The sequence below is a fragment of the Arabidopsis lyrata genome, assembly GCF_000004255.2.
Source record: "Arabidopsis lyrata subsp. lyrata unplaced genomic scaffold ARALYscaffold_8, whole genome shotgun sequence".
In the NCBI taxonomy this organism is placed as follows: domain Eukaryota; kingdom Viridiplantae; phylum Streptophyta; class Magnoliopsida; order Brassicales; family Brassicaceae; genus Arabidopsis; species Arabidopsis lyrata.
Window position 1 is genome coordinate 1,173,302 of NW_003302548.1, and position 119,734 is coordinate 1,293,035.

The window sequence follows — 119,734 nt, forward strand, 5'->3', positions numbered from 1 at the left end:
TACTTCAATTATTATTTTTTATTTTTTTTGACGTCACTTCAGTTATTATTCTAATATCAATAATCATTTAAATTTATTAATTATTTGAAGGATTATCTTTGTTCTCCTATATTTGATGTAAGGATATAAACAAGAGTTTATTAAGCTAGCTATCTCCTTTCTTATTCTTTATGTTATTTTGTTCTTTCATATTTATCTACATAATAGTGCATCTTCTGTTTATCCAGCATTTTAAAATTTAAACTTGAATATACATTTTTAAACTTTAAAATAATATTTTTTACTTTGAAAAATATTTTATTGACATAAATATAATATAACAAATATGTTATTATATATGTTAATCCTTTTGTCACTCATTAAAGAAAAATTTGACGATATCGTCATTATAAAATACGAGAAAAATATAATAGTATCAACAAAAAAAATGCAAAGGAAAGAAAAAAAAAGGTAAAAGAGATTTGGATAAGAGACTAAATTCTTTGTGTTTGCTGTTTGATAAATTTTAAGTTTGTACTTAGTTACATCCCTAAATGATATTTCTTTTGCTTCTAATTATATGTCGTTTATGGTTATTTCACATATATTAAAATAACAATTAAAATTTCATTTTTACCCTTCATTAATACACAATATTAATTTTTATTGGTTAATACATTAAAATAATAAGTATACAACATGAAATTTAAATTAAAATTTGCATGAAAAATATAATCACACTTTTCTGAAACAAATTATATTTTAAAACAACACTTAATTTGAAACGAATGAAGTCAATCTAAATCTTTAGAATTTATTTTCAGTTTTTGGATAGTTATTGCTTCGTCCATAATCAATATAGTTAACAACTTATTTTTTTTATTTTATTTTTTGCCAACCACACATTTATTAAAAAAAAACTCCTTGGTTGGTTACTCAATTAGGAGGAGAAATGTTTAGAAAGGTAGTTTCAGAAACTAAAAGTCTAGAAGAACGGATTAAGCAGTCCGTTTTTAAATTACAAGAACGAGAAATAAGAGATAGCGGAAAAGAGGAAAAAGAGACACGGAGCAAACCAAACTCATCTAGCAGGTTGGAGAAAGTCGGCCATTCATAAAGTGACTGTAAACAGCTTATTTAATTTATCAGATCAACTACAAATTATAAGGCAGAAACACTACTACGTACTCTTGTGGATTATGCCAATTAACAAGATCCTGTTCAAACACAAACGTAAATAGCTTTTTTTTTTGTTTTTTTTGTGGTTTTTTTTTCAGCTTGGTTATGTTAAGTAATTAAAAGACAACAAGCTGCCACCAAATCGGGTCTGGTTCAAGTGGTTGGATTCTAGTCTGACTACGTTCTTCAATGCTTGGAATCTAGAGTTCGATTTGGTGCCATGTCCCTCTCTCTCTGTCTTCCCAATCTAGTGACCAAACAGTTACTTCGCTTTGGTTACACAGAATATGAGGTAATTTAAATTACCTTTTTGTATATAAAGTTAGCGAGTCAGAGGTTCAAGGATATACCTCTGGCCTAGGGATCTAGTTCATCCGATGTAGTATTTTGACATTTATTCGTTGCTTCCAAAACTAAGTAGACAACCAATATTGGTAAACTATGTAATATGTGTTTGTACTTTGCGTTTCTATTCATCTTCTCATATCCATAATTATACAAATAAATTAAATAGTGTTGAAGAGGACTGGTTGTATCATTTGCAGTCTTCTAGTAGAGGATAGATGACAGACTATCCGCGTTATTATCAATGAGATGTTGATAGTCTTCAATCAGTAAATTACATTTGGTTAGTTATATAATTTTTTGTTTTAGCTATGAAAGATAAAAATCTCTAAAGTAAACTACAAAAACTTTGTGCTTACCAAAAAAAAACTACATAACTTTTTTTATTTTTTTTATTTTATTTTTTTATTTTTTAAATTAAAATTATATTAATCTTTCCCAACTTGGGCAACGCTACATGTTACATCGGAGGAAGAACACAGCTACAAAACGGTGAGAAAAAATCATACGACGACGACCGAAATCGAGATCTGAGAAGCTACGGGTGATGGAAACACAAGGTCAGAACGAATAGAACCAGCGGTAACAAAGGAAACTTTTTTGCGGTTACGCTCCGACTCCGAGAGCCTTGACAAGATTTTATGGTTACTACATAACTTTATGGTTACTCGTCCGAATGAAAAAGAAAATTTCTAACAAAATGAAACATAATTAAATCTAAAACAAACAAATATCAATCTCTTTACTTAAATCTACCATCGCGATTTCCATAAGCGTCGCTTCTGTAGTAAAATTGATCGTTGTCACTGTTATCGTTTTCGTCGTTGTTTGTGAATCTCAAGATGACCGTAGAGACCATAGCCATGTCCTGTCTCTCGGACAAAGGCTGGCTCTTGCTCGTTTTCCTCATCCACCGTGCTCCGGTGATTCTCTGGCATGAATAAAATATGGTTTTTAACGGTTACTCCGGTTAAAATTTGGCGGTTTCTTGCTTGTGTTTGCGAATGAAAGAAAGATGCGATGAAGAAGTGAGACAGAGAAGAGACGTTAGTGATTGAGCCATTTTTGGTGGTTTATATATGTTGGTCGATTAGAAATTATACATATAGATATATATATATATATACATATATATATATATATGTGGTTTTTTGCCTTTTTGTTGAAAATTACCAAACATTAGGTCGATTTAATTGGTCAAAATAATTAGAGTTTTTATTACCAAACGTTGGGTACAATAAAAATAAATGATGAGTTCACAAAAAAGAGTGATGAGAAAGTAACGAAAAGAGACTAATAAGTTTAATTAGTTTGGTTGCTTGATTTGCGGAAAAGCAATTTGAATGATTGACCACCGAAAGTATATATAAGAAATTTTTTAATTCATAAATTCATTACACTATTTTATCTAACATTAATATAGTTACAAAAACAGAGAATAAACATGGGTAACTAACTTTGTTGTGGTGTACGTCGTATGCATTATATGGTGAATCATTATGCAAATTAGAGTTAGAAACAGTTTTTGTGGCAGCTCATGATTCAAGAAACCCATTTGTCAAAAAAAAAAAAAAGACAACGCTTTTAACTTTTGTCTGTTTTATAACACTAGAACTCCATACATTTCATTAACAATCTAATCAAAATCTTTAGTCGGTGGAAAACCCAAAACAAAAGATGGGCATTGTGTCGACGGTAGAGTGCGATTTTTATAACACGTTTAACAGAAAAAGAAAAAAACGAATAAAAATCGCACTTTACTATCGACGATGATGATTCTTTTTAACTTATATAACACATATAATATTACAAAAACAATATATAACCAATTTAAAGAAATTACCATATGAAAAAACAAAATTAGCAAGAGCAAAAGAATACATTATTATGGCGTTTATCCGTCAAGATACTAGGATCTTGATTCCTTTATACAAAGATAAATTTAAAATTTAACTCTACGATGATGGGTATAAGAGCAAATAAATACATTATTATGCCTTTTATCCGTCAAGATAATTGCATATCAAAAGAAATGGAAATGTTCTCCATTAAAAACAGAATAAAAAATTATATATAACTTTTCAGAAAGCAAAAAAACAAAGAAAGGAAAAACTCGAAAACAATGGTTGATGGTACAATACAACATACTATTGCATTTGGTTATTTATTATATAAATATATCCATCGGAGGACTTGTTTATGCAACCGTCGACCGCCGTCTTACGTCGCTCTCTAAGCTTTCTTTCCTTGCTGAAGCAAAAGAAGGTCCAATTCTCATATTAATCATCTTTTTCTCAAAATTCAAAACAATTTATATCTTTATTATTAAGCAAAATTTCTTAAGCTTTGTTGTGAAAAATGAACTGACCCGTTTCTCTTCTTCGATCTTGGCCTTAATGATAGAGTACATTGCAACACCAGCAATGGCTATTCCTGTTCCTATACCTGTCTGTGTCGATATCTTGTTTCCTGCAAACATTAATTAAGTAAATAAATATGAATTGCTTCATGCGTTATTTTCTAATGTCTAGTAAGCAAACATATTGAGGAGAGTAAGTAATATTTTACCGAAGATAACGATGGAGAAACCGATCACGAACACACGTTTCAGCACGTTTCCAACCGCGTGAGTCAGCGGTGCGACCCTTTCCAAGGTATTTGTAGCCAACTGCAACCGCGGTGTTCTCAAAGTTTTAGTTTCCTTTATAAACTCAGGGTTAAGTTTAAATATAGAAACTTTTGAATTTTACATACCTGATTGTAGAGATGGTAAAACATTCCAACCCAGAAGAGATCAGAGATGAATTTTGTCATTCCAACTTTAGCAATGGCGTCGGCGAAACCATGGTTCAGTAGTTTAGGACCTTCAACCTAAGAACAAATTTTAACCAGAAACCCCAATTAATAACAAAAAGAAAACACATTACTTCTCCCAAACGTAACTAGTGAGAGATAATGAAAGTGACTTAACGATGATGGCAGGAGGAATGCAGACAAAGAGAGCGATGATGGAGATGTAAGCGTAGACATTTGTACTGTCCATATCAGTCTGCAAATCACAATTCAGTTTTCACTATCAAACCTTGACACGGTTTAGTTTAGTAGTGTAAAAAAGAAGAGGGAAGAATCAAGAACCATGGCTTTCTTGGAGAAGATGCTTCGGTAAGTGAAGGAAATGTTTGAGATCATGGCACTGATGAAACCAAGCCAGTTGAATGATAGCTCAGTAAGTGAAGCCATTGCAACACCTGCAAAATTTTTACTAGGTCGTTAATCCAAGTAACTTAGGACAGAAGAAACACGAAAAGGGTTTGATTGAGTGTTTACCAAGAACAACAGGAGCTAGAGACAACCATAATGTTATGGGGATGGATTGTCCCATAATGAATTGAGAAGCAGCCGCATTGAAGAATGGCTCAAGTGCTGCGTTTTGGCAAAAACATAAAAATGTTAGATTTTGATTTAAAGAAATTAATGTTATTTTTATGTTGTATAGATTTGTTTCAAAAATACCTTTGATGGTGTGGGTGAAGGAGACAGCAACCGCGGCAAAGGAAACATTGCTAGTGACATGGCCTATGGCGTGACAGACTGCAACTGGTATCAATACCTTGAGGAGATTCGAGTCAATTGGCTGCAAACCATCAAATCATTCACATGAGCCAAGAGTACACCATTAGATAATAACATTAACAAACAATGTAACATCAACTGGGCGTTTGGTCTAGTGGTATGATTCTCGCTTTGGGTGCGAGAGGTCCCGAGTTCGATTCTCGGAACGCCCCAAATTTTTGCATTTTGCATCTCATAAACTAAGAACTGTAAAATGAGCTATAAAGAGATGAACTTACGGCTCGTTTAGGAAGGCCCACGGACCAGCTGATCAAGCAGTATACCACTCCCACGAACAAGTGTATCACCGATACAAAACTGAAAACAAAATACAACATTCTTTATTACTCCCTCCGTTTCATAAAGAGTGTCGTTTTAAGGTTTTATTTTTGTTTCACAAAGAGTGTCGTTTTAGGTTTTCAATGCAAAATTTAATGATTTTTTTATGTTTTATGACTATTAGTATTCTGCAGATTGTTTTACTATTGGGCAGATTATGTTTAGGTATATAGTTAATGATGTTTTTGTTTAGAAAAAACAAAAAATTTAATGTTTTCTTAATCTGTGTGCAAAACTCTAAAATGACACTCTTTGTGAAACAGAGGGAGTATTATATTGTAAAAAGACATAATTTATTTATATTTAAAGACAAATGGATTCTTTTTCGAACAAATGTATTCTCTTGATACAATATTCAGATTCGATTCTTAATCGGACCAACAGAATAATATTTGGCCCTAAAAAGAAAAACAATATGGACCACAGAATATAGTTAGATCATAAATTGAAAATATTGCGATTAACTCTTAACAAACACTAATCCACAAATAAAAAAGATTAAACACAAATGTAAAAATGTGTGTAAACAAACTTACTAGGGATAAGGGAAGTAATTATAGATCTTCTTGTTAAGGATGTTGAAAATCACATTCAAGAAGTACCTGTTAATACCAAATGAGGGTAAATCCGTAAATTCACACTGAATTCCGAAACTTGGCGCTAAAATCACAAGAATCTGCTAAAGTGCGCATGATAAAATTTAAGATAAGCGCGTGAAAGACACGTACCACATGAAGAAGAAGAACCCAGTGACTAGCCATGGATACTTGGCGAGGAATCCAACTTTAGCTTCCCTGCGAAATAAACGAGTTCAGATTCACCGAGTCAAACGAGTCAACACCGAGTAAGCTAGAAACGGACCTCTTACCCAGCGGTATCTCCACCTTCAGCAGCGGCGGCTTTAACCGGTTTGAGAATCTCTCTTTTCTCTCCGCCGTTGATCGCCGACGAATCGAGAAGAAGAATCGGACGAAGCTGACGACCGGAGATCAGATTCGCTCCTTCTCCGATTCCTCCGATTGGTTTAACCGAGAAAGACGAGGAAGATGACGACGCAGTGCTGAATTGACGGTGGATCGCTCCGATAGGTCGTCTCAATTTCGGAATTCCGACGACATTCGCGGTGGCGCGTAACAGCACGCGTGACTCCATTGAAATCGAAATTCAGAGTTTTAGACAGTGAGAGCAAAGAGGAAGCGAAGATATGAGGTTTTCGAGTATTTCAAGAGATGATACTTATTGATCGGACGGCTACGATGATCTTGATTTGGTTAATCTAGTGTGTCGCGGTGTATGGGCGTATGATACGGTTAATGGTGAATTTGATCTAACGGTTGAGAATGATGTGATTAGATAAGAATCGTGAGATATTGGTTTAGATTGGATGAGTGTAGGGTCCATCTTATCTTGATAAGTGGATGGTTTTTAGAGAGACACAGTGAATATTAGCCAATCGAAGTTCCATATCATCATCATCTGTATAATTTTGTTTTTTTGGAAGATAATAATAATTGAAGTTTTTGTAGATTTTTTTTCAATTATTTACCTTATACTGTATGTTGAATGGTCTTCAAATTATTGAACGTGACAGAGTCACAAGAAAGTAGATTTTTTTAAATGAAATTTACATTATTTTAAATGTATAAACATCTATATTTAATTTCATTTCTTTATTGTTTGTTTGTCAGCATTTGACTTGCAGTTTCATTCCCATATTTTGAATATCTTATTACTTTGTTTTAGTAATACATTTTTGTAATTTCTCAAATTTATATAATTATAACTCAAATTAGAGTTTTCTACCAAAAAAAAAAAATTAATATCATTTTTTGCAAGTTTACCCTTAGCATATAAAAAAAAGTACAAATCAACCCCATTTTCAATCATTCTTTCGTACATGATCACATCAGCCTTAATAAATTCGGTTTCCCTGATAGGAATTTGAAAATTTTGTAGAATTCATCCTCATATTTTTTAGTAATTAACGCTTTTATCTTTTCGTTTTGTGCTTGAGTGATGATTGAATCAAAATCATCTAGGTTTCTTCCTAACTATGTGAGCTCTTTAACATCATCACCTCTAGAGTACGTAGAAAACGACGACGAAAACTTATGCTTCTTTGGATCCGATAACTTCCCAAATCTTTCTTAACTCTATTGTAGCCTTGTTTTTACCTTCTTTTTTTTTGCCAAGATTACTTTTGTTTAGGTTCTATTATTTTGTAAGATCTCAACTTTTATTTTTATGTTGTTTACATATTTAGCAAAAAAAAAAAAACTATGTATTTTATTGTTGATTGAGTGATTATTGTGTTAGTATGTAAGCAAGGGTGATTGTTTTCATTGGTTAATTTGTTACTCATTCCTCTTTTTGTAAGGCATATAAAGTCATTTTGTAAATTTTAGTTATTTAAACTTTATGTGAAAACTAGGTGCATGAATAGATTTTGGAAAAGAATTAAGGATATATCAATGACCTTTATTCATTTGCATGACCACAGAGAGAAATCAAAAGATAACCAAAATACTCTTGTTTTACTTTTCCTCATAACCTATTACACATCGAATCCAATTCAATATCGTCACTTCAATTTTACGATGAGACAATGTTTACTTCGAACACAATAAGATTTCAAGTGAAAAGACGAAGACAAGTTTAATATAAAAACCTTTTTTTATTGATGACGATGAAACTCCAAAAGGATACTTCTTTTCGGAGGGATTATGGATCACGGATGTTCCAACAGATGGATCTATCGGAAATGAAGAAATATCGAACAGGCCTACGTCAGCAGCCCCGTAGCCTCCCGCAGCCTCCTTTGACGGAGGTTTGACGGAGGTGGCGAAGCAACCTACGCAGCCCCGTAGCCTCCCGTAGCCTCCTTTGACGAAGGTTTGACGGAGGTGGCGAAGCAACCTACTTTGACGTAGGTCTTTGACGAGGGGCTTTGACGCGGGTTTGATGGAGGTGACGAAGTAACCCCTAGAGGGTGTGGGCTTGAGTAAAGAGCATCGCTGACAAGAGGATGTGGCCAATTACTAGTTGGCTTGGAGCAAAGAGAGAGAGAAAGAGATTCGACTTGTATAAGAGGGAAAGACAAGATCATCTCCAGACTTGGCCAGAGAGTCAAATATGCGTTTTCGCACAGTAAGGCACTTTAGACTTTGATTTCCGCTAAATCTTCAAGAGAAAATGTCTTTGCCTCAGCTTCACATATAAACGTTCTTTGGCGTAGTCTTTTCTTTTTCCTCAACCAGGACTGGCAGCTTCCACAACTCTTTCAAAGCAGTAGCAAAGCTTGGAGTGGACTGAACCTTTGTTCGTACTGGAGGGCGAACCCCTCCACGGAGGCCTTCAAGTTTTCCACTAGAAACAAAGCGCATGAACTAGCCCTATTCTATTGACTTAAAAGGTGAGCCCAATCAGTGCAGTCTCGATCTTTGGGGACAGGTGCACGAACGACAACTCCAAACGTCACACATCCACCGCCTACTTACCGTTTAGGTGGCACCAGCGAGATCCAGCTAAGGACAAGGATTGTTCATGGAACTACTATCGAGATTCTTCGGACCATCTTTCCTAGTATCATCTCGATGTTCATTGCTATACAATCATTTGCTCTCTTATACTCAATGGACGAGGTAGTAGTAGATCCAGCCATTACTATCAAAGCTATTGGACATCAATGGTATCAGACTTATGAGTATTCTGACTATAACAGTTCCGATGAGAAGTCACTCACTTTTGACAGTTATATGATTCTAGAAGAAGATCTAGAATTGGGTCAATCACGTTTATTAGAAGTGGACAATAGAGTGGTTGTACCAGCCAAAACTCATCTACGTATTATTGTAACATCTGCTGATGTACCTCATAGTTGGGCTGTACCTTCCTCAGGTGTCAAATGTGATGTTGTACCTGGTCGTTTAAATCAAATCTCTATTTTGGTACAACGAGAAGGAGTTTACTATGGCCAGTGCAGTGAGATTTGTGGAAATAATCATGCCTTTACGCGTGCGCCCGGAAACATAGGCCGACTGTTGAGCCACTCTGGCTCAGCCGCACCACCCGGGGTGCAAGCCACCCGAGAAGCAAGCTATTACAGCGAGCGGCTGGAGCTGTAGGGAGCCGAGGAGCAAGGCAGTAGATAAGATAGAAGAAAGGGCCAGGCACCCGGTGGAGCAGAGGGGACAGTTAGGATAACGAACTTGAAATGCGAAGCCCGAGCGGCTGGCGAGCGAGTGGTTAGTAGCCAATAGCGCCCTAGTTGATGGCATTCCTCTCTGCGGCTGGCACTCGAGGAACCACAGGGCACTCCATACAGAGCAAGCAAGTCTTAGGGATGAGACGCCCGCGCAAGGACCTCAATTCTCATTAGGAGGTCGAACCAAGGACCTATGGAAGTCGGGGCTACCCCGTCCCCATGGGCAATAGTGTCTTGAGGGAGGAGTTTAAAGGGCTTATATTAGCATGGACTTATTGATCTTTCTAGGTCATGCGAAGGGGGCCAGTCCAAGATCGTATTGTTCCTCTACAAAGATAATAGACGCTCTCAACGGCTAGGCGCCACTCTCTTTCTGAGTTATTCCAACTTCTTCATGATTTCGATTTCGTGCCGCGGTGAACAAACAAAAAAAGAGGGCCGTCTCAGCGGAAGGAGAAGGACCTGCAACGGCAGAGACTACTGACTCTCTTCTTGTTCTTAGCCGTCTATTACGAGTCCGGGAAGCCTGAAATCATAAATATGAGGGATCCAGAAGGGTGGGCAGGGCTTCCGCAAGGTTTTTTTATCCCCTCTTCCCGGGATGAGAAAGGAGTCCTATCAAGTAAAGGCCATAACCAGCCTCTTTTTTTATGTACACCTTTCTTTGTTTCAGGCTCTTCAAGACCTTCCTCCTGCTAATCCGGCCATTACCAAACCTGTCTTTCCCACCCTTCTCAATTCTTGCGATTCCTAGCCAGCCCCCTTAGCTTATTTTGCTTTATAAAACCACTTTCCCCTTTTTTCAGCTTGCTGCTCGCTTTCTCGCTTCTGAGAGGTACTGACGTGACTCGACTGAAAGGAGAGGCGAAAGGAGCTATGTGATTGAAATTCGAGTTTATAGGGGTGAATGAGTGCATTTTTACCAAAAATATAAAACTAATTTAAATAAATCAAATAAATTATTATTTTGAAAGTCAACCAATTTACATACATCATATTGTATGTGATGTAGATGATGAAGGTATTTTCGTCTTTACTAAATATTTTCAAAGACAATTCAAAATTATGATAATCCATCCTTTGACATAATTTTTTTATTTTCTTTGGTATGGAGTGTAATTTCTCAGACACCTCTAAATCATCTAGAGACTCTGCTCTTTGTAGCTAAAGTCTCCCATATCATAAACCCTAAATCTAAGTCGCCAAAACTGGTGATCGATTCTTCTCCAGCAATTTGATTCACCTTCTAGTTCGTAACGAGAATCATTGTTGCTTCCTTCACATTTGGTGGTTTACTGAGAAGGGTTTATAACTCAGAGAAGCTGTTGATATTAGCACAGAGGGAAGTTTTCAGAGGAAAACGGGAAAAATGTTAGTGAAATCGTCGTTTGTGTCAGTGATTGCTCTCTCTATTCGTTGGCTTTGATGATTGAATGATTTTACCTGGACTGTGTTTCACTGATTTGGTCTGAGGTAACTGAAATCGTTAATGCACACAACCTGTTCGACTTGTGCTTAATATACATGGGGGAAAATAAGACTTGTGCTTTCTTATAATCTTTTGAAGAGCAACCCGTCCAAAGAGCTACATTTCTAGAACCAAGGGCTGGGAAGACTTCCCACAAGGCTTTGAGCAACATTTGGTTTATGTAACTTAAAGTGTTGTGTCTTTGAAAGTTTATGCATTGATGTCTTTGTGCATGTCTTTATGTTTTTGTTTATTGATGTCTTTATGTTCAAGTGTTTTTGTGTATTGATGTCTTTATGTTCATGTTTATGTCTTTGTTTAACTCTTTCTTTATGTCTTTATGTATGTGAATCTCCTCCTCTAAACATGTTTATGTTCATGTTTATGACTTTTGTTTCCCAAGGTACAAAGCAAATGCTGTTTCTTCTTGCTTTTTCCTTTGTTTGGAAACGAAGTAACATATCCGTTTCACGTATTCATGTAGGGAGGATGGGATAATGATGACTCAGTCAGGGAGGCTGCAGTGAGTGGAAGGCATCTTCAACACGCTGAGAAAACAGGACAAGAAGAGGACAAGTCATTGGCAAGTTGAAGCTAATGGAGACCACATATTTCTACTTTGCTTGTACACCACATTAGTTTTGTGTCAATAATTCGACACTCGCTTTGGGATTTCTATATATTTCACTCTTGTTCTCACAAACTAATGCAACAATCGTTTACAATTCAACTCTTCTTCTTTATACCCCAAGTGATTTACCAAAGACTTTTGTTCTTCATACTACAAAACAATCTTTTCTACTTTTCTAAATTCTTGTTCTTTTTACCACAAAACAATCTTTTCTAAACTCTTGTTCTTTATCAAAATCTCGTCGATATGATGGTCCACTAGAAATCGACTTCGTGATCGAGCTATGCATCAACAATTGAATAAGGATTTGGTCGAACATATATGGACAAAATATTTCAGAAATTAAGTTTAAAACATTTGTGCTTTATGTTATTTATGTTATAAAAATTGTATCTCATGTTTTAATTTTTTTAATTTGCAACAATTATTAAATTTTCTATAATTATAAATTTTTTTTTATATTAATATTTATTTTTCTAAGAACCACATGTTAAGAGCTTACCATTAATCACACAAAAATCTTAACTCAAAAATACTATCTCTTAACAATCACTTTTACAAATAAATTACTTCAATATTGCTAAGATTAATTTCTAAGAGACCACCTATAATCATGCTCTTACACATCGAATCCAATTCAATATCGTCACTTCAATTTTACGATGAGACAATGTTTACTTCAAAGACAATAAGATTTCAAGTGAAAAGACGAAGACAAGTTTAATATAAAAACCTTTTTTTATTGATGACGATGAAACTCCAAACTTTATGAGATTGAAATTCGAGTTTATAGGGGTGAATGATTGCATTTTTACCAAAAATATAAAACCAATTTAAAGAAATCAAATAAATTATTATTTTGAAAGTCAACCAATTTACATACATCATATTGTATGTGATGTAGATGATGAAGGTATTTTCGTCTTTACTAAATATTTTCAAAGACAATTCAAAATTATGATAATCCTGTTGTGAAACTTATTGTTCTCTCTCATTCCATTCCATGAATAATGATACATATATGTAGGCATATAAACCTAGGGTTTTAGGGTACATAATGAATAACCCTGATGGGCTTATTGGACCCGGTTATAAGTCCAATATGATGTATTATAACACTCCCCCTTGGACGGAGTAACCGGACCTGATGGTCAATCGGGATCTCGATAATACGCTGGGGAATGTTGCCTCATTAAAACCTTACCAGGAAAACCCAGTGGGAAAAACCATGGTGAAGGAAAAAGAGTACAACACGCATTACTCCCCCTGATTAGAGCATCACCGTAGATCTCTAAGTCTACGCATTCCTATTTGTTGGATGAGCTTCCGGAGTGTTGAAGCGGGCAATGATTTGGTAAAAAGGTCGGCGGAGTTATCGCATGATCGGACCTGTTGAACGCTGATCGTACCATCCTTCTGCCAATCCGAGGTTGAGAAGAATTTCGGTAGGATGTGCTTCGTCCGATCTCCTTTGATATAACCTTCCTTGAGTTGAGCAATGCAAGCCGCGTTGTCTTCAAACATAACCGTGGGCTCCTTATCTTCTTTCATACCACAATCTGATCGGATGTGCTGAGTCATGGATCGTAGCCAAACACATTCTCTGCTGGCTTCGTGAATGGCCAAAAGTTCTGCATGGTTTGATGAAGTGGTAGTGATTGTCTGCTTTATCGATCTCCAAGAGATAGCTGTTCCTCCATGCGTGAACACATAACCAGTTTGAGACTTGGCATTGTGCGGATCTGATTGATATCCTGCATCAGCAAAACCAACTAGTCCATCCTTGTTGTGGTTAGTGTAAAACAGTCCTAAGTCTTTAGTACCTTGAAGGTATCTTAGGAGGTGTTTGATACCATTCCAGTGCCTCTGAGTTGGACATGAGCTGAAGCGAGCTAGGAGGTTCACGGCAAAACAAATGTCTGGTCTAGTGTGACTAGCCAAGTACATTAACGCTCCTACAGCACTGAGGTATGGCTTTTCTGGACCGAGAATTTCTTCATCGTCCTTCTTGGGACCAAATGGATCACTGTCCAATCCTAGGCTCCGGACAACCATTGGGCTGTTCAATGGGTGGGCCTGGTCCATATTGAATCGCTTGAGTACTTTTTCAATGTAAGCCGCTTGATGCACAAGGATTCCTCCTTTAACGTACTCAAGTTGTAAACCCAAACAGAATTTAGTTTTACCTAGGTCTTTCATTTCGAATTCTGCTTTCAAGCAGTCGATTGTTTGGGAGATTTCACCAGATGTTCCGAGGATGTTTAGATCATCCACGTAAACTGCTATGATTACAAATCCTTTGTTTGAGTATTTCTTGATGAAAATGCATGGACTGATGGGATCGTTTTTGTAGCCTTCTCTGATGAGATATTCGCTTAACCGGTTATACCACATACGTCCACTTTGTTTCAGTCCATACAAGGATTTGTTCAGCCTGATGCAGTATTGATCTCGAGATGCATGCTTATCTTTAAGCTCTATGCCATCTGGTAATCTCATGTATATTTCATTGTCGAGGGGCCCATAGAGATATGCGGTGACAACATCCATTAACCGCAAATCTAGATTTTCTCTTATGGCCAGACTTATGAGGAATCGAAAAGTAGTTGCATCCACCACCGGAGAATAAGTCTCCTCATAATCGATTCCGGGTCTCTGTGAGAATCCTTGTGCTACAAGCCGTGCTTTATAACGAACGACTTCACCGAGTTCGTTTCTTTTACGCACAAAGACCCATTTATGGCCCACTGGTTTGACATTGAATGGTGTCCGGATGATCGGACCAAACACATTCCTGAGTTTGAGACTCTTTAACTCCACGTTTATGGCTTCTTTCCATTTTAGCCAGTCTGTTCTATGAGTGCACTCTGTGATAGACGTGGGTTCTAGATCCTCTTGCGTGTTCGCAATATCAAGTGCTACTTTGTATGCAAAGAGTGCATTTAAGTCGACTTCTTTTCTGTTCCATTGGGTTCCAGACATGTTGTAATTGATAGAGATCTCATCGTTATCGATCTCGTCAGAACCTAGAGATTCGGCGTCCCGAACCTCTTCTGGTGGTTCATTAGAGTGAGTCTCAGCGCGCGCTATGTCTGTTATATTGGGAATCCCGGTTTCAACTATTGCACCTTTCTTTGATTTCCGTGGATTCTTGTCTTTGGAACCTAGAGGTCTGCCACGTTTATTTCGTGATGCAGACTCTGTAGCAACTTGAACTTGTCCCGTTGGAACAGTGATTCGTACTGGTGCATTACAAGCTGGTATGTACGATTTGGTTACTTTGTTCGGGTCAGCAAAGGAATCTGGCAATTGATTAGCTAGCTTTTGATAGTGTATAATCTTTTGGATCTCCGAATCACATTCTAGAGTCCGAGGATCTTGCCAATTTAAGGATGTTTGATTCCATGATAGCTCTTTGACCAGCTTATGTTTCTCTCCACCCAATGTTGGATATACCGATTCATCAAATTGGCAATCCGCATATCTGGCCTTAACTAGGTCTCCAGTGGTCGGCTCGAGATATTTGATGATGGTGGGAGAATCAAAACCAACATATATTCCCATCCTCCTTTGAGGTCCCATTTTGGTTCTATGTGGTGGAGCAATGGGTACATAGACTGAGCACCCAAATGTTTTGAGATGGGAGATGTCTGGCTCATGACCCTGTAATAATTGGGATGGGGAATATCTATGCTCACTAGATGGTCGGATGCGTATTAATTCAGCAGCATGTAATACTGCATGTCCCCAAGCTGAGACCGGGAGCTTCGACCTCATGAGTAATGGTCGAGCAATCCATTGGATTCGTTTAATGAATGATTCAGCAAGTCCATTCTGAGTATGGACATGTGCCACAGGATGTTCAACGGTCACCCCCATGGCCATACAGTAATCATTAAACGCTTGGGAAGTGAATTCACCAGCATTATCAAGACGTATAGTCTTTAGTGGGAAGTCTGGAAAGTGGGCTCGTAATCTGATGATTTGAGCCAAAAACCTAGCAAAAGCTTGGTTCCGAGAAGACAATAGGCATACATACAACCAACGGGTCGAAGCATCTATTAGTACCATGAAGTACCGGAATGTCCCAGAAGGTGGGTGAATGGGACCACAGATATCTCCTTGGATTCTTTCCAGAAAATGCAATGTCTCTTTGGACACTTTTACTGGTGAAGGCCGAGTGATCAACTTCCCTTGGGAGCAAGCTGTGCACATGAGGTGCTGAGGGAAGACTCGGTTTTCTCGAAGGGTGTGTCCTTGAGAACTTTGGATTAATTTACGCATCATGGTTGTACCGGGATGACCAAGCCGGTCGTGCCAAATAGTGTAGTCTTGGAACCGGGCTTTGAGAGCATTATTAGCCTCAATCATACTGACCTTGGCATAGTAAAGGCCAGTAGATAAAGCGGGTATAGTCTCGAGGACTTGTTTATGGCCAAGTGTGATCTTAGTGATCAGTAGGGATTCTTTATTCCCTTCACCCTGGGTTTCTATGTGGAAACCATTAAGTCTGATATCTTTAAAACTTAAAAGGTTTCTTTTTGAGTTGGGTGAGTATAATGCATCTGGAATGTCCAGATGTGTGCCGTTTGATAACAACACATGTTCAGATGATAGAATCAATCGAGGAGATCTGAGATCTCGTAGTCCATGGGATCGGTCGGCTCGATGGTGGTGTCGTTAGCATCAACTTGCAGGGCCATGTTAGCTTCAGCAGGTGCTTTCCCATGTTTCTGATAAAAATCGCAATGAAACTTGGGAATACGACAGTTCTTTGTCCAGTGATTGAACATTCCGCAACTGGTGCAGGCAGACTGATTGGTTGGGTGGGCAGGGCGGTTTGGTTTAGAGATACCACGGCCCTTACCGGAACCATAACCGAGGTTATGTCGGTTGCCACGTCCATTTCCGCGTCCACGCTTTCCACGTCCATTCCCATGTCCACGGCCACGATTCTTTGCGGGAATATGGTACTGGAGCCGATCCCGGGGGCCTCTGGGCACTGTTCCTCATTAACAGCTCGTTGTTTTTCTCAGCCAAGAGCAAACAAGATAACAAATCTTCGTACAATGTATGTTTCATTGCACGATATTGCTGCTGAAGCACAATGTTTTGGGTATGGAAGGTGGATAATGTTTTCTCGAGGAGATCATTATCAGACACCTCTTCACCACATAGTTTCATGATTGAAACTATCCGAAAGAGTTCGGAGTTGTAGTCATCCACAGATTTGTAATCTTGGAACCGGAGTTCCTTCCAGTCAAACTTGGCTTGTGGCAAGAGCACCGTTTTCTGGTGATCATACCGTTTTTTCAGGGCCACCCAAAGTTCGAGTGGGTTCTCAAGAGTGAGATATTGTTGTTTGAGGCTCGCGGCCAAATGATGGCGGATATGAAATATCGCCTGGGACCGGTCTTTATCAGAGGCTTTGTTATCCGCTTGGATACACGCACCCAGTCCCTTTGAGTTGAGGAAAATCCTGGTGTCCAGGGCCCATTCGAGATAGTTTTCACCGGAGACCTTGAGGGCCTCGAACATGAAATTGATTTCATTAGGGGTTTGTTAAAATAATAGTTGGAAAACTTTCTATTTTAGGCAAGTTTCTATTTGAGCAAACTTTATATTTGAGGAATGTTTCTAAATTGGGGAACTTTCTAAATGAGGAAAATTTCTATTTTGAGGAAACTTTCTATTTTAGGCAAGTTTCTATTTGAGGAAACTTTATATTTGAGGAAAGTTTCTAATTTGGGAAACTTTCTAAATGAGGAAAGTTTTCTTTTCGGGTCATTTGTTATTTGAGGAAAGTTTCTATTTTAGGAAACCTTCTAAATGAGGAAAGTTTCTATTTGAGGGAAACTTTCTAAATGAGGAAAGTTTCTATTTGAGGAAAACTTTCTAAATGAGGAAAGTTTCTATTCCGGGTCATTTGCTATTTGAGGAAAGTTTCTATTTTAGGAAACCTTCTAAATGAGGAAAGTTTCTATTTGAGGGAAACTTTCTAAATGAGGAAAGTTTCTATTTGAGGAAACCTTCTAAATGAGGAAAGTTTCTAATTTGGGAAACTTTCTAAATGAGGAAAGTTTTCATTCCGGGTCATTTGCTATTTGAGGAAAGTTTCTATTTTAGGAAACCTTCTAAATGAGGAAAGTTTCTATTTGAGGAAACCTCCTAAATGATGAAAGTTACTAATTTGGGAAACTTTCTAAATGAGGAAAGTTTTCTTTCCGGGTCATTTGTTATTTGAGGAAGGTTTCTATTTTAGGAAACTTTCTCGGGAATCGTAAATTTTAAAGGATACGGAACATAAGTTCGGTTTAATGGTTTAAAGTTGGACCGGAATATTAGATTCCGGTTTGGGCCGAATTGATTTCCGGTTTAGAATAACCAGTTTGAACCGGTTTACCCAGATTGAGATCCGGTTATTATTTTCGGGACCGGTTTGATAATCGGTTTAACCGATGAACCGAATTGATATTCGGGTTTAGGGGTTAACTAAGAATGATTTCCGGTTTAGGGGATACACAAATTAGGGTTTTCGTTTCTTTTTGAGGAAAACGATTTGAATTTTGCGGTTTTCAAACGCAAAATCGTTAGGGTTTCGGATTTGATTTGATTTAGGTTTTAAGGTTTCAGCCATGGCTAAGTAATCATAAGTTTATGATTATCAGCAGCTAATTTGAGTGTTAGGTTTAAGCAATACAAGGTTTTTTTTTTTTTTTTTGATCTTTAAGCTTTTAAGGTTTTGTTTTTACCTTTCACCAATTGGGGTTGAACGGATTGAACCGGGAACTTAATACCTCGGTAACTCACGCTGTCGATGAACAGTACCGATGAACAGTATCGGCGTGAACAGTATCGGCGAACAGTGTCGATGAACAGTATCGATGAACAGTGTCGATGAACAGTGTCGGCGTGAACAGTGTTTTGCGATTTTTAGGGTTAGGGTTGTTAAGAGCAAAATCGTGCTGATAACGTGTTGTAAAACTTATTGTTCTCTCTCATTCCATTCCATGAATAATGATACATATATGTAGGCATATAAACCTAGGGTTTTAGGGTACATAATGAATAACCCTGATGGGCTTATTGGGCCCGGTTATAAGTCCAATATGATGTATTATAACAAATCCATCCTTTGACATAATTTTTTTATTTTCTTTGGTATGGAGTGTAATTTCTCAGACACCTCTAAATCATCTAGAGACTCTGCTCTTTGTAGCTAAAGTCTCCCATATCATAAACCCTAAATCTAAGTCGCCAAAACTGGTGATCGATTCTTCTCCAGCAATTTGATTCACCTTCTAGTTCGTAACGAGAATCATTGTTGATTCCTTCACATTTGGTGGTTTACTGAGAAGGGTCTATAACTCAGAGAAGCTGTTGATATTAGCACAGAGGGAAGTTTTCAGAGGAAAACGGGGAAAATGTTAGTGAAATCGTCGTTTGTGTCAGTGATTGCTCTCTCTATTCGTTGGCTTTGATGATCGAATGATTTTACCTGGTCTGTGTTTCACTGATTTGGTCTGAGGTAACTGAAATCGTTAATGCACACAACCTGTTCGACGTAATGCGTAGCTGAGATTCTCTAGCAAAAGGTTTATTCTTTACTATTGTTTAGTAATGGGTAGCAAAATGATGATGTTCAAGTGGTCTAAGAATATCACGCCTTCACAAGTTATCAAACTGATGCGAGCTGAAAAAGACGTGGAGAAGTCAATTGCGGTTTTTGATTCCGCAACGGCAGAATACGCAAATGGGTACTTACATGATCAGAGTTCTTTTGGTTATATGGTGTCGAGGTTGGTCTCTGCTAATAAGTTCAAAGCAGCTGAAGATATTGTTGCAAGAATGAAGATTGAGAATTGTGTTGTTAGTGAAGATATTTTGCTTTCTATATGTAGAGGGTATGGTCGGGTTCATAGGCCGTTTGATTCTTTAAGGGTTTTTCACAAGATGAAGGATTTTGATTGTGATCCTAGCCAGAAGGCTTATGTCACTGTTCTTGCTATTCTCGTGGAAGAGAATCAGTTAAATTTGGCCTTTAAGTTTTACAAGAATATGAGAGAGATTGGTTTGCCTCCTACCGTGGCATCTCTCAATGTTTTGATCAAAGCTCTTTGCAGAAATGACGGGACAGTGGATGCTGGTCTTAAGATTTTTCATGAAATGCCTAAACGAGGGTGTGATCCGGATTCTTACACATATGGAACCTTGATTAGTGGTTTGTGTCGGTTCGGAAGGATAGATGAGGCGAAGAAGTTGTTTACGGAGATGGTTGAAAAGGACTGTGCACCAACTGTTGTTACATATACTTCTCTGATTAACGGTTTGTGTGGATCGAAAAATGTTGATGAAGCAATGAGATATGTTGAAGAGATGAAAGGTAAAGGCATCGAGCCGAATGTTTTCACGTACAGTTCTTTGATGGACGGTCTTTGCAAAGATGGTCGTTCTTTGCAAGCCATGGAGTTATTTGAGATGATGATGGCTAGAGGCTGCAGGCCAAACATGGTAACGTATACCACTTTGATCACTGGTCTCTGTAAGGAGCAGAAGATTCAAGAAGCCGTTGAACTTCTCGATAGAATGAATCTTCAGGGTTTAAAACCTGATGCTGGATTATATGGGAAAGTAATCAGTGGGTTTTGTGCTGTCAGTAAGTTTCGCGAAGCTGCCAATTTCCTCGACGAGATGATTCTAGGAGGAATTACTCCAAATCGTTTAACTTGGAACATCCATGTTAAGACAAGTAATGAAGTAGTCCGAGGTCTTTGTACAAACTATCCAAGTCGTGCATTTACTCTATATCTAAGCATGAGGAGTAGAGGCATCTCGGTTGAGGTTGAAACACTAGACTCTTTGGTGAAGTGTTTGTGCAAAAAGGGTGAATTCCAGAAAGCTGTTCAATTAGTTGACGAGATAGTGACTGACGGATGTATTCCAAATAAAGGAACATGGAAGCTACTTATAGGTCACACGTTGGATAACACAATTGTAGGAGAAGCTTCAGATTCTCTTCTCAGAGATTTGGATATCTAAGTTAGTGCAAGGAAGATTAGAATAAGACAGCTGAAGCAAACATATCGCGTGGAACAACATACACAAACATTGAGATATTCTATTCAAAAGACCATCTCAGAAGAATGGTAAAGCACAAGATACAACAGAGAATTTCAGAGATTCCAAAGGGGTTAAGAAGATTTTTACATTTTGATTCAGAACATCATTTAGCAGAGAGGGGAAAACCAATACCGTGGCGTGTAGTAGGAAACGTAGCGAACACCATACTGCAGAAGACTCCTACGGCTACGGGCAAAGTTGTGAGAAGGTCTGCTACTTCAGCTGATGGTTCAGGAAAGAAACATTTAACCGCATTCTGATCAAACAAAACCACGGCTCCAAAAACCAGAAATGACATAATGGCATGTACGAAGTCTATAAACCGTACTTTGTAGCTTTTGGAACGTTCTTGAGGAAGAGTAGCTGAGCCATCAATTATCCAAAAACCATGGATTGTTGCAAATCCATAGCAGACATTTCCATTCAAGTCCTTGTAAGAATCTGTGAAGCTAAGTATGAAACAAGAGAACCCACAGATGGAAACTAGCAATGCAGTCATGACTCTGCTAGCTAGATCGCATTGCCCAGCATTTGTGCAAATTGGCGATAAGATCTGGAACGCAAGAACTGTCCCCGTTGGTAAAAGATTAGCTAGATTAGCTGTGGTCTGAAAAGTCTTACCTATTGCCTTTTGCATCATAGTGTTCCTTTCTATGTCAGGAAAGTCCCGATTTCGATTTCGATCATCCAGGAGTGGAACAGTTTCTTCTTTGATCCGGCGAGCGCCGATGGTCCCAGCTTCTTCATCAACCTTAATCTCCATAACACTCAAGATTCAAATCTCTTTTTCCATGTGCTTTGTTGTTTTGACCAAATGCTTGTGTTTTAATGTAACTTTGGCTGCTTACTTTGTTATGTATTGCAAGCAAGTCTGAAACCAAACCTAAGTCATTTGTTTATGTGAAGGATAAGCTTTTGACCTTGTCTACTAAAGGATTGTTTTTAAATATTTTGATTCCATGATTGGAATTATTCAATGGTTTGGGAAATGTGATTCTGATTTTGAATTCCCATGAACATTTTTTATTGAAAGTGAGAATGATGTTTATGTTTTAATCTAAATCAAAATGTCTTTAAAGCCTTTGGATAAATGTTAGTAGTTCCTGCGTGGAGGCCAAGTAAGATTATAAACTATATACGTAGTCATTTGCTAAAACATAGTAATATATTACACGTTGACAAAGCACTTGTTTGTAATTAAATGATTAGTTCTATTATTAAATGTTAACTAACGTCAAAATCAGTTTAGGTGTACGCATTCTTGGGTGAGTCATGCGATTAGACTTGCACGTTACATTTTTTCATTATGAATGTCAAAAGAGACATGACTGGATAAAATGGAAAGATGCAATACAAGTCGAACTTGATTCGCTCAATAAGCGAAATGTATTCGGACCTATTGTACTCACACCTGAAGATGTGAGACCGGTTGGATACAAATGGGTTTTCGTTAGAAAACGAAATGAGGAAAATGAAATTACGAGATACAAGGCTCGTCTCGTAGCTCAAGGATTTTCTCAAAGACCCGGGATTGATTATGAGGAAACATATTCCCCCGTTATGGATGCTATAACATTTAGATTTCTGATGAGTCTAGCAGCTGGCAAAAATCTAGAGATGCGTCTCATGGATGTCGTTACAACATATTTATATGGATCATTGGATACAGATATCTATATGAGAGTTCCCGATGGGTTTAATATGCCAAAAGCATTAAAATCTAAACCCAAAGAGTTGTGTGCAATAAAGTTGCAGAGAGCATTATATGGGTTAAAGCAATCTGGACGAATGTGGTATAATCGTCTCAGTGAGCATTTAACGAAAGAAGGATATGTGAATGATCCTATATGCCCATGTGTTTTCATAAAGAAAACAAATTCCGGATTTGTGATAATCGCGGTATATGTTGATGATCTAAATATAATCGGGACTCAAGCAGAAATACAGAAAGCAACAAACTATTTAAAAGGGGAATTTGAGATGAAAGATCTCGGACAAACAAAATTTTGTCTTGGCCTACAAATTGAACATACTCAAAAAGGTATATTTGTTCATCAATCCACATACACCAAAAGAGTGTTAAAACGTTTAAATATGGATAAGGCAACTCCTCTCAGTACTCCAATGGTCGTTAGATCACTTAATGTTGAGAGTGATCCATTCAGACCACCTGAGGAGAATGAAGAGATACTCGGTCCTGAAGTACCGTATCTAAGTGCAATTGGAGCCCTTATGTATCTTGCAAATTGCACTCGACCTGATATATCTTTTTCAGTCAATCTTTTGGCTAGATTTAGTTCATCCCCTACACGAAGACATTGGAATGGGGTTAAACATGTCTTTCGTTATCTTCAAGGGACTATTGATTTAGGGTTATTTTATCCTAAAAATATAAATGGTCAAATGATTGGTTTTGCAGATGCAGGCTATTTATCAGACCCACACAAAGCTCGATCACAAACAGGATACGTGTTCACGATTGGTGGTACTGCTATATCATGGCGTTCTCAGAAGCAGACGCTTGTAGCTACTTCTTCAAATCATGCTGAAATCATCGCACTCCATGAAGCGAGTAGAGAATGGGTATGGCTACGATCGATAAGTCAACACATTCAAACAAGTAGTGGAATTCGTCTAAAAACGGAGCCAACTATCTTGTATGAAGACAATGCTGCATGTGTTGCTCAGACAAAGGAAGGATTTATCAAAAGCGATAGAACCAAACATATCCCTCCGAAGTTCTTTTCATACACCCAAGAGCTCGTGAAGAATAAAGACATTGAAGTAAGATATATCCAATCATCCAAGAATTCTGCGGATCTCTTCACAAAATCATTGCCCACCTCTATGTTCAGAAAACATGTTCATAACATTGGAATGATTCGTCAACAAGACTTGTAAGTTATGATCTTGATCATTCGAGGGGGAGCTTGCGCGGTTGCACTCTTTTTACCTACTATGGTTTTTCCCACCGGGTTTTCCTAGAAAGGTTTTTAACGAGGCAACATGAAGCACATCGCAAAGACATGAATGACAAATGAACTCCAAGGGGGAGTGTTACAAAAATCAAACTCTTGAATATTGAATGGAGCTCATAAGTCATTCAATCACTACCATAAAGTAATGGAATAGTTTGGTGTAGTGGAATGGTTTGGAGTAGTAGAATAGTTTGGAGTAGTGGAATAGTTTGGTGAAATTATTTGGTACTATAAATATGCTCTTCCACTCCATTGTAAGAGACACCATTGATTCACTTAACAAAGAAATGTATAGTTTCTTCCCACATTATTACTCTTTCTCCCTTATATTTCTATCTCTTTAAATAATTTTATTATTATACCATTTTCAACATAAATGATCGATAGAAAATTTACGATACATTATTTTTCTTAATTATAACAATTTCAAAATTTTAACGATAATTAACGAAGTGTCGCTGACAAAGAAACGAAAGGTCTTGGAAAAGATTTGGGATTGTGTTTCCCAAGGATATGTTTTGGAGCATTTTGATATGCGAACTAAAAAGCCCATACAAAGAATCCTTAACAAGAAGCCCAACGATTTTGAATGATTTGGATTCTATAGGTTTTAAATGAGTTAGTTTTAGACTCTCTTTAAATGATTTCTTTGATCTTGCAAGAAAACTACTTTTTAAAAAACATGTTTCAACTCCATTGTGAATCCAACTTTTTTTTAGATGAGTCTGGATTCGACCCAAATATTTTTGGTTCAGATTATCTGATTTGTATAAGTTCATGTTAATTACATTATATGGATCATTTGGTTATAGAATGGGATATAGACTCGAATAGCCATTTGATTAACTGAAAAAACAAAATACTCAATTTTTTCTAAAAGAACTTAACCAGTATCCAACATTTATCTGATTTAGTGAGAGTCTAAACAGTAATTTTAGGTACATATGAACTATATCGTACTTTGTTGGATATGTTTTATACACATGAATTACCACTACTATAATGTTAATTACTTGCTATTCTCAGTCATGATACCCAAAATACACAGTCCTAATAAAAAAAAATATTACAAACTCAGTTTTTCCACAATATCTGTTTTATGTGATCAACAATATGTGTTATGCGGATTTGGATTTGCATAACAGTTAGTTAGGCAACAAAGTTTTGGTGGTTCTTTTACAATATTTTTACTATCATCTTTTAAAGGTTTATATATAGGGTGAATGAAATATATATACCTGGAAGAAGAAATAATTAAAAATCTATACATGAAGATTAGTTATTTAGTTCTCTTTCATCCGACTCAAGGTAATGCCAAAAATACTCTTAGTCACATATGCGCGTTAACAAGTAAAATATCGAGATAAAGAGTTTAGATGCAGCAGCAAAAAATGAGTTTTGGCGGTAACAATTTTAAGTAGTTAATTATTTTATTAGCACGATATATATTATTTTATGTCGATATAACTTTTAATAAGCTGTTTTTTCTAAACATTAGTAATGTAAAAGCACTATTCTTCTTACGCCGAAAATATGTTTATCGTGTTAAATCATTTATTATATGATTGGTATCAGCTAACTTATATATTAACATGTTTACTTATTTTGATAATTTAATTATTACCGTTAACTTATATATACACTAGTAAATTAGTTATCACCCTAACATATCTTTTAAAATGGTAAATTATATGTTACATCATAGATAACTCTATGGGTAGTAAATTATTTATATTTTTATCACGTTAATAACTAATTTTGTTTTTATTTCACTCGGTAACTAGTATATTAGCAATTATCATTTTTCGTAACATGTTAAAATATTTATTTTCATTATTTATCTCGGTAACTAATATATTAACAATTGCTATATATAGTTAGGATGACAAGAACAGATGAACGGATTAGTTCCATTTGTCTTCAAAATCAAAATCACCATTGTTGTAACCAGTTTCGTCGGAATTGAATAATCACTCTGTCCAAATCCCGGAACCAACACCCGCCTTGGTCTTCCTTTTTGAGGAACTGAAGATTGACGCATTGCTGGATTTGTTTTGCATAGCCACCGACACCATTATGTCGGATCTAGAACCATCGATCTTCTTTTATTTCACACCAAAAAAACTATCAACAAAAGAAAGAGAACAATGATGGAGAAAGAAAAAAAAAACAATTATTAGTGAGATGAAGAGAAGTTCCCTAACAAAACCAGCAAATCTGCAGAAAACAAAGCAAAAAAATGGAGATAGCGAGAAGTAGAAGAACGGCAGTGATGAACCATGATGGAGCACAATGATACTACGACGACGTTGTCATGAGTGGTTGTGCCATCTCGTGTAGATCGTGCAGACGGGAGAGCATCGGTGATGAGATCATAGTCAATGAGTAGATATCGACGTATCGTCACCGCCACATCTCTAGTTCTTATATTTCGTCGGTTTAGTTATCATCATCTCTTCAATTAGTTGATTAATATATTTCAGGGGTATAATTGTCATAAAAAGCAAAACAGTAAAAGGGAACAGTTTTGAGGAGAGAACTAAATATTGATTCTTCCATGTATAGATAGTGCAATTTCCCTTATATATATATGTGTGCCCAATAAAAATCCACATCCTACAATTTAGTTTGTTATGTACATTTTTCAAAATAAATATTTCCATTTTTAAAGTTTGTCATAAAGATATTTAAAGCTAAAGTAATAACTCGTAAGCCTAAATTTATACTGAGACTCTATAGACTATAGGTAACCAATATCAACGTCTTTATGTTTGAGCTAAAGATCTCTAAATTATATACTGTTTAAATCTCTAATATAGGGTTGACTCTGATACACTACCTCAACTACACCGTTTATACGGTATACACCCTAAACTTTTTGTCTCTTTTTTATACATCATAAATAAATTTTTTCTCTATTAAACATCACAAACTATACTTTCTCTTCTAATTGCAACATAGTGATTCTAAATTGTGATTAGATTTACTAAACCGGTAATCGCGTTTAAAAAACCACGATTAGCTTAAGTGAACCCAAAAACTACAATTTTTTTTTGCTGTGAAAAAAAGAGAACAAAAGCCCCAATAACCCACGATTTAAACCCATCTTCTTCTTCTACGTAACAAAAATCACAAATCTTAGGGTTTCTCAACTTCATCACGAGAATAACTCGTTTCTCTCTTCCTCTCAATTTCTCCTCTGGTAAGGTCTTCTCTCTCTCTGGTTTCATAGCTTCTCTCTCTTTGCTGGTTTCGTAGGCTTAGTTTTTTTTTTTTTTTTTCAGTTACGTAATCTACGGAAAAAAACATGGATGAGATACAACCCGACATTGATATGGAAGATGTTGATAACAATGGTAGTGAGGAAAACGAAGATGACAATAAAAAACAAAAAAAACAAAAAGGAAGGCAAGAAAAAGAAAAACGAGAGTAAAGCCGAAGATGAAGAGGATGGAATGGACCGGTTTGAGTTTGAAGTAGAAGATTCAGTAGGGAATTTCGTTGATGAGTTTTCTGTTGGCCGAAATGAAATTCCTGATAGTTCGGATGAAGAGGAAGATCCGATTGTTCTGCGAGATAGAAGAATCCGAAGGAGCAGAGTTGATAGATTATCTATAGGTCAATTGTTCTTCAATGGTGTTAAGTTTAAAGAGGCTATAATTGAGTATGCTTTAAACACAGGGAATAATGTGGTTCAAGGAAGATGGGAGAAGACAAAGCTTGAATTCAAGTGTGGTATTGTTGGTAAGTGTAAGTGGAGGCAAATGTGGGTGGTAAAGACGACATATAGAAAGCACAGTTGTACTCCGAATGGGAGATGCAAAATACTCAGAAGTCCTGTTATTGCAAGGCTTTTCATGGACAAGCTAAGAGTAAATCCTAAATTCATGCCTAAGGAAATTCAAAATCACATTAAAGATCACTGGAAGATAGTGAGTTCTAGGGGTCAATGCCAAAGCGCAAGGCTGCTAGCTCTGAAGTTGCTTGAGAAGGAGTATGAAGAACAATTTACTCACATTCGCGGTTATGTGGAAGAGATTCTATCTACTAATCCGGGATCAACTGCCATTGTTGAAACTATCCCTAACTCTGCCGGTGAAGATGTTTTTAACCGCTTTTATGTGTGTTTTGAAATAATCCGCACACTTTGGAGGGCCTCTTGTCGACCAATCATCGGACTTGATGGTACGTTCTTGAAGACGGCAGTGAAAGGCGTGTTGTTGGCTGCAGTTGGTCATGATGCAAACAATCAAATTTATCCACTTAGCTTGCTTGGGCTGTGGTAACAATCTGAAACTGGGGATAACTGGCTATGGTTCCTCCAGCAACTCAAGGCTGATTTAAAACTTCAAGATGGAGAAGGATTTGTTTTGATCTCTGATAAATCGAAGGTATGTATCAACATTGTGACTTCTCTATTTGTTGTGACTTTTCTTTCTACACGTATAATTGTAGTCATGGTTTTGCTCCTACTGTATATGCATAAGAAAAGTCAATGAGATAATGCATATGACGTTTACTCGTATATGTAATTCCAATATTTTAATGATATTTAATTTTCATTATTTTTTTGTGTTTTTGCTAGTTTTGCTGAACATAGATTTTGTGTAAAACACATCATTGAGAACTTGAAGAACAAGCATCCAAAAAAAGATTTGATCAAACCATTGATATGGCAACTAGCTTGGAGCTACAACAAGACTGAGTTTAAAGAGAACCTCAACAAGGTGAAAGAGTATAGCATTGATGTCTACAATTTAGTGATGAAAAAACAACCCGAGATGTGGTCAAGAGCTTTCTTTAAACTTGGAAGCAACTGTGAGGATGTTGATAACAACGCGACGGAATCATTCAACGCATCAATTACGAAAGCAAGAGCTAAGGCAATGATTCCAATGCTGGACACAATTAGGAGGCAAGCTATGAATCGAATGGTGAAGAGGCATAACAAATCCAAGAATCATGAAGGAATGTTTACAGAGTATGTTGCCAAGATTCTCGCGAAAGAGAAGAAAGATGCAAGCAAGTGTGAAACAACTCCGGCAACTCATGGAGTTTATGAGGTTATGCTTTATGGGAATGATTATTCGGTGAACACGAAGAAAAGAAAATGTACATGTGGTAAATGGCAAATCAGTGGGATTCCATGTGAGCATGCCTATGGAGCAATGATTGATTACGATATGAATGTTGAAAGTTATGTATCAGGATTTTTCAGCACTGATTTGTGGCGAGACAATTACGAGCAGTCCATACATCCAATGAGAGGGCCAAGATTCTGGATGACTTCTACGTATCGCTTGGTAACAGCACCACCAGAGCCTATACTACCTGGTAAGAAGAAAACAAATAGACATATCCAAGGATTAAAGGAAAACACGAGTCGCCGCAGAAAAAAACAATAAAAGAAACACTTGGAAGGAAAGGACGTATTGTACGTTGTTCGTCTTGCCGTGAAACTGGCCATAATGCAGCTGGGTGTAAGCAATATCCCAAGGAAAAGTCGAAGAGACAAAGAACTACTGAGGTATGATCCAATTTTTCCTTCTATTACCTTTCTGGTTTATATAGTAATTCTTTGTATTTGTGTTTCTTTTTCAGGATGTGTCATCATCGTCTCAAGTAGAGGTGTCAAGCGGGCCATCGGCCCGCGGGCTTTGTCCAAGTAGCCCACGGCGGGGCGGGCTTGGATATCATTTTTTATGTCCATAAAATAGCGGGCCTCGCGGACAAGCCCAGGTGAATTGCGGATTTTTGCGGGTTTTATCCGCGGATTTGCGGGCCGGCCCGTGGACTACAAATATTTAATAAAAATAAATAATTAATATAAATAAATAAATACTTTTACATAATTCTGAAAATATATATGTGAAATATATAAACATATAACAAAATTTAATGTATAAAAGTATAAGATTTACAAAAAAAAATAATTCTAAAAGTTTTTTTAATTGAAAAATTGTTAATTTCAAATTTTAAAAATTAATTTTATTTTTTAAATTATTTTTTAAATATTTAAATTAAGCCCGCGGGTCGGCCCGCTAACCCGTTGGATTTAGCGGGGCGGGCCTGGACATATCATTTTTGTCCGCGATCCTAGCGGGCCGGCCCGCCGCGGTCTCACAAACTTAAATGCCCATCGCGGGCCGGCCCGTCTGACACCTCAAGTCTCAAGTACCGGATACAATCTCTCTCACGCAACCATCACAAACAACCCCGACATGGTGATTTATGAGTGAAGTTTAATAGTGCTATGAACGTGTTCCTGTTAGTTTAGTTTTGCAAACATGAATGGTTTGTTTTGGAGTTTTTGTTTTGAAGTTTTTGTGATCTTGGTGATAGTTTTTATTTCTTGAAACAATGAGAATTCGTCAGCTATGAATTTTAATATTAGATTAATAGATTTCTTTTATCTTGCAAAGAAATAACAAAAGAACACGTTGAAGAAATTCTAAATAAAGGTGGGGATTTTTGATATGAAGAAGACGAAGATGGTGGTTAACGTGGTTTTTTATTTTATATTTTTGTTATTTTTTTTTACGGCAAAAAAGGGTAAATAAATTGTAGTTTTTGGGTTTACTTAAGCTATTCTTGGTTTTTGAAACGCAATTAACGGTTTAATAAATCTAATCACAATTTAGAATCGCTATGTTGCAATTAAAAGAGAAAGTATAGTTTGTGATGTTTAATAGAGAAATAAATTGTTTATGGTGTATAAAAAAGAGACAAAAAGTTTAGGGTGTACACCGAAGAAGCGGTATAGTTGAGGTAGTGTATTAAAGTCAATCCTCTAATCTATGATGTTGAGCCGTAATAGTAATCAGTCATGGGTCTCCTTGACATGAATATGAATATATATAGATAGTATAAACAACAACTTAAGCTATTTTTGCCAGCCAAAAAAAAAGGTGGAAGAAAACACTAAGGGTCTAAATGGTAACCGAGGAATCTGGCTGAATCTGGCTGAATTGCTGAATCTAGCTGAATATATCTTTGTTTTTCTGCAGAATCTGGCTGAATAATTTATAGTTCAAATGGTAACTGCTAAATCTGGCTGAATTTTTTTAAAATCTAATCGACTAAACTTCTAAAATTATTAGCTAGAGAAATGTTTCGCCGAAACCAAACCGAAACTGACAAAAACAACAAATGGATCTTAAACTTCATTACCAAAAGAACTGGAACCAAAATATTTTAGATACATGTATAAAACCGAAATACAATTATATATCTAAAACATTAGTTAGTTTTATACCGAATAATAAAAAATCCAAATAACCAAAAAATACTACTCCCTCTGTTCCTAAAACAATGATGTTTTAGTTTTACACACAAATTAAGAATAAGTAACTTTTATATTTTTTTATTATTATTTTGTTAGTTTAATAATATTAGTTTTACTTCCCTCCTTCTACTATTGGTCACAAACAAAAATAATTATGATGTTTTTACAAAACATCAATCTTAGTGGAACAAATAAAAAACCCAAAACATAAAATAACTAGGAACAGAGGAAGTATTCACTAAAATTATCTGAAAATTTCCCAAAAATATTCGAAATGTTATTTGGGTAAGAACCGGAACTAAAAAATATTGGTTCCTAACTGGTTCTTGATTCAAAAAAACTGAAATGCTCCAAAATACTTGGAACCGAACCAAATTTTAACCGAAATTCTAAAATAACCGCATGTATACTTAATTCGAGAATCGAAATATCCAAAACCAAAAATTACATAATTGAAACCGAACCAAATACTCGAACATCCAAGACTATCCACAAAATAAAATAAAATAAAACAAAAAATATTAAATAATATTAAAAATTATTAGTTCCTAAAAACAAACTTCAAAAAAACATATCAAAATTTACTAATGAAATGCATCACAGATTCGTTGTTTGATTTTCTCTCATTATTTGCTTGTTTTCTATTTGTTGAAGGTTTGATTAATTCAATAAATCAAATAATGAAATAGGACCACTATGATAAAAGATCAAAAATTCCACAACAATTTCACATATACAAATGATGTAACATGTATTTTTTTCCACATAAATTCCTCAAGAATTCTACAAATACATGTTACCATTTACAGCCTAAAATGAAAATTCACAAAGATGGATGATACAGTGCATCTGTCTTCGTTTTGCAACACTATTTTAGTATTACTTTTTGTTTAGAAAAGAGAGAATCTACGGACATATGTAATGAATGAAATGAAATAATTTTATAATACAAGTTCAATGATTATTACTGGTGAGCATGGGCTTTAGATAATAAAACAATATATGTTTGGTATATCTTCTCATATATCTTTTAAGTAATTTCGGAATTTAAGGAAATTTGATGGTGTAACTAACGTACCAATTTTATAATAGTGGATCATTAGTAAATGGTTAACTAAGAATTCCAGGATTTAGGGTGCTTGTAGATATGACAAACGATACCGTAATCGTACTCATCGTTTACTCTTAATATATACTACTACTTAGCTTATATTATACAGTCAGAAAATATATTTAAGAATTAAGATAGTTTTAGATTTTTGATATTCCCACACCATACCAAAAAAATATAATATGTGATTGCTTTACAAACAAATATTCATTTAAAAAAAAAAAAATCATTTTCGAGTAAAATTTGAAAATTTAAGAAAGTATATTATATTTTACAAACGCTAAGTCACAGCTGAACTTTTTCGAGATATCTCAACAAATCATCAACCCGCGATGATTTAACTGACATAGTTTTGTTCATTCTCTAGTAGTTGAAATGCTACACTTTCTTCCCTAGAAATCCAACATAATCTTGATGGGAAATACTGTACAACATAGGTTAATACATAGTAGGTAAACTTTTTGTGATATGTATATATAAATAGAATAATCAAAAGTTGAAATAAATATAATTTACTTTATATAAATTGCATTAGTTATATTAGGTGTGAGTTTCACCTGCCAAAGTTAGATGGGTCCTTCTCAAATATTTCATTCTCATAAGATTTAATATACTCTTAGCTTTTCATATCACTTTGACCATTTATTTTCAGTGTGTGATTCTTACAACACATTCTTTTGATCTAATACATTTATCATAAGTTGAACACTAGTTTAGATCAAATACTAGTAAGTCAATTTGTTTTGATATCATATGAACATCTATAATTTCATATCTTTCAATGAGTAGGTAATGAGTAAAGTGTCAATATCTTTTATAGTGCAAGGTATGAATTTATGATATAATAGTGTGTCATCTTCTGATTATTCAAGCTCTCCTTTTCACTCTAAAATTCATCGAACGAATGTTAGATGCTCATGTGATAATATGCGTTTGTTCTTTGAAAATTTTAAGGACCGACAAACTTACACCATGATAAAGACAATCAAAATTCCTCGAGATACTAGTAGTATCGTCCGAAAACTCTCCATTCTCCAACGATCGAATTTATGCATACTATTATTACTAACATGTTTGTTATTTGTTAATGTGTTAAATTTTTTTTTGGTTAAAATGTGTTAACTTTCTTACATATGATTATTTGAGAAATTACTGCGTCTTAGTAACTTCTATAATTTAATGAAAATAACTAAAACAGAAATTTTCAAGAATTTAACAAATTTAAAAATCATACCATGTAAATATAATATAAAAAATATCTTGCTTAAATTATGAAAAGTAATGATTTTCTTCCTAACCTAAAGAGTCCATGAATATTTATTGACCATCTAGACGAAATTTTTTCCTTCATTTGTCTTTTTTGACCTTTATTTTATTTTATTATTCTCTTCGTATATATATATATTACACAACCCCCATAATCAAAATCATACATTTATTTTTATTGAATAAAATGGACAAATCTGAAAAAATCGCATACGCTTCAGTTTTGTCTCTTCTTTCTCTTTCTCTTCTTCTTCTCATAATCTTTCTCTTCTTATTATGCAGAAAAAAACCAAACCGGTCCGACGACGAATCTCTTCTTCCAGAAACCAAACCGGCCGGTCTTGCTTATCCGTTAACCGAATTAGATTCAGCAACCGACGGATTCAACCAGCGACGAATCATCGGTTCTGGTCGGTTAGGAACGGTTTACGCTGCTATTATTCCAGATCATAAAAACCTCGTCGCGGTTAAAAGAATACACCCCGGTTTAGTTTTGAGTAAACCGGGTTTCGGTTTTTCCACGGTTATTAAATCGCTTTCTTCTTCTCATCATCCAAACGTCGTTTCAATCTTAGGATTCTCAGAAGCTCCCGGAGAAAGAATCGTAGTTACAGAATTCGTCGGAGAAGGAAAAAGCTTGAGTGATCACTTACACGAAGAATCAGCGGTTGCGGTTGAATTTGGTTGGAAAACGCGTTTTAAAATCGCGGCGGGAGCAGCGAGAGGATTGGAGTATCTACACGAAATCGCAAACCCTAGAATCGTTCACGGTCGATTTACGTCATCGAATATATTGATAGACGAGAAATCAACGGCTAAGATTTGCGATTACGGATTTGGGTTTTTGATTCCGATTGAAAAATCTGGGATTTTTGGGTATATAGAAGAAGGTTATTGCAAAGAAAGTGATGTGTATGGATACGGCGTCGTTTTAATGGAGATTTTGAGTGGAAGAAGAAGTGAAAATGGATTGATTGTGAAATGGGCAACACCATTGATTAAAGAACAGAGATTTGGTGAGTTTTTAGATCCGAGGATTGTTGTTCAAAGTGAGATTAAGAGTTTGGTAATAAGATTAGCGAAGGTTGCTTTGGCTTGTGTCGGGAATTCACGGAGGAGTCGGCCGTCGATTTCTGAAGTGGCGGCGATTTTGAATAGTTTGGAGATGGAAGGAGGGTGATTTGGATAATTTTAAAAGTTTTGGGGTTTTAGAGATAAAAATTTGGAATAAAGGGATATAGCTGTTATTAGTTGAACAGCAACGTAAATGTTGTTTTAATGCCGTGTATATTATATAGTTTTATTTTATAGAGTTAGAATTCGGTTTCATGTGAATCAATTAAGAATATTAATGATGTTGTTGGGTTATTTTTTAACAATTCATAATGTTTTGGGATTTTACAGAGAAAACAGAAATTAAAGGGGGTGTTGTAGAAAATGTAATGGCTTTTTTCCGACGTATAAACTCGGTTTCATATACTGTAGAAATCAAGTAATTTCTACTGATGATGTTACTCTGAATCAATCTACAAAATCTTAAATATACTACTATGTGTTTCAATCACTTTCAAATAAACTATTGATATAAAATGAATTTTCGTGTGCTTTGTCCGAAACAATCATAGATTACGAGGAGTTATATTATAATATGGTTAAGTGTGTACGAAAGAATATTTTAACTTAGATTCTGATATTTTTGACGAGACTTGGAAGCTAAATTTTTGTCAAATTTGGACGGTGGACCTAATCTTACACCTTGTGGAACAAGTCATATATTTCTTTTTTTGTGAGAAATGTTCGGTAGATGTAATTTAATTTTGTTGCAAATGTGGTTAGAATGAGTTTTTTTAACTCTCTTGTTTTTTATTCCCTTTGTTTTTTATTTTTTTATTTATTAGCCTAAAGATTTCATTCCATATAATATTTACAAGTATATCGAAAAAATAAAAATAAATTAATTGTTGTTTAATTCAATTTTGATTCATGTAAGGCGGCATCAAACTTAAGTGCTTGATTTAATGTAACAGTTGTTATAAAATTACAAATTTATTACAAACCAATAACAGGAATGAAAATTTATCTTTTTGACTAACCTATATTTTTTGTAACATTTTCTTTGTTTTAATAGCTTCTGTAGAAACTGTAATTTCTTTAAATGGAAACGTAATTTATTAGGACTCCTGTAATATCATTTATTACTTAAGAGAATTATCAAACCACGCAAGTTCATCATGAAACTAATGGTCCTGTGGAATTGGTAAATCGGTCTCTGAGTGGGGAATACTTCACTTGACTCGAATTATTTAGGATACCGTTGCTTTGTGGATGGATCGTGGAAAGAAAGTGATAAGTTCTCCGATACAGGATGGTTCTGTACATCATTAAACGGAGAGCCGCCAACCATGGGAGCTGCAAATCTCCGTCGAAGTTTATCTCCATTACATACCGAGTTCGAGACCCTTCTCTGGGCGATGAAGTGTATGCTAGGTGCAGATAATCAAGAGGTAGAGTTCCTTACAGACTGTTTTGATCTGGTTAAGATGGTGTCTTCTCCAACCGAATGGCCGGCGTTTTCAGTGTACTTGGAGGAATTTCAGAGCGACAAGGAAAAATTCTCATCATTCTCTTTATCTTTAATTTCTCGCAATGCTAATGTAAAAGCGGATCATCTGGCACGAAAAATTCGTACAAAACCGCTTCATATCACATTTGTAAACAACATTCCACAGGAATGACTCTTTTGAACTCTAATTAATTTCGGATGACAAAAAAAACAAACAAACCACGCAAGTGCACATGTAATAGTTTTAACTAATTTCTTCTCTGTGTGTCACATCCCATGGATATAAGTTAAAATACTCTTAGAATCATTCCTTTAAAAACCAAATTAGTCAATAATGCTGACTTAAAACTGAAGAGTAAAATTCAAAGCAAACGGTCGATCTCAAACTCGTTACAGAATTCTGAAAAAGACTTGGAAGAGTCTAAAAATCAAAAAGTCCAAACACTAAACCGACTCAAACCCCACACAAATTAATAATACCAACACAAAAACACACTCATAAAACCCTAAACCTCAGATTCAATACAACTTTCTAATTCGGTTTACTTTCTCCAGTCCCAGGTAAACCGATAAAAACCGATAAAAAGATAGAAACAATGTTTATCTCATCCTTACTCTGTACTAATCTCTAAAGATCGAAACTTTTGAGATTAAAACATGTTTATCTCATCCTTACTCTGTACAGAGTCTTGTCCTCTAAGACGAAGTGACTTCTCTCTGTCTCTTTCTCTCTTCCTCTTTCACTAAAGCTTTCTTGGGAAGAACATGAGCTTCATACAGAGCAAGAATCTCTTTCTTGTTTTGATGGCCTCTGTTCAACAACAAATGTCCACAATCATACTTGGTCAGCTCATGCTTTAGATTCTGCACAGTAAGCTTCCTGTAATCTTCTTCTTCTTCCTCGCCATTGTCTTGATGGCTTTGAAAGTCCTCATCGCCTTCTTCAGTAGGACCGTGATCATCTCCTCTCGTGCTTCGAGCTCGTTTATTAGTCCTCAAGACTCTATCACTTGCTTCTCCAATGTCCATATCAACAACATCTTCAAATCTACTCCGCTTCCCATGTGAGGAACTCGCAGCTCTGATTTTGTTGTCAAGTGCGGTTTCTTTTAACCTAGCTTGAGCTAATTCTTGCTGAAGATTATCAACGTGTGCCTGGGCAGCTTGTAGCTCAAGAGAAAGAGCTTCGGCTCTTCGATTTGCAGCTATATGAGCCTTACGCTCTTCATCCAACAGCTTTTCAAGTGACTTCACGTTATGAGCCCTCTGTTCATTGGTTTCCTTTATCAATGACCCGATTTCTTTCTCTCGTTCTTCGACTCTTGCTTCTAAGATTGTTACTTTGGAGACAGCCTCCATCTCAGACACACGAAGTCTGTGCAATTCATCCTCCAAGTCTGTCTTCTGTCTCTCTAAGTTTTCGACTTGCCTCTCAGCTCGTTCGATCTGAGCAAGTCTTTCCATCGCCAACCTCTGACTTTCACTTTTCTCCTTTTGCGACGTGACAGCATCAGTTCGAGCTTTGTCTGCCAGTTCAGTAGCGCGTTTAGCTTCTATTTCGGCTGCCTTACATCTCTCTTTGACTTCATCAAAGCGTTGAAACTCAGATCGATATTTTTGTTCCATACGGATTTTCTCCTGCTCCAACTTATTAGCCTCCTTTTCATATGCTATAGCCTTTTTGTTGGCACTGTCCAACTTATCAGTCATTTCACTTAATTTTAATCTCAGTGATGCTAACTCTACGTCAAAGCTTTCAAGTTTTGACTCAGCCACCTGCAAAAGACACAACACAAGCTAAGATCCACATTCCACAAAGGTAAACTACTTCACACAGATGTTTACAACATAGGAAGATAAATTAACAAGACGAGGTTGACATAGATATACTATGATTTTGATAAAATTCACCTTCAAATCTGATCTTAGAACCGTTAGAGACTGCTCCGCCTTCTCAAGTTTTGTAGCCTTCTCCGTAACTTCTTCATCCTGCAATTGATTAACACCGAATATTAATAATATATACTGATGATTACATGCTTAAATTCATCCATTAAACGAATGGGACAAAGAATGATACCTTCTTAGCTAAAGTGATACTAAATTCCTCCCTAAGAGCATCTTCCCTCAACTGTGTTTCCTTGCCTGAACGTTCTTGCACTGAAGCAGCCTTTTGAAGAGCAGATCTAGCCTCTCCCACAGCATAATCATACTTCCTTTTCCATTCCTTAGTCTCTTCTTCAGCAGATTTGGCTTGTTCTCTAGCTGCAGCAACCCTAGCTTCAGAAGTAGTACTTCTTGTCCTAAGGACTTCCATTTCAGAACTAAGCTGATCTTGAACAGCTTTCTGCTTCGAAACAATCTGGTCATAATTCCTTTTCCATTCTTTGATTTCTTCTTTTTTAGATTCCACGGTTTTAACCAACGTAGAACATCGCTCGTTCAGCGAACTATTCTCCCCCTGTAGTTTAGTTATGCGCTCTCTGTATATATCTTCCAGCTTCTTCTTGTCATTGTTGGATTCATCATAACGTTTCTGGTATTCCAACTTGTATCTCTCACTATCATCCAACTGCTGTTTTAAATGTTTCATCGCATCTTCAACAGAACGGAATTTCATTGCAAGGGAATTCTTTTCTATAGCGATGCTATCTATAAGCCTTTTGGTGAGATCATATATAGGTCCTTCCAAGCTGCATGAGTAAAAAGTAGACCACAAAGCACAAATTACATGATCGCACCTCAAAAAAAACCTAAACATAAATGAAAAAATAGTGGGGAGTGGAAGTAGTAAAATACCTTTGTTGCAAAAACACAGAAAGTTTCTGCCATTTCCCCGGGCCATGGCATGATGCCTCATATTCTGCCAAACGAGCTTCTAGAATCTGAGACACAGTCGATCATTACAAACAACCAAAAAAAAAAATCACGGAACCTTTAAACCTAATCCTTCTATGCCAAAAAAATTATCCATAAATAACAAACCTTGACAACATTATCCATATTTGCATTAGACGCATGGCAAGCTGCTCTAAGCTGCTTTTCCATGCGCTGGATAGTACTCGTACATCGCAAATCTGCCTCCATAAAAGCGTTCTTCTTGTAATCCTGAATCACCAAAGTATTGTCTATATTAGCATAAGACAATGAGAGGAGAAATCTCATGTGAAAGATACGTAAATGAGTTATATAAAACAGTCCGAATTCAAAAACAACTGCTTCCTACTGAACAACACTGTTTTAGAATCTATTACCTCAAATTTTTTCTTCAAGTCCTTGTGGAGAAGATCCTCGAATTTTTTTCTTGCTGAACCAGCCCCTACAGCATTAGAGTTAAACATAGCCAAGGCTTTTCGAACTGCTTCTTCATGTTCTTCCCTCAGTGCACCCTATACATAGCAGAATTGACATGAATCATATATTACCAAAAAAAAAAAATAGGAGGTTAAAGCCAAGATACTTACTTCTTCAGGAGCTTTTGATTGGTCAAAGGCAGCCATATAGGCTTCTACCCCAGAATCATATGCTCTTCGACACTCAGTTTCTTCGACACTCTACAAGTAGATAGTCAAGAAAAATAACGTTATTAATCTGGGAGAAAATAGGCTAGAGAATGCATTGGTAAAAACATTACAACTGAGCCACACTGGTTTGAAGTACATAGATGTATGAATGCAATAATCAACCATATGTTTACCCATTAAGATGTAATGTATCAGACAATGTAAAGTAAGCCTTGCCATATCCAGTCAAATTCTTCAATATTTTTAAATCTTAGAAAAAAAGAATGGATTTTGATTAAAATGTATTGAACATCCATAGAGGCAAGAGATATCAAACCTGCCAAGATGAGGTTATTGTTGGCACGGCACCGTTATTCAAAGCATCCAGATAAGACTGTGTAATACCGACAAGAATAGGGCCAGTCATCACAGTACCCCCTAATTGCTTGGGCCTCGTCTTCTCAAAAACAAACTTGGTAAATGCATCCAGGCCAGCACCGAATTCAGGTCTCAATTTTTCCAACTGCATAAGCACACAGAATATTATCCAACTAAGCATTAAACAACTAAGTATTATAGGTAAAGGGGCATGATAGAACAATACTAACCGAAATTTGATCAAGTCTCTGCAGGTCCTTTTCATTGTTCAGAGGCCTTACAAGGGTAAAGCACTCTCTGTCCGGAAAAAGAGCACGGATTGAATCTCGGATCTGCAAAAAGAAATTGTTTTCAGTTACACTGACATACAATTATTCTACCAAAGGAATTACACTTGATCACCAAACCCGGGTTTCTCGAGAGTGCCTGACTATCTAAATAAACATACTCGACAAAGAAATAACATAGTACCTCGTTTTTAGCACCAATATCTCCTCCAGTACCTTGAACTGGCCTTAAGGCAATTTCTAGATAGTCACGTGGGCTAATCTTCCGATTATCTTCCACTAGATCCAAATAAAAGTCCTACAGTAAAGTATATCAATGTTAATACTTATCTCTAAGCAATAATATCTACAAACATAAATAACAGAGGATTACCCTCAACAGCCAGACAAAGATGGGAGAAAATTGCCCAAGTTCCGAACGTGAGCTTGTTCCTCCAGAAGCTTTTACACGAATATGCTTTGTCATCTGAGTGACAAGAGAAAGGCGATCCAGTGAAGCTTCGTCAATGCCTCCCATCTGAAACATACCAACCAAAAAAACATCAGTCAACACGAGTGTAAATAATATCACAAAAAGCTTAAATTAAGTTTCAGACTGAAAATTTTAACAAACCTGATTGTACACGAACATGCTTGACAAAAGAACAGCTAATGAGAATATTTGAGTGCTATAGGTACCCTGTGGAAATGGAAGTAAAGGGAATCAAAACATATTAGTAAACACAAATTCTTTGAAAGAGATCAAATTCATAAGTAGCAAATTCGCTATATGTTACTTACAGTTTGGTCGTAAGCATCAATTCCTTCACTATCTAACAACAAAAGATTGTATTCGCTGCCGTCAAGAGCTGTTCTTTTTATAGGAGAACTCCACAACCAAAGCCCCTTGGTACACGGCTTGTGTGTTGATGCCACTTGAAACCCATTACTGCGTCCAAGAAGCTACAAAAGCGCAACATCACAAAACAATATAAGAAACACAGAAAAACAGAAACCCTAGACCTCAAAACAATGTACACAGAACCAAATCAAACAAGCATCATTCCCCATTACTGAATCCAATAAGCTTCCTTACCCTGACAAATCAATTGGAGGTAGTACAAAAGAACCCTAATTTGCCAAAACCCTAGAACCTCAAAACATTGTACAAAGAACCCAATTCAAAACAAACCCCATTTTTCCAACACGAACCCAAAAACGAACTCTTGAAGAAGAAGCGAAACCCTAACCTGATTCAAAATAAAGCTCTTTCCTTGACGAGCCCTACCACAAACAGAAACAACACCAATTGGCTCCTTAACGAGTTGCAAAGTAGCAACAGCTTCAGGGTCCATACGAAACTTCCCTTTCTCATCACAATACACTAAACGAATCGGTCTCGGTGGTCCCGTCACAGCAGACGAAGATGCCGGAGATGTTGAAGGGTATGATCTCGGTGACGGAGAAGCGGAATCAGACGGTGAATCCTTCCCTCCTCTACTGAACATCCTCATCATCTCTGCAAATTTTACTTGAAATTCGAATTCAAACGATTCGTCGTCTACTTTTAATTTCGCTCAAATTCTGAAATTTCCTAAATCTACTGATTTTGAAAAAGTGAGGAAAAGGAGAAGAAGAGAGAGACCTAAGTAGAAGATCCGTCGCGAGAGAGAAAATACAGCGATTAAACAAGGAATTGTGTATAATAGGCCCACGAAATTAACTCCATGGGCCTTTATGGGCCCAAATATGTGGGTTTTACTTTTTGTGTTAGGAGAGTTTCTCTTATGAACCAAACAAGCCAATAAGCCATTATGCTAAGCTTTCGCCAAACATTATTAGGTATATGGTGGAAAGAGATTTTAAATACTTAAAAGAGTACTTTGGGAAAATGTAGATGGATGGACTGCAACGGTAATATAGAAATCATTGAGTATTGCAATGTAAATTAAACAAAAGACAAGATATGACAAAAGCAAATAATATATTATCGCACATTCGTTAAAAGAAATATTGTCATTTGGAAAAGTAAAAACATAAGGTAGTCTTACTTTCATGTGTTGAACCAGAATATAAAGCAATTAAATACGTTAAAAAGGAATTGATTTCAGCCTGAAATATCTTCTTAATTAATGATTTTGGAAATAAGAAGTCTGAAACCGATTACAAAAGAATCCACAAGAGAAGAAAAAATGTGTAGAACATTCCATATATTCCTAGTGCAGTTATCAACTTCATCCTTTCCGCATTTTCCAGATATGTCTTTTTGATATACCCTCTGTAAAAGATCATCAGCAGTGTCAGCATATTCATACGAGAATGCCGAACTTCATAAATAATTCTTCATACCTTAAATTTGTGTAGATGTTGATAATTCTCCTTTAAACCTTTTTTCATTTACTTTCTTTTTTATTCTCTTTGTTTTTTTTTTTTAATCTTTTTTATCTATTCTCTCCATTGTTATAAACACTAGAAAAAAATAAAATTATTTAAGTTTTTTACTTTGTTGTTATCCAAAAAGAAACTAACATGTGAACGATTCACTTGATTAACTCCTAGCTTCAACTTTTTCTTCTTCCGATATTTTGAAGCATCAATCACGAAATCACATTTTCTTACAATGTATGATATCTCCCTAACAAATCTATTACTGCTAGCTCTCCTCAAATCGAGTGGTTATTATAAGAAATAAGAATCCGGATTGAATTTTAAACTTTGGTTTGGCTTGTTTCATGTTTTTTTAAGGAACAAAATATGAATGTAATCTTTGTGCTTAGTTATCTAAATATAGTTCATATATAGCATTATAGTTCACATCCAGCTTATCGTGCAAGTTTTATGCAGTATTATTATGTTTATAAATATATACTCATATGTAAAGAAGAAGAATATACAGAAATACAAGAAAAAATGTGTTCTTCATTTTCTTTTTCTCTCCACATAAGAGGATACAAAATGAAAATTTTGATTTTTGATATTATTCATCACTAGATCAAACTCTTTTTCGATATGCAGGTATAGGAAGATTAACACCGAATAACCAAACAAACTAGCTCGGATTGGACAAGTTCAATCTAAACATTGCTGTGTATATATATATACCACCACTTGTATTCATCAAGTACTCTTTCAATAGTTTGTTTAAAATTTCTAGGACTAATAAAAATTAGATGCTAAATCTTTTGAAAAACAACTATCTTGAACTAAGGCCAATTTTTTTGATAAGGAATAGTTCTATCTTTAAAACCATAATTTTTCTTAGTCCAAGAATAGCCATTAATAATATTTGTTGAAGCATAAATACTAAAAAAATTCCAACGAATTTAGACTAGTGTTCATGTGTTCCATATATTTCATAAAAGTTTGAAAATTCTAACCGAAACTCCATTGAATTGAACTTCTCTTTAAAATATTGCCTAATGTTAACTTACGTGAAAATACATGAGCAATATTCAGCAATTAATATAATTGAAAAAACGTAATGAGACCATGAATTTTTTGTAAGACTAGTGGAAAACTAAATTGCGATATAGTATATTATTAGTAAACACAACAATAATTGTTTTCAAATATAGAGAAAATGTCTAAGTAGTTGCTTCCAAGAAATAAATTACACAGCTCATCTTTTTTTTTTCTTCTCTTTTTGTTTCCGTTAATGCTCTATCGTGTGAATAAATTACAAAACATAAGACAAGACGCTCCCGGAACATGCTCCGTACGGCTTTCTCAAATCTCATGCAATAATTGATTTATTACTTACGAATCATTCAATAGATTATTAAGTGTGAATATTCAAATCTCAAGTTGGCAAATTGATTAATAATAATCAAATAATTTTCTTTTCAATTACATCTAAAAGTCAACTGTTCAGGCAAAACTCCTCTCATCTTCTTGACAACTTGCTCCGCCTCGAAAGTCCGGTGATAAAGAGGCTGAGCCACCGAGTTCGAGTCGAGATAATACAAACAAATAACCATCAAAACCGAGTTAATAAACATCGGAACCGGTCCGAAAAGCCACAACAGTAGATCAAGAGCCAAGTAAAGAGCCCTAAGACCCACCGACCAATAGTTACCGCCTCTCAAGACAAATCTCTTCACCATGTCTGGCGGAATATCTTCCCCGGGAGTGGTAATAAGATAATTCGCATGTAGAAAACATCTCGTGGATTGAATAAAGCAACAGAATGCAACTAGGAAACATATGAGGAGAGAAGTGTATTTGATGACCATTGTGATTGAACTTGTGTCTCCATAGACAAAATCTCCCGTAAAAACTGTCATATTAACCGGGGAGCTTCCGATCCACGCGCCGATAAGTGAACTCAATGTTAAAGCAATAGACGCCATAAATGTTGAAGCTGATATGCTGCTTGAAAGAACAGTTAAAGCACCACCCAATTCGTCTTTTCTTGCCTGTAATCATTTGAGCTAACCGTTATATCTAAATCCATATAGCAAAAGAGAGTAACAATAAAAGTAACAAAAATGTTGGCATTACCAAATCATCATTTTTTTTAATATTGTAATAGGTTGAACAAAACATTATATTATATAGAAATCTTTATCGATAATTTTGAAAAGATTGTAGTAAAAAGAGATCACTTGCCTGCATGATACGGTCGACCCAAATGGATTTATCGATGTTCATGAAACCGATAATGGTGTGGTAAGGAAAATAGAGGATTCTATAGAGAAGAAATAGATGGTAAGATAAAACTATGATTAATCCAAATGGGACAAGAACCAAATCTAAGTACTCTTTCTTCACAAATATCTCCATCTTCTAGCTTCCTTTCTTTCTCTACTTCTGTGCTACAATGTCTGTCTTGATTTATTATATATATTCTTACACACACATAAATGTTTATATATATGGATACGTTTCTAATTTTGCGTATAAAATAAAGAGTAAGGAACTGAGATGGATATAAATTTTTAGAGGAATCTTGGACGTATGGAATATCCACTTTGCTTCATTTAATATGAGTCGACTTATTATTTTCATTTCACTAATATTAATATATAATTAGATATGCCTTTGTAAATTGTATGTAACTGTTTTGAATAGAAAATAGCAATGAGAATTAAATATACACGCTAACACTTATTAATTTGCATGAAATAGGATGTTCTTCAGTAGTGGAACGTTGCGTATCCCACAAAGAAACATTGTAGAAGCAAAAAAAAACGTTATAAAAGTTGCCAATTATGAGTTTGTGACCAAAAGGGTGAAGTGTGTAGAGATTTTGATCTGGACCAAGACAACGAGGCCACTAGAAACGGGCTTGGCCTATTTAAAACATTAAAGAACAATCATTAATCTAAATTGGGATAACATCCGTTAGTCTACACAATTTTTTGTTTCGAACCAATGCAATCAAGCAACACTTGAAACTCCATGATTCATTGTCTATTCACGTGCATGGTTGGGTCCGGCCCAAATTGAATTTGAAGCAAAAACCCCTAAATTGGTCCAATTGGTTTGAGGTTTTTTTTTCTCCCACTGATTTAAGGTTCGAAACCTGGTTTTAAGATCACCAGGCAAAGACGCTCTATATTTAGTTTTTGGAAGTAGCCGTACCATTTTAGACCCCTATGTCAATCTCTAATAAATCTATTTTTTCCTTAATCAAATCAACTTTATACATATGTAAAATCATATTTTCTTCTAATTTTCCGTTTAACCAAATAAATTGAGAATAATCACAAAAAACTATATAGGAAAAGGAACAAAAAGTAAATATTGGGTTTGATTAGTAACCCTTTACCGCAATTAGTGGTAAAACATTTGGCGTTAGAAGAGTCATCAAACATATGAGCGGGTTTACTGCTAAAAATTGACATATATATATATATATATATTTTGTGTCACCATGATCATATATACTAAACTGGATGGTTCTATCTACAATGGACAAGAGATGATGGTTCGATTTGAACCAATCAAATTGAAGAACTAGAAATAGTGTTTTTGTGGTGAAAAGAAAGAAAATAACTAGTTAAAGTACTTTAATAATGGTTGAAGAACCAAGATGGTATCAATACTATGATGTTTTAATATTTTCACAACTACGTAATTTTTGGTTTCCTCATCATATGTGGTATTAATGTCAAATAGATTGCGGATTTACAGTAAAAAAGACTAAATCTTCTAAATCTCTAATCCAATATATTTTATTGTCGATGCCGATCTTACACAAAATGTTAGTTTGGGAGTCTTTTTTTTTTCTTCTTTAATAAACAATCAACCAACCCCAAAAGATCTTTAATGCACGCGAGTTCAGTGGCGGAGCCAGGAAAATTAGTCACGGGGTCATAATATATTTTTTAAAGATGCATCCTACGTTCACTTATACTTTGAAAACATTTGATCACTGTTTCGTTTGTCACAGTATCAAGTACCTGTTTTTCAATAAAACAAACTAGACAATCACTAAAAAAAGTATCACAAATTCGATTATGCGAGGCCGTCTTCACAATGTTCATTGCAGAAAAACATCTTTCAACGGTTGCGGTCGCAACAGGTAGAATCAACGCTAACTTCAAAAGTCGATAAACCAAAGGATGAGAAATATGTTTCTTTGTCTTCACCATCACACGAGCTAGATCACCAAGACTTTTGAGATCAGTGAATCTTTCATCTCTTTGCACATTATCAAGATAGATGTCAAGTTGATGATCAAGAGATAAGCGCTCCACAAAACTAAAGTCATCTGGATAAAGCTCAGCCAATCTCACCAACATTGATTTGTCAAATTGACGAAAAGAATCAAAGGGACTTAAGGATGCAATGCAAACAAGAAGTTCTGAATTTACCTCGTCAAATCGATCATTAAACTCTTGAAGTTGCATATCTAAGACAGTGTAGAAACAATCCACCTTGTAATGATGCAAGTTGGTTATGTTAGTCTTTTTCCTTGGTCTTCTTGAATCGACAAACTCTTCGTCCATAGTAAGCATTTCAGTATTATTTTGCTCACTAAAAAAATAGACTTTAGCAAGAAAATCATCCCATCCATCATCTCTAAGCTTTTGTAGCTCTCGTTTAGTAGATGGAACCAATGACATAGCATTCAAAATATCTTGGTCTCTTCTCTATAAAGCTTTTGATAATTTATCAGTGAGCCCCAAAATATGCAGCATTAACTGAAGATAGAAAGCAAAATCAAAGGTGTGAAAGTATTTGAGGAGGCCATATGCTTGTCGTCTTTTGGTGGTGTCTACGCCTTCATCCTGAATATATTCAAGAACTTCAATGATACAAGAAAACAACTCAATAAGTCGCAATAGAGTCTTATAATGTGTACCCCAACGCGTATTTGCAGGTCTTTGAAGTGAAAGCTCCTGATTTAACCCAGTTCCAGTGTTAAGTTCTCCATTACAAATCCCTTCTTTAACCTTTTTGCGATAGCTTTCCCGGATCATATCTTTTCTCTTACAAGAAGCTCCAACCACATTCAACAAGACAAAAATCATATCAAAGAAATCTCCAACTTCAAAATGTTTTTTTGCAACCGCCATGACAACTAACTGAAGCTGATGAGGAAAGCAATGCACATAATATGCAGAACTACTTTCTTTCAGAATCAATGATCTCAATCCATTAAATTCTCCTTTAATGTTGCTAGCTCCATCGTAACCTTGTCCTCTCACTTTTTTCAAACTCAATCCATGTTTGGCAAACAAAGAGTCAATAGCATTCTTTAGAGATAGAGAAGATGTCTCCTTTACATGACTAATGCCAACAAATCTTTCTTTTACTATCCCGTCTTTATCAACAAAGCGAAAAAACCACTGCCATTTGTTCTTTATCTGAAACATCTGCAGATTCATCTACCAATAAGGCAAAGACATCGTTATTAATTTCTTGAAGAACAGATCTAGTTACTTCTTCTGCAAAGCAATGCACAATGTCTTTTTGAATCGGAGGAGATGTCATATGATTATTTTTAGGAGCATTCTTCAACACAACTTTTCTTGCAATCTCATTCTGATTAGAAATATATTTGAGAAGCTCCAAAAAATTACCTTTATTTGTAGAATCTTCTGATTCATCATGACCTCGAAAAGGCAATCCTTGATGTAACAAATGTCTAGAAACATCAATTGAAGCACTCAATCGAATGCGGTAATCATTTTTCGCAACATCAGTTTGCTTATGTAAAGCATGTTTGATAGACTGACCTTGTCTCATCAAATCAACACATTTATTTTTGGCAATGCTGTGAAAACTAGTATGATCACCCGTATGCTTAGTAAACCCATAGGTTTTATTCCAGCCACTGTAACCAGTAGAAACAAAAGCATCACATCCACCTTGTTTATCACTTTGATCTCTGAATAAATAACAACACAAGCAAAAGGCTTTCTCTTTTTCCACACTATACTCTAACCAATCATCACCATATCGATCATACCATTGTGGATTAAAACGCCGTAGTATGCCTCCTATTGCTATTTGTTTAAAATTATGATCACGAGGTTGATAAGGTCCTCTAATCAAATATTTGCGTCGTACCTCATCTCTTTGATTGGGATGGTAGCTTTGAATACTTTTTCTTTTAGCTGGATCCCATGGCAAATCATCCAGATCAACGTTATTAAGAGGGAGAATGTTGGAGTAAACTTGAAGTTAACTTAAACCGGAAGCAACTAAACCGAGTTATGGTTTAGAGAGGAGAATATCAAATATATTAGGAGTTATCTAATATATATGTAATCCTAGTGAGATTAGGATTTGAGAGATTAGTATAAATAGAGAGGTCGAGTCATGACCTAATTGTGTGAGAGTTGTGTGGTTTTTAAAAGAGAACAAGAGCTTAAGTTTTGAGTTAGTTTCTTAAGCATAATAAAGTGAGTTTTACTTTGTTGAACTTGTAGTCTTATTCATACAAATCTCTATTCTATATTTTCTTTTCACAAATCGATCCATCATATTCATTGCCTACATAAAAAAAAGCTTTAGAATCAAAATAAAAAATTACAATTAATTATATGTACGATACGAATAAATTATAATAGGAATATGCTATTAAAAATTACAATTAATTACAGTTAATTTGTCTTCGGTTCATCCTAGGAATAAATTATAATTCCACCGAGAGATATCCAAGTAAGAGGGATCATTAAGCAATCCTTTTTCCACAAATCTAAAAACGTGCCTATCACTTTAAATACTTGAGTTATTAATCAAAAAATTCTTTTTTTTTTTTTTTTTCCACTGAGATAAATTGATATGAGAAATATAGAAGTACAAAGTTGCAGAACGAAAATGAAAACAATAACTAAACAAAACCAAAGAAAAAGAAATAAACCCAAGAAGAGTTAACCAATGGAACGACAATCTTTGTCGATACGATCTTGAAGCCATGAAGGTCCTCCTAGCGCCAAATAGGAGGTGAGGCGTCTGTCTCTGGTGACACTGCAGGCTATCTCCCTAGCCAATGAATTGGCTTTCGGTGAAGAGAGTTTGAAAGACACCTCCCCCATCACCCGTACAACCTGCAAAATTCTTCCAAGGATGGAACGATATTTTGGCCATTCCTGTGGATTCTCCAGGCCGGATATTGCAGCCGCGCAATCAGTACACACCTCACAAGAAGAGATATGAAGATCATGAAGGCTTTGTAGAGTCCATAAGATGCAGTGAAGCTCCGCTGCAATTCTGTTGAAAAAAGGTAAAAAAGCATCCCGTGCATGGAACAGAGCATCACCCGTATGTGTTCTTATGATCCAAGCCCCTCCACAAAAGCTATCCTCATTTATCCAAGACGAATGTAAGTTACACTTAAGAACTCCAATAGCTGGTTTAGTCCAGAACCGATGGACTCGGCTACGGTTCCGTGAATCCCACTCCCGCTCCTGCGAAATTTGTTGATTCTGTTGTAACCATTCCTCTGCTTCTTCTAACGCAGTAGCGATGACAAAGTGGTGATCCGGAGTTCTGGCTGAGTATAAGACAGAATTCTGAGCCTTCCAAATCTCCCATAAAAGCCATGGTATTGCAGATCGAAAACGCGGGTCTAACTCTGTTTTTCCGATCAGTCCAAGCACATATTCCAGATTTTGCGAAACAGAATTAGAGAAACCTTGGCTTGGTACTGGGACATTGAAACTAGACCACACCTTCGCAGCCATAGAATAGGTGAATAGTACATGAGACACTGTCTCCTCTCCTCTGTTACATATTGCACACATGGGTTGGATGTTGAGACCATGATTCCTTAAACACTCCGCTACAGCTAGAGCCCCAGAAAGTGCACGCCATAGGAACAACTTGATTTTAGGAGCTGTTATGATAGACCAAATCGTTTCCTTTAGCTTGTTTAAGCTCTGTATATTTTCCGGAACCAGCTCCATGGCTGTTGCTTCTCTTCCCAAAACCCAATTCCCGCTTTTTACAGAGTATCTTCCATCTTTAGTGTAAGCCCACACAAATCTATCCTTTAGAGCCGGTGCTGGGGGAAATGAACTGATCTGAGTAACGTCACAAGGAGGAAAAAGCTCCTTTAACCGGTTTAAGTTCCAACCGCCCTGTGATGTAATCAAAGATGAGACCCTGAGGTTAAGATCCATCATCAACTCTTTATTAATCGGTCGTCGTGGGAAGTCATCTTTGATCCACTTATCTGCCCAAATACTTGTGTCCTCTCCATCCCCAATCGATTTCATGAGCCCTCTCTCTAGCAATTCCCGACCAAACATTATGCTTCTCCAAGCATACGACGGTCTATAGCCAACTTTTGCCTCCAAAAATTTTTTCGTAGCAAAGTATTTAGCTTTATAAACACGGGAAACCAAGGATTCCGGGGCGTCTAGGAGTCGCCAAGCTTGTTTCGCAAGTAAGGCTTGGTTAAATCTACCAATGTCTCTAAAACCCAAACCCCCTTGTGATTTAGACTTACATAGCTTCTCCCATGAAACCCAATGCATTTTGTGCTTGTCTGCACATGCATTCCACCAAAAGCTGGACATGGCGCTTGTAATTTGTTGGCATTGATGCTTTGTCAACCGGAAACACGACATTGCATACACCGGTAACGCCATAGCCTATTATCAAAAAATTCTTTAGAAAGCATATTTTCTATAGACTATAGACTTATATTATTGGCTGATGAATCACAAACTACGATAAAACCTTGCAAAATTAAGATATTTGCTTAGTGACAAAAAATTGACTTACGAGTTACGATTCTCTGGCTACGCAAAGACGAAGAAGGAAGAGGAAGAGGAAGAGACTCAAGTTTTTTTGTAAAGCTTTGTTAATAAAATAAAAACTTAAAGCCCAACAGTTTAATAAAAAGGCCCAACGTATTTTCAATATTAGGGGTCAATAAATATTTTCTGAGAAGGGTCAATAATATTTGAGAGGAGTCAATTAATAGCATATTTCTATTTTAAATATTTATGAGAGGGGTCAATAATATTTGAGAGGGGTGTCAACAGCAATTTTGGACATGTGTCAAAAAATTATTTAGGAAAACGTAAGCTGAAATTTTTAACTTCATGGGTGTCATATGACCACCATGTTCCTTCATTGCCTCCGCCACTGCGCGAGTTCAGTGCCCAAAAAAAACCTTACTTAAAGCTATTTTGGATGCTAAGGAGTGGTTTGCGGCTCAGTGTAAGTCCAAAGGGATACTTCTCCCTTTACCAACGCCCCCACCAAGACCTGCTCTCCAGGAAGCTGCTAGGTCATTTGTCTCATGTAAGTCAGATAGAGCTTGGCGTCAGGACCTCAAAGCTGCAGGCTTAGGATGGACACTCACGGATCTGGATGGGGTTACTTCACATTATCATGCAGTTTGCGAGAATGTCTCATCACCTCTCATGGCAGAAAGTTTAGCTTGTAGAGCTGCTGTTATGGATGCAGCCAGAGCAGGAGTTGATTGCTTCTTGCTCGAATCTGACTGTCAAAAATTGGTCGGGGCCATTAATACCCGCTTTTCTTCGTTTATTTGTCGTTTTATCCCTGGTCAACTAATGTTGTTATTGATTCTCTAGCTAAACATTGCTTTAGTTTGTACGGACCGAACATTTGTTAAGCAATATATATTTGGGGTGCACAAAAAAAAAAAACCCAACCAACCAACCCGCCAACCAAAGACCAAATAGTGCATATTTAGCAAAATATTACGCCCGATTAGAAAAGTAGTTTGGTCATGGGGAATATTTTTTCTTTTTCTTGATCTCTGTTGATAGAAAACGGATAAAACATACACAATGGAATGGGTCCAAGAGATGACCTTGCTTAAACAAAAGATTGTGTCAAATAATCAGAATCTATAAAAAATACAATTGCATAAAGATTTTAATAGGAGCATAAACAAAACTATTTTCATTGGAGATTATCGGACAAAAAGGAAGAAAATTAGTATTATAGTAGCTAGATTTCATCGAAGTCAAAGATTCAACAAACTGTGACACAAAGTAGTTAAATAAACAAAAAAATCGTAATACACAAAAGAAAACAAATTACAGGCAGGCAAATTTGTGAGAAGATGCAGTACTATTAAAAATATTCAAACTGATTTGTCATGTATATATATATATATATAGTAACTTGTTATAAAATAATAAAACTAATAAATAAATATAATTACTTCTCAAGCAATGTTTTGGAATAATTTGTACGCACGTTACGTCGAAACATATAGTATAAAAATGTCAACATGACTAATTAAGTTTCAAAAATATTTTAAAGATAAATCTAACTAGGTTACTTCAATTTTACAAGTGGAAACTATCTACAAGTGGAGATTTTAATAAGGAGTTTAGTATCACTCGTAAGATTTTACTTCAATTCACCAACCAAAACTAATGGAAATTTATATGAAAAATTAAGTAATGACACTGATTTGTTTCTTTTACAACAATACCTAAAGATTTCATGAGATTATTGTCGATATATAAGTTAAAGTATATGTACTGATAAACGAAAATCTCAAGCCAAAACTCGACACGGCATGTGGCGTCAATTATATAAATGGTTTACGTCAGTTTTTAGTGACTTAAAAAAGCTTGCGTTAGTTATAAAACTAACGTTCTCATGGGCTGACGTGAAGTTAATTAACTCTAAGTAACTGTTATTAATATCTTTCCCATTTTTCAGTTTTACGTCATTTACATAAGTGATGTTGAATAAGTGACGTGTTCAAGCGTTTTTCTTGTATATCTTACCAATCTCCAAAACCTGAAAAAAAAAAGTTGAATATTATTGCCATTCAAAATATCAATCAGAAGACTCAAATTAAGACCATCATTCTATAATGAATCTTTTAACTATTAGACAAGTTGTCTGTTTCCTCTTAATTTTTTTTTAAAAAATATTATTACTAAGTTGTTATTTGGTGGTTTATTGCGAAAGTTCAAATTAAAAGCGTAAACGTTTAAAATAGAAATGGCTGTTGCTTTGGAAGTTTTTCTGAAACATGCGGAACTATTAGTTTTATAGTTTCCACATTAATTTCTTATTAGATCATCTTCATTTATTTTCTTATTTAAAATTTCGAGTCCTTGGTCTTTAGTGTTTTCTATGCGACGACCACGAGACATGCGTTTTGGTTCCAAACTGTAAATTATGATATAGTTTAGGTCTGGCCATATTACCCGAACTCGAAGAACCGAACCGAACCCGACCCAAAAAACCCGATCCGAATCCGAACCAAAGTTTTAAAATACCCGAACGAATTATAAACTTCACAACCCGAAAACCTGAACTCGAACATGACCCGAATCCTAACCCGAACAAGTATCCGAACATACCGGAAATATAAGTACATAGTTATAATATATTAGTAATATTTATATTTGTAATAACTTCAGTGCCTAAATTATTCGGATGTTAAGATATTTTCGGGTGTTTTAGCTACTTTTGACTAGATTCGGATAAAAAATACTTGGGTTTTATAGATTTTTGAGTATTTTTCAATACTTTGCAAAGAATCGGATACAAAATTTTCAATATTTGGATACTTCGGGTAAACCCGAATCCGAATCCGAAATATCCGATCTAAACCCGATCCGAACCCGAAATTTAAAAATACCCAAACGGGTCTTAGTTTTTTAAACCCAAAAAACTCGAACTTGAAAAACCTGATCCGAATCCCAGGCCTATATATAGCCCAAAAACAATCACTCCGTAGATCTTTTCAATTGTGTGTGAATTTTCATATAATTGAGCAAGGTGTAGGAAAAGACAAATCATGACCATAAGCTAGCACAATAATTATTTCTAATCACAGGAAATCCTTTTTTTTTTTAACATCTTTGGATAAGACCCGATCCATAGCTAATTAATGCGATTGAGTAGAGTCGAACTCCGATGGGAAGACGGAGTTAAATGGATTTAACCACTTGACTAAAGACACATCCCCTAATATTACAGGAGAAAGATTTTTTTCCCTAATCTTAGAAAACTTATACTTCGTATAACATTTCTGTTAGTTATATATGTCATTATTTTTGTACAGAAAGGTTAGTATGATTTTCTAAACTCTATTGGACGATTAATGAATAATTTAATAACTTTCACTCTCAGGCAGTAACTATAAGTGTTACGTTGAAAGATTCGCATTATTCATGTGACCCATCATCTACTTAATTTGTATATATATATGAGACAAAAGTGCCGACTCTCTCTATTGATATTAAAAAAAAATATACAGAAACTACCAAACAAATAGAGAGAGAAAAAAAGAAAGAAAGAAGATAGAGAGGAAATGACAGTAGAAGAGGTAGGAGACGATTATACAAAAGATGGAACAGTTGATCTTCGAGGCAATCCTGTTCGAAGATCCATTAGAGGTCGTTGGAAAGCTTGCTCTTTCGTCGTTGGTATTTATTCTTTCACTAATTTCGGTTTCTCTATGTTTTATATTCTTTATCATAGAGTTATACTCTACAATTAATTTGATTAATCACAGTAGTTATTCGTTGATGATTAACAATTTTTTTTTTCGAAGTTTTTAAGATTATCGTATATCTTAAAAAGTTGCCATGAGTCTTGGAAACTTTTCAATGGTTACGAGAGAAGTAAAAGTTTGTGACGTATCTTATCCTAATTAAGAATAGAAATATATAAATTTGAGGTCATAAATATTTTATTTTCATATAAAAGCCTGCAGAGACTTAACAGTACTAGGCCGATCTCTAGTGATTAAAAACAATATTAACTCAAAATAATCCATTGTTTCATATATTTATGTATATATAAATTCTCTTTGTTCTAGTTTTAAATTTTCTTTCGGAATTAAATAAATAATACAGAAAGTTATACGAAAAATATTATTATATATATATATATATATATATTTCCACATTAAATTTTTTATTCTGTTTTGTTATATCTTACGATTTTGTTCTTTTTTTTTTTGAAAATAATATTAAATTAGATTCAAAAAAAAAATATCGTTTTTACATCCAGTGCATCGTTAGGTTGAGATTTAAGAGCTTAGATACATAAACAATTAGAAACTATAGGAGTCTAACTTCTCGATTCGAACCAGAGTTGCAGTCCTCTTTCGTAACGTCGATTTTGTTCATTTTTTCTTCCATCAATTAATGAAAGAAAATGTTATTTTATGATAAGTGTACGAGGTGTTTGAACGGATGGCTTATTATGGGATATCAAGCAACCTAGTGATATACATGACTACCAAATTGCACCAAGGCACGGTCGAGTCGTCGAACAATGTGACCAATTGGGTTGGGACTAGTTGGCTCACTCCAATCTTGGGTGCTTATGTTGGAGACGCTCTTCTCGGTCGCTACATCACTTTCGTCATCTCTTGTGCTATCTATTTTTCGGTACGTTTAATTCTGATTCCTTTAATCGATAGAAACATAAAAAAAAAAAAAAACTACACAATACAAAACAATGAATTTATCTTATACGTATTGCCATTTAAATCGGTCGATACAACGACGACAGTGATGTCATTTTCTGATGATATCACGTTATCGACTGCATTACTATTTTTTTTTTTTTTTGGTTATTTATATGTTTAAGTTTCTAGTTAGTCGGAGAATGGTAAAGATTTAAAACTATATTTGTACATATATATGTATGTTATTAACATATAAAAGTCGTGACGACATATATTACTAAAAGTAGGTAAAGTATGCCCAAAAACGTGAATCTAAGCATGGGAGCCGAAAAACGTGATGATTCATGATTACGTTTTTTTTGTCTATAGTATGATCATATTTTTAACGAAGTAACACTCTCTCTTCACATTGTATATGTGTCATAATTTAGAAATTAGAACTAACGACATGAAGGTTCATGTAGATACAAGGTATAAGCATATCAAAATAATCAATAAGCCTCAGGCATGACACATAGCCATTAGAGTTTTTATTCTCAGTTAAAATTTCAAGAGTGAAGTTGTTATAATGCTGATTTTCGTATGTTTATTATGCCTAAAAAGGTAAAAAAAAAAAGAAGTTTTTATACGTTTAGCCATAAGCGATTTAACATTATAAATAGTTTTAGCGGTTGTAGAATTCGATCTTTGATACTATAATTCAATACAAGTTTTAGATGAGTGATCTGAAGTCAAATTAGCGAGTCAACGAGACTAATAAGAGATAAGACAACGACCGATCTAAATTCCACTCTAAAGTCAATAATATCATAACTCCCAATTTTTTTGTTCTTATACATTAAAGCGTGCAATACTTTTTTTTTTTTTTTTTTTTTTGACAGCAGCGTGCAATACTTTTTCTTCGAGAAAAATGTGGATTTTTTTTGGAAGTATACATGTACTTTGACCAACAGTTGACTTCCTTGTTTGAAAAATCGCTAGGCGCTAGTCGGGCGCTCGGCATGGGCCTAGCGATTAATCGGAAAATCGGATTAAAATCGGGGATTAATCGGGGATTAGTTTTAGGGTTATTTTAATATTTTTAAAACATATTAATCCAATGTTATTTTTAAAATTGCAGTAAACACATAAAAATGTATTTTTGAGACAAATATTTATGATTTTTATTAAAATATGAACATAAATTATTGTAAAACATTACAAACTCCCAATTCAAATGATTGAATAACAAAAATAAAAAGTTTTTTTATACTGGCAATCTAAAAATAATCGGGGTATGTAAGATTAGGCGGGGAATAATCGGATTAGGCGGGGAATAATCGGATTAGGCGGAGAGTAATCGGGTGACTGATTTCTTTAAGGGATTAGTCATTAATCGAGGCGGATAGGGTGGGCCTAGCGATTAAGCGGGGAGTAATCGGGTCTAGGCGGGGATTTTTAGAACAGGGGTTGACTTTGAAAAATATCATTATTACTCATTAATTGATAAGTCTTTTCGTCTCGATCGAAAAGCTTAGAAAGTTTTTCTACACACGAGAAAAATTGTGGATCGGATCAAAACATAAAATAAATGAAAATATTCGAAAGACTTATCTTATGTGAAAGTCGGTTTAAGATTCGATTGTTTTCTTTTATAATAAGGCCCTGAATGGTGACATATAAAGGTGCGGATTTCAAGTGTGTTTTTTGAAAAACGTTTTATGTTACCAATCAATAAATTTGTAGGTAATCTGCGGTTTTTTAGAAGAAAAAGAAAAGTCTGTTCGCGGTTTTCAAAACAAGGTTTTAACCTTTGGACCGCAGTATTGTTGTCCAACTGCCTATTACCCAGCGGTTCCACAAATTCCGCAACAGTTAAAAGAAAATTTCTTTATTTAATTTTTTTTTTAACAACTGAAACATTGATTAATTTCTAAATGGTTAGTACAAAAAGGAAAGTAACCATCCGACCAAAAAAAAAGGAAGTAACCAAAATGGTGGCACGGTTTAGTGTAAGTTTGGTTTTTGAAATATAGAAAAATATATAAACAAGACTAGATCATGACCCGTGTTATACAGCACGGGATTAAATATTTTGTATGAATCAAATTATATAATTTGTTTGAAGATATAATATGATAAAATAGTATAATAATATAGTTTGCAAGTGATGCCAGATAATAGTATACGATTTTTATTACTATTTGGATATAATGTTGTATTAGATTGATTTGGTGTGGAAGCTCCATTGACCCATTGGTTTAATATCACCTGTATTATATCGTCTCATATTAATATCGACCCAAACACGTCCTACCATCTAACTCCGTCTCGTGAAGTTAAACATCATTTTGTTGTTTTTTGTTTTAATAATACTTTTATTTAAAAGACAATAATACTTTTATTTAAAAGAGAAATTCAAATCAATTTAAAAGTTTGCTTTCAAATAGTTTCCATAATATATATATATATATATATATATATATATATATATATATATTCTTAATTATTATAAAATTATAAATATTTTTAACGTTTTATAAACTTTAAAAAATTATAGTATTTACCTTTCAAAAAATTACAAACATTTATAATAATTGATTTTTAATTTTTTAAAATATTTCTTATATTTTGAAACTTTTTAAAAGTAAGAAATATATATTATTATATAATAAATAACAATAACAAATAACCCGTCACCACTAAAACCATCTACTTTGCCGCATGTATGGTTGCACCACCATAACCTTTCGAAGTTGTGATAAAATAATTAAGCCATGAAATCGATCAAATGTTTTTTCGTAATGCTAATTATTCAAAAGTAGATTAAAATGACTCATCTAATATAGTTTGAATATTCGAGATAATCAATACCTTAATTTCTTAGAATAATAATTTCAAAAAAAATTAAAAAATGCTCAACGACGACAAAAAGTCGATTACATGTTACACACCTTAGGTTTGAAGGGAGAGCAACGCATCACCACCACCAGTGCACCATGGCTACTCCGCCGCTTTAAAAGCTGTACACAAACATTATTCACATTAGTAATCATCGATATTAATATAGATTATGTAAACAATGAACAATGCAATAATGAAACTACTTTGATAGCAATCGAGCTTTTATTTATAGAGAAAAATATGGTGTTACACAATTTAGGTTTAGACGCAAAAAAATCTAAACAAATAAATGATATCACGGTGAGAATATTCACAAATAATTATTTTATTTATCTCATTACGATTTTGGTATTATTTATTTAAGTATATCAATTTATATTTTTTTAATCTATGGTTGTTTTTCTTATCTACCTATAGTCTATAATATATATATGGTTGTTTCTTTAATTACGTTTTGGTAGATTAAATATTTACCAAGAAAATCTAAATCTTAATTGCATATTTAATTTATGATGATGAAATATTAGAAAATATTAAATTTATTATAATCTTAACAATTTTTTATTTATTCAATAAAAATAGTTTCACGCATTATCACAATTACGATAATTATAGTAGTGCAAATCTAATTAATATTTGTTTCCAAAACAAAAAAATGTTTATTAGTTTACACTCATTAATAAAAAATGCAAAGCTTGAATTTGTCCTATAAATACAAAATTTAATGTATTACTTTTCTATATTAGTAATTTTTGAATATCTTACTCATTTGCACCGGAAATATTAAATCGGATCTTCACCTAACTTTTCATTTTATATATTCCATATTGCTATGTAAATCTTGTTTGGTAAGATACTTCTGCAAAAAAAAATGGACATTAAAACTTAAATGCTAATAATAATTGTAATATCATAATCAAATCTTCGATTAATACATATGGTAATATGCAATCTTTTAAGTAGTAGATAACACAGATTGTGAAGAATAATTCTCACACAAGTTACGGTAATTAGTTTAAAGAGTCCTGATTCATGTAGGATCTGATTTTCTTTTGCCAACATAATGAAATTTGAATTTTAAATCCTAGAAAAAATCATTTAAATACGGTAACATTTTTTCAATGATATAACATTTTAAATTTTGAATAACATTTTCATTTTCAAATAATAGATTAGTATATAATATTTTCAATAACATTTTCGAACTATATGAGTATTATAATTCAAAATAGCATTTTTTATAAAGTCAATTGATATAAAATATTTCAATGATATATCATTTTCATTAACATTTTCAATAACATTTTTGTGTCACATTTTCGAATTATATATTAGTATACAACATTTTTACTAATTGTGTTACATTTTCGAATTTATTAGTATATAACAATTTCGAATTATATTAATTGTGTAATATAGTTATTATCGAAAAATATATGAATTATATAAACAAAATCTTTTAATATCTTTAAACCCGTTGACCCGTTAATATATATTAGTGACATGGAATAAAATTTTATGATTAAAATTCTCTAATGGCATATATTGTAATTTCTTACAAAATCAAGTTATGATCCTTAGGATGTACTTCCCAAATATTAGTATAGGATATAAAAAACTGATAAAAGTTAAAACTAATGCACGAGGAAAAATATGAATTTATTGAGATGGATGCAATTAAAATGGCATATGATAAAACAAATGATGCAAAAAATAATAATACAGATATGTTATAGAAAAATTAATATATTCGATAATATTTTTCTGTTGTATCATATTGTTTATTATGAAATTTTTTTATTTAATATATATATATACACATATTTGAATGTTTAATTTATAATTATATTAATATATTTCTTTTAAAATTATTTAACTACAATCTATATTGTTTATAAATATCTGTTATTGTTTATTTATTAACACAAAAATTTAATTAATTATTAATATATATATATATATATATATATATAAAACCGCACTTGTCCCGCAAATAGCTTTTTCACCAATCACATATTATTTCGTACCGCTTATTTTATACAAACCGCATTTGTCCCGCAAATATATTTCTCCCGTACGTCCCGCAGTTGAACCGTACCGCACTGTAATACCGCACTTCTTCCGTACCGCAAAACGCAGTTACCATTCGGAACCTAAGAGTTTCAAATAGTACTAAACTATTTAATGTTTTTGATATAAAAAAAAGGTTTGCAAGTTGTAGTCATATTTATTTATTTACTACTTACATTAATTTACACTCCACTCTTATTATTAGTTTATTACACATGACAACTTGCATAAACAATACTTCAATAACGAAAATAAGAACGTATGTTTTCATATATGAACATCGTTTTATCAATATGCACAGGGGATGATGGTGTTAACATTATCAGTAACTATACCGGGAATTAAGCCACCAGAATGTTCCACGACTAAGTTCGAAGATTGCAAAAAGGCTTCGGTTTTACAATTAGCGGTTTTCTTTGGAGCGTTATACACCTTAGCAATCGGTACAGGCGGAACAAAACCGAACATATCAACCATAGGAGCTGATCAATTCGATGTATTCGACCCAAAGGAGAAGACTCAAAAACTATCATTCTTCAACTGGTGGATGTTTAGTATCTTCTTTGGTACTCTCTTCGCCAACACTGTTCTTGTCTATGTTCAAGATAATGTTGGTTGGACCTTGGGGTATGGTCTTCCAACATTAGGTCTGGCTATTTCCATTACCATTTTCTTGTTGGGCACTCCGTTTTACCGTCATAAACTTCCCACTGGAAGTCCTTTCACCAAGATGGCTCGAGTCATCGTGGCTTCATTTCGCAAAGCCAATGCACCAATGGCGCATGACAACACAAGCTTCCACGAGCTACCCTCACTTGAATATGAGCGTAAAGGCACCTTTCCGATCCAACCCACTCCAAGTTTACGGTAATGTGTATATTAGTTTGGTCTCAGTTTAGGTACCTAGCATATCCTAAGTATATGATCATAAAGTACCTAACATGTAACTATGATGCAGATTCTTAGACAGAGCTTCACTCAAAACAGGGACAACTTATAAATGGAATCTTTGTACTACCACAGAGGTCGAAGAAACAAAACAAATGCTGAGAATGTTACCAGTCTTGTTCATAACTTTCGTCCCAAGCATGATGCTTGCTCAAATCAACACATTGTTTGTTAAACAAGGAACCACTCTAGACCGAAAGGTTACCGGATCTTTCAGCATCCCACCAGCAAGTCTCTCCGCTTTCGTCACACTCTCAATGCTCATTTCGATAGTCTTATACGATCGAGTCTTCGTCAAGATAACCCGAAAATTCACTGGAAATCCAAGAGGCATTACTTTGCTTCAACGAATGGGAATTGGTCTTATCTTCCATATCCTCATCATGATCGTTGCATCTGTCACTGAAAGGTATTCTTAACGACAAAAAATATCAAATACTTTCTTGTGTTGCAAGGTTCCTTAAACTTCTTTATTTGGTATTTTTGTAATAGGTATAGACTCAAGGTCGCTGCTGATCATGGTCTCATTCACCAAACCGGAGTAAAACTACCTTTAACCATCTTTGCTTTACTTCCACAATTCGTCCTAATGGGTATGGCTGATTCGTTCTTAGAAGTTGCAAAGCTCGAGTTCTTCTACGATCAAGCTCCAGAGAGCATGAAAAGCCTCGGGACATCTTATTCGACAACGAGTTTAGCGATTGGGAATTTCATGAGCAGTTTCTTGTTATCTACAGTGTCAGAAATAACAAAGAAACGAGGAAGAGGTTGGATTTTGAACAATCTCAACGAGTCTAGGTTGGATTATTACTACCTGTTCTTTGCGGTACTTAATCTGGTTAACTTCGTCTTGTTCTTGGTCGTGGTTAAGTTTTATGTTTATAGAGCTGATGTTACTGATTCAGTGGTTGTGAAAGAGGAGGAAATGAAAGAGAATGAATGACAAATAATGAATAATATAGTTTTTTCTGTATCATTTTAATTTCAGTAACTTTCATTCTTGACTTGTTACATTACAAACCAAAAATACACAAAAACCATGAGTAAGAAAACAGAATCAGGCTTACACATTTCAAAGAACAACAACAAAACACATGTCGCCCAATAAAAAAAAACAAATTAAGAAATGTTTATTCCAGCTTACTGGTGATATTCCTTCCATCTACTTTGAAATTTTTCCAAAAAATTAAGAATTTAAGAAGAATATTCTAAAAATAAATATAATTAATTTAGTAAGAAAGTGTCATTGCTGCCACTTGCCATCATCTGACTGTAAATAATTCTCATTTTAGTATGATGTGTTATTATAGAAACAAATATTTTCATTTCATGATGTGGCATTATATGTAGAAAACTCATTTTGGTATGACGATAGATTTTCAATACTAAAAATTACTTTTATTTAGGTAAGATTCTTTTCTTTCTTAAGGCTGGAAGGATATTCTTACCTATATTTTGTTTTATAAGGATAAAATTTGATATTATCTATATTTTTTTTTTTCATCTTATATAAAACGAGTTTTAGATAAGAAATTGTATAATAGACCCCATTTTGAATTTTGAACTCAAGTAAAAAATAATAATTAATATATTAACACTTTTAAATAATTAAACAAACACAATTGGTGATGAAAGTGGCATTTTAGATGGAGAGTGTTTCATTTTGTGCACGATAAACTGTTTGTTTTTAGTTACTTGAAAAAGGAGTAAACACACTTAATTGTTTTTTAAATATCTTTCATTTTATCATGTTTCGGTTTCAAAAACGTTAATTATAAATTCCATTCATACAGTATGACATATTACAAAAATGGTTGAAGAGGTGTCATTTCTATGAAGCGAGCTTATCTTGGTATTACAGCTGTGATGATAACGATAGTGATAATAAATTGTATATTTGACCAATAGTATTTGTCTATACATATGTCAACATGTAAACTGTACCTAAAATCAATTATAGTAATTAATTAAATATAAACAATGTCAACTCTTATTTTTAAAATAGTGATTAAATGGTAAGACAGCTCATTTAACTATATAATACTATATACACATATTATATGTGACCAAAGTACCAACTCTCTTCAAACAAAGATCCGTATAAACTATATTGAACAAGAGAGAAATGACAGTAGAAGAGGTAGGAGATGATTATACAAAAGATGGAACAGTTGATCTTCGAGGAAATTGCGTCCGAAGATCTCAAACAGGCCGTTGGAAAGCTTGTTCCTTCGTCGTTGGTATATATCATCTTTAGTAAAAAAAAATCTCTATTTTTAGTTATTTTTGTGTATATGATCAAGAGTTGATTGATATTTTGAATGTTAATGTGATTAGTGTACGAGGTATTTGAAAGAATGGCGTATTATGGAATATCAAGCAACTTAGTGATCTACATGACTACCAAATTGCACCAAGGCACGGTCAAGTCGTCGAACAATGTGACCAATTGGGTTGGGACTAGCTGGCTCACTCCAATCTTGGGTGCTTATGTTGCCGATGCTCATCTCGGTCGCTACATCACTTTCGTCATCTCTTCCGCTATCTATTTATTGGTATTTATAAAGATATTTCTTTACCTTACATACAAATTCTTATAACCACATCAATAGTAAAGAATTTAGAATGAGTTTTTGTGTTAAATATACGACATAACATTACAGGGAATGGCATTACTGACGTTATCAGTATCTCTACCGGCACTTAAACCACCGAAATGTTCGACGGCTAATGTTGAAAACTGCGAAAAAGCTTCGGTTTTACAATTAGCGGTATTCTTTGGAGCGTTATACACATTAGCGGTTGGTACAGGCGGTACGAAACCAAACATTTCTACAATAGGTGCTGATCAATTCGATGAATTCGACCCTAAGGAGAGGATTCATAAACATTCATTCTTCAATTGGTGGATGTTTAGTATCTTCTTTGGTACTTTCTTTGCCACAACTGTTCTTGTCTATGTTCAAGATAATGTGGGTTGGGCCATAGGTTATGGGCTTTCAACTTTGGGTCTTGCTTTCTCAATATTCATATTCTTGTTGGGAACTCGGTTATACCGCCATAAACTCCCAACGGGAAGCCCATTCACCAAGATGGCTAGAGTCATTGTGGCTTCACTTCGCAAAGCCCACGAGCCTATGCCCCGTGATTCGACGTGCTTCTATGAGCTTTCGCCAATGGAATATGCAAGCAAAAGGGCTTTCCCGATCCATTCTACTCTAAGTCTTAGGTAAATGCTTAATCCTATTAGAGTGAACGTTCGATTTTTTGGTTCAGTTTGTTTAATTTTTTTGACTCTTGGTGTTTTGTTTTATATCATAATGTACCTAAGATTTAACTGTGTTGCAGATTCTTAGATCGAGCTTCACTCAAAACCGGATCAACCCATAAATGGAGTCTCTGTACAATCACAGAAGTGGAAGAAACAAAACAGATGCTAAAAATGTTACCTGTCCTCTTCGTAACATTCGTCCCAAGCATGATGCTTGCTCAAATAATGACTTTGTTCATCAAACAAGGAACGACCCTCGACCGTCGTCTCACAAACAACTTCAGCATCCCGCCAGCAAGTCTCTTAGGCTTCACAACATTCTCAATGCTCGTCTCTATAGTCATATACGACCGTGTATTTGTTAAACTCATGAGAAAACTAACCGGAAATCCAAGAGGTATCACATTGCTCCAGCGAATGGGAATCGGTATGATCCTTCACATCCTAATCATGATCATAGCGTCCATAACCGAACGGTATAGGCTCAAGGTCGCTGCTGAACGCGGGCTAAACCACCAGACCGCTGTACCAATTCCCTTGACCATTTTCACATTGCTTCCACAGTATGTACTAATGGGTTTGGCTGATGCTTTTATAGAGATAGCAAAGCTCGAGTTCTTCTACGATCAAGCACCAGAGAGTATGAAAAGCCTCGGGACATCATATACGAGCACAAGTATGGCAGTCGGGAATTTCCTGAGCAGTTTTTTGCTTTCGTCCGTGTCTCAGATAACAAAGACGCAGGGAAGAGGATGGATTCAAAACAACTTGAATGAGTCTAGGTTGGATAAATATTACATGTTCTTCGCGGTACTTAATTTGGTTAACTTCATCCTCTTCTTGGTTGTAATTAGATTTTATGAGTACAGAGCTGATGTTACGCAATCAGCAAATGTAGAACAGAAAGAACCAAATCAGCAAATGTAAGGAAAGACATAAGTTTTTATTTGGTTGTTGTAATAAATGTACCAATTGGAACCAAATAAGCAAAGCCTTAATCCACTTACAAATCATCATCATACACTGTTATTTTTATGTTTCTTCTCTACCAGACACAGAGAAAACACTAAAGATTGTTCTTGTAATTTCATCAGATAGATATTACAACATAAGGCAGATAACTTTAAGACGACTTACATGATTTTCGATAAAAGAATCGTCTCAGAAATTATACTTCCTTTTGACAGAGACATGGTCATCTTCATCATCCTCTTCTTCCTCTTCTTCTTCTTCTACTTCCTCCTCTTCTTCTTCTTCTTGCACAACATCATCTTCCGCCGTATTAACCCTCTCGCACTCATCGATCCATTCGCTATAACTGCATTCATTTTGAACAAACCAGAGAGATTTAGAGAAATACAAAAGCGAAAACATAATGTTGAAATAGATGTGTACTTACATGTCTATAGCTTCAGTCAAAGCTACAAGAAACATAACAGAAAAAGAATGATCAGAAACGTAAGTAAAACCCGACTCTATATCGACTTGAAAGACCGAAAAAAACCTGTGATAGTAGTACTAAAGCTTTCTTCACAGATTCTACAAGCTGCTTTACCAATCAGATGCTTCATATCACTGGAAAAACAAACAAAGTTATCAGTGAATGATTTCAATTGTTTTCATTCATTTCATTCACATATTGTGAATCATCTTACATTATGCATTCGACACTCGAGCCGTGATTGCAGAAAGGACAACTAAAGATTGTGTCAAGCTTATCCATTCGCTTCGTAGGAGCAGGCTTTGCTCTTGATTTCCTCTTTCCCATTGTTTAAGCTCCTTTGCCACAAAACACAAAAATCAATACTTTACTTACATAAAAGCACCTTTGACACAAAACCAACAAAAATCAATAACCTCACTATACTTAGATAAAAATCAATCCTTTTGTAATGATCAATTACAAGATTGAGAAAAAGTATTCAACTTCAAAGAAATCTCAATAATTGCTAAACTCAAATCAAAGGAACAAAGATCAATACTTTCGCAATTACAAGATTATCAGATATTAGGGATCTTGAAACCCTAGAACAGAAATCGTGAAACCCTAATCGCAGAACAAAGAACGGATTCGCAAGAGCTTTAACTTCAGTAGAAAGAGATCGACATCATGGAGAGAGAATTGATTAGAGAATCGAGCTTACCAGGTGATTAGGGTTGTTTTGGTTATGAAGATTGCGGAGGAGACGGCGGTCTTAGCGGTGGCGATAGATTGTAACCTGACGGCGAGAGATTGATGTTTGTTTATATTTTTGGACGCTTTTCAAAGTTGAGATCTATCCATTGTTTCGATGGTGTTTAAAATATTTTAGGCCCATTTATTGTTTTCTAAGGCCCGTAGGCCTGATTGAATAGTAGTCAACCAAATATTTTGAATAATGGGCTTGAGTTGAATTGTTATTTTGAATTTATGAAACTATTGATTTGTGAATTGAATAATTTCGTTTGATTTAAAATTAAGGTCTATAACACTTGTATAATAGTGTTTTAAATTTTTTTTAAAAACACTATTATATACGAATTTGCAGTTAAAAAAAATAGTGTTTTTTAATTACCTATATATGCATTGGCCAAAAATCCTAATCTATTTTTTATTTACAGTTTCAATCTCTACAAAGATATTGTCCTAACCAAATTTTACAAAGATACCTTAACTACATTCGATTAATTTCTAATTCCTAAAATTTCTATGCTTAATTTAAACATAAATATATGATTCTTCTTTCACTTTTATTTGATCTTATATTTAAATTATTTTGAAATTTATATAATAAAATATTAGTTTTTTTTTTGCATATGATGTGATTTTAATTTTTTAAAACGGACATATATTACTCTATCGATGAAGCAAAAATATGTGTACAATATCCTATATTGCTTAAAAAATTGGGCAATGGTTCAGAGTCATACTATAAAAAGAACCAAAACGATTATGAATACGAATGAGCATGAAACTTGATTTATCAAGCGTCCAAAATTGAAAGTGTTATCCAGTTTACTCCGGTTCTTTATTTTAAATAATTAAAACTTTTAAAAAGTTTCAAAATATTATAAATATTTAAACTTTATTGAAAGTTTAATATTATAATTATTTGACCATCCCCATGGAGGTGGTGAAGGGAGGGCTCCAATTGGTAGAAAAAATTTAAAAAGTTAAGCTTTAAAAAACATTTTAAATAAGTTTCAAATATTATAAATATTTGAACTTTATAAGAATTTATAAGAAGGTTAAACATAATAAATATTTATAAAAGATATTAATATGGGACGGTATACTACTGAAACGACATGAATATTACGTTTATACATTTTCATAAATTGTTGTTCAAAAATATACTAACAAGATCTGATGGAATAAACTATTTTCTAGATAAAAAGTCGTGGATGGCTACTGAAACCGAATCATCTTATATAACTTTTATTATGACGTGGTACATACCAAATATTTTTGATAATTTCTATGTCATATATTACTTTGTAAAACAAATATGAATATAAATAGTTTTTGAAATTCAAATGACTATCATTATTTTTAACAATTTGTACTGTTACCAGCTTAAATTTGATATCCCGCGTAATGCATAGGCGAATAAATCTAGTTAGTTAATAATTAAATACCAGCTTTGATGGTATAAGTAACAATGTTTCAAGAGTAATATTGTAATAAATTATGCGTATAGTAAAAATATATGCTGCATATAGTAAAAGCACAAACAACATGACGTTTTGGTCATTAGTTTTGACCATTTACTGTATAATTATTTGGGGTAAATTAGTTTTATTTAATTATTTTGACTAACATTAATCACCAAATTGTATTCTATTGATCACAAAAAGAACGAGATGTAGTATTATTCGGTGGTGAAGACACCAGAGATTGTGTTTCTCTTGTGAGAATGACGGTGTTTATTAACGACATGTCTTTGGAAGTAGTGCTCGGATTATTCAACGTTAAAGCAGCTTTTGGAGGTTTACAAAAAAAAAAAAAAAAAAAAAAAAAAAAAAAAAAAAAAAAAAAAGCAGCTTTTGGAAATGATGCCGTTTTTATCAACTCGTTTGGCTAGCCTATTCTTATAGATAAATTTGGTGTTACTTATCAACCTCTCCAAAATGTGAGTTTTGGCATTCTATTATCTTGTGAGTTTTTTTCTTTTTGATAAAAAAAGTTTATGTTTTTGCTTTTCTTGTAAGAATTGCTAAAAACGTTTTTGTTTGATTTTGCATATTTAGAAGATATTGAAGATCGAGTGTTATGGTGTTATGGATGGAATATTAATATAATAAAGAATTTTTTGCGATTTATTTAGCTATTAATTATCTAAGTTTCTCATTTCATATGTTTTAAATTTCTGAACAATTTACATGACCTTTACATTTTCGAGACTTTGAAAAGTAAAGAATGGAATAAAGTTACAACTTCATTAAAATTTGTTTCCAATGTTCCTAAGTTATGTTCATTTGTGCATTTCTATTTTCTTTTTTTTTTTCTGAATATATATCTTCTTATCTAGTATGTCATTAAAAAAAATGTTAGTTATTTTATATATGTATTCATATATTTTTCATTCATGTGAGAAAAGAAATGAGATGAGTTAACCTTCTAGATCTATTAAAGACGAAACAATTGCTGAAAGATGGTTTTGATAAAATAGTACTTCCGTTGTTCTAAAATATAAATTATAACCATAAACCAAGTTTAGGAAGAACTAAACTTCTTTGTTCAGAGCAGTTCAAATGGCTTGGAAAAATTTTGTTGACAACAACAAAAAAAAATGATTTGGAAAACATTCAATTAGTTGATGATGATTCATCCTCCCACATACTACTCTAGTTTCATGCGCAAGGTCTTTTACTCTTTACTCTAGTTTTGGGTTTTTGGGCTTTTTTAGAATTTCTCGAATATTTTTCTGAATTGCACAAGTAGATTTAAAATGGGCCAACATTGTGATATCATGAGCCTAACTTATTGAGGCCCATTAATAACCCATTCCGTTTGTGCGTGTATGTTACGCTGTGTTCTCGTTCAATCATTTTCTTCTCTCATTTCCAAAATCTAGAAACCCTAAAAAAGCAAAACTGAGATCTCATGGCCTCCGGCGACCGTAACTTTGGTTATATGACCGGAAAATATGCGGAAGTAAAGCTTCCACTGACGACACGGGTCAAGAACAAGACTCCGGCCCCGGTGCAAATCACCGCAGAGCAGATTCTAAGAGAAGCTAGAGAGAGGCAAGAGGCTGAGATCCGTACACCTAAGCAGAAAATCACTGATTCTACTGAGCTTTCCGATTACAGACTCCGACGTCGGAAGGAGTTTGAGGATCAGATCCGTCGAGCGAGATGGAACATCCAAGTTTGGGTCAAGTATGCGCAGTGGGAAGAGTCGCAAATGGATTACGCGCGTGCTCGGAGCGTGTGGGAACGAGCTTTAGAAGGAGATTACAGGAACCATACGCTTTGGGTCAAGTACGCAGAGTTTGAGATGAAGAACAAGTTTGTCAACAATGCAAGGAACGTTTGGGATCGTTCTGTTACGCTTCTCCCTCGAGTAGACCAGCTTTGGTACAAGTATAGTTACATGGAGGAGAAACTTGGGAATATCGCCGGAGCTAGACAGATCTTCGAGCGGTGGATGAATTGGTCGCCGGATCAAAAAGCTTGGTTTTGTTTTATTAAATTCGAACTTAAGTATAACGAAATCGAACGTGCGAGATCGATATACGAGAGGTTTGTTCTTTGTCATCCGAAAGTATCTGCTTTTATTCGATATGCAAAGTTTGAGATGAAGCGTGGTGGTCAAGTTAAGCTTGCTAGGGAGGTTTACAATCGGGCCGCAGACGAGCTTGGAAACGACGAAGAAGCTGAGATTCTCTTTGTAGCGTTTGCTGAATTCGAAGAGCGATGCAAGGAAGTAGAGCGGGCTAGGTTTATCTACAAGTTTGCTCTTGATCATATTCCTAAAGGAAGAGCTGAGGATTTGTACAAGAAGTTTTTGGCGTTTGAGAAACAGTATGGTGATAAGGAAGGTATTGAGGATGCTATTGTTGGGAAGAAGAGGTTTCAGTATGAAGATGAAGTGAGTAAAAACCCTTTGAACTATGACTCGTGGTTCGATTATGTTAGGTTGGAAGAGAGTGTAGGGAACAAAGATAGGATCAGAGAAATCTATGAGAGGGCTATTGCTAATGTTCCACCTGCCCAAGAGAAACGATTCTGGCAAAGATACATTTATCTTTGGTGAGTTTTTAAATTTTAGTTTCATGTAGAGTGGAAAGCTTTTGGTTCTTTAGCAAACTGATTTGACTAATTGGTGTAGGATTAATTATGCTTTGTATGAAGAGATTGAAACTAAAGATGTGGAGCGTACACGAGATGTTTACAGGTATTCTGAAACTTTTCAAGTTATATTCATAGCTTGTGGCGGATTAGACTGACTGTTGTTTTTGCAAACATTACAGAGAATGCCTCAAGCTTATCCCACACACCAAATTTTCTTTTGCCAAAATATGGTTGCTGGCTGCAGAATATGAAATCAGGCAATTGAATCTTACGGGCACACGGAAAATTTTAGGAAATGCGATTGGGAAAGCTCCAAAAGATAAGGTAAGCCTGACGACTCGTAATCTGGAAATGGTTTACATTATTGCTCATGTGTTTTTTACTAACATTTTTTTGTTATCTGCAAAACAGATATTCAAGAAATACATTGAGATTGAACTCCAGTTGGGAAACATCGATAGATGTAGAAAATTATACGAGCGGTTTCTTGAATGGTCTCCTGAGAATTGCTATGCTTGGAGAAACTATGCTGAGTTTGAGATTTCTCTTGCTGAAACAGAACGAGCTAGAGCTATCTTTGAGCTTGCAATATCTCAGCCTGCTCTAGACATGCCTGAGCTGCTTTGGAAGGTAAATTTTTACTGTCTAATGCATCCATAAAGATTTCTCAGACTTTTGAACCGATTGGATCATTAAATTCTCTATATATTGTTTGTGGCAGACGTACATTGATTTTGAGATATCGCAAGGGGAATTAGAGAGGACACGGGCTTTATATGAGCGACTCTTGGACCGTACAAAGCATTGCAAGGTGTGGGTTAGCTTTGCAAAGTTTGAAGCTTCTGCTGCGGAACACAAAGAAGACGAGGCAGAGGAAGAAGAAGATGCTATTGAACGCAAAAAAGACGGCATCAGACGCGCCAGAGGTTTGACGCTACATGTTATATTATGAGTTTTGATGGTTCCTTGTGACATTTTTTAACTGTTTTTTGTTTATTATTTATTTCTTCTACTCAGCGATCTTCGATAGAGCCAACACATACTACAAAGACACCACACCGGAGCTGAAAGAAGAGCGTGCTACGCTTTTGGAGGATTGGCTTAACATGGAGACAGGCTTTGGTGAGCTCGGGGATGTTAGTGTCGTTCAATCGAAGCTCCCGAAGAAGCTCAAGAAGAGAAAGCTAACCAGTAGAGAAGACGGTTCTACAGAGTACGCATTACATACATATAACTTCCCGTTTTGTTATCCTTGGAATGTGAGAATTCGAATGCTAAAGTGCTTAATGTGAAAATGTTGTTTGAATATTTGGCAGGTATGAAGAATACATTGATTATTTGTTTCCGGAAGAATCACAGACGACGAATCTTAAGATTCTTGAAGCTGCTTATAAATGGAAGAAGCTTAAAGCTGGGGAATGTGTCTAATGGTGGTTAACATCATAATGTACTAGGTAGGTGATGATGTCTCTTGCGGGGTTAATATTACAACAAATTAACCGGGCCTTGTGGCCTAGTGGTAAAAGGGTCACAGCTGTGACTTCCGCCACCATGGTTCAAGGCACGGCCACTGGCAGGTTTACATAGGGGAATTGTCAGCCTCGTGGGATTAGTCTTTGGGCCTAGGAAGCCTTTGGGAGACCCGCGGTTATTCAAAAAAAAAAAAAAAAAATATTACAACAAATCTTTATATATATCAAACTGTATTAGAACATATAATTGATCTATGTATCCTTATTTATGACTCAATTAAAACATATAATCTCTTCTCTCTTGAATATTGATAATGTTAACACTGGACGTAGAGTTATGATAATTTCATATAGTTTCTCCTTTATATACTCACTCTAATAATTTCAGATAGTTTAGTTTTTGTTTCAAATTATTGTTTGTATGATGGTTATGAACTAAAGCTTTTATTCTGTCTAGGATTATGATGTCACAGTACTAAAACAACAAATGTTTTTTGTGGTTTATGCATTTGGCTGTGTGAACTTCTTTTGTAATTTTCTTGATTACATCTTGTTATCAAAGATGGCGAATACTTATTTTCTTGCGAAGGCAGAAGTATGCACAGAGACGGTAGCCAAATGCCATGACAAGCAGAACCCCCTGTTCTTGCAAACCGCCATTCGCAAGACCAGCCTGAGATGCCGTATGCATGAAAGACAAGTACTTCAACCAGTGCATGAATTTGGGTATGTGCTGCATTTCGTGTTCAAAAGCTCGTCACTTTTTATTATGATTAATTAGAAAGAGTATCCATCCAAATCATAGTTTGGGGTACCTCCGTACCTGAACATAGTAACCAGCAACAACCCCTTGACCCTAAACCCCAAGAAAGTGACCATAAGTGTACTTATACATACCATCTTTAGAATAACATCTTCTGTCTTCTGGTCCCTCCAGGAGGAGTCTTAATAGTCTGTATTTTTCACTTGCTGTCATAACACATGTTTGGACCAACTTTTATATTTGCACCAGCTTGATCCTCAAATTAGCGATGCAAGCCTCCTTGTATCGCATATTTTTCAGGAAACGGCACGAGTAATCCGAGCCAAATTGGATCCTGTAATTGTGTGAATCTCCGGGAGAGGAGAGATATGTATTGAGCGTGTATATATAACGTTACAAGAGATAGGATCAAATCTATCCTAGGATCTTAGATATATACAAATATAAGATTCCTATATATCTACGCTAACACCCTCCCGCAGTCGGAGCTGGAGGTTGCCGAACACTCAGGCTGGACCGAAAATCTTGAAATAGAGTAGTAGGAAGTCCTTTGGTGAATATGTCTGCATACTGTAGAGAAGAAGGGACATGGACGACCCGAATATAGCCTAGTGCAACACGCTCTCGTACAAAATGTATGTCAATCTCCACATGCTTTGTGCGTTGATGCTGAACCGGATTGGTGGAAAGATATACAGCACTCACATTGTCACAAAACACAACCGAAGTCTTGGGAATAGGAATGCGCATCTCGACAAAAAGGTTCCGAAGCCAAGTAAGCTCAGCCACGGCATTTGCTACACCTCTATACTCAGCCTCTGCGCTTGACCGTGAGACAGTTTGTTGCCGCTTCGATGACCAAGAAATGAGATTATTACCAAGGAACACACAATAGCCGGAGGTGGACCGCCGTGTCGATGGACAACCGGCCCAATCAGCATCCGAATATGCAACCATAGCCGTAGGCGATGAGCGATAGAGCTGAAGACCATGTGAAATGGTCCCCTTGACGTATCGAAGAATTCGTTTCAAGGCATTGAAGTGGTCTTCTCGTGGATCGTGCATGAAGAGGCACACTTGTTGAACGGCGTATGAGATGTCCGGTCTAGTGAAGGTGAGATACTGAAGGGCGCCGGCGAGACTTCGGTAGAGAGTGGGATCCGTAACCGGCGGGCTCGTGGAAGTGGTCTCGTCAAGTTTGGGCTTGGTGTCAACCGGAGTGAGGCAAGGGTTACAATCCGTCATGTTAGCTCGATGGAGTATGTCAGCCGCATAGTTTTGCTGATGTAGAAATGTTCCCTTGGCATTTCGTATGATGGAGATCCCGAGAAAATGATGGAGTGGCCCGAGATCAGTCATAGCAAAATTAGAATGAAGGGCTGAGATGACTGTTGGTGTCGGATCCCGCACCAGAAGTCCGAGACCAACCAAAGATTGCCACGTAGTCAAGATAAAGGCCCATAAAGGATAAAGCCCATTGGATCTGTGAGCCGAAGGAACGGTCGAAGTGGTTATCACCACTTCGAGAGTTCGAAGTGACTGCTCTTTGACATGAGATCGGTGTAGAAGACACGGGTAAGTCGGTTCAAGGATACTTGGGCCAAAAGGCGAAGCCCATGAAGATCAGAGTCAATTCAAATTCAAACGTTAAGGCATTAAAGCCGAAGATCAAAACGGACACATTTAAGAGAGAATAATTACACTTAATTAGCCACTTTAAATGTCGTTTCTCTATGTATAAATATAAAGGCCAATGGCCATGTAAGGGGGATCTTCCTCTCAAGAAAGAAATACTATAGCAATTTTCGTAGCAATTTAGAAGTTTTTACCTATTCATTTTTGTCCCTCAAGAATAATCTTTCCTACTTAATAAAATACTTGAGTGTGTGAATCCGACATCCACATTTTGGCGCCGTCTGTGGGGAGAATTAGGATTCTTGAGTGGTCAGATTTTTTCTTTACTACACTTCCGAGATAAGCAACAATGTCCGGAGGAGACACCGTTGAGACATCATTGGCTGAAACCCTCAAAGCTATGCAGCAAACCATGTCGGACATATCACAAAAGTTCTCGGATGTGGAAAAGGCCGTCGATACGTTGCAAACATCCCAGGTATCTCTTAGTCAAAATGTCAATACTATACAAACTCGTGTTCGCTCTTTAAGTGCAGGAAACCTTGTGGGAATCCGAAGAGGGATATTCAACTCGCCAAGTTCCGCTACACGAAATGAAACCAGCGGACAAACAACTCCCGGTGCTACTAATAATGTAGTTCAGACGTTGGAAGAAGAGACACAGCTTGGAGATGAAGAACAACTTGCAGCTCAATACGAGCAGGAGAACCTCGACCAGTTCGAGACCATGAGGAAGGTTAGCCAGGAATTAAAAGAAATGAAATCGAAATTTCATCAAGCTACAAGTTCGGAGCCAGACATCAATCGAGTCATCGAAGAAGCTAGGCGAACACCTTTTATCTCGCGAATTGCAAGTTTGAGGATCAAAGACTCCCGAAAACTCAAGTTGGACCCTTACAGCGGATTGGAGGATCCAAAAAGCTATCTCGCAGCTTTTCTGATCGCTGCTGGAAGAGTCGAATTGGATGAAGCTGATGAGGACGCAGGCTACTGCAAGCTTTTTTCGGAGAATCTATGTGGCCAAGCTCTAATGTGGTTCACCCAATTAGAGCCGGGTTCGATCAGCAATTTCGGCGAACTATCAGCTGTATTCTTAAAGCAATACTCCATCCTTATGGATAAAAGCGTTTCGGATGCCGATCTTTGGAACTTATCGCAAGGATCTAATGAGTCACTTCGAGTTTTCATCACCAAATTCAAAGGAGTGCTGTCAAAACTCCCAAGAATCTCACAGCAATCAGCTTTATCTGCCCTACGAAAAGGATTGCGACATGATTCAAGGTTTAAAGAAGACTTAATACTTCATAAACCAGACACAATTCAGGATGCACTCTTCCGCGCGAACAACTGGATGGAGGTAGAGTACGAAAAAGAAAGTTTTGCCAAAAGGAATAAACAAGAAAAGCCGGCAATCACCGTCCCTACCAAGAAGTTCGAGCCTAGGGAGAGCAAAGGACCAAGGAAATTTGGGTCGCAACCCTTCAACAGTACCGTCGGAAAGCAATTCCAAGGGAAAGGAAGATCAAACACTTGGGTCCGTGATGAAAGTCTATATTGCGATATTCATAAAGTAACCGGGCATTTAACCAAGGATTGCAGCGTTCTTAAAAAGCACCTCGCAGAGCTTTGGGCCAGTGGAGATCTTTCCAAATTCGATATAAAAGATTTTGTGAAGGAATACCACGAAGCGAAGGAAAACTCCAAAGATCAAGATTTCAAAAGACCAAGGTTATCCAACGAGGAAGAACCAAGGAGTTCGAAGGGTAAGATCAATGTGATTCTAGGAGGTTTCAAGTTTTGCGGAGATTCGATAAGTTCCATCAAGAAACATAGACGAAATATCCTACTCAAAGCAAGCTTAAGCGAGGAAGTCGATTTTCAAGGTGCATCGATATCATTTAATGAAGAAGAAACGCGGTACCTCGAAAGACCGCATGATGATGCTCTAGTCATTACCCTTGACGTTGCTAACTTCGAAGTATCAAGGATCCTTATAGATACAGGCAGTTCGGTCGATTTGATCTTTTTAAGTACTCTAGAAAGAATGGGAATCAGTCGAGGAGACATAGTAGGACCCCCATCTCCGTTAGTTGCGTTCACAAGCGAGTCAGCCATGTCTCTCGGAACAATCAAGCTACCGGTCCTTGCCAAGAAGGTATCGAAGATCGTGGACTTCGTTGTCTTTGATAAGCCCGCAGCTTACAACATCATCCTCGGGACTCCCTGGATTTATCGAATGAAAGCAGTCCCCTCTACATACCATCAATGTATCAAATTTCCAATATCAAATGGGGTGGAAACAATTCGGGGAGATCAAGAAGCTTCACGGACGTGTTACCTAGCTAGCCACCGTATGAAGATTCAATAGCAATTAACGAAGCCCGCAAAAGAGGGACTAAGAACAAAATTTCCTAGCGGGCAGAAGAAGGATGATGTAGTAATCGAAGTGGTGTTGGAAGAAGACAAGCCGGACCGAAAAATTCGAATTGGAGCAACTCTGACTGGCCAGATAAAAGAAGCTTTGGTCGAACTTTTAAAGAGAAACAAAACATCGTTTGCATGGTCAGCAGCAGACATGCCTGGTATAGATCCAAGTATAATCTGTCACGAGCTAAACGTAGATCCGAGCTTCAAGCCGGTAAAACATAAAAGAAGAAAGCTCGGAGTGGAGCGAGCCAAAATAGTAAATGACGAAGTAGATAAACTTTTGAAGATAGGATCCATAAGAGAAGTGCAATACCCGGAATGGATAGCAAACACTGTCGTTGTCAAAAAGAAGAATGGGAAAGATAGGGTTTGCATCGATTTCACAGACCTAAATAAAGCATGTCCTAAAGATAGTTTCCCACTCCCACATATAGATCGACTTGTAGAGTCCACCGCTGGGAACGAGTTGTTAACATTCATGGACGCCTTCTCGGGTTACAATCAAATAGTGATGAACCCCGAAGATCAAGAAAAGACGTCATTTATCACAGATAGAGGTATCTATTGTTATAAAGTGATGCCTTTTGGTTTGAAAAATGCAGGAGCAACTTATCAACGGTTGGTTAACAAGATGTTCCATAATCATCTCGGGAAAACAATGGAAGTCTACATAGATGATATGCTGGTTAAGTCGTTAAAGAAAGAGGATCACGTTAAGCATTTAGAGGAATGTTTTGATATTCTCAATAAATATCAAATGAAGCTGAACCCGGCGAAGTGCACATTTGGAGTCCCATCCGGAGAATTTCTTGGTTATATCGTGACAGAAAGAGGAATCGAAGCCAATCCAAATCAAATTAACGCCTTTCTGAACATGCCCTCTCCAAATCAAAGCGGCTCTGAATCGTTTTATCTCGAGATCAACAGATACGTCGTTGCCTTTCTACCAAATTCTAAAAGGGAACAAAGGATTCCTTTGGGATGAGAAGTGTGAAGAAGCTTTTGGGCAGCTTAAGGCATACTTAACCACTCCGCCTATATTGTCCAAACCGGAAGTGGATGAAAAACTTTATTTATACGTATCGGTTTCAAACCACGCGGTTAGTGGAGTCTTGGTTCGGGAAGACCGTGGGGAGCAGAAACCAATTTACTACGTGAGCAAGTCAATGACGGATCCGGAATCCAGATATACAATGATGGAAAAACTCGCACTCGCGGTGGTGATATCTGCTCGGAAGCTACGCCCGTATTTTCAATCCCATCCGATTGAGGTATTAACCAATCAGACACTCCGAACAATACTTCATAGTCCAAACCAGTCCGGACGATTGGCGAAATGGGCGGTGGAATTAAGCGAGTACGACATAGAGTTCAAAAGCCGGATCAGTATGAAGGCTCAGGTCTTAGCAGATTTCCTGACCGAACTACCAATACCTGGAACGATGGAACAACCGGAGAACCAAACTTGGAAATTACACGTAGATGGGTCTTCAACAAAACAAGGATCCGGAGTGGGAATCAAGTTGGAGTCTCCAACGTCAGAAATTCTAGAACAGTCATTCCGGTTGTTATTCAATGCCTCCAACAACGAGGCAGAAATTCTAGAACAGTCATTCCGGTTATATAAAAATTTCTCGAAATTCGAATTAATCCGCATACCTCGGGGAGAGAATACAACTGCGGACGCACTTGCAGCATTGGCATCAACATCAGATCCTGAGTTAAAGAGAGTTATTCCAGTGGAATGCATTTCGGAGCGAAGCATTCAAGACAGCAAAGAAACCCTCGTCGTTACAAGATCTCGAGCAACGGTACGTGACCGTGGCGAACCAGATATCGAACCACCACCCAACAAACGAAGGAAGTCAAAAGGATCGAATACATCTAACAAGGAACCCGTTGTCTTAGCTGAAGAAGTAATTCCAGAAACGATGTTAGAGACCGAGCCATTATTCGAGGAGGATATTCTTGAAACAAACGAGCATCCCGAGCCAAAGCCACGAGTATTTCACAAGGTTGACCAAATTCCGGCTAAAGACTGGGGAGCTGACTGGAGGGAGCCAATAAAGCACTACATCATGACAGGTGAGCTCCCAAAGAATAAATGGCAGCGCAGGAAAATGAAAATCGTTAGCGCGAAATTTTGTCTGTCAAAGGATGCGTTATATAAACGAGGTGTCAGTGACCCTTACCTATTATGCATTTTTGGGCCCGAAATCGAAATCGTCATGAGCGAAGTGCATGAAGGATTATGTGGGAGTCATTCATCAGGAAGAGCTATGGCTTTTAAAGTTAAAAGAATGGGGTATTATTGGCCCACTATGATCACAGATTGTGTTAAGTTCGCCCAAAGATGCAAGCGCTGCCAACTCCACTCACCATTGATCCATCAACCGTCGGAGTTATTCTCCTCCATTTCCGCCCCATACCCGTTTATGAGGTGGTCAATGGACATCATTGGACCATTACACAAATCAACTCGAGGTGTACAATACCTTTTAGTCCTTACGGACTACTTTTCAAAATGGATTGAAGCTGAGGCGTATGTTGGTATCAAGGATTCGGCGGTGAAGACCTTTATTTGGAAAAACATTATATGTCGACATGGAGTTCCATACGAAATAGTCACTGATAATGGACCGCAATTCATTTCACACGAGTTTGATGCCTTTTGTGCGGACTGGGGAATTAAAGTTAGTTATTCTACTCCACGATATCCGCAAGGAAACGGTCAAGCTGAAGCCGCGAACAAGACAATATTAGGCAACCTCAAGAAGCGCTTAAGTCATCTAAAGGGAGGATGGTATGAAGAACTCCAACCCGTCCTGTGGGCCTATCGTACAACCCCTAGGCGACCTACAGGAGAAACTCCATTCTCTTTGGTTTACGGCATGGAGGCGGTAGTACCAGCTGAACTCAATGTGCCCGGACTTCGCCGAACAGAAGCACCGTTAAATGAGAAAGAAAATTCAGCAATGCTTAATGATTCACTAGATACCATAAATGAAAGGCGTGATCAAGCTCTAATTCGGATCCAGAATTACCAGCAGGCAGCAGCCCGGTATTACAATTCTAAGGTTAAAAGTAGGCTTTTCTTCGTGGGAGATTATGTATTAAGGCGCGTCTTTGACAACAAAAAAGAAGAAGGTGCCGGTAAACTCGGTATTAATTGGGAAGGACCTTACATTATTACCGAAGTGGTTCGGAACGGTGTTTATAGGTTGAAAGACTTAGAAGGCAATCCGGTCAAGCGACCTTGGAATGTGATCAACCTAAAGAAGTTTTATGTTTAAAAGCTACATGCATTGTTTATGTACATGAACTACGATGTGGCTTGATCCCGAAATGGGTACGTAGGCAGCTCGGAAACGAGTTCAGCTATTAATAAAAATTTGTTTTATTTCTTTACTAAAGGAAAAAGGTTCGACTATGCGAACGAGTGAAGCAAATAGAAGGTTCGGCTAAGCGAACATACAAGAAATTGGGAATAGAACGTTTATTCAAAAAACGGAATGTCCCTCATCGTACACTTCGGACTATGAAAATCTTGTTGACGAGCAGAACACTTCAACTCCTTGACCAGCAAGATCGAGGATTGGCATCATGCAGTCCGGAATGCGAGCAAAGTCAGAAATTCCAAGCTCAATCCACTCTCCGGGGTGAGATTCAAGGATGTGAAGATCTCTTGACACCATAGTAAGCCTGCGTCGCATCCGGTTAATCCTCTTCCGAAGTCTCCTTTTCACCAACATAAGCCTCCGATGTTGAAGCTCGAGTGCCTCTATGAACGCCGTCGCTGTTCCTTGGTCTCTGATTGGGAGATCCCTGATCAAAGCACATGGGGCTCGGATCTGAGATCTTAAGACGCCGCGAGGTGGAGGAGGCTGCCTGTTTGGCTCATTTGGAACATCTTCGCTCATCATTCCGATTCTGGAGAAGTCAGGAACCCCATATCCTTAGCAAGCTGCGGATTCTATCCAAAGAATGGAGTGATTCGCGGAGAGATTTATGCCCTCGAACAGATCCTGCATTAAAAGACGCATCTCCGAGAATATTTGAAAAGAAAGGAAAGTCGAGAATATTTCCATAAATAAAAAGGGGCCGAAGCCCATTACGAGTTTAAAGTAAGTAAAAAAGTTAGAGGACATTTATGGAAGAGGCTCAGGAACAGGCTCCTTCATCGCCGGTTTAGTCTTCGAAGTGGACGCCTTGTTCTTGGCATCCACTTCGGGATGATCCCAAACGCGTTTCCGACAGGTGCTGGCCTCCTCTTCGTCTTCTTCTTCGCTGTCAGATGGAACGGCGCAAACGGGAGCGTTCACGGGACCCGGGACTCCTTTAGCGCGGAGATACATCCGAAGCATCTTCGGGATCTCAGCGACGGAGTCGAAGTTCCGCCACTCCCATTGAAAGGGGTCACTTTCCAAGGCCCGTATCTTCCTTTCCACCCGAGCAATGCGAGCCTCGAGTGTTTGCCTTTTAAGGCCCAGCCGCTGCCTCTCTTCACACAAGCGACGGTGCTTGTCGGCGACCTAGCATAACGATGAGTGAATAAGATGAAACAAAAAGTTTTTAAAAAAAAAACTTCAAATATTTACCTTGTCAATAAAATCGCAAGCCTCTTTCTTCTCCTTTGAAGGAAAGTGAAAGACGGCGTGAGGGAAGAGAACGCCGGCCGGTTCAAAGCCGTCGCCGGACAAGAAGAGTGGGCTGCCGGGATCAACGGGGGCTACTTTTTCGTTTTCCATTCTTGAAATATTTCTCAAGTAAGATTCTAAAATCATGTTTAAATAAAGCTTAGAAGTAGGTAAGCCTTTATTTATAATGATTTAGGGTTTGTCTTGGAACCATAAATCCAATAATGGCAGTGTGTCCGAGTGGTTTAAACCATTTTTGGAAAATCGAGAAAAGGCATTTATTGCATTAAAGACGAGCCGTTTTCCTTACTTATAAGAAGGGAAAGAGCAACCGTCGCATTAACTATAAAAGTTTCTAAGGCCCAAGCTTAATAAAATTATTGAGTTGACTAAACCCGAAGTGGGGAACTCGCTTTAAGCCGAGCTCAGTTCTCGCATTCTTAAGAGAAAGGTCTGATCAGCCTAAAAAAATCTCAAAAGCATAACCACAAGGCCACAAAAGGTTAAAAGCGGACTTTGCAAACCCGCATATAATTTTAACCAAACCCCCTTGGGTCATAACCTAGAAAGGTTTAAAAGCCTCCTCAGGCAAATATCTTGTTCAAAAGAAAATAATAAAGCCTCCTTAGGCAAAGACAAGTTCGAAATTAAGTTTTAAAATAAATGGGACAATTCCCAATTAAAAGTGGACGCAACCACTACGGAGTGATATTCACCTCGGACCCCGGCTCAGCAACCGAAGTTTCGTTCACCTCCTTAGCTGGTGCTTGGTCGGATGGAGCTCTTGGTCCGCCCTCTACATTACAACCATCTTCCGGAGTGACCGCCGGTGCTACAGGTACTTCGGGTGGGACGACATCCTCCGCCTCACTTGAACCTGGGAAGGACAATCCCAGTCAACTTTAAAAACACATAAGGTGAGGAAAAGGTAGTAAATGTCAGGAGCCAAGCATTACCTGCCCAGTCTAGACCTGATTCACTTATAGGAGGCGATTCAGTGAAGAATTCCTCGAAGTCCTGAGGGTTGAAGGTCGAAGTAGGAAGAGCTGCCAAGCGACTCCGCTTTTCAGAAAGATTAGTCGACAGTTCGGTCCTTTCTTGCTCCTCGGAGAAATCTGTTTCATGGATTTGGTCCAGCAAAATCAGGTTGCTCTTATGCTCCTTGATGTCTGATTCCAAGTCTGACCTAGCCTTCTCGGTCTGCATGAAGCGGATGGCCCCTTGAATCAACTCCATCCCGCGTCCCTTAACCTCCTTTCTGGCCTTCGATGCCGACCTTGCCAACTCGGAGTCACGTAATTTGGCGATCGCCTTGTACTTCGCGTTAAGCTCAATAAGTTGGTTGTTCAGGGAATCAGCGTTTGATTCGGATTCTTGAAGCCTACCCTGAACACCAGAAAACTCTTCCTGGAGCTTGAAGTTCTGGTCGTACTGACCCTGCAGCTCCCCCTTAATCTTCGCCAGTTCGGATGTTAGATTGTCGACCTTGTCTTCCAGTTCGTGCTTGGAGCCGGTAGAAGAGCTTAACTCAGCCTCAAGAGCATAAAGCTTTTTCTTCCACACGTCAATCTCCTTTTCCCGACCAAGGACCAGCCCTTCGTAGTGTTCGATCATGTCGTTGAGTTCGCCGTGAGCCTGGTATTATACATAAACCCGGGATGGAGAGTCAGTTCGCTGAATGGCAATGCAAAAAAAAAAAAACAAAAACAAAAACGGAACTAACCCGAGATGAGTGATGCGCGTGAAGCAAATAGCGTTCACGAATCGCAGGGCGCCACTTGTCGAAATCTGGCAAGATTGAACCCGATCGGGTCTTGAAGCATCGGAAGACATGCCTTCCTTCTCCATAGCTGCGAAGAAGGAAGAGTTGTAAAAAATTGGAATCTTAATAGAAACAAAAACGTTAGAGTATGTGTAAATCACCGAACCTGAAAGCGATTTGACTTGAGGGACAAGAACGGGCTTTAACCTCGAGGAAGCATCTCGAGATTCAGAATCTCCCTTTTTAGGAGATGCACTCCGAGCAGTCTTTTCGCTGTCGGGTTGAGAAGGGGAAGACATATCAACCGGTCGTGGAGGACCCATTGGTTCATTAGGAGGAGATGATCGAGGTGAACGATCAGTCTGGGCCCTTGACTTTTCCCTTCGCGGGGAAGAATCACTGCGAGAGTACTTGTCTCTCTTCCGGCGAACCATCTCGGGGAGGACGAGGTGAATCACGGCGAGGAGATCGGTCCCTCCGAGGAGAATGTGAATCATGACGACCGCGACGAGGAGTTAATCTGAAAGAAGCAACGGATCTGGCCCCTTCGGTGCTGCCATCATCAACCAGCAGGGTCCTACTGTAGTCCTTATTGTCTATAGAAGTCGCGAGAAACTTTTTCTTCTCCTCGCAAGCCTCAGCCATCGGCTTGGAAAGCATCTTACGCTTGGCCGCAAGGGCCCGAGATGACATCCCCTGAATTGAGGGAGGAGGCGGAAGTTGGTGAAGATGACCAGGTGGACTCATCCTGAGTCTGTGGTTAGCTTCTAGGAATCGTTCAAGAGTGAAAGAATTCCAAAGGGTTTCCCCTTCAAGAATTATTTTGAAGAATTCGATGAACTCTGCAGATGGGAGAGTGGAAGCGACGAAAGCTGCGAAATGAAACAACGGTGTTAGTCAATAAAGATAAAGAAACAACCGGGAAAGATACGGGCGACCTAATCTCTACCAGGTTTCGCAGACCACTTCGAAGGGAGAAAATCTGCAAGATTTCCAATCGAAGCGGGAGTTTTCTTAATCAGAAACCAAGGATGATGCCAATTTTCATCCTTGTTCGGAAGATGTGAAATGATGTTCCTGTTGGCGTTAGGATATGCTGAGAAATACCCCGTTTTCTTCGATGAACTTCTCACGCTTAGAAGCTCATTTAGTTCAGTAACTCCGACAATGTATCCGGCCTCCGCCGCGATTGTTATAATTCCAAGAATAGTACGGAGAAGATTGGGGGTTAATTGAGGAAGAGCGATTTCAAGAGCCGCTAGGTATCGAACTAGGGCTTCGGGAAGAGGAAAAGTCAGCCCGCAACCCTTAAAATAGATCTCATATACACAGAAATAGCCGTCGCGATAGTTTTCTGGGGACTCCGTAGGATCAGCTATCTGCGCCTCCGCCATAATTCCCGATGGGATTCGGCAGAGCTCTTTCAATCGTTCGAGGGACTGAAGGGTGCAGGTGGATCTATAGTGCGGACCGGCAATATCGTTAGAGCGGGTGCACTCGTCATTGCTAGAACGCCTCTCATCAAAAGACGGAGACTCGGGTCTATCGGAATCGGAAGTCATTGGGAAGAAAGAAAAATTCAAGTTTTGGGAAAAAGAAGAGTTTGGAGAGAAAAGTAGAAGGAGTTTTTAACCACAAAGATCAAGAGTAAAAGTAATAATGAAAAAGAAGGTTACCTCACGCAAGCTAGGTGATAATGATGGAACCGTCTTGGAAATCGTGGAAGAAGTGGGAAGGTTTTTTCCCGCTTTAATAGTAAATAAACGATATGCGGTCATAATGGCGACAGATGTCACGCGACTAAATATGGGTAGCAACAAAATTAAAGGACTAATGGGATCTTGGCGGGAAAATCAGAAGATTCCTCGGAACGCAATCTTTGGTCATTAAAGCATTTAAAGTCCTCCGAATTGGGATAGCACTTCGAAGAACTTGGGGGGCTAATTGTTGGTGTCGGATCCCGCACCAGAAGTCCGAGACCAACCAAAGATTGCCACGTAGTCAAGATAAAGGCCCATAAAGGATAAAGCCCATTGGATCTGTGAGCCGAAGGAACGGTCGAAGTGGTTATCACCACTTCGAGAGTTCGAAGTGACTGCTCTTTGACATGAGATCGGTGTAGAAGACACGGGTAAGTCGGTTCAAGGATACTTGGGCCAAAAGGCGAAGCCCATGAAGATCAGAGTCAATTCAAATTCAAACGTTAAGGCATTAAAGCCGAAGATCAAAACGGACACATTTAAGAGAGAATAATTACACTTAATTAGCCACTTTAAATGTCGTTTCTCTATGTATAAATATAAAGGCCAATGGCCATGTAAGGGGGATCTTCCTCTCAAGAAAGAAATACTATAGCAATTTTCGTAGCAATTTAGAAGTTTTTACCTATTCATTTTTGTCCCTCAAGAATAATCTTTCCTACTTAATAAAATACTTGAGTGTGTGAATCCGACATCCACAATGACTTCGTTGAGGAGAGCCGTAGATGAGGCAGTAAGTGCAATGTCATCAACATATAAGAGTAAATATGCGATGTCCTTGCCTCGTGGTAAGACAAAGAGAGACGGATCCGAGAGACTTTGGATGAAACCAAACTTAGTAGCAAACGTAGAGAAGCGTGTGTACCAAGCCCTTGGAGCTTGCTTAAGGCCATAAAGGGAGCGTCGTAGGAGACAAACATGATCCGGTTTGTTGATGTCTTTAAATCCTGGCGGTTGATGCATGTAAACTGTTTCCTTTAGATCACCGTGGAGAAATGCGTTTTTAACGTCGAGTTGTCGGAGAGGCCAATTCTTAACTGTGGCTTCATGTAACACGGCACGTATCGTAGCTGGTTTGACCACTGGGCTAAACGTCTCGTCACAATCAATCCCGGGTTGTTGCGACTTGCCATTCGCAACGAGTCGGGCTTTGTACCTTGCTAGCTTTCCGGAAGAATCGAATTTGTGCCTGTATAACCACATAGAACGAATAATGTTAGCAGACTTGGGCCGTGGTACAAGTGACCACGTTCCCGTTTTAATAAGAGCCTTGTATTCATCACCCATAGCCGGATTCCAATTTGGATCCTTTGCCACATGTACATGGTTTGAGGGTAATGGGGAGACGGTAGTGGTATGAAGGCAAAGTCGAGTGACTGGTTTAATAATACCCGATTTGCTGCGTGTTTGCATAGGATGCGAGGCGGCTTGTGGGACAATTGGTGGTTCTGGTGGAGGTGCTTCGGGAACAGGTAGAACCGGAAGAGGAGGCAAGCGAGGAATGGGTGGTGGTGTTGCGATGACCTCTTCTGGTGGTGGTGGTGTCGGCACTTGAGCAAATGGGAAAATATTCTCATCAAACACCACATGTCGTGAGAAGATTATTTTCTTGGTAGACATATCGAGATAACGGAAGCCCCGGTGATCAGATGGGTAGCCAAGGAAGGTGCATGCCGTGGATCTTGGGGCTAATTTGTGGATGGAAGTTGGAAGTTGGTTTGGATAGCAAAGTGAGCCAAACACTCGGAGATCGTCATAACGTGGTGGCTTGTTGTAGAGACGTGTGAAGGGGACCTCGTTATTGATTGCAGCTGACGGCAAGATATTGAGGAGGTGAGCTGCCATGTGTAAAGCTTCTACCCAATACGACGGTGGCATGTGAGCTTGGAGGAGAAGTGTGCGAATCATGTTGTTGAGTGTTCGCAGCATACGTTCGGCCTTGCCATTTTGTTGAGAGGTGTATGGGCAGGAGAAGCGAAAACTGGTCCCGGTGGCCGCAAAGTGATCGCGGAAGTGGTGGTTATCGTATTCTCGGCCATTGTCACATTGGAGAAAGGAGATTCCGCGATGAAACTGGGACTGAACCATCGCCGAGAAGTGTAGATATCTGCTAAAAACATCACTCTTGCGTTTGATAGGATATACCCAAACAAAATGAGTATAATCATCAAGAAATATGAGATAGTATTTGATGCCACTAACACTTGGAACAGGAGAGGTCCATAAGTCAGAATGAATCAACTCAAAGGGTTGTGAAACAAATGTTGATGAACGAAAAAATGGAAGACGAACATGTTTTCCTAATTGACACGCATGACACAAAGTTGTCAAGTCGGTCTTAGCTGTGGAAATAACACCTGAAGAAGCAAGAGATTGTAAAACAGTATAGCCGGGATGACCAAGACGACGATGCCACACATTGGTCGTTGGCGCGTGGACGGAAAAGACATGCGCTGACGAGACTTGTGGCGTGATGGTGTATAGTGGACCATCACTATTGCACCGGAGCAGTTTCGTCTGAGTCTGAAGATCCTTAACACAAAACCCAAACGGATCAAATTCCACAGAGCATTTGTTATCAGTAACAAAACGTCGAACCGAGATAAGATTTTTAACAATCGATGGGCTCACAAGAACATTTTGTAAATGAAGTGGGCGTGGGGTTGTGGTTAGGGTGGTGGAGCCAGTATGTGTAACAGGGGCAAAAGATCCATTACCAACCATGATTGAAGGAACAAGACTTTTATTAAAAAGGGAACGTAGCGTACCTGGCTGAGTCGCAACGTGATTGGTGGCGCCGGTATCCATCACCCAAGAATTTCCAGATGGATCTTGCAAGGTCATGGAACTGAAGGCCTGTGGCAGAGTCGCAAGTGGTGGTATGTTGCTCATTGGATACGCAGACTGGGTAAAGTAAGCTTCGTGTTGTGGGCGAGACTGGTTGTAATTGCCTGGAGAACCACCAGGAGCACCGTATGGTGGAGAGATGGCCGGATGATATGATGGTGGAGCGAATGATGGTGGGGCTCCGTACGGTGGTTGATACATCCATGGATTTTGATTGTATCCCCATGGTGGAGAGTATCCAAATTGATGGTTCTGCCAATTGTTGCGTCCTCTACCGCGGTTGTGGCGACCTTTTCCTCTGTTTTTGTTGTTGTTGTAGCTACGGCCCGAGTTGTTGTTGTTGTTGGTGTAGTCCTGTGATTGGCGTTGCTGTGAATCGTGGTTGGTGAGCAGCACTGTTGGCGAAGAAGCGTTAGTGTTGTGTTGTGGAGAAGGCTTAACTTGCTTGTTGAGGCGCTGTTCTTCCATCAGTAGCATAGAGCGAGCCTTAGTGAACGACATGAAAGGGGTTTGATGCTGAATGACATTGATGATGCTGTCAAATTTGTCGGATAAGCCATTGAGCATGTGCATGACCAAGGCCCGATCTGTGACTGGCGAATCGAGATTGGCCAGCAAGTCAGATAGAGATTTCAATTTGTGGCTGTAGTCGGTGATACTCATATCGCCGATCTCAAGAGTACGTAGCTCGTTGTCATATTGAAGGGAGCGTGCCTCCTTGTTGTCGCGAAACAAACCTTCAAGCGTGATCCAGATGTCACGCGCCGTGGATTTAGCCTTGAGGATGGTGTCGAGAAGCTGCTCCGACACGGTTCCGTAAATCCACATTTTTACAAGCCCGTCGCGTTCTTTCCACTGCTTTGCATTTTCAGCGGATGGCGCAGAGGAGCTTTCGAGATGTTCCAAGACACCAAAACTGCTGCAATGGGTCTCGAAGAGCTCGCGCCAGACGTCGTAATTCAGCTTGGCCAGATCAAGACGTACGGGGATGTAACCTCGAATCTATGCGATTCCAAAGGGTTTATCGGCGGAGAGGGTGACAGCGGTGATAGAAGAGTATGTCGACATCGCCGATTACTTTAAAAAATAGAAAAAGAAAAAGGAAAAGAGAAAATATAAGAGCGACGAAGAAAGAAATAGAGCGGAGGAGGATCGGAGAGAAGCTTTTTAGCTTTGCTCTGATACCATGTAATTGTGTGAATCTCCGTGAGAGGAGAGATATGTATTGAGCGTGTATATATAACGTTACAAGAGATAGGATCAAATCTATCCTAGGATCTTAGATATATACAAATATAAGATTCCTATATATCTACGCTAACAGATCCACTAAAGCGAACTCAACAGCCCTCTAGCAACTCCAAATCCTACCTTCCTACTTGGTTCAGAATTTTTGATCATGCCAAAACAAAACAAAAAACTTCTCCACCGGGCCTCTTGCGCTTCTCATCTACAGTGGAAGACTCATTCATCAAAGTAGGACTTTGAGATAACATTGAGTTTAGAAAAATAGAAATTATTGTACCATTGGAATGACCTAACTTGAAGAAGGCAGCAGAATTGATCATGATATTACAACGAGACCAGAAACAGTTTCAGTAAACTTAGGGTACTTTAAGAACAATGAAGTAACTAATAAGAACAGCTTCGAATCCGTAATCTTTATGTGGATCTTTTTCATCATTCTTCCAGGGGAAAATTTGCATCCACAAACCTTTGGCTCTTATTGCTCTCACTCCGCAAAGATAGACAATAAATATAGCTCTTGAATGGTATTAAAAAGTAACTGACACTACAAGAAATACAGCATTTTCCTACGGTCAAAATCGTAGGAAATTGGTAGGAAATAGACGTTTCTTACCAATTTCCTACGAAATATATTTGAAGGGAATCGCCCGTAGGAAATATAATTTGGTAGGAAATTTGTGGGAATTTTCCTACGAAACCGGTTCGTAGGAAAGCGCGTAGGAAATTTCGTAGGAAATTGGTAAGGCTTTTTCACCATTTTCCTTCCAAATTTTCGTAGGAAATTTAAGTAGTCCTACAACTTTCCTACGAAATATTTCTCACTAATTACCTACCAAAATTATCTTACCAGTTTCTTACGATACACCTCCTACCAAATTTCTACCATTATCCTTCAAAATTTCAGAGACAATATTAATAAAATTATTTATATTTATTTGTTACAAATTTTGGTTTTTTGAATAAATTAAATTTAAAATTCAAAAAAGACTTATAATTAAATTAAAAATTAAACTCCATACAAATTAAAATTTATTGTACAGTCATTCTAATATAAAGATTCAAATCCTAATCGATCTACTCTTGAGTCTCGTCGTCATCGTCATCTATGCTCGTCTTCGTCGTCTTCGTCGTCTCATTTTGCCCTTTCGGATAATCCGGTGGTTGAATTTGTGCAAATTGTTGGAGGAGGAGCTTGTTCCATAAGATATTTGAGTTGACGATCCTTCTCAAGGTCACGGTCCTTGAGAGTTTGAATCTCTTCAAGTAACGATATGCAAAAGGCATGGAGATCTAAACATTGAAAAACCAGAGCAGGCAAAGAAAGAAATGTTACAAGAACAAAGAAAATTATAGCTACATTAATGTTAGACTGTAATACACAGTTAAGCTAGAAACACACCAAGTCTTTGTATTGTTAGACAACATCAATAAAAGATCTCAAAGTAATGAAGATAGCAAGATTATTAAAAAAAAAAAAAAAACAGTGCATCAGGAAGTGTTTGTACCTAATCTTAGCAGCTCCTTTACCTCCAGCTCCACCACTAGAACCTGCAGCCGCAGCTTCAGCAGCTTTATTAACTGCCTTCTCTTGCAATGCTTTTCCATCTCTGTATCATTCATTACACAACAACCACAAAGATCGAATGATTACACAACAACAACACAGATTGAATCATTACACAATAACAACACAGATTGAATCATTACACAATAACCACGCAGATCAGAGTAATCCAACTAAAGAATCGTTTATACCTTTCACGGCGTTGCTCCGGCTTCAAACCATTGTTACTATTCTTACCCTTATCACCAGCGGCTCTTTCACGGTCACGCTCTCTCTGACTTCCATGTGACGCATCAAAAATCAAAAGCTTGAATCAAAGAAAACAACAAACTTTGTTCTAGTTTCACAAATTCAGAATCTTCTAAGTAAGATTCGAGAAAGAGTCAACAAGATCTAGTCTTTATACAAACCTTAACAGTGAATCAAACAGAGCAATCTAGAAACGCCGGTGGACCATTTCTCCGGTTTCCTATTGGGTAGAATGATTTTAGTTGGTAAACGAGACTTGGGTGATTGATCTTGAGGAATCGGTGGTGTTGCTGAAATACTAGAAATGGTTTCTTGGTGTTGGAAACTTGATCCTGTTCTTCTTGTGGATTCTCAACAGTGGCGGTTGTTGTTGTTGTTGCCGGAGCGAGAACGATGTTCCTCTCCGATGGGATTTGTGCCGGAGCCGGTGTTACTACTTCCATCGCCATCTTTCTTCGATCGATCACTCTTCTTTTAGTCTCTTTGCGTAACTTTATCAAACCCAGAAGCTATTAACAGAGAAGGGCAATCAAAGTAAAGAAGAGACCGGCACCGGTGCTGGAGGAGCCATGGAGGAGACGGTCGCCGCCGTTGGTTGTTGTCGAAACCAAAATGATAATAACGATTTTTGTGTTAGGGATTTTGTTCTCTTCTTTTAATAATTTTTCTTCTAATAAAAATCTCTACGTGTTATAAACCACATGTTGGATGGACTCCATAACCGTGGACCTTATGCATATTCTAGAAGGCCCATGTCCATGTCCTAGAAGGCCCATGTCCATGTTCTTGAAGATTCTCCTTATGACGGCCTATATTGTACTTAGTGGGCTTTTGGGCTTTAGGGTTTACTAGCCCAATGGGGATTTGTCTCCCCTCATCATGTATATATATGTATCGAAATCTCATTCATTAATCAATAGAACAACACAGTTTACAACACGTTATCAGCACGACTTGCTCTTAACGAAAACCCTAAAACCCTAACCCTAAAAATCGCGGCACTGTTCATCGCCGACACTGTTCATCTCGGTACTGTTCATCGCCGTACTGTTCATCGCCGTACTGTTCATCGCGGGTACTGTTCATCGTGGCACTGTTCATCGTGGTACTGTTTGCGGTTCGTTGCAGCAGCGTGAGTTACCGAGGTCTTTAGCTCCCGGTTCTAGTCCATACAACCCCATAAGGTGAAAGGTAACATCAAAACCCTAAAGCTAAAGAACCAACAATTGAACTTGAAAGTTAAGCAAAGAGAAACCCTAAAACGAATGATGATTGATTAAGTGATTGCTTTGCTTGTATGATTTGATTGCTTGTTTGATCCGATTGCTTGTTTGCTCGATTGTTTGACTCGTTTAGATTGCTAGAAAAAGTTGATTATCGCTTAAGCTAAACTCGCCTAAGTTGCTAGAGAAGTTTTAATTGTCTAAACCTAAAATCGCAAAACGAAAATACATAAGCTAATAACCGAAACTTTAAAGGTCTAAAAACCTAAAACCTAAAACGAATCTAATCCAAAAAATTCCATAAGTTTAAATCGGCTTGATTGAGATTGTTTAGGTTGTTAGATTGTTTGCTCCTTTGATTGATTACATGCTTAACACCCTAAAACTAAAATTGCATGAACCCTAGAAAACTTAGAAAAGATAATCCTAAAAGAAATCTCAAAACCCTAAAACCTAAAATCCTAAATAAAATAGGAAACCCTAAAATCTAGGAAACCTTAAAATCCTAAATAAAATAGGAAACCCTAGATAATAGGAAATCTTAACAACCCTAAATCCTAAATAGGGAATCTTAAAATCCTCAATAAAATAGGAAACTTTAAAATTCTAATAGAAAGCATGAAAACCTAAATAAAATCCTAAATCCTATTGTACTCTAAATCCTAATTAAATTAGGAAATTCATAAATCCTATTCAAGATAGGAAAACTTTAAGAAATAGAAAATTTCCAAAAACTTTAAGAAATAGAAAATTTCCAAATCCTAATTAAAATAGGAAATCTTAAAATCTAAAATCATAAGTGAAATAGGAAAATTAATCCTAAAGTAAAGAGGAAAGTAAATCCTAAAAAGGAAAAGGAAAAGTTAATCCTAATAAAAAGAGGAAATCTAATCCTAAGCAAAAGAGGAAAGTCAAATCCCTAAGTAAATCGATTCATGGTTCGGTCTCAAATACCGCATGACACTAACGATTACATGATTTTGACTCAAAACTTTTCCTTGTAGATGTTGAATTACAACTTGTACTTTACTGCCCTAAATTTCTTAGGAGATAATTATTTTAAAATGGGCAATGGATACTAAGATTATCCTAAAGTCAAAAGGACTTGGTGAATGTATCTAATAAGGCAAGAATGCCAAGAGAGAAAGATAGATACAAGACAATATTAGCCACCATCTTATTGAGAGTCTCATAATCCAGGACTATAAGTCCGTGGATGAGTCTATTGCTAGATGAAAAAAAAAAATAAAAATAATGACTTACAGATAAAAACAGTGAGTTACGACCTCATAGATTAACCCCATTACCTAATGCCAATAAGGCCGCAGAGGATAAGAAAGAATCCAAAGAATCTAACCACGTCTAAAGTGATAGACCACACGGCCGTGACCGTGGTGGATGGAAAGGACGTGGTTGTGGCCACTATAACTCATCCGGCCGTGGGAACCACTATAACCGTGGATGTAAACCCAATTCCGGCCGTGGTCGAGGGCGAGGACGATGTGGTATTTCCAAACCACAACACTCGACCAAATGAGTATGCCATAGATGTGGTATTGAAAGGACGTGGTTGTGGCCACTATAACTCATCCGGCCATGGGAACCACTATAACCGTGGATGTAGACCCAATTCCGGCCGTGGTCGAGGGCGAGGACGATGTGGTATTTCCAAACCACAACACTCGACCAAATGAGTATACCATAGATATGGAATGGGAAACCATTGGGCTAAGATATGTAGGACTTCCAAACATCGTTGTGACCTCTATCAAGAGAGTGTAAAAGGGAAGAATCCTAAAGCCCATTTGGTATATAAAGATGGTGAACATGATCAAGATGATCTAATAGAGTATGAAACTTCTGATTGCATAAAAGAATCAAGTTGATAAATCTTACTTCGACATCAAAACCTCTATGTTTTTCTTTGCATTTTATGTGTTCATTGATTGTTATTTGCTTGAATTTATTTTATATTATTTTATGTTTAGAACATGATTCTTGTCCATATAAGAAATGGCCGAGGACAAGAACATAATTGTGGTGGATAGTGGAGCCACACAAAAGATAAGAGATATTTTCCTAAATCTCATAATGAAAAATATTAGCACCATAGCGGGTATAGCTAGTCTTATTGAGGGCCATGGTCATGCCCATATACTTTTATCAAAGGGCACGCATCTTGAAATAAGCGATGCCCTATATTCACCCAGCTCGAAGAGGAGCTTGTCAAGTTTCAAAAATATAAGATTGAATGGTTTCCATATTGAAACAAAGGGTGAAGGGAACAAAGAATTCCTAAATATAATTGAGATCACCCAAAGACATAAGAAAGTCCTAAGAGACTATACCCGCATTATCCACTGGTCTCTACTATGCTAAAATCGATATGATCGAAGCTAATATGGCAATGAACAAAGAGTTCATCGAGAAATTCACTTTATGGCATGACCGGCTTGGCCATCCGGGTCATAGTATGATGCGTAAACTAATAACTAATTCAAAGGGGCACACCCTAAGAGAGAAAAGAGTTATCCCTAAGAATCTCACGTGTGAAGCATGTTCACAAGGGAAACTCATTATAAGGCCATCACCGGCTAAGGTAAATAAAGAGACCTTAAAATTTCTGGAAAGGATACAAGGAGATATATGTATGGTCCTCATTGATGCATCGACAAGATGGCCGCATGTTTGTCTCCTATCTACTAGAAACCAAGTGTTTGCTAGGTTATTGGCCCAGATAATAAGACTGCGAGCCCACTTTCCAGATTTTCCGCTTAAGACTATACGTCTAGACAATGCCGGTGAATTCACGTCCCAAGCGTTTAATGACTACTGTATGTCCATGGGGGTAAGTGTGGAACATCCCGTAGCACATGTACATACACATAATGGATTAGCGGAATCCTTCATTAAACGAATTCAATTGATAGCTCGACCATTACTCATGAGGTCGAAGCTCCCAGTAGCCGCTTGGGGACACGCTGTTTTACATGCATCAGAACTTATACGCATAAGGCCATCTAGTGAACATAGATATTCACCATCCCAATTACTTATGGGTCATGAGCCAGACATATCCCATCTAAAGACTTTCGGGTGTGCCATATATGTACCGATTGCTCCACCACATAGAAACAAAGATGGGACCTCAAAGGAGGATGGGAATATATGTTGGATTTGATTCTCCCACCATTATTAAGTATCTAGAGCCAACTACGGGTGATCTATTTAAGGCTAGATACGCGGATTGTCATTTGAATGAATCCGAATTTCCTACTATAGGTGGAGAGACGAACAAGCTGGGTAAAGCAATAAAAGAAATATAATGAAATCAAACATCCTTAAATTGGCAAGATCCTCGGACTCTGGCATGAGAATCAGAGGTCCATAAGATTATACATTTGAAAAGCTAGCTAATCAATTGCCAGATTCCTTTGCTGACCCAAAGAAAGTTACAAAAACGTACATACCAGCTTGTAATGCACCAGTACGTATTGATATCCAAAAGCGAATCAATGAAATTGCTACCGAGTCTAACACACGAAAGAAACGTGGTAGACCAATAGGTTCCAAAGATAAAAATCCTCGAAAATCAAAGAAAGGTGCAATAGGAATCCGAGGTTACTAAGGAAACCATCCCAGACATGGAGATAAGGCCGGCCGGCTCTAAGGTACAGGTACCATATAATGTAGCTTGGGACGCCAAGCTGCAAAGTATTAAAGGTCCTGACCATAATAAATCTCAAATCGATTATATCATGTCTGGAACATAATGGAACATATAAGAAATGTCGACATAAGATGATTTTGCATGCAAGGTAGCACTTGAATTTATGAATATAAATGAGGATCAGGAGCCCACGTCTATACTAGAGTGCACTCAAAGACTTGATTGATTAAATGGTACAAGACCATAAAACGTGGAGCTAAGAATCATTAAGAAAAGGAATGAGTTTGGTCCGACCTTAAGGACACCATTCGATGTAAAAACCAGTAGGACACAAATGGGTCTTTGTGAAGAAGAGAAATGAGAATAATGAAATCGTGAGATATAAGGCACGGCTTGTTGCACAAGGATTCTCACAAAGACCGGGGATAGATTATGAAGAAACATACTCCCCTGTGGTGGATGCTAAGACATTTAAATTTTGCTAAGTCTGGCTATATAAAGAAAAAGACTTGATTTGCGGCTAATGGATGTAATGCCTGCATATTTATATAAGTCCACTGGATGATATATATGAGATTACCAGAGGGTATTGAGCTCAAAGATAAAGATAAGAAAGGGTCTCGAGACCAATACTGCATAAGGCTGAACAAATCGCTTTATGGACTGAAACAAAGTGGACGCATGTGGTACAATAGATTAAGCGAGTACCTAGTCAGAGAAGGTTATAAGAATGATCCCATCAGTCCATGTATCTTCATAAAGAAATTTGCAAACGAAGGGTTTGTGATAATAGCAGTATATGTGGATGATTTGAACATCCTTGGAACCTCTGGGGAAATCGCCCAAACAGTCAAATATCTAAAGAAAGAATTCGAGATGAAAGACCTAGGCAAGACAAAATTCTGTTTGGGATTGCAACTTGAGTACGTGAATAATGGAATTCTTGTGCATCAAAAGGCATATACTGAAAAAGTACTCAAGAGATTCAATATGGACCAGGCCCACCCATTGAGCAGCCCAATGGTGGTGAGAAGCCTCGGATTGGATAGTGATCCATTCGGTCCAAAGAAGGATGAGGAAGAAGTTCTCGATCCTGAAGTGCCATACCTTAGTGCCATAGGAGCGTTAATGTACTTGGCTAGCCACACTAGACCAGACATATGTTTTGCCGTGAACCTCCTTTGCCTAAATTTAGTTCATGATCAACCCAAAGGCACTAGAAAGGTTTGAAGGAAGGTTTGGTTAAATTTTAAATTCTATTCTTCCTATGTTTGTTTATTTGGGTTTTATTCTATACTGATCTAACCAAAGAAGGTCTAGTTTGCTTTGGTTTAGTTTGTTTTGCTGATGCAGGTAAAATCAGATTATGGCATGGTCAATAGATAGGAACTACGTGTGGCTTGATCCCTTCCAAGGGTACGTAGGCAGCCTTCTTCAAGGCGCAGCTACTACAACATCAAAGACCATCATATGAGGAGACAACACAGCCTGTATCGCTCAGCTCAAGGACGGCTACATCAAGGGAGATCGGACGAAGCACATTCTAACAAAGTTCTTCTTCACGCATGACTTGCAAAGGGATGGAGAAGTTCGAGTGGTACAAGTTCGATCCAGCGACAACTCAGCCGATCTCTTTACCAAGGCATTACCAACATCGACATTGAGGAAGCTCACGCATCAAATTGGAATGCGGAGACTTAAGGACTTGCAGGGATGACCAAAACAGGGGGAGTAATACGTGCTGTACTCTTTTTCCTTAACCATGGTTTTGTCCCAATGGGTTTTCCTGGTAAGGTTTTAATGAGGCAGCATCCCCAAGCGTATTACTGAGATCCTTTGGCATCTACACGGTTATGTCATCCAAGGGGGAGTGTTATAAACCACATGTTGGATGGACTCCATAACCGTGGACCTTATGCATATTCTAGAAGGCCCATGTCCATGTCCTAGAAGGCCCATGCCCATATTCTTGAAGATTCTCCTTATGACGGCCTATATTGTACTTAGTGGGCTTTTGGGCTTTAGGGTTTACTAGCCCAATGGGGATTTGTCTCCCCTCATCATGTATATATATGTATCGAAATCTCATTCATTAATCAATAGAACAACACAGTTTACAACACTACGCTAATCCTACAATTTTCTTACCAATTATTTTTTCATAATTTTCCCTCGCATTTCCTACGCGATTTCCTACAAAAATATGTTCGTAGGAAACTGGAAGGAAATATACCTTCGAATTTCCTACCAATATTTTCCTTTGCCTTTCATTTCATTTTCTTACGAAATTTCCTACGATATTTTTTCTCGTAAAAATTTCGTAGGAAATTTCCTACGAATATCTTACGACTTTTGTCGTAGAAAATTTCATTCGAATTTCCTACGAAATATATATTTTGTAACAAATACGTAAGAATATGGTAGGAAATTATTCCTACCAAATATTTAGTAGGAAATTTGGTAAGAAAAGCCTATGTTTTCTTGTAGTGTGAGGCTTATGAAGATTCCAAATTAGTTTGCTTATTTCCTCTGTTTATTTAATCCCACAAATTCATGGAAAAACTCGTTGAGTCTTATGTGACCCTAATTTTGGTGATGTTACGTTTTCAAGTTGAGTCGTTAGCGTTCAAAAATTGTAGAGAGTTCTTCAATTTTAATATAGTAGAAGTAGATATACGACTATAAGCAAAGGAAAAAAAAAACTCCCATTTTCGCATTAGTAAATAATAAGGCAGAGGCCCACAGCCCATTTCCATTTTATATAAAATAGCTCGTTGCATGCATACGTTGATGCAAGTTGCAAGAAATTTCGTAACTTGATAGGTGAAAATGTTTCAACTTTGTGAATTGTTGATTTTCAGTTAAAAGTGTAACATACTTACAACAATGAGCTTAGTTTAAACTTTATTATTAGCGAAGCTGTGATACAAATCAATCTTCTTTTTGGCAGGGTAGTGATACAAATAGTTTAGAGAGTGTATTTTCTTAAGACATTGCACGCCTTAATTAGCCCTATTATTCTTGCACCGAATTGGTGTCAGTTAGGGTTAAAACCTACGTATCAACGCCGCTTAATGATATATATGATTTTAGTGGATTAAATTATTATTATTCTATAATATATCTGCATGTAAAAATATAAAAGCAGAGAGTATAAACAGAGTACTACTTTATTCAAACATAAGAACCATAAGACAGTGTTAATGAGGATACTACTATATTAGAAACCGTGTAGTAATAACAACCATGACGACAACATAAGACCATAATTAAGGAGATTATAAAGCATATATAGCTTTTTCTCTCACTTATTCTACCAAAGCAAAGAATTAAAAGCTTAAGCGTTAGCGATTGGCTTGACATAAACCCCAATTTTTTTTTTTTTTTTTTTTTTTTTTTTTTTTTTTTTTTTTTTTTTTTTTTTTTTTTTTTTTTTTTTTTTATAAACCCCAATTTGGTTGAGAGAAACTTCAGTCTTCCCATAAAACCCAACAATCTTGTGATCTTTCTCCTCAAGCTTGAATGATGTTCCCTCGTAAGTGTATTCTGGACTGTGACTTAACACTTGATATGTTGTACGGTTTGTATTGAACTTAAGCATCGTCATATAACCGGGAAAAAGTGAAGACATGGCAATGGCAGATGCGGATGTATTAGGTGCGAATCTCTTACCATAGTGTCCAATTCAACGGATGTGATGTATTCATTGTTAAAATAGAGCTTGAACTACAACAACAACAAAAAAAAAAAGACAAAACAAAGTTATATTGATATGATGTCTCCGTGAGCGTCTCCGATTACAGATCCATTTATGTACTCAAACTTGACCGATTTCACAGATTTTTCGTCGTATCTTACTGTTATCATTCGAACATCGTCATGAATTCCATCATCCCACTCCTTCCCAAGGACACCACCTTTTGCATTTAGTTTCTTGACCGGAGGAACTACCACCACCGCAAAATTTGCTCCGAGTGCATTGATACGATTTACGGACGACCTTCCTCGGAACCCCACAATCTTATCAAGCCCTTTTGCCTCAAGTTTGAATTTTGTACCAACCGGTGTCCCAAATTTCTCAGAGCTTCTATTCATTGATGTTTTGAAGGTTAAAGACGAGATGAAACCATCTTTGTCGATAGTTCCCTCCACGGATTTAACATACTCACCATCTTGATCCTTAAGCACAAACTGCAAAAAACGGACTCTTAATTAGAGCCAGAGAGAAAAAAAACAAAGAAAAAGAAGATGAATTCAAGAAACTGATATACATATATATATATACCTCTTTACGTTCTTTCGAATCCTTTCCGTGACAATGAGTTATCCGGTCGTTTCCCTTAACATAGTGGAACTCAACGGAGCTCACACAATGATCATCTTCTCCAACACACAATTTATTAAGACCATCATAAGCCCCATCATCCCAAGAGACCCCGTTGGATCCACCTTGAGGTTCCAACTGCTTAAAAGCTGAAGAAACAACGTAAAAGTAAGCTCTTATGGCGTCGAGAAAGTCACCAGAACGTCCATGGAGCCCTAGAAGCTTCGTTCCATTTTTTCCCTCCAAAACAAAATCTCTGCTACCAGGTCCGGGCATACCAAACTCCTCAGAGGTTCTCCCGTGCGATGTTTTGAATTGAAGCTCTGACACTGTATTCGTATACATTGGACTTCCCATGTTTGCAGCAAGATATAGGTCGTATTTTTCTGCAGGAGTGAGCTACGGAACAGAACAATTATTGTATTTAAAAACAAATCAACTAAAAGAAGATCGGACTAATACACAGAGCCAACAAACACCTGAGTTTCTTTGTGGCAAAGACGATCCAACGGTTTATAGCCAACATGATCGGGCTGAAAACACAGCAAGTAAAAGATCAGAATTATTTTTGAAAAAACAGAACAATTAAATAATGAGATTAAAGAAACAAAGCAAACAAACACCTGTCCAGATGTACTCCCGCCGGTAGATTTGTATCTGTGATCATCGTTTCTGTATGTTCCCCAAATAGACGTAATGTATTCGTCTGGGCACTTCACTTCAAACTCGGTCTTAATGACATAGCAAAACAAAAGAACAGAAAAAAAGAGCAGTTAAAAGCAAGAGCAAAAAAAAATCATAGAGGGAGAGAATTATGAATAATATTAAAAATGAAATTTCAAACCTCTGTAATATGTGTTCCTCTTGCTCTTCCGTGTTCTTTAAGCACTACATCTCCGTTTTTCACGTACTGGATCTTGAGGTAAACGATGCCATGAGAGTCTTCTCCAACTATCAATTTACGCACACCGTCGTAAGTACCCTCGTAAACACCATCATCAAAATTTTGTCCATTGGAACCACCGTAAGCTATCACTTTCTCTGACATTTTTTCCCTTAAAGGTTCAAGAAAAAAAGTATAGAGAGAGAGGGATTTGTGACCTTCTTAGCTCTGATGAAAGTGAATGAAGGAAAATGTTTTGGGTATATGTGTATATATACTGAAATTTTTATCACCGAGAGTTCTTGAATTTTAATCTTATAAACTTTAAATTATATTTCACATACTTTAATTGGTAAATCATCAAAATTCAAACAGATTCCACTATAAGTTTTGTTTTATTCTTTAATTGGTATATCATAGTTAATTCAAACACATCTTTACGACTTATAAAAGGGTGAATTTAAGTAAATGGCAAACTAAAAAATGTTATTGGCAGTAAATGTAACAAAGAAGAGAAGAAGACATTTATAAATCATATTCAAATGCAACACATGTGTATAAGTATATACATGCGTATATTTGATGTTATTAAGAAACATACATAATGATGGATTTGTGAATACATAAATATATATTCATACTTTCGGAAGATGGAGAGGAAATGTTGCAATTATGGTTTTGCATGGAGATGGAGTATGGATATTATCATCATCGTGTTGCCTTGATGATTATGATGATCATGATCCTTATTATAATTCTTGTTTTAGCTAGATGACATTATAATGATGCAGGAGATAGATAGATCAATATATTACCATTTTCATCAAATCTCTACGTCCATCAATAAATCAATATATTTACCATTTTCATCTACAGTTTATTACGCGTCTCTCTCTCACTGCAATTAATATCGACGGTAGAATCATTAAGGAAAAATTAAAAGATAATGTCAAGCAAGGGATATACAACACATAGACTGATAGACCTATGAATTGCATACTATATATAGTATAAATATACCCGCATCACGAATACACAGTCATAGAAATATTTATGAAAAAAACTTGGAGAAGAAAAGATTCAACCAATTTGAAGCTTCTTTTACTCGTAAGAGCATCCACAGTGGTGAATGTGTTAGTATGGGTGTAAATAACTTTTTAGTATTATAATTAGAGAGAGAAAAGAGAGAGATAGAGGGATAGAGACAAGAAATTTTTTTCCTTTTTTATAATACCCACACCCGAATGCAACTCTACATGTGGATGTTGTTGAAAAGCTACTTTTTGCATTATTTTTCTATATTAAATTACATACACCCGACGCTTACATGCGCCACTGCGCTTGGTCTAAGTAGGTAAAACGTATTACACTTTTTTTTTTTCTTTATTTTAAAAAAGCGTATTAAGTTATATATATTTTTAATACGTTGAAATTGTTCTTTCACAAAAGTCTTTGAGATATCTTTTTTTTTTGTTTCTTTTTGATTAAAACCACAACTTTTTTCGATTAGGAAACTCTTGCACACAGTGCTTACGCCTATATTTGTAGTAAATAGTAATTCTTTATTTTTCAACCATTAGATTAACTACCAACTCTCTTTTTTTTTTGTCTTTTCTTAAAAACACTTTAACCAAAAATAATTGCACTATGTTGAGTATTCTGTATTCATAATAAAAATACAGATATTCACGTCTTACGCATTCATTTGACGACATGCAAATGCTTGATCATCCGTTGCCTTTTAGTTGAAATTTCATAAATTAGGTTTATTAATGGGTTTTGTTCAAAAAAAAAAAAAGGGAATTAATGGGTTCTCTTTATTAATTCATAAATTAGTTGATTATATATTAATTACCTTACAAAACACCCATACACAAGAAAACATTTCAGCATATTTCGGCGTTTTATAGATTGTATATATGTCTTTAAGCCTAATGGTGGAAACTAGGCACGTCACTAAGCAGTTCTCGATAATTGTTTTTCTGGGAGACTAAATGTTACTTTCGTTCTTTTTCTATCTAAATTAACTTCTTTGTTTTTGTAAAGTTTTAGGTTATGAGGAAGTTGCTAAAATCGACCCTGAAGAAACCAAGTTGCTTATAATACTCATAGAGTTCATCAAGTAAGTAAAGAGCAAAATTCTATGCACATGTAGTCCATAACATAATTAAAATGCCATAATCTTCTTATAATATACCATTTTTTTTTGTTTTTTTGAAAAATGCTTTTGTTATAATATACCTTACAACGACCTTATATATCGCACGGACCTACGTTAAAAAAAGTCATACTGTTAACTATTTTTAGAAATTTCCTTTGTTATAGCTGATGTCACGGTAAATTTGCATTCTCCATGAAATATTTTACGATTCATCAATATTTTAGCTTTGTTCTACTGAGATTTTTTTCTTCTAAGTTATTTTTGCATAAATTCAAGCATATATCTCGTATATTATTGAAAAATAATCGATACATGAAATAATATATATGAACAAAAAAATGAAATAATTTATTGACTGATTGAATGTCTCTCCTCTATTTATAGATCGATTAGTTTAAGTAGGTACATTTTGTTTTGTGTTTACTATGTTGATGTTGTTCTTTCAAAAAAGTCTTCGAGATATTTCCTATTCTATGTGTTCACTTGATTAAAATCATAACTTTTTCGATTAGGAAACTCTTGCACACAGGTTTTACTCCTAAATTTGTATGTAATTCTTTTTTCCCATCCATTGTATCAACCACCGACTCAAAGTTACAGACCACTTTATTCAAAATGGCACTAGGATGTGACTCATATATATATGTGTCTTTCAATTTCTATAAACACATAGACATCCACGTTTTTATGCATTTGAACATACGCAATTCGTAATCTTTTAGTAGAAATTTCTTAATTATTACCTTATAAGACATCAAGCTAAAAACATCCATACAAAGGAAAACATCTCAACATATTTCACTGTGTTATAGATGATAGTATTTATTTTAGCCTAATGAAAACAACAAAAACTCCACACGTCATTGGGCAATATTCTGTAATATAGTTTAATAATTTATCTAGTATATACAAAACTAAAATATCTATTAGTTTTCTTTAAAGAAAAGAATATCTATTAAGAAACTTAATCGAAAAAGATATCTGAAATCCTATATTTTCTTTACTACAGTAATATGAATCTAAATTATGTATATAAGTTAAGACAATATGTTTATTTTTTACATTTATGCGTGTAGACTAGACATACTGGTGAAGATAAATGCATGTTCTAGCCTCTAGGTGAGAGATCAAGTGGACTCCTATAAAAAGAAAGTTATAGAGTTTATATATGTGAAATTTAGGATATGGACAAAATAACGTGAAAAATTTGCCCCTTAGGATATATATTTTGAGTTATCTTGGAACATAATATTGCAAATAACAGTTCTATATATTGTAAAAAATATTCCAAAAAGAGTTTGGCGAACCATTTAGAAAATATGTTTAGTTAATACTGAAATTTTTATGTAAAGATGTTCCATATGTATTTTTTTCTAATCGAAAATAATTGAATGTATGATGCAGCACATCTCTAAAACGAACTTGTCGTTTATCATGTTTGAGCTAAATCGTTATTTGAGATTTGTTTTTTATGGGTTTAATGTTTATTTAGGTTTTGAATGCTTGTGTTTGTATGTTTCTTCACACTATGGTTTTCGTTTTTTCACTTATTTAAAAAGAGGTAAAACTCATTATTGTGACAGTTTTTGATTATTAAATAAAAATATTCTTAAAAAGCTTTCTTTTGCTAAGTTTTGAGAAGAGGACTTTCAATCTTAAAGAGTTTTCGTGTGCAAAGTTATGAGAGAAGGATTCATCAATCACACGTATGATTATGTATTACACGGTTTAATCCATTAGACCATTCTTTTTTCTTTTTTACTTTTCTCTTTTCTGTTTATTTCCACCGGAATATGTGTATTGTTTACCTTTAGCAATCTCATTGCTTCGTGTATATTTTCCCTTTTTTTTTTTCAGTTGAACTCAACTAACTATGTATATCATCTAAATCAAAGAATGTGGACAAGTAAAAAGTTGAATTTCTTCTTCTTCAAGTTTCATTCATAAATATCTTTATGATTGTGTATGCGTAAGGCGTGTATATTTACAACCAACTTAGTATACATCTTTGTGTGTTTTATATGCCTTGCTTTATAATTTTAATTTTAATTTCTCTTTAATTATTTTGCCGGTCGATATTAGTTGTAGTAAGCAACGTGTAACTAAAGGTAGATGAAAATTGCTATATAATGATTTATAAAAGGAGATAGAGACTTGGTGTTCCTCTTGCCTTAGCCTAAGCACTTCTGTCTATCTCTTTCTTCATCATCATCATCCAAATGGCATCTATCTCAAACAAGAATTCTAATAAGGATCATGATCATCAGAATCATCAAGGCCAACAAAGATGATATCCATACTCCATCTTCCATGCACAACTTTGATTGCAACATTTCTTCTCCATCTTCTCCAGGTATATATATATATATATGTATTCACAAATCCAACATTATGAATATATTTCTTAATTACATCAAATATATGTACGTACATATTTGATTTGACTATGACATATGAATGTCTTCTTTCTCTTCTTTGTTACATTAACTAATAACACACTTTTTACTTGCTACGTAATCAAATTCTTTTCAATAGTAAGTGATATCTAACAATTCACCCTTTTATGAATTAGTCGTATCGGATCCTAAACCAGAATGGAAACCAAATCAACATCAAGCTCAAATACTCGAAGAAATTTTCATCGGCGGTTAACCGTCTCTAACCGATATCAAACGAATCATAATCAAACTTCAAAATTCTGGTGAAAAAGTCGAAGACGTACACGTCTACAAGTGGTTTCACAACCGAAAATTTAGGCTCAAACATAAGCTTCGTGATGCCAAGCAAAGCCGTCAAGAGTTAAAGAACTAAAACCAAGTTCCGGTGGATAATAACGTCATTGGTTAGGAGATTCCTTACGGTGAAGGTTGTTTCTACTCATGCTTCCTTGGTCAATTAATTAGTTTTAATAGAATAATAATTTATACAATTTTTTGTTGATAACCAATGTATACAAATGTTAGTATAAGTGAAACTATTAATTTCTTATACATAATTGTGGGTATGATTACTGTTATCTATTATTCACTTTAATGTTTGGGTTTTGCAGGTCATGATCTAGAAGATGTTGAAGATAGAGGATTACAACGAAAATAGAAAAACGAGTTTGTAATAAACGCTTTAAAGTTTGATTTATTAACAATTATGATATTTAACTTCAGGTTGTGTTAAGTTGTCACATTTCTATAAGTGAAAAATTAAAATTTAACCAGTATTAATATTGAAAATGTTAGATTATAACTATTCAAAATATAGCAACCATACTTAAACTAATTATCCATAATTTCCTACAGACAATAAATAATATGATTCAATTCATTATTCATATTATGTAGAAACACCAATTTGATTATACAAACATGTACATGATCTCTTGCAATATATTTTTTTTTGGTAGGAATCTCTTGCATATTATGATAATAGAGTTTGTAAACTATGAGGACTATGTTTTGACCAAGAAAACCACCTTATTTCATATGTCAAAATCATGTAGAAACCACGTGGACATTTCTCGTTAATTTATTATGCACTAAGTTGTTGAAAATGCAATTTCCGCGAAACTGAGTGACGACAAGAACACGAACAAAGCTTATAGTGAAAAATGAAAATGAGTCATGAGTGCATCAAAACTCATAACCAAAAGAATTAGAACTAGAACAAGAACCGAACCGAAATTGTTTGATTCCTATATAGATCTTAAATTTTAGAATCGAAAGAACAGGAACCGAACAGGAACCGAACCAGAACCGAACGGGTACCCGAACGTCCAGGCCTAAAACTGTGTGTATTAATAAACGACGACGCCGTTTTGTTGGTTTACGATAAAGAATACGCTTATCACAAGACGCCGTCGTTTTCATCATTTAACAGCAAAACGAGTTAGTGACCGTTCGATCTATAAGTTCAGATGGTTTTATAGTACACCGCGTTACAGAGGAATAAAAATAAAAATCCACACTGAAACAAAGAATCCCCAAATCCACAGGTGGCTTTAGGGTTTTCGTCTCTTTACTCGTAACCGGAAGAGAGGAGGACAAGATCCTCCACTAATTTCACAAAAAGCTTATCTTTTTATTCGTTTTCGAATCGATTCGTTTTCTGGGTTTCAAGAATCAAATTCTCTGGTTTCGTTTTTCGTTTTCTTGATTTGTTCTCTCTCTTTCCGAAAAAGTTTGCAACGATGGGAAGAGGCAAGTTCAAGGGTAAACCTACCGGCCAACGCCGATTCTCTAGTGCTGCTGATATTCGTAAGTAATTTTGATTCGTTGTTTTGATTTTTGAATCAATCTTGAATTTTTTGGAAATTTTCGTAATTGCCCTAATTTGGTTTTTCTTGATTTTAGCAGTTTTGGAATTTTGAGCTTGTTTAATCGTTTCCATTGAATTGAAATAGTTGATATACATAAGGATTGGTAAAAAAAATTCGATTTTTTTTTTTTGTTGTTCTGCTGTGCAAGTTTAGATTTTTGTTGTTCTGTTGATTGATATGATATATGATCATTGAGTATTCCATAAGTTTAGGTTTGATTTGCTCTTGCATGGTTTATGTTTGATTTGGTTGTTATATACTTTGATAATATTTTTGTGTTATATCTTCGTTTGCTTGATTTTGTGTTTTCGAGTTTTGCTTTTATGATAAACTTTGAAATCTCTGGCTAGGATAATTTTTATGGTCTATGATCATAGGATTTGCATTAGAAGTATTCAGCTTTCGTGTAATCTGGTCCAGTTTTGGGTTCTCTGAAGCTGTAAAATTGAGATTTATGTGGATGAATATTAGAATTTTTGAACAGCTACTTATTGTCTCTGTGTGTTTTGTAGTTGCTGGCACATCTGCTGCACGTCCTCGATCATTCAAACAGGTACCTTTTGTAGTTTTCTTTAACATTTTTGATACTTTTGTTGATGTGTGTGGGGGGTGAATCATTGTTCTTTTAATGATATTATCAGAAAGAAGCTGAATACGAAGAAGATGTCGAAGACGAGTCAGAGGAGGAATCTGAAGAAGAATCCGAAGATGACGCTGATGTGAGTGAAAACTCTTCTCTTTATGTTGCCTCATCTAGTATCATTGGTGGGAGAATTCATCTTTACTTGGTTTATAATATCAGGTGAAGAAGAAAGGAGCTGAAGCTGTTATCGAAGTTGATAATCCTAACAGAGTAAAAGCAAAGACCTTAAAAGCAAGAGACCTCGATGTAAGTTATTTAATTAGTAGTGAGTTTCTGTATATCTCAAGTATGGATGATTATTTTAATAACTTTGAATTTCTTTCTGTTCTTCCCATTTGTTAGGCTAGTAAAACCACTGAACTCTCAAGGCGTGAAAGGTCTGTTGCTACTACCAAACACTCTTAAGCTCTCTTATCATTCAACTGTTCTTGTTAAGGAACCTCTTAATCATTGTCTTTCTGGTAAATCTGCAGAGAGGAGCTAGAGAAGCAGCGAGCTCATGAGCGATACATGAGGTTGCAAGAGCAAGGCAAAACCGAACAAGCAAGAAAGGACTTGGGTAAACAACGATAAATCTCTTGTTCTCACTTGCCTCTTTTTGTTTCCAAATGGGCTTTATCGATTATCTTATCCCCTGTGTGTGTTTCTTTACAGATCGTTTGGCTCTGATTCGCCAACAGAGAGAAGAAGCTGCCAAGAAGCGAGAAGAGGAAAAAGCTGGTAAAAACTGAAGTGTTTGTTTACCTTTTGCGATGTTTTGGTTTCGAATACATACTCTTACTCATGTCTCTGATCTTGTAATGTTTTGGTTTATTGCAGCAAGGGACGCTAAGAAAGTCGAAGGGCGCAAATGAGAAGTGATCACACTCAAAAGACCTACCTACTATGCAATTAAGACGTGTTGTTTTTACTTTGTTCTTTTTCGATTGATAAAAGATAAAACCTCTGCTATTACTCAGGATCGTAGATACCTCTCGATCTTCAATACATTTTAAGTTGTCTCGTCTTTTTAGGTTTGATTTTAAAGGAACCCAAATAAAGCATGCTTTTGAACCATTTATATAATCGATTGTAGAGTTCAAAGTATGTGAAATTAACGACAAATTAATTGATGGAATTAACGACAAATTAATCGATCATAGATCTTGTGACCATCTCCTTAACTTTCTTGCAAAACTCCACCAGCTTCTTCTCAAAATCAGATTGCATAGGCATGTGAGAAGAAGAAGAAGCCGATGATAAGGCCCCAGCAGCCTGACACTCCAGCCACCTGTGAGCCACGACTTGGCATATATAGTCCTTCAAGCTCAGAATCAACTATAGGTTTTTCTTTTTTTGTCAACACAATAATTAAAAATTTATATTATGCAACTAAAGTTATCAAGTATAGTTTTCTTTTTTCTTTTTTTTTTCTTGGGAGGGGCGAAATCAAGGAACTCTATATCTAGTTTAGTATGGTTTTCTAGTATTCTAAAAATCAAGGAACTCTGGGGTAGAGGTTAGTTATTTTTTCTTTAACATCTGCTTTGTTATGTATACGAATTAATTAGCTTCATATCATTTTTTTAAAAATAATAATTAAGAAACATGATAATAGATTTGGGTATTTGCAAGAGAAGAGAGAGAATTTGGTACAAAAACAAATTCAGGACAAAAATATCCTCTAAAGTATAAGCAAGGGGGCGAAAACTAGTATAGTTTTCTAGTATTCTAAAAATCAAGGAACTCTATATCTATTTCAAGATTATAATCTTGATAGCTATACAAAATTGTATTATGAATTTTTTATATAAATAGGGGTGGAGGTTTGTTATTTTTTCTTTAACATCTGATTTGTTATGTATACGAGTCAATTAGCTTCATATCATTTAAAAAAAAAAAATTAAGAAACATGATAATAGAGTTGGGTATTTGCAAGAAAAGAGAGAGAATTTGGTACAACAACAAATTCAGTACAAAAATATCCTCTAAAATATAAGTGGGAGAATTTCGTAAGGGACATATGCGTCAGAGAATATGCAGTAGACCACCACTTATTAAATTTTTTGCCGTTACAGCAACGTCCTCAATAGTTCAGTAAAATCAGAATCTGAAGAAGCCAATAAAACATTGGGAGGTAAACGATTCTCAAGAGCTTCATCTAGTATCACACCCAGTATGATTCTGTCAGCCACATGAAACGGTCTTTCATAAGGTAATCTTCTGTTCCATGATGGTTGAACCACAACACCGCAGTCTTCAACAGCGCATATGCGTAATCTATGCGGTACATCTATGAAAATGAATCCTTCTCTCCTTAGATACACCATTTTTTTGGATGAAATCAAGATTCAGGTTTCCTACCAGAACTTTTTTGACTATATGATATCTCTCGTCAACCGTTTTCAGAGACATAAGAATATTTTTCATCATGCCTGGTACCCTACGAAAACAGATACGAGCGTTCTCGACATCCCAAATGAACAATATCGCATATGTTGGATCCAGAGACATAGTCGAACCAGAGAAGAAAAAACGGGGAAGTAAGATCTTAGAAGAAAAAACGGTGAAACGGCTAGTGAAAAACGTAAGAAGAAGAAAAAGATAGAAGACTGTGTAGGGTTTCAATTGGTAGGCTAGAGATGTTAAAGATGGGTAAAAACCCGGTGGGTACCCAAAGCCCATGTTTAAAACTGAGCCCCAAAACCTGCTGTTTAGTTAAAAAAAATATGGGTTTAGAACGGGCGGGTACCCAAAACGATAGAATCTTACACGGGTTTACCCTATCAGATTATGGGTACCCATCGGTTTTTTTTTTCTCTTAATTGTCATTTACAAAACGAAGCAGTTCTGTATCTTTCACCTCCAAAAAATCAAAACACGAATCCAATTGTTTGTGTTTCTTTATGATGTGATTTAGATTTAGATTTTGTGGGATCCAATTTGATTTCAGATTTGGAAACGCTAATTGAAAATGAAACCAAATTTGATAATTTTGATTTCGTTTGATCTTGTTCATGTTCTGATATTTTCTGGGATTTGTAAGCATTCTTGAATATTGATGACTGAAGCAGTGCTCGTGGTTTATATTGAATTGGCAATTAAAAGTTGTGTCGATGCCTTTTGACTTTTTTTTTAGTTTTAGATATAAATAATTAAAGATGATTTTATTGTTGTACTAAGTCGAAATTGTCAGATTAATATTTAGTGGATGATTGATTATTACATCCTTCCGTTGGAAATTTTTTTTTCAGTAAAAATGGTGAATTTTTAGATAAAATGTGCTCAAATAACACCTAAAAGTGAGTTAATTACTGAGATAACACCCATCAAAGAGAGTATACTCAAATAACACTAAAATTGCCAAAAGTCTTTTAAGCCGTTCTAAAATCTTTATTTACATTTGTGCCATTTTGAATTAGTTTTTAGAGAAACAAATTTAAATATATATTAGAAAGAAACATAAACCTAAACCTAAATTACATCGTAAAAAAAAAAAAAAAAAACCCCCTCTCGATCCCACATAGGCGATCTATAGGTTTTCTACTTTTCTTGCTTCTTCCTATTGATTCCGGCGGCAACGTGTGTGTCCTTACGACCGCCGGAGTTGAATTCTCAATTTTAGTGTTCCTATTGGATATTGCTTCGTTTTTGGTTCTTTGGAGGCTTCGTCTCTGGATTTAGAGGTTTCCGATTTGGGATATGGATCTTCGATCTGTGAGTGTCGTTTTTTATACCTTCGATTTGGAGTTGGTGATGGCTCGTTGGTAGAGTCTGGCTTCAAACTAGGGGGTTTAGAAACTTTTCTGCCATGGATCTGAGTTCTGACTCTACTCTCAATAAGATTAACTTCATCGCTCGCTTGATTTCGAAACCCAATTCCGGTGACCTAGATTTTGATTTTGATTCTTGCTATGATCATGATTATGATCTGTAAAGTCTTTTTTTTTTTCCTGATTTGGTGAATCAGGAGTTCTAGAGACAGAGGATCACCTTCTTCTTCGTCGTCGTTACCTGGAATAGATAAGTATAACGAAAAGGTGAAGAATCAGATACAAGCACTTGTTCGTGTTATTAAGGTTGCTCGCACCTATAGAGATGACAATGTCCCTTCTCTAATCGAAGAGGTTATTACTACTACTACTCACAGTTTTTCTTGTTTCTTCTCTGGAACTACCAATCAATGAGTGATTCATTGTCAAAGATCAAAGCTTTTGTTGAATTTGACTTTCAGGGTCTTTATCTTTGAGTAGAGGATCTGGATTTGTCGCATTTTCAACTCCTGAGGAAGCATCTAGAGCTGTAAGTGACTATAATATAAAGAAGACATGTCAAATTTTATTGATCTCATATTCTCTGGAAGGATCTCGATGCTTAACAATGTCTTCTTTTCCGTTGTTCAGATTACAGAGATGAATGGAAAAATGATCGTTACCAAACCTCTATATGTTGCTCTTGCGCAGCGGAAAGAAGACTGCAAAGCTAGGTTACAGGTCTGGTTAACTTTACCCTGTTTTTATCCTTAGAAAAGGATGATCATAATCCCATTCTCATCGAGCTTAATTTTACTTCTCTGGCATTTTAAGCTCAATTTTCCCAGATGAGGCCGGTCAATATGCCACCTGCGGTTGGTCCTAGGATGCAAATGTATCCACCAGGTGGTCCACCAATGGGTCAGCAACTCTTCTATGGTCAAGGACCTCCTGCTATGATTCCTCCTCAGGTAAAGCTCAAAGCTTTTAGCAAAAAACATGTGATTCCAATCTTTATAAATTTCTTCTCCAACTGGGTATCAAACAGCCTGGATTCGGATATCAACAACAGCTTGTACCCGGTATGAGACCTGGTGGGTCTCCAATGCCAAACTTCTTCATGCCTATGATGCAACAAGGCCAACAACAACAACAGCAGCAACAGCAGCAGCAGCAGCAGTAGTAGCGACCTGGTGGTGGTAGAAGAGGAGGAGCTCTTCCACAACCGCAACAACCTTCTCCTATGATGCAGCAGCAGGTTAAGTTTTGCTTTCAGCCCAAGACTTCCTTCACATGTTTAACTCCCTTAGCATGCTAACATTTTGCATTCTCTCCAGATGCATCCAAGAGGTCGGATGTATCGGTATCCTCAGCGAGATGTAAACACAATGCCTGGTCTTACTCCAAACATGCTTTCTGTTCCATATGACATGTCAAGTGGTGGTGGTGTGCATCATCGTGACTCGCCTGCTTCTCAATCTGTTCCTATTGGAGCTTTGGCTACACAACTTGCAAATGCAGCTCCAGAGCAACAGAGAACGGTAAAGTCAAATGATTTGTTTTTAACAGAGCGAGAACAACTAAAAAAAATGTGCCTTTCTTAATCCTATTATGTTTCTTCGTCATACAGATGCTTGGTGAGAATCTATACCCGCTTGTGGAGCAGCTGGAGCCAGAATCCGCAGCTAAAGTCACGGGAATGCTTCTTGAAATGGACCAAACCGAAGTACTTCACTTGCTGGAATCACCAGAGGCACTTAAAGCTAAAGTTACAGAAGCAATGGATGTTCTGAGGAGTGTAGCACAGCAGCAAGTGGTGGTGCAGCTGATCAGTTAGCTTCTCTGTCTCTTGGAGACAGCATCGTACCTTGAGAGTTCTAAGTTATATCTGAAAGAGCTCAGTTTATATACACTTTATAAGTGTTTATTTTCTTCTTTTGGTGAATCAGAAACAAAGAGTTTATCTTGAAAGTTTTGGATTTTGAGTTTTTGTTTTGGGCGAGAGTTTTAGCATTTTCCTTCTGTGTTTTTGAATTTCTTAATACTTTGGGAAGTTTTGTATCGTTCCTCTTACCTTGTTTCATCTACACATTGCTCATTTGGTAGTTCTTGTTTGGCTTTTTGTCTAGAGTTCTCAGTATAAAATTTGGTTTAAAAGCGTCTGATGATCAATGTCACAATAAGTTTACAAGGCTTTTCTAGGAAATTATTCCTTTTTCCTAAAACAGACTGGGACAAATCTAACGGGCCTTGGAATAACCTCATCGACTTTGTTAGTGAGTCGGCCTTGGCCTGACCATAACGACCGAGATCTCATCACGAAACTTGCAAACCTTTTCTTGGTAAAGTTTAAGCTCTTGATTTCATGAGATTAGGTCTCTAGCCCAAAGTGCTATATAATACATAAGACCCATGCATGTAGTAATATTTGCATATGAGTTTAAGTTCCTGGTTCGATAGGGGCAAATACTTTATTTTGGTATGTAATTTATATGAGTTTATGTTCCTGGTTCAACTTGTACAACTAAGAGGAGTTTAAAATTAAAATTATATCTATGCCATTTTAAAAATTAAATCGTAACAAGTGATTTTTAACATTAAAAACTTTAAACTTTAATAATTTATTACATTTTCTATTTTCAAATATAATATATAAATTTTTAAAAATTTATTTGATAATAAACTTGTTTTTACACAAATCACTCTTTGTGTAACAAGGAACATTTAGTTCATGATGACCTATATTGATGCAATAAATAGTGAAACTATTATTTCCTGAATATTTTCCTATCAAAACTTCTTAAAAACCGATCTAATGTGAAAATTAATGTGACCAACTAGATTTATATTTTCGATTTCAAGGTTCAACTTCAAAATGACGAAGTTTCATTTAGTTCAACTATGAAGGAATCAGGACAACAAGACATCTACATACAACTATGTACAATATCTAGTTGTGAAAGACCCCACAAAAAATTAAATGTCGTAATATAAATTTTTTTAAAGGGTAAAATCGATAATTCATAATGTTATGTTCGCCCTACTTAAGTCTAATCGCTAACAATTTCTTATAAATCTATCACCACATACGTCCAAAAAAAACGCCCAAACGTGCTAGTTGAGTAAACCGTTACTCTGCCTCGTTATGACAGAGTTAAAAAATAACTCTGTCAAAATAATTAACTCTACCATGTTGTAACAGACTTATTACGGTTTCTCTGTCATATAACTCTAAATCGCTCTTTTAGTCTACCACCATTACATAAAACTCTCCCTCACAAATATATTATTTTACCATGTCACATAACTCTGCCACCACATACGTTAAATATGTCACGGTGCTATTTTAGTAAACGTAAAGTCATCATAATCTGTCATGTAACTATGTTTTTTTTTCAACTCTGCCACCACTGTAATTAACTCAATCAAATAACTCTATTGCTTTATTACTCTATCACATAACTTATTCAACCTAATAACTCTAACGTGATAATCTACCAAAATCTATTAACTCTTTCGTCACTACAACGATAGACTTTTGATGTGGAGGGAAATTTTCCCTCTTAAAACTCACTTTCTCTCTCTGACGTGGCAGCATCTTTTAATGGCAGTTTTGTAATAACTTTTTTCCTACAACAACAATTCAAGGGTTATTTGGCCATTAATGATCAACCAATAGTACAAGCTATATCAGTAATAAACACACTTTTATGTGTTATTTGAGTAACTCACCCGAGTTTTTATTTTTTTTTGAGAAAACACCTAAAATGATGAAAATAATTTTTTTAAAAAACTTATAAAATCAATTGTTATAGGATTAGTAATTTTCAATTGTTCAATGAAAATTTATTGTTATTTTGAAACATTTTAGGTAGTGGATTTAAAGTGAGTTGAGTGACTTGATGTGATATTTCAAAACAATTTAATAACCAATTTCCTAATTCAGTGGCCAAAATCATCTCAAAACTCATATATATATATATATATATATATATATATATTCCTCTTTCAATCAATATATATATATATATATATATATTTAATCAATCACATATGACAACAGAATTCACTCAATTCAGTATCAAAATATTTATTTTAAAATCAACTAACACAAATATCAAAGAGAACCAAGATGTCATTAGCTCCAAGGCATGAATCTATTCACCAAAACATTAGTTTATCCGGTGACGATTTGAGAAACCATCTCGTTAACCTTGAATCTCACTTAGTTGGAGTCAAGCAACAAAAGATAAGTATAATGAACTTGAAGAAGCCCAAGTCGAAGGAAACGGAAGAGGATGATCATCTTAGGGTTTCAGACAACAACGCCACCATCTCAAACCGCAAGGTGTCTTCGTCCGAAGAAAAGAGATTAGGGTTTGGTGGTGTCTTTGATTAGTTGGTTTACGTAAATACGTGGCTCCCACGAAATTGTTTCCAACATTGGATCTTCTACTTCTTCGACGGTTTCTAGGGATGTTGGTAGTGTTACCGATTCTTCTCTACTTGATCCTTTCACGTTAGGGTTTTCCGGCGATTGTTTCCCGGGGGATCTTATAGCGGTCATGGATAATTTGGGGGTTTATGCCAACAATGGTGTTTGGCATCCTTCTTGGCTAGATTTTGATTTTTTGCCAACACTATTTACTGATGATTGGACAGTTTCTTGCTACAATCCACTTCTGGGAGCCACTGATTCTTTTACGGCTAGCACTTACCAAACATCAATCACAGATTGTTTAGGGTCCGTCTTCTAGATTACGATTTTGAGGGCATGATAACTACTAAGTATTAAATAGGGTTTGATATCTAAATATGTAATTCACCTATATATTTTATTTCAGTTTAAGCGGGAGAATTTCGTAAGGGACATATGCGTCAGAAAATATGTAGTAGACCACCACTTATTAAATTCATGCATCGATAGTATGTTATGGAATTACGTATTGTGATATTTTATTTTTTATCGGATACATGAATATATATCATACATCGTAATATTTTATTAGTGTTATTTACATATGATGTATCAATATATATTATAACATATATCATGGTATATGTTTAACCATACTAATCGATGATAGAGACGTCGGTTTGACGGTGTCTCAAATCATCTTCAATATATGCTCAATTATAACGAAAAACACCACATTCGCGACGTCTCAATATCGAAATATATTGCAATTACTATATTTATATTCGTATGACCATATTTGATGGAAATACATGAACCTCATTTCATGTTGTAGTGTTACATTTAAATGAAATGAAAACAAAAGGGAATTTAATTATATTTAACATATCATATGAGTGGACACTATTTTGATGATTTATTAGTGGAACCATAATGATAATTGTTGTGTTTTCATTTCAAAAACATTTTTGTTACAAGTATGATACACATGATAAAACAAGTAGATTGCACAAGCAAATATAGGTGCTTTAAGATTTTTTTAAAATTTTCAAAAAAAAGTTATATTTTATATAAATTTATAGAACGTTATAATTGCATTTAAATGTAAAAATAAAACATGAATTAACTACATCTAACATAGCATATGAGTTTTAGAGAATGTAATCAGTTTATTTTAAAATTTTTAAAAATATAGGGTATTTCTCTTCGATAGAGATGTTTTAAGTCGTTAGACATACTAACGAGTTCAAGACACGACACTCTCTCCTATATGACTTATATGCAAGAATCGAGATGCAAAAGTGTTGACTTAAATGAATTTACAACTTTTTTTTTTCTTTTTACTTTTTCATATGAAAACTCTTAAACAAATGAATAGTTAATTATACCTATGTTGTTCAAATTGTGTCAATCCAGTATTTATTCATGAGTCTATCACGATGTGGCTAGAGTACTAGATCAAGAGAGTACATAGAACAAATAATTGTTTGTTTAAAATCCAATTATATAAGTTTCAAACTACATAAATAACATAATTACATACTATTGTATCATTATATCATATATTGTTGTTGTATGTATTCATAATAGTGAAAAAGATTAGGATCTTAGCTATATAAATAAACAGATTTATAAATAAAAAAAATATAACTAATATTTGGAGTCAAAAATGAATCTAACCATAAATTAATATTATGAGTGTAAAAATTGATGTCGAGAATAATATACAATTTTTTAAAAAATCTGTTTATGTTTTGCTTATTTTTACTTGATCTTTTTTGTTAATATATTTTCAAAACTTAGGACTACTAAAAGATGAGGAAAAATACGACTAAACAACATAATGGAAAAATATTCAGCTAACAACACAAAGAAAAATAAGTATACATTTTGGTGAAAAGAAACTCTAGAAATTTTTCCTTTTGTTTTAAACTTTTTTTTTAAACTTATGTTTTGCTTATTTTTAATATGTAATATATCTATATTTCTTATCTTTTCTATCAAAAAAAAATTGCTTATGTTTTGCTTATTTTTACTTGATCTTTATTGTCAATATATAGCATATCAGTTTTAGATTAACAAGCTTTTTTTGTTGGGTAGATTAACAACTTAAACACTACATATTTCTCTCAATCTACAGTAAAACCTCTATTAATTAATACAGTTGGGACTAAAATATTTTATTAATTTATCGAGCTATTAATTTATTAATTTGTCAATTGATCCGAAAAACAAATTTGGGACCGAAGAAATGTATTGATTTATCGAGGTATTAATTTATCTAGTATTAATTTATAGAGGTTAACAAACTTTTGAAAATTTGAAAATTTGAAAAATTCACTGATTACATGATCTAAAACTCATATGCTATGTTAGATGTAGCTATCTCATGTTTAATTTTTATATTTAAATGCAACGATAACGTTAACGTTATTGAAATTAATATAAAACATAACGGTTTTTTCGTCAACACCATTATGATGGTTGTTATGTTGTCATTTC

The 119,734-nt window shown here is 36.2% G+C and overlaps 16 protein-coding genes, 2 long non-coding RNA genes, 1 other non-coding gene and 2 pseudogenes across 21 annotated transcripts; 12 read left to right on the forward strand and 9 right to left on the reverse strand.

Annotated features, from left to right (window-relative positions):
* Positions 1 to 1,913: 1,913 nt before the first annotated feature.
* On the reverse strand, positions 1,914 to 2,565 carry LOC9299504. Its single transcript, XM_002865158.2, is given in 2 exon segments — positions 1,914 to 2,332; positions 2,334 to 2,565. Coding segments are annotated over 2 exon segments (192 nt in total). The 5' UTR covers positions 2,414 to 2,565; the 3' UTR covers positions 1,914 to 2,220.
* A 906-nt stretch (positions 2,566 to 3,471) lies between these two features.
* LOC9301279 (triose phosphate/phosphate translocator TPT, chloroplastic) lies at positions 3,472 to 6,973 on the reverse strand. Of its 2 annotated transcripts, none has more exons than XM_021025888.1 (12): positions 6,323 to 6,973; positions 6,183 to 6,248; positions 5,991 to 6,056; positions 5,355 to 5,433; positions 5,017 to 5,137; positions 4,831 to 4,926; positions 4,639 to 4,751; positions 4,475 to 4,552; positions 4,258 to 4,374; positions 4,072 to 4,171; positions 3,872 to 3,972; positions 3,472 to 3,753 (listed from the first exon to the last, which is right to left on the reverse strand). In XM_021025888.1, exons 1-12 carry the CDS (start codon positions 6,604 to 6,606, stop codon positions 3,736 to 3,738), a joined length of 1,239 nt encoding a protein of 412 aa, XP_020881547.1. In that variant the 5' UTR covers positions 6,607 to 6,973; the 3' UTR covers positions 3,472 to 3,735. The 2 variants fall into 2 exon arrangements, with proteins under 2 accessions (XP_020881547.1, XP_020881553.1); XM_021025894.1 differs by having other exon boundaries at positions 6,316 to 6,615.
* On the forward strand, positions 5,217 to 5,288 carry TRNAP-UGG. Its single transcript has one exon. It is a non-coding gene; the product is annotated as a tRNA-Pro (tRNA).
* Positions 6,974 to 11,192: 4,219 nt separating the features above from the next.
* On the forward strand, positions 11,193 to 11,871 carry LOC110225285. The gene is made up of 2 exons (XR_002329669.1): positions 11,193 to 11,529; positions 11,611 to 11,871. It is a non-coding gene; the product is annotated as an uncharacterized LOC110225285 (long non-coding RNA).
* A 7,047-nt stretch (positions 11,872 to 18,918) lies between these two features.
* LOC9299505 (pentatricopeptide repeat-containing protein At5g46100) lies at positions 18,919 to 20,959 on the forward strand. Its single transcript, XM_002863383.2, has one exon. The coding sequence runs from the start codon at positions 19,378 to 19,380 to the stop codon at positions 20,794 to 20,796; it is 1,419 nt and encodes a 472-aa protein (XP_002863429.1). The 5' UTR covers positions 18,919 to 19,377; the 3' UTR covers positions 20,797 to 20,959.
* On the reverse strand, positions 20,951 to 21,889 carry LOC9299506. The gene has a single exon (XM_002865160.2). The coding sequence runs from the start codon at positions 21,638 to 21,640 to the stop codon at positions 20,981 to 20,983; it is 660 nt and encodes a 219-aa protein (XP_002865206.1). The 5' UTR covers positions 21,641 to 21,889; the 3' UTR covers positions 20,951 to 20,980.
* A 5,421-nt stretch (positions 21,890 to 27,310) lies between these two features.
* Positions 27,311 to 29,591, forward strand: LOC110230003. Its single transcript, XM_021031475.1, has 3 exons — positions 27,311 to 27,978; positions 28,441 to 29,382; positions 29,457 to 29,591. The coding sequence occupies exons 1-2, from the start codon at positions 27,311 to 27,313 to the stop codon at positions 29,258 to 29,260; spliced, it is 1,488 nt and encodes a 495-aa protein (XP_020887134.1). The 3' UTR covers positions 29,261 to 29,382; positions 29,457 to 29,591.
* A 4,080-nt stretch (positions 29,592 to 33,671) lies between these two features.
* On the forward strand, positions 33,672 to 34,955 carry LOC9301281 (serine/threonine-protein kinase-like protein ACR4). Its single transcript, XM_021016251.1, has one exon. The coding sequence runs from the start codon at positions 33,705 to 33,707 to the stop codon at positions 34,695 to 34,697; it is 993 nt and encodes a 330-aa protein (XP_020871910.1). The 5' UTR covers positions 33,672 to 33,704; the 3' UTR covers positions 34,698 to 34,955.
* Positions 34,956 to 36,404: 1,449 nt separating this feature from the next.
* Positions 36,405 to 41,893, reverse strand: LOC110230046 (guanylate-binding protein 3). Its single transcript, XM_021031808.1, has 14 exons — positions 41,478 to 41,893; positions 41,029 to 41,190; positions 40,862 to 40,927; positions 40,622 to 40,765; positions 40,433 to 40,546; positions 40,192 to 40,293; positions 39,921 to 40,106; positions 39,545 to 39,634; positions 39,335 to 39,469; positions 39,066 to 39,188; positions 38,880 to 38,965; positions 38,161 to 38,773; positions 37,992 to 38,069; positions 36,405 to 37,856 (listed from the first exon to the last, which is right to left on the reverse strand). The coding sequence occupies exons 1-14, from the start codon at positions 41,742 to 41,744 to the stop codon at positions 36,777 to 36,779; spliced, it is 3,246 nt and encodes a 1,081-aa protein (XP_020887467.1). The 5' UTR covers positions 41,745 to 41,893; the 3' UTR covers positions 36,405 to 36,776.
* Positions 41,894 to 44,016: 2,123 nt separating this feature from the next.
* Positions 44,017 to 45,218, reverse strand: LOC9299507. The gene is made up of 2 exons (XM_021015413.1): positions 44,836 to 45,218; positions 44,017 to 44,642 (listed from the first exon to the last, which is right to left on the reverse strand). Exons 1-2 carry the CDS (start codon positions 45,007 to 45,009, stop codon positions 44,070 to 44,072), a joined length of 747 nt encoding a protein of 248 aa, XP_020871072.1. The 5' UTR covers positions 45,010 to 45,218; the 3' UTR covers positions 44,017 to 44,069.
* Positions 45,219 to 47,396: 2,178 nt separating this feature from the next.
* LOC110227895 (zinc finger MYM-type protein 1-like) lies at positions 47,397 to 48,078 on the reverse strand. Its single transcript, XM_021023857.1, has 2 exons — positions 47,537 to 48,078; positions 47,397 to 47,462 (listed from the first exon to the last, which is right to left on the reverse strand). Exons 1-2 carry the CDS (start codon positions 48,060 to 48,062, stop codon positions 47,458 to 47,460), a joined length of 531 nt encoding a protein of 176 aa, XP_020879516.1. The 5' UTR covers positions 48,063 to 48,078; the 3' UTR covers positions 47,397 to 47,457.
* A 3,656-nt stretch (positions 48,079 to 51,734) lies between these two features.
* LOC110230006 lies at positions 51,735 to 52,725 on the forward strand (annotated as a pseudogene).
* Positions 52,726 to 54,822: 2,097 nt separating this feature from the next.
* Positions 54,823 to 62,939, forward strand: LOC9301282 (protein NRT1/ PTR FAMILY 5.2). The gene is made up of 5 exons (XM_021015900.1): positions 54,823 to 55,064; positions 55,819 to 56,036; positions 61,311 to 61,876; positions 61,968 to 62,366; positions 62,450 to 62,939. The coding sequence occupies exons 1-5, from the start codon at positions 54,950 to 54,952 to the stop codon at positions 62,898 to 62,900; spliced, it is 1,749 nt and encodes a 582-aa protein (XP_020871559.1). The 5' UTR covers positions 54,823 to 54,949; the 3' UTR covers positions 62,901 to 62,939.
* Positions 62,940 to 64,041: 1,102 nt separating this feature from the next.
* LOC9299508 (protein NRT1/ PTR FAMILY 5.3) lies at positions 64,042 to 66,211 on the forward strand. Its single transcript, XM_002863386.2, has 4 exons — positions 64,042 to 64,197; positions 64,295 to 64,512; positions 64,621 to 65,186; positions 65,306 to 66,211. Exons 1-4 carry the CDS (start codon positions 64,083 to 64,085, stop codon positions 66,153 to 66,155), a joined length of 1,749 nt encoding a protein of 582 aa, XP_002863432.1. The 5' UTR covers positions 64,042 to 64,082; the 3' UTR covers positions 66,156 to 66,211.
* Positions 66,201 to 67,491, reverse strand: LOC9299509 (transcription elongation factor 1 homolog). Its single transcript, XM_002865162.2, has 5 exons — positions 67,373 to 67,491; positions 66,884 to 67,007; positions 66,733 to 66,803; positions 66,628 to 66,649; positions 66,201 to 66,546 (listed from the first exon to the last, which is right to left on the reverse strand). The coding sequence occupies exons 2-5, from the start codon at positions 66,994 to 66,996 to the stop codon at positions 66,390 to 66,392; spliced, it is 363 nt and encodes a 120-aa protein (XP_002865208.1). The 5' UTR covers positions 66,997 to 67,007; positions 67,373 to 67,491; the 3' UTR covers positions 66,201 to 66,389.
* Positions 67,492 to 70,089: 2,598 nt separating this feature from the next.
* On the forward strand, positions 70,090 to 73,344 carry LOC9301283 (crooked neck-like protein 1). Of its 2 annotated transcripts, XM_002863387.2 has the most exons (7): positions 70,096 to 71,465; positions 71,545 to 71,610; positions 71,687 to 71,831; positions 71,919 to 72,137; positions 72,229 to 72,433; positions 72,525 to 72,720; positions 72,824 to 73,344. In XM_002863387.2, the coding sequence occupies exons 1-7, from the start codon at positions 70,315 to 70,317 to the stop codon at positions 72,933 to 72,935; spliced, it is 2,094 nt and encodes a 697-aa protein (XP_002863433.2). In that variant the 5' UTR covers positions 70,096 to 70,314; the 3' UTR covers positions 72,936 to 73,344. The 2 variants fall into 2 exon arrangements, with proteins under 2 accessions (XP_020871847.1, XP_002863433.2); XM_021016188.1 differs by lacking the exon at positions 72,824 to 73,344 and having other exon boundaries at positions 70,090 to 71,465; positions 72,380 to 72,433; positions 72,525 to 72,658.
* Positions 73,345 to 91,027: 17,683 nt separating this feature from the next.
* LOC9301284 lies at positions 91,028 to 92,536 on the reverse strand. Its single transcript, XR_002330092.1, has 3 exons — positions 91,814 to 92,536; positions 91,564 to 91,665; positions 91,028 to 91,348 (listed from the first exon to the last, which is right to left on the reverse strand). It is a non-coding gene; the product is annotated as an uncharacterized LOC9301284 (long non-coding RNA).
* A 7,467-nt stretch (positions 92,537 to 100,003) lies between these two features.
* Positions 100,004 to 102,136, reverse strand: LOC9301285 (jacalin-related lectin 45). The gene is given in 8 exon segments (XM_021025798.1): positions 100,004 to 100,139; positions 100,221 to 100,446; positions 100,449 to 100,490; positions 100,623 to 100,936; positions 101,058 to 101,213; positions 101,352 to 101,487; positions 101,712 to 101,819; positions 101,933 to 102,136. Coding segments are annotated over 8 exon segments (1,224 nt in total). The 3' UTR covers positions 100,004 to 100,101.
* Positions 102,137 to 106,351: 4,215 nt separating this feature from the next.
* LOC110230007 (WUSCHEL-related homeobox 8) lies at positions 106,352 to 106,943 on the forward strand. The gene is given in 3 exon segments (XM_021031502.1): positions 106,352 to 106,417; positions 106,419 to 106,485; positions 106,705 to 106,943. Coding segments are annotated over 3 exon segments (372 nt in total).
* A 1,106-nt stretch (positions 106,944 to 108,049) lies between these two features.
* Positions 108,050 to 110,144, forward strand: LOC9301286 (28 kDa heat- and acid-stable phosphoprotein). Its single transcript, XM_002863388.2, has 8 exons — positions 108,050 to 108,379; positions 108,954 to 108,994; positions 109,083 to 109,160; positions 109,244 to 109,330; positions 109,427 to 109,461; positions 109,558 to 109,643; positions 109,739 to 109,804; positions 109,904 to 110,144. The coding sequence occupies exons 1-8, from the start codon at positions 108,313 to 108,315 to the stop codon at positions 109,936 to 109,938; spliced, it is 495 nt and encodes a 164-aa protein (XP_002863434.1). The 5' UTR covers positions 108,050 to 108,312; the 3' UTR covers positions 109,939 to 110,144.
* Positions 110,145 to 112,540: 2,396 nt separating this feature from the next.
* On the forward strand, positions 112,541 to 114,687 carry LOC9301287 (annotated as a pseudogene).
* The last annotated feature ends 5,047 nt before the right edge of the window (positions 114,688 to 119,734 follow it).

Bases quoted from the DNA above. Each gene is read 5' to 3' on its own strand.
- LOC110230046 (XM_021031808.1), bottom strand. From the start codon at position 41,744: ATGATGAGGATGTTCAGTAGAGGAGGGAAGGATTCACCGTCTGATTCC. The intron at 40,547-40,621 runs GTAATCCTCTGT...ACTTTACTGTAG, and splicing joins TCTTTGTCTGGCTGTTGAGG to GACTTTTATTTGGATCTAGT. The intron at 39,635-39,920 runs GTTTGATATCTC...ATCTACTTGTAG, and splicing joins CAATAACCTCATCTTGGCAG to AGTGTCGAAGAAACTGAGTG.
- LOC9301281 (XM_021016251.1), top strand. From the start codon at position 33,705: ATGGACAAATCTGAAAAAATCGCATACGCTTCAGTTTTGTCTCTTCTT.
- LOC9301286 (XM_002863388.2), top strand. From the start codon at position 108,313: ATGGGAAGAGGCAAGTTCAAGGGTAAACCTACCGGCCAACGCCGATTC. The intron at 109,161-109,243 runs GTGAGTGAAAAC...TTATAATATCAG, and splicing joins AATCCGAAGATGACGCTGAT to GTGAAGAAGAAAGGAGCTGA. The intron at 109,462-109,557 runs GTCTGTTGCTAC...GTAAATCTGCAG, and splicing joins GAACTCTCAAGGCGTGAAAG to AGAGGAGCTAGAGAAGCAGC.
- LOC9299505 (XM_002863383.2), top strand. From the start codon at position 19,378: ATGGGTAGCAAAATGATGATGTTCAAGTGGTCTAAGAATATCACGCCT.
- LOC110230003 (XM_021031475.1), top strand. From the start codon at position 27,311: ATGGACCGGTTTGAGTTTGAAGTAGAAGATTCAGTAGGGAATTTCGTT. The intron at 27,979-28,440 runs GTGTTTTGAAAT...TGTTTTTGCTAG, and splicing joins GTTTTTAACCGCTTTTATGT to TTTTGCTGAACATAGATTTT.
- LOC9301282 (XM_021015900.1), top strand. From the start codon at position 54,950: ATGACAGTAGAAGAGGTAGGAGACGATTATACAAAAGATGGAACAGTT. The intron at 55,065-55,818 runs GTATTTATTCTT...TTTTATGATAAG, and splicing joins AGCTTGCTCTTTCGTCGTTG to TGTACGAGGTGTTTGAACGG. The intron at 62,367-62,449 runs GTATTCTTAACG...TTTTTGTAATAG, and splicing joins GTTGCATCTGTCACTGAAAG to GTATAGACTCAAGGTCGCTG.
- LOC110227895 (XM_021023857.1), bottom strand. From the start codon at position 48,062: ATGAATCTGCAGATGTTTCAGATAAAGAACAAATGGCAGTGGTTTTTT.
- LOC9301279 (XM_021025888.1), bottom strand. From the start codon at position 6,606: ATGGAGTCACGCGTGCTGTTACGCGCCACCGCGAATGTCGTCGGAATT. The intron at 4,927-5,016 runs GTATTTTTGAAA...GCCAAAACGCAG, and splicing joins CTTCACCCACACCATCAAAG to CACTTGAGCCATTCTTCAAT. The intron at 4,752-4,830 runs GTAAACACTCAA...AAAATTTTGCAG, and splicing joins TCTAGCTCCTGTTGTTCTTG to GTGTTGCAATGGCTTCACTT.
- LOC9299509 (XM_002865162.2), bottom strand. From the start codon at position 66,996: ATGGGAAAGAGGAAATCAAGAGCAAAGCCTGCTCCTACGAAGCGAATG. The intron at 66,650-66,732 runs GTTTTTTTCGGT...TGTTTCTTGTAG, and splicing joins CTTTAGTACTACTATCACAG to CTTTGACTGAAGCTATAGAC. The intron at 66,547-66,627 runs GTAAGTACACAT...AAATGAATGCAG, and splicing joins TTGACTGAAGCTATAGACAT to TTATAGCGAATGGATCGATG.
- LOC9299506 (XM_002865160.2), bottom strand. From the start codon at position 21,640: ATGGAGATTAAGGTTGATGAAGAAGCTGGGACCATCGGCGCTCGCCGG.
- LOC9301283 (XM_002863387.2), top strand. From the start codon at position 70,315: ATGGCCTCCGGCGACCGTAACTTTGGTTATATGACCGGAAAATATGCG. The intron at 71,611-71,686 runs GTATTCTGAAAC...CAAACATTACAG, and splicing joins CGTACACGAGATGTTTACAG to AGAATGCCTCAAGCTTATCC. The intron at 72,721-72,823 runs GTACGCATTACA...AATATTTGGCAG, and splicing joins AGAGAAGACGGTTCTACAGA to GTATGAAGAATACATTGATT.
- LOC9299507 (XM_021015413.1), bottom strand. From the start codon at position 45,009: ATGGAGATATTTGTGAAGAAAGAGTACTTAGATTTGGTTCTTGTCCCA. The intron at 44,643-44,835 runs GCAAGTGATCTC...AAATGATTACAG, and splicing joins GGGTCGACCGTATCATGCAG to GCAAGAAAAGACGAATTGGG.
- LOC9299508 (XM_002863386.2), top strand. From the start codon at position 64,083: ATGACAGTAGAAGAGGTAGGAGATGATTATACAAAAGATGGAACAGTT. The intron at 64,198-64,294 runs GTATATATCATC...TAATGTGATTAG, and splicing joins AGCTTGTTCCTTCGTCGTTG to TGTACGAGGTATTTGAAAGA. The intron at 65,187-65,305 runs GTAAATGCTTAA...ACTGTGTTGCAG, and splicing joins CATTCTACTCTAAGTCTTAG to ATTCTTAGATCGAGCTTCAC.